Here is a 118,142-nt window from a genome sequence, read left to right as displayed (position 1 = left end):
GGCTCTAGGAGGAAAGCCTCTTTCTCAGCTGCTTGGTTGAGCATCTGCTGCAACCCACGTGCTCTTTTCCTGCTTCGCCCTGCCTCAATAAAAATCAGTCCAATCGGGTCCCTGACCTGCCGCTCATCAGGTAATTAGGTCATATGCCTCGGGGTGTGGGTGTGTCTCTCAGGGTCATGACAGCTCAGCAGTACGCAACAATGGCATGGACATGAATTTCTGACCCTGTCCCACATTCGGTCTTTTTCAAATTAAACTTACAACACTGATAAAACACCTCGTATTTACATTAATTTTACTGCGCAACAAAAGCAGGTGGTTAAGTTTAGACATGAAAACATCATGTACATTCGTACGAGCAGCGAACAGCAGACTCCTGGGTGAAAGTCCGGGATTTGTTGGACCCATCCATCACCCTTTCTACCTATCCTACAGGGACTATCCAGCTCCTATCTGACGTTGTTGCCAGCGGTGTTAAAAACTGACACACTCTTTGTAGCAGTATAACACGCTGCTGGGCAGTGTTATTAACTGACTCCCGGCGGCGCATCATACCACCATGAAAGATGCCTTCTCAGGTAATCTGCTCACTTCTCTTTATGCCTTTGTTTTTGAGCCTCTGAGCCTCTGTACCCTGTTATCCTGGACCCTGTACCAACCCACCTGTCCGACTGTCTGCCTGGTTCCTGGACTTACAGCTCTCTGCCTAAACCTTAATGAAAAAGCTTGCCTGTCTGTCCTGCAACTTAGTGACCTTTTGTATCTTCTTAGTGTGGTGGACCAATCATCCATTTTGTGATAAAAGCACCAAATTTGGTACATATAGCTTAATACATGTAAGGACATCTGGATATCGGGGCTTTGCAGAGTGGCATTCTGATGACTGTGGTGGCAAAATCCAGTATGGATGGTTGTCTGTCTCTATGTGTCAGCCCTGTGATCATCTGGCCACCCCGTTCCCTCTCAAAAAGAAAAAGAGAAAGCTGTTTAAAAAAGTAATTATTTCATAAAAATAAACTGCCTCTTGTTCTGGTTTTTGCTCCCTCCTGTCGGGAACTTCCTCTTTGATTCACAAAAAAAGAATTTTCCTTTCATTCCTGCAGCCAGTCAAAGTGGAAAAATGTTCCCTTTCAAGCTTCGGAGCAGTTATTTTCCTACAGCCACGGCGATGTTACCGTCCTGGTGTGACCATAGTTACAGTTGTGATGACAACTACAGTATGACCCCGTCCGCTGCTGCCAAGCCATGTTCGTTTGATTTAAAATGAGCTGAGTGAGAGGGGAGAGAGCGCAGGACGTGGCAGATGTCCCGGGGATTTCCTCGGCCTGAGATTGATTCCTATCTGCAGAGCTCAGAGACTCATCGGCTGATGTGTCTGATGAGAAACCAAGGTGTGAATGTGAGTGACAGAAGGTTATTGTTGCTCTCAAACAATGAAGAAACACAGAGGGAATGTTTCTTACATTACTGTAGCTTCTGCACACTTGCAGGAATAATGTTTCTCTCAGCAGCTGAAGAACAATAGTAGGTCTCTGTACAAAAACAAAGCTTTTCATTCACTTTTTCTGCAACAGGAGGAAAGAAATATGTTTTTCAAGACTACAAACTATAGATTGAACTTCCACCAAGCTTACACTAGATGGTAGCAAACATTAGCCTGCACCAGCAGGTTTTTTCCTTTACCTGAGTTTAATGGTCCAGTGTGTATGATTTAGGGGGATATATTGGCAGAAATGACAGTACAATCACCTGAAAATAAGAATTGTTGTGTTCATATCTACATAGTTGGGGTGTAACAATACGTGTATTCATGTTGAACTGTTCGATGCATTATAAACCAAATGATATGTTGAACTATCCTATTACACTTGGAAAATAAAACGTGATGGAAAAGGCCGCCACTCCCGCCCACAGCAACACAGTGAGATACACTTGGAGGCCTGTTACACTGAGTTAGCTCTTTGTGAGACAGTTAGTAACACCACTACCTGAAGAGAAGATCCTCTGATAACCTACAGGTCTGGTGTTTGGAGCCACTTCAATTTCACTGTGAATTATGAGGACGATGGTGACGGAGAGTGGTGGATAAAAACACAATGAAGCAAAACACAAGCTGCCGCACAGCTACAGACTCTCTTCTGCAATTTCTTCAGCACTTCACAAACCCCTCGAACCATGGTACGACAGCTGCTGCGTGGCTACAGTCTCTCATTCAGCCAAAGTTAGCACCAAGCACACCCACAGCAGTGAGCAGTAACTGATGGAGGGATGGGTAGCTGATTTGACCAGAAAGACTTAAAGGTACATTGGTCAAAGCTGTTTAGCTTGAGTTTATACGACTGTGGCTTTTAACAGAGATGATTACTTGTTTATTTATTAGACTGAAAGAGTTTAGAGAGCTTGTGGGACAAAGTGAACTCGCAGCAGAAAAGCACCCCTCATTATCTCTTTTTTGGTCATGTTGTTTCCCCAGTGTCCAGTCTGATGATTTGGGTGATTTGAGAGGCGGGCCTTCTGTGGTGGTCAGGACAACAAGTTTACAGTTGGTAAACAATGGAGGAGAAACTGGTGGTAGTGGTTGCTGGATACCCAGAGCTATACGGCCTGACAATAGACAGCAGGTTGTCAAACTGCCCCTGAGTCATCCTAAAATATGCCTGTAAACGTCCATGATGGAAGAGAAGCTCCTGGACCAACTGGTGGTACTCCCCATGATCCAGCCTCTTTTTTAGGGTCTCATGTACCCACACAGATCTCTGTTTATCTGCTGACAGCCTCTCACCCTCAACCAGAGCTACAGACAGTACCCTCTGCCTCAACATGTCACCAACTACACACAGATTACTGTAAACAAACAAACAAAAAAATCGGTACATTGATCACACGGGAAGCTTAGTGTAAGAAGGTGATGGGGTGGTTGCCTGGCAACAATAGCAAGCTTTTGTGTGTGATCTGGGGCCTAATGTAAATCTTGTACTTTTCCCTTTCTTCTGATCTCATGCGACTCTGGGCGATGACATTTTTGTTGTAGTATGGTTCTGTTTTTTCACATCACTGAAATGTGAAACTGACTTTTGAACCAAACCTCATCATATTGTTTTGCAGCTGCTGCAGAGGTTGGTTTGAGCTTGAGACTGCAAACAGTCACCAGGAGGGGTCAGCAGTGTTTGAGGTTTAAATGTGCCGAAAGGTACAGTAACTACTGGATGTGACCTCAGAGTCATCCTGGCAGCTACCTGGCATCATGTTTAGTGTTTGTCCCTCACACGGTTATTACATCTGGCATCAGTACTCTCTTTAGTTTTCTTTTTAAGTGTCTAATTTGTAGTAATATATTTGTATTTTAAGTCACACCTTATGTGTCAGCAACATGTCAGGGTGTGGGAGATTCAAGGAAAATATAATGCATGACGCGTTTTGTAATCATGAATGAATAAATACTGTATACAGTCAGGTTTTGAGGTTGAATCAGGAGACAGAGTATCTCCACTACACTCTGTCCATGATGTGCTGCTGAATTGCCAGGCTGCTGTTTCCTCTGTGCTGCACACCGCCTGAATGCCAATAATGTCAGAATGCTATCTGTGCAGATAAATGCGCTGTTCCCTTTTTCGTGTGAATTGCCGTTGGCCTTGTACTGTCTGTCAGGCACAGTATGTTCCTGCTCTAATGTCACTACTGCTGTACACACAGGCAGTCTGATCACACAGCACTATTTACTGTAACAACAAGCAGATGTCTGACCGTTCATCTAATATTGCTGCAGCTAAGACTGACTGAACAAATAAACCCACATTTTGCCGTGTGTGTCTCTGGAGAAGCAGTTTCATGCATACAGTGTTTCCAGAGGCTACATAAAGCATCTGTCTGTTTGGAAAAATGCGGAAAATCAGATTCCCCTCGTATCTGCTGTGTCACATGCTGTTTGGCCCCTTTCAAAACAGTGGTTTTACAGTGGAGCTTGAGGTGGACGTGCAGCCTCAAGACATTATCTTTCAACATTTGTGAAATGATAAATGGTAAAGATTCCCGTCTTGCAACACAATCTGTGTGAGTACTCTGAGTACTCACAAAAAGAATGACATCATAATTTTATGTGAGGGACTGTCCTCTATTTATCAGAGGAGGGAGGTGCTTGGGGTGGTTTTTATTTACCCTCCCTGAAGCTACAAATATTTTCCCTTGAGCCTCCCTGAGTGACTGAGAGGAAATGCACACACACACACACACACACACACACACACACACACACACACACCCTCCAACATATATTAGTTATTAGATTTTGAATACTTAACTTGATGTTTGAAAATTAACGTTAAAAGTCGAAGATGAAATCCTGGAGTTGATAAAAGCCTCTGTTTTTCATTCTTGTGCACGCTGGTTAGCTCATGCAAGCGGTTTGTTTTTGGCAAAATTTTAAATGGCATGTAGAATAAAGTCATTTCAATAAAATATTACTATCTCAAGCTCAGATTTGGGTGTTCTTTTTCTGACAGGAGCAGTCCTTTGAAATTTGAAAACCGACAACAATTCCAGTTTTTACAGTTTGTGGCTGTGATAAATGGTTACATTTTGGTTATTTATGATCAGTATTTTTTATTCAATTCTATTGAACAGAAAAAATAACATCAAATAGGGCATATCACATGGCTATATGAAAACTGAAAAACAGGATGCTACACAGTTGTACAGTTAGACAGAAGACAATGCTGAGACAAACTGACTGAAAGAAAGTTAACAATACTAAAAACAAAAAATAGGCAGAAAAACTGTGTGTCACAATTCTAAATTAATTTTAAGAATATTTTGGTGATTTTTTTAAAGATGTTTTCTTTAAAAACTGGTGGTAAAGTAATAAAATAATTCCCTGACACCTGTGTTCACCTATGAGATGGGTGGAGCAGTTTCTATTGAAGCTCAGTGTTGGAAATAATGGTGTGGAACGCTCTTGATGAAGGTCCAGGAGGACTGAATCACTAGTGTTACTAATAAATTGTGATTCTGAGACAGTTGGATTATTTCACATGCTGAAATTATTTCAAACGCCTCCCCCTCTTTGCACCACCCCTCCTCTGCCTCATGAACAACCTATGGATGAGTGACTTCAACATAGTAAACAAAACAGGGAGTTTTATCTCCGGTGGACCAAATTCAAGCCCTCAGTGCTGTTTATGCTCATCACTCCTCCCTTATACAGGAAGGATAAACATTCAGTTTAAGGTGTATTTAATATGTCTGCCCTCTAAGATCACAAAATTGATTGGGGCGTCCACTAGCTCACCTGGTAGAGCAAGCGCCCCAAGTACAAAGGCTGTGTCCTTGTCACAGCAGCAGTGGATCTGATTCTTACCCACGGCCCTTTGCTGCGTGTCATCACGAGATGACAGTAAAGTCCCAATGTCCTCAAACGAGTGCTTCCTAATGAACAGTGTCTTAGCTTGTAACTGTTGCTAAAATTGGTCAAAGTTGTGCACGAGATAAAACTGCAAACATTAATAAGCATAAATAAACAAGTTTCAACCATAAAATCTGATCGGGTTTTGTACCTCGTCCACTTTTGTGTCGGGATCGGCTGCAGACTGACTTGGCAGAGATGGCTAGTGTATTGTGGTCTTACTGCCACTAGATGGCACATAAACATGTCCACAAACGAGGACAGCAGGTCTAAGATAAGTAGAACGAAGTATAAGGTCAAGCAAACTCAAAATGTGATGTCCCCGTATGAGGACACAGGGTCTTAAAAGCATTACTGCAACTTTGTTGTTCTTGAAAATACTTCATCTCCAGTGACTTTTTATTTTGGCTGTAAATCAATTGATTTGTGTTATTAGAAGGTAATGTACAGTTTGTGTAACAGAAATAATATTTTGACAATATTTTTGTTATTTTTTGCAGAAAATGTTATTGGAAAAATGATGTAGTTCAACAGCAGGAGATGTGTGAGGGTCTGAGGAGTGAAGAGGAAGGAGCTGAATGAGGGAGAGGAGAAGCTGAGGAGTCAGGAGCAAAGTTCATCGTTTTGCACGGCATTGAACAGCATTACAATGCGTTTAAAAAATGTGACAGCATGAAATTTTTTATAGTTTCACATGCTATATCCTCCTGAGACCCTGCGCTCCTCATATGAGGACATTACATTTTGGGTTTCCTGCACCTTGTACTTCATTCTGCTTGACTCAGACCTGCTGGCCTCGTGTGTGGACACTTTGATGCTCAGGCTGCAGCTGATCCCGACACAAAAGTGGACAAGGTACAAAACCTGATCAAATTTTATGGTTGTAACTTATTTATTTGTGCTGAATAGCATCTGTAGTTTGATACGGCAACGCATTTGACCAATTTTAACAACAGCAACAAGCTAAAATGCTGTTAATTAGTAAGTACTCGTTTGAAGACATTTGGACTTTATTATCATATTATCCCAGCATTTCAGTATGGAGCAGGGATATTTATTAAAAATAAGAAAAGTCTTTTAGATATGTTGCATTACTTGCAATTATGTTTTTGCACAGCCATGTTCAGGTGTTGAAATGAACAGTTTTAGACATGAACAGTGACCTCTGACCCATACAGTTACAAGAATGCTTACGGTTCAGAGACAATGCTTTGTTTTTCATACTTATCAGGTCCTATATTCCCAAATAGCTCAGAGAAAATAAAGCTGGGGTCTCAGGAGGATATATCAGTTTTGACTGGTGCACCGCTCACATATCCTCACATCCATCCCCTAAGGTTTCATCTTTGATGGAGTGTCACTTGACATTTAGGCTATTTATGAAGGAGCTTCATGTTACAGACAGTGCAGAAACCCTGCAGCTCACACCTGTTTTCCTGCATTCTGCACAGTTTATTTTGCACAGCTGGGAGCTGCAGAGGTGTGCAACACCTGGGGGGGATAACAGCAGCCTTGCTCAAGGGCACCTTGGTGGAATGTAAAGCGTTTAATGTCGCCACTTTCTCTTATATTCACCCAGCCTGCCCTCCTCCTCCTCCTCCTCCTCCTCCTCTTCCTCCTCTCCTGTCATCTCCCAGCCCTGCTGCTGCTCCTAACCACCTCCTTAGTCTGGCTTGCGTCGCACTCCCCCGTCTGTCTGTCTGTCTGTCACACCAGGCTCGGAGGAGAAATCTGACGTGTTTTTCGCATTTCCTGCAGCAGAGAGAGAGACAGAGAGCGGTGTCGGAGGGTGGGAGGCAGCCAGCCAGAGGTATGTCCACGGGAAGTTAGAATCAACAGCAGTGGCTGAGAGCAGGCCGTGCAGGAGCCCCTGTGTACCTACCAACCAACCCACCGCCTCCTGGACCTGCCCCCTCCCTCCTCTCCTCCTCCTCCTCCTCTCCGCCTCTGCTGCGGCTCTTCACGCTACCAGCCGCTGTCTGGTCGCAGCGGTCCGGCTCCAACATCCCCGATGCGCCGCGGCGGCTGGAGCCTCCTTCACCTCCCTCTCGGTGCAATGCAACACGGGCCGGTGCTCCCAGGGTGTCCTGCTACAGCTAACGGAGGGTTTTAACAGCAACATGTCAGAGCGAGTCACATCTGGGGCCTCTGCACGTCTCTTCTTGGCTCTGTCGCGGCTCTTGGTTCATGTTTCTTCCGCGCACTTCTGAGGAAGACTCCCCTCCGCTGCTGCACTTCAGATTTTGGGATATTTGTAGCATTTTCGGGTTCTGCAGACGTCTTAGAGGAAACCCAGAGAGCTGATTGAGAGCAAAACATTTTAAGAGGCTTCACAGCTCCGTCATATTTGGGAGGATTTACAGTGTCTGGCTGCAGGACCACCGGTTGAACCGTTAGGAGTTAATTGTTTCTGGAAGTGTTTGAGGAGAAAGGTGTGGTGCTTTGACTGTAAACACGTCACGTATCAAGTGTTGGCACCGCACAGCGCCATGGTGATCTTCAATGGGCAGCTGAAGATCAAGATCCGCGAGGCTCTGGACCTCAAACCGACGGCATGGTCCCTGCGTCACGCCGTCGGCCCCAAGACCCAGACCTTCCTCCTGGACACGTACATCGCCCTGAACGTGGACGACTCCCGCGTGGGCCAGACCTCCACCAAGCAGAAGACCAACAGCCCCGCGTGGAACGATGAGTTCACCACGGAGGTGCACGACGGCCGCAGGATCGAGCTCTCCGTGTTCCACGACGCGCCCATCGGATACGACGACTTCGTGGCCAACTGCATCATCCAGTTCGAGGACATCCTGCACAACGGCAGCAAGCACTTCGAGGACTGGGTGAGACACACTGATGAGACACTGATGAGACGTGCACACACACCTGGGCTCAGAGCCACAGCTGGTTAAAGGTGCATTAATGAGGGATGCAGCAGATAGTTGCCTCCATGGCCCTTTTTTAATTAACTGATTAACTAATTAACTTCTTTTATTCAAAAGTGCAAAACCCAAATTTATTAATGATGATTTCAAACTGAGAAAACACCACCTGAGCTATTCAGAATATTAACCTCCTGAGACCCCTGCTTTTGTTTGGCACGCATTTTTAATTTAATTAATCTATCTGTTTGGAAATAATTACTAAAACTGAGCAGTGTCTTTGACCAGTAAGTACTTTTTGAAAAAAAAAAATAGATGTCCTCATATGAGGATGTTTGGTTTATTTTTGATAGTTACAAGTGTGTAATAAATTAGAAAATGGTTTAATTTTAATACCTGAACATTGTTGTGCAAAAACCAAATGACAAATGATGCAACAGTTGTTTCATGTGTTGTAACTACAGGTCAGAGGTCACTGTTCAGATCTAAAACTGTTCATTTCAGCACCTGAACATGGCTGTGCAAAAACAAAATTGCAAGTAATGCAACATATCTAAAAGACTTTTTTATTTTTATTAAATTTCCTCTGCTCTGTGAAATGCTGGGATAATATGATGAAGTCCTAGTGTCCTCAAACAAGTATCGCCAAAATTGGTTACACATTTATGCCGACAGATGCTATTCAGCACAAATAAACAAGTTACAACCATAAAATTTGATCAGGTTTTGTACCTTGTCCACTTTTGTGTCGGGATCAGCTGCAGCCTGAGCATCAAAGTGTCCACACATGAGGACAACAGGTCTGAGTCAAGCAGAATGCAGTACAAGGTGCAGGAAACCCAACATGTGATGTCCTCATATGAGGAGCGCAGGGTCTCAGGAGGATAACACTACCTTTTGACACTATAAGGCAGGGCCACAAGATTAGCTGATAATACAGGACCCATCTTAGTTATGATTGATGGTTCAGTTCAGTGGCTTTATTGTCAGTGCACAGCTGCACAACAGAGTTAAGTGTCTCCAGGGGAACATACAGAAACTTAACTTAACTATAAGAACTGAGTATCAAAACATACTGCATTTCATCATGAAATATTGCACATATGCAGGATTTTCTCTAAAGTTGTCATTGTACATATCTGACAGTGTGATTATTTACAGTTTAATTCTTTAATGGCACTTGAGGAGCTTTTAGGGACCTGTAGCACCTTCTAAAGGGCAGCAGGGTGAAAAGGTGGTGACCTGGGTGAGATGAGTCTCTACTGATGATTGTGACCAGACAATGAGTTCTGTAAATGTCCTCTAGTCATGGTAACTGAGTCCCTGTGATTTGCGGTGCACATATTTAAAGACAAATTTGCAATAGTGATGAGCAGACAGATTCTTTTTACAGTTTGTTTGTGTTGTAAATATATAGAACCTTTCACGTTTTGACGTGGTGTCAGTTTCTCCATTTCAGTTCATTATAGCACATGCACGTTCGACACAAGTCTTGTCCTCCCCACAAACTTCTCTTCGAGGCATTACCAGTCAGCATGCATACGTTTACGTCCATGTTGTTTCCACATGACAGCTAAAAGTTCACTAGCAAGGCCCACGGCATCAACAAGCTGCGTTTAACAGTTTTATACAAGATAAATGTGACTGATGTGCGAGGCTTGGCCTGCATAGCTTATTCACTTTGTTGAGGATGTAGTGGAGGAGCTACAACAGGGAAACTGCTGTAGCTCCCAGGCATGATGAATCCCCGCAGGACCCTATGTAGGGAGGGAGGGGAACAGGAGTGGGTTAGGTGGGTATTTAAGCAGGAAGTGACACATTTGAGGTGTGATCCTGCTACTGATATTCTGCAAGATGAACACACCAAAATCAAAAGAACAACCATCTGAGGAGGGCATGACCGCACCACTGGCCTTGGCTGACGGAGGTCTCGACTCAAGTTTGATTCAATTGGTTCTTGCTTGATCATTTAGTGGCGTGTCTGCACCATGTTAAGATACAGTGGGGATGTTTGACAGGCCGACCTGGTACATACGAGACACTAAAAAGAGTCGCTCAAGAAGATTAATTTTTGCCCCAGGTCTGTTTCACTTAATCCAGCCTCTGAGGACCTCGAACCACTGAATGTTTGACATTTTAGCTCGATGAACGATCACTTACTTACCAATATTGTAGATTAATTTGCTGTGGATTGACTTATCGATATGTGAGCACTGCAAAAAAAATCCTGCATACAAAAACATACGTAAATAAAAGTTGTGCATGGTATCTCATTCCTGCTGGAAGAAAAGCTAAAAATGTTAGGAATGGTCACAGCAAGCAATTTTCTTGAGCTATCACACACATTGTTTTGACTGATTAAGACATAATTACATGTCAGTCGTCGTCATATCTCATAGTAATGACTTTATTTAATCCACAGATCAAAACATTTAAGATGAGTGTCTCATCATTATGCCTAACTAAGGGGAACATGCGTCTTTAAAGAGGCATTGATTCATGTTGGACCACAGTGGAGCAAACTGAAAACACAACCCTGACTGACTGATTATCACCTCGTAAAATAGTTGAAGCGATCATGTGAGCAAACAGTTATCTATTTACACATTCAGCAGACACGCAGCAACATTGTCATCCATGTGAAGTCCATTATTCATCCTCTCCACAGATGTTTTGCTCCCCTGTAACGCAGAGAAACAATAAAGAGGGAAACCTGAGTTGTGCGCTGTGATGCTAACATGCTGCATCAGGTGTGCCTGATACAGATACATATGTTGGGTTTACTGAACTGTGAAAACCAGTGGTATTTAATATTTTACAGGATTTCTGCAAAGCAAACGTGATGCGAGATGCACAACACAAGTCGCTGCACCCGCACTGACAGTATGGATCCTGTTACCTTTGTTGTGCTCTTGTTAGATGAACCAGTGACCCACAGCAGAGCTACAAAAGAGGCGAGGGAGGGTGTGGTCTGGCCACATGCATGATACACACACACAGCAGCTTGAAGGACCTGTTCATTGTTGTCTGAAGCTGCTGAAGCAGACGGATGTTTGAGTGTATTATTGATGAGGCCATCAGGTCCATTAGAGACAGAGAGAGACGGGGAGAGGACGAGATGAAAGAGAGGCAGAGGATGAAACAGGAGGAGGACAGGATGGAGAAAAGGAAGTACAGCTCCAAGCATGTTCCTGATGGTGGAGGTCTTTAAAGACGTACACTGGGAGACCTTTGAGGCTGCAGGAGCTGTGCGATGTTTCACGTTTTGACAATTAAGTTTCGGTTCTTAGCTAAAGATATTGGAACGAAATGAAAGTGACTCTTAGTTTGTGTTTCGTTGGGTTTATTTATCTTGTTGTACATGTTAAGTCTTATATTTCTTAACGGTATTAGCACAAAATCTTGTGAATCTTTTTACTAGTTCTTGTGAAAAACAAAGGGGGCAGTGTGTCGAGTTCAGATCCCTGAGTCAGCACCTGCCTGGAGTGTTTAAAGGCTTCTAATTGATTTAGAGTCAGAAGATCATTATCTAATCCCTTGTCATTCACTGGAATGAAATATATTTCATAACCTGTCTCCTCAGAGCTTTGCACCATGTGCTTTTGGAGGAGCACGTTTTAAGGCGCACCCATGGGCACTCTAGGTTTGGACATGTCTTATGCTGTGTCATGCATTATGTCATCTCAGACAAAGAAACACTTGACATCACCTTTAGGGAACTAAACAGTTTGTGTAGTTTCCCATTGAGAAATGTCAATGTAAGCTTCTGAGAAAAGCCTGTCGTGGACTGGGTTTTCATCACCTTCATGAGCGAGCAGAGCAGAGCAGTTGCAGAGGCTGTTAAAGCCTCAAATCCATCTCACAAAGCAGTGCACATATACTGTATTATAGGTTAGTAGAGGTTTCTGAAAATACAAGTTAGAGATGCATGATAACATCAGCACCGCACGTCATCGGTATCGGCCAATATCGACATTAAAATGAACTATAAGAATCCACCACCGTGCTTGTTCTTATTTTGCACAATGAATGAATGTTACAAACACTGAAAAGTATTGTATTTCATGTCTCCATCAGCTGGTGGGCCATCACATTAAGCGTATGCATGCATAATATGATGTTAATTCCATCAGGTGTCAGTTATCAGCCAAATAAGTTGTTACATGTCGGCGTATCTGCAAAAAATCCAATATTGTACATCCCTAACTGTACGTGCACACCAAGAGCTGCAAAAGCTGCAAAGGCGACCGATTCAATTCATTTTCAGTGGGCACCAGCGACCACGGCTGCAAAAGCTGCAAAAGCTGCAAAGCATCCGCGTTTTGGCAACCAGAGCGTCAGATGAAAGTTGGGGAGTCGTGAACTTTATGCAAATTAGCTATGACGCATTTCGGGTGCAAATGACCAGCCACCAATCGAAAAGTAGATGTCCACCGCTTGTGTGGAACCCAGAGAACATCCTCGGAAACTTTAGTTCCTACCACACATTTGTTCCTACTTCAAAATGAGAGAGAAGCTAATCACTGCTGTAGCTGGACACCGAGTCCTTTATGATTCAAGACTGTTTATAGGGGCCGAAATCAAAAGGAGCAGGCGTGGGAAGTAGGGCTGTAGTCTCCTGGTCGATTATTTGGTCGCTATGCTCTCATCTGACCAAATTCTCATTGGTCGAATAATCGCCGTGTTACTTTCATAAAGAGCAAAGTGCTACATCAACAGCTTTCCATTCCAGGATTAATCCATTATTTCCTGCGGCGGGGGGAAAGGCTAAGTTACCTGTGTTTTCAAAACACCCCCATTGTTGACATAAAGTTGAACCCCTGGCGCTAAGTGTCATGGTGAGGCAGACCTCCTGTGTGTTTCTGTAAGCTGACACCATTTCCCATTTATTTCACAGATAAGAAACAATGAATTGTGAAGACAGTAAAGCCTCCACTAAAATAGCATTTTAAGTCGTGTGTGTGATTTATCCTTCAGGGATTTATACTTCGGGATTTATCCTGGCTTCATATGAGCAGAGGAAATCTCCTCTCGTCGCTAGGCTAATTTATACAATGTAAAATGCCATAGGCTGGTGCTAACAACGTTAGCATGTTGTATTTGCTTGGAAAACGTGTTTAGTATAAGACAGTGGTTTTGACAGTGAATCTTGTGAGTTGTAATGGAGCCACATTATGTGCCGTTATCTTTGTTACATGTTGCTGTTGTCCCTGGTTTTATATGAGAAGAGGAAAAGATCGCTAGCTGCTAGGCTAATTTATACAATTTAAAATGCCATAGGCTTGTGCTAATAACATTAGCATGTTGTATTGGTGGGGGAAATGTGTCCAGATAAAGACGAGCGTTTGTCTGTCAGTTCTGTGATTTATAGTGAAGCCAGTCTGTGTACTTGTGTTTGAAATTGTCCCTATTAAGCCATGTTTAATGTGTGTTTAATGTGTGTTTTGAATCAACTATATAAATAAAGTTTGATTTGAACTAAACTTTACAGAACTTAACACAGTCCTCCACCACGACTAATCGATTAGTTGAAGATTATGTGCGACTTCAGTCAACCAAGATTTTCTTTGGTTGACTACAGCCCTAGTGGAAGGCCGTGTCCTGAGTCGTTGATGCCTGGTGAGTTGATATTGAGAAAGAATTTTTTAAACTAGGGGCGAATACATAACGCGTAGCATGCTAATCTCCCTTGCTCCATGTGAATGTGACGATTTCTTTACTCATGTGGCCTAGCTTTTGGGGCTGGGCAGCCAGCAAAGGCGCTGTGCTCCAGCTAGTAACCTGCTTTGCGGCTCCTTTAAATTGACAAGTACAATCGAACGTTCGAATGTATGACGTCATGAGCGACTTGAGCTGCCAAAAATATTTCGGACAGCGGTACTGCTTGGGAGACCTCGGCTTTTGCAGCTCTCGGTGTGCACGTACAGTAATACCAAGATGCCGGATGGACAAATAAAGCAGGAAAAGTTGAAGTCAGGCCAGCTACACTGCAATGCTGGCTTTAGATGCTGAAGAGTACCATGTATGAATGATGTGGAATATTTAACGGTTTTTTGACAAGCTTAAGCTACACTGCAATGCTAGCTTGAATGTATAAGAATGAGGTGAAATATTAGGAATAGTTGAAAGAGTGGAAATGGGCCCAATTAGTATGAATATCATTGAAAAGTTGAATAATACCCGTGGAATATAGACAGTTATAGACTGTTGATTATTTTGAGCAACACAGTCTTGCTGTTGAGTTTTTCCAGATATTAATTTTTGGCGCTTTGAGCGTCACAAGCCGAGTGACGTCTGGTCCCATTATATTGGAGAGAAGGCAGACATCTCTACAGTCTATATCTCCAACACTTGGCAACTCACACCAAGACGATATAGATTGATAAATAGCACTACAAGTAAGAGGGAAAATATGTGTTTTTGATTTTGTGGTGAACTGTCCCGTGAAAGGTTTGAAAACTTGCTGCTATCTGGAAGCAGTTCTCTGTTTGCTGTGCTCCTGTGTGAGGTTTTTAAAATCCAAGAATATTTTGTAAATGACATCTAGCTCCCTATAATTGGTGTGTTCATAGTGCTTCCATCTTACAACTGATATCTAAGCTAACCAGTCTGACTGCACACTTTATACAGTCGGCACAAAGCCAGGCCGTGAGTATTCGGTAAAGTATTATACTCTGGAAACCCTGTTGGCTTTGCTCAGACATGTAACATTTCACAATAAGATGCTCTTTCTCAAGATAGTTGGCTTTGCCCTTCACAGTTCAGTTCAGTTTGCTTACCTTGCTGAAAAGAATGAATGAGACATATTAGAGTTAACAGAGGAAAAAGGAGGATACATGAGAGAGAGCAGTGTTTGGTAGCAGAGCACACAGTTCAGTATGGATCCAGTCTCTGGAGTCTGGTCTCAGTTTCTTCCTTTCATCCTCTGACCTCTCCTCAGCAAAATCTCACTGGATTGGTAGGATGTGGTCTTCAACATCTCCGACTCTGTCTGTGCCAGAGTCAACAAATAAAGCAGTTATTCTTTCCAAATATAAAGCTCATTCTACTTAGATGTACACGCAGACTTTCAGTCTTCTGCTCAGTCGGTTCAGGATGTTGGCTTTCACCAAAATTTATTTTTGAACCGACAATATGATAATGTGAAAGGAGCTGACAGAATGCTCCTTTGATAATTTGAATGGAAGACCTTTACTAGCTAAATGTTACCATTAGGTTGATGAAGAATCGCTTGGCCCCAAACCAGACTGTAAAACAGCACTCCTGAACACAAGGCCTGATTTATTTGTTATTTTTGGGCTCGAGCTAGGTTGCAGATTTGGGTCTGGTGAGTTCCCATACAAAAGAATTTCTTTTTTTTTTTTTTCTTCCTTGCAAATATGAGAGACTCAAAGGAATATTTGGTCTGTTCAGGAGAATGATGAACTTGCATAGAAAGTCACAAGAGCACGGACCAAAAACCAGAATAAGTACAGAAATGCTTCTGTATTGAAAGTAAAAATACATCATATTCAGTACAGGTGACTCAGTTATAGTTCATTTCTGGAGCTTTTCCAGGTGAGCTGCTGTGCACAGTGTTGCTCTTTCCACCTGTCTGTGACAACAAAACATGTCATCCAGAACAGAGACTTTCCCACAGGGAGCGTGCTTACAGTTAGTCAGCACATTATTATATCAAGTTTCATTTATCATGTAGCACGAGTTCTCACTCTCCTTCTTTCACATAACACACTGTGTGCTCTCTCCTGATCGCAGAAAATGCTTCTCTTCATTTAATGTGTCGATGACAGAAGGGCCATAAAGTCATGTTAGTGAGGAAACACTCAGTTGATCACATTTCAGCCATTTCACAGGCGATAAGTGTGTTGAGCTTGAAAGGAAAAAGAGCAAGATGTCGTAAAATTGGATCTGCATCTGTCAATCTTCTTTGTTACGATGACAGACAAATTAATTAAGTATGTGCAGTGGGCGGACTCTGAGGTCTGGACCCAAGCAAGAAGAGCGTGTGAACAGAAACCTTAAACCCATGTTCGAAACTAAAACTCAGAATGTCACTGTTCTCCTGCAAGTCTGTACACGACCCGTCGACAATCAGCCTCAGCAGAAAATGATACCAGCCAAGCCAGTCACATTGTTAGTCAAGCAAAGCGCACCCACAGACACACACACCAGAAATTTGAGCCCATTATTTATTAGCGGGAAGAACAATATGCTATGATATGAAAATGATTGTTAAATGTCTTGTGCAAAAACGCTCCAGAGGTTGACTTGACTTGTTTCAAGTTTTATTCAGTATGTTTACATGACATTAGAGAAAACGGATTTCTTGTGTTATTGAGACTATAACCAGACTTTTAAAACACTTGTAAACATCAAAGTCTGACTGAAATCGTACTAAATCGAATTTCTCAAAGTTGGACTAACACACCCAGATAATGTGACTCCTGCATGTATACAGTAAATCAGAACCAAACTGGCCGAGGCACACTGCACATGCTCTAATTTCTGGGCTTTGACTTGGTAGTCAAATAGCATTAAATGCGTAACAGAAGAAGCAGCTGGTAACAACGTGGAGAAATCTACATCTAGAGACGTGTATTTTTGTGGCTGACGAAATGTACAGAGCCGTAATAGTAGCAATCAACAACCAAACAGGACAAACAAAAGAGTAATCCACCACTATGGTGGCATGGTGGAGCAGTGGTTAGTACTGACACAGCAAGAGTTTTCTGGGTTTGAACCCGTCGGTTGGCTGGATCCCTTCTGTGTGAAGTTTGCATGTTCTCCCCATGTTAGCATGGGTTTTCTGCAGGTTCTCGGGCTTCTTCCCACATGAATGTGAGTGTGAATGGTTGTCTGTCTCTGTAGCCCCTTTTGCACTGCACAGAAACCCCACTAACATAGGCTCTTAAATGAAATGGAAAAGGTTACAATCGGTGTTCACACCTAGGTTGAATGACTCTGCGGTAGTCATGGTTGTTTATTGGCTCCAGCTCCGATCAGCAGTGATGGAAACACAATACCTGGGTGAACGCGCTAAATTTAGCCCCTTAATGGGTGAGATGCAATGACGTGCCACCACAAAATACAGCCTGTCTCTGCCAAAGCAGTGCTCAAGCATTGATCAAAATTACCCCCAAATTCCACCAGATGCGTGTTGGTTGCGTCTGCACTCCGGAACGGCAGCGGTGCTGATCCGTTTCCATTCTAGTCAATGTGTGTGCTTCCTCCAGCTGCGACTGTGCTGCGTTCCGGCTCCGTCTCAGCTGCGGCGCTCCAGAGCCCTCCGCAACAGATACGCAGGACTTCTATTTTTCCCGGATGCCGGAGCACAACGCAGCAATTCAGCACAGAGCAGATCGTGCGGGGCAGGAAGTCGTGCACAGAAACAAAATAAAACATCTGGTTAATTTTCACAATAAAATACACAGTGTTCACGGCGGATCATATTTCCTGCACTACACCTTGAAAACGTCATAATGGGCAGAGGCAGGCCTGAAGTCAACAGGTCAGAGGTTTCCAGACGTCATTTCACCCGGTTGACACCATGGACGAGGAGATGTTAATCATGGAGGTGCACCAAGATGTCTTCCTACTACTCCTCTGGTTTTGTGGTTCTGTTTATGGAAACTACATCTTGTTATATCGCACAATTATGTGTGAATTCGCGAGATCTCGTGGGTCCTCGTGACTCCCGCTGTCCAGCAAAGCTGCACCGCTCCGCACAGCAAACACAGCCGGTGGGTGTTGACGGATGGCGGAGCACGCAGCGGATAACCAGTGCAGCCGTTTCGCAACGGACACGCATCCAGTGGAATTCTGGCGTTAGTCTGCACCGAGTTTGAAGAGAGACTCAATAAGCAAGAGATATATAAAAGGAAGTACCCACTTTAAAGTTTTCACAGGCCTCCATGCTGCTTTCTGCTATTTACTAACCTGTTTTTGTCCATGATGTAGAACATGATACACCAAAAAACCCACACACACAGAAAGGCATACAGAGCAGAGATGCAGAGCCAAGCACACAGGTCTGGTCTACTGGCTATTGGAAAGGAGTCTATTGCCTATTTTTAGCAGGTTTTCTTGTCTTTAAAAAACCTGTGTTCATGTGCTAATTTTGGTGGAAAAGGGGGGAAATGTGTCAGCCCTGTGATAGTCTGGCGACTTGTCCAGGGTGTACCTCGCCTCTCGGCCAGTGTCAGCTGGGACATAAAAAGAATGGATGAATAAACAAAACACAGAGGCCCCCCAAGACAATGCCTGCTGATAGCTACGATCATCCAAAGAATCATGAAAAACAAAGAAAAGCAGCTTTGATCAGTCCGTCTAATGAGCTCGTGTGATTTCCAGTTGCACAGACTCCAGCAAACATCAGTCAGATGTGGAGCTTTTGGCAGAGTTTGAGAAAGACAGAAAAATGCAGTGAGTGACTGGTGCCAGTGAGATATGAAAAGTAGATCAGATTCCTAAATCTTTCAGGAATTTCTGCTCTCGTCTGAGCGGTGATGTCATATGTAGGCAGCCGCTTTGTTCGAACTTGTCATTAAAGCGCGAGGCGGGAAAACGGGAAACAAGAGTTTGATTTTACTGCAACACAGACAGTGAGTGAGGGGAGGGCGGGAGGCAGCAGAACATGACAGAGAGTGTGCTGAAGTAAGCTGTCCAGTTTTGGATGGCTGAATGAGGGAGGGGCAGGGGTTGGGCGGGGGTGGGCTGGTGGCGGCAGCACTGTTTGATCTCGCCATGATGTTTTCACAGATATGCATTAATTGAATCAAACTTTGAAGTCATATGTTTAAAGACTCAAAAATGTTTTTTGCAGCAACTCCACTGAGAGGAATGCTTCACTTCTTTGATGAAATCTGTTGTGCTTGCATACATGCATGAATGGTATGTGACTATGAACAATGGTGTCTCAGAATTTCAATTTTATTAGACTCGGTCATTGATACATATCAAATTGGCACCATCAAAGTGCATAGTTTTGCATATTTTAGCCCATAAATCTCGTCTACTTTACATCACACGTCGTTTTGTAAACAAAGCTTCTCTGTTCTCAGGAATGTGCATTTTTCACCCATTTCCGGCCGCCGCTGGTTTATATCTAATCCGATATACATTATTCCTCTACATGGTTTTGTACTGCAGCCTTTTCCTAAATCAAACTATTAAACAATCACAAAAGTGCCTTATGAGTTGCTTATTTAGGACTAGCTGTCACATTCCCTTAGTACACCTACCTGAGACTGTGAGTGGGCGTAATAGTGCCATCTGGGGGTTGCAGAGTGGGAGCCAAAGGGTTAAGGTTAGATGGACAGAAAAGTAGGGAAGAACAAAGGTAGATGGAGAAGTAAGAAGGAGCATAAGGAAGGCAGGGCCAAGGAGAGACGTCTGCGCGGACCGGGCTGTACACTGTACCTCCCCCTACTCCCTTATTTTGATGAGGTAAGAGAGAAGAAACTAACAGGAGGGAAACGTAGCTAGCTTTAATTGAGGTGAAGTTTTAACTAGTCAGATGTTGTTGCACATACTTATGATTGTAAGTGATAGTTGGAGCCATGCTGATGGGGGGTTGGGGGTTTAGGGAGGGTAAAAACTTCATTGGGGTCATCAGGTGGTGTTTCGATGATAGGCACACACCTTCAGATGTCTCAATGGCAACGCCTGGTGTCCCAGGTGCGCCCCTCTGCTTCTACTCCCTCAAACCCTGCTGTTGTTTGCAATATTTCGGGGCCCAAGTGGTGTCTCTCCATAGCCAACGGCTCACTTGTTCGGCTGCACCAGAGGAAGCTTTGATGGCCTGACGTTGGGCTGGGCCTCGAATTCCCATTTCTTTAGGCAGCCTGGTACTTGACTTGCTTACAAAGCCTCTGCAGACCGCTTCAACTGGGCAGACCTTCACTTTCCAGCCGTTCTGCTCAGCATCGGCTGCCAGCTTGGTGTATTCAAAGCTCATTGATGTAAACGAGGCGCAGTGAGGAGGACCAAAGCACGAGGTCAGGTCTGAGGTTAGTAGAGGCGATCTCGATGCTTATTCAGATCTGCCAGTAACCTCCAGTCTCGTGCCCCTCCCAGCTGACTGTGCAGACTTTGGATTGCTTCGCACCTTTGTGGACAAACCCTCTTGTAATTGTGGCTTGGAATGATGGAGGAGGTAGGGCATAGTAGGATAGCTGCTAGACACTTTAGCTAGGACACTTTAACACCTGATTGTGCCGCCAGCTTTAACAACCTTGCGTCAGATTTGTCTTGCAGCCAACCACAATATGTTTCAGGTTTGCTGGAGATGGGCAGAGGGGCAGGTAGGGTCTTTGCCGTACCACCCTAACTCTAACCCTGAGACTGAGCATAGTGATACTGTAACCTGATCTTTATTATATCATCCAAGGTCGCACACAGCTAAAATCAATCCAGCAGGTCATGACTAACTCTGCTCCAGGGAGGTGTGGGATAAAATTAGTCCGCAGCCAAGAACAGGCTTTGTTTTAGACTCTATATTAATATTAATAACACAGGTAGACTGGGAATAAATGTCAGGTGAAATGGAGCGAAGATACTGTAAATATAAAGGATGAATGTGTGTGTGTGTGTGTGTGCGTGAGAGAGAGAGAGAGAGAGAGAGAGAGAGAGAAGAGAGAGAGAACAAAACCTCAAACTGGTTTCAGGTGGCAATAATCTGACAACATAATTCCCCTTTTGATCCCATGGTAAAGTATCTCTTTTCCTCTGCGCCTCACACTCAGATTGTCATTAGGGATGCACGATATATATCACGCTGATAAATCATCGGCCTATAATGAGACATATTTATTTTTACACATTACTCCGATAATTAAAATTATAGCCGATAAATAGCGCAGATAATACGAAGCCTGGCTGCTTTCACTGACTTCACAAGGGCAGCATTTACACACCACGGCACATGTGATGTCAGTTTGATTTGGTTCAGTCAGAGCTATGGAATATTAAGTCAGCCATATTTGCTTACTTTATCTTAGCCTTTCTTACCCTCAAATTATCGGTTATCGTATCACCTATCAGCCATGAGAAGCAGGTTATTATAGGTTATCAATATTGGTTGAAAGAATCCATATTGGTGCGTCCCTAATTGTCATCTGTCACCTGGTCTGATTGGTGGGGACTGCTGGTGGACATGTTCTGCAGACAGAGCGAGGGGGAAGAGGAGATTAGATCAGATGAATGCTGTGAAGAACAGATATCATTTGTTGTTGTGATATTTTAATCACAGCTCTCCTCATTGTTAATTTCAGCTAAAGTCCAGCAGACTAAGTGGTCTGCACGCACGCACGCACTGCACTGTAAACACGTAGGCCTGTTACATAACCACACACGGGTGAAAAGAGACTCTTCACATAAGTAATTGTTTTTTTATTGAGGCAAACAATGCAGCGACACTGTGGCTGTATCTCTGACTGCTTTTCTTTCTGTCGTTCCTTCACTCACATCTTTCTAGCTGTCCTCTGTCTCTCTTCCTCCACCTGTCAGATGTCAGTGTTGGTAGCATGGGGGTGTGACCTCAGCAGTGTTTGTAGAAGCTGTACCATCTCAAGTGAGTCACTGTGCCTGTTGGATCCAGACAGCAGTTGCCAAAACATTTTTTAGGGATAGACGTTATTTAGTTTATGATTTTTTATTTTGCTTTTCCAGAATTCTATGTATGCCGGCTTTAAGGGAGGGAGAGGGGGGATATTTTATTTTAGCAGTAGCATTGGGCCAATGCAATCCTTTATCGTTGTATTTTTAAATTCTATACCAAGATATCGATATATATTGTGTAGCTAGAATACATTCTCTGGAAAGCCAGTACTGTCTTGTTTCTGGCAAAGCTACAGCCATTCAAACACCTGAAGAATCAAGATACATCATCACATTGTTGCTTTGAGTATAAAAATCCAATATAGGTATAAAGTAGTCGTGCACATTGTTTTGCAATAATGCACATATACAAAAAAGACATAGTTAGCTTGGTGTAAACAGTATAAGGCACTATGAAGGATTCAGCTCTACTGAATGGCAACAGAACATGTTAAAGACGTGCCTTTGATTAAGTAAGGGAACTACTACCAGCTTCAGTATCGGTGCAAAAAGCTGCTGTTGTGTTTTGACCTTTCTGCTGCATAAACGTCTGCACAAGAACAAACGCTTAATGAGAGAGTGGAGCGCTCTGCATTCCTCAGATGACTGGACACATACAGTACAGTCACTGCTACAGTGACGGGGGAGGCCCCTCATTAACGAGGAACTTGTAGTGTGTCACACTTGTTAAGTCGTCAGTCAGAGCCCAGCTCGTGTTTCCTCTGTCTCAGCGAGTTTTCCTCCGCTGCTCCGTCGTCAGCTCCAACAGATGATTCATGATCGTTGACACTTCTGACCGCAGAACAACCACACAGTGATCTGACTTTGTCTCAGTTGCAACACCACAGTAACAATGTAACAGCCACAGCTGGAGACGAGAGAGCTGGCAGGGAGACCGCTGACACTCAAGACTGAGGTGTAGTCACTTCAGCTGTTTGTTTGTTGTGTCATTTAGGGGTGTAACGGTAGAGTCATGGTTTGGTTACGGGTCACGTTTGGTGCAAGTACAGTGGGGAAGAGAAACAAGGATGAGGAAATGCATAAGGATGTGTTTGCTGTCTTTTATTTTTAACAGACAGTAGTGCAAGTGCCAAAGTTCTGTCAAAATCCTCTTACTGGGGACCGAGGTGACATTTCACCCACTGGCAACTCTGGTAAACTTAGTGTGGTTTACACTGTGTGGACACTGAACACTTTCCCAACAGGTCACAGGCGACTATGAAGCTGAAAATCATCTCCACAGTATGAAATCAAATATACCAAATGACATTAATTAACAAAAACAAAATGTGTGCATTGGCAGGAATGTTTCAGTTAGTTCCACTTTACCTATATTTACACACTCTATTGTCCTGGTGATCAGCACATCTGGGTGATGCTGTCATACATGTGTCAGCATTTTGGACGTCATGTCAATCACATCCTCTACAAAAGTTGAGCAACGTCGACACACCATCCTCATCTTAAAAGCGTGTACGTGGTGCTTGCGTCTTGGTTGATCTGATGACAAGTAGACAGTCGGGGTGTAATGGTTCACAAAGTTCATGGTTTAGTTTGTTACATTACAGTGGTGTCATGGTTCAGTATGTTTTCAATACAGCAAAAAAGTGGAAATACCAGAGGAATTTCCTTGATTTTTTCTTTTTTCTTTTTCTTTGCTTTAAAAAAAAAAATGTTATTTTGATTTATTTATTTCCTAAAACTAACTTCATAACGTATGATATTTTTTGGTTAGGTTAGCAGAAGGCTAAACTATTAGCATGTTAACGATTAACATGTTTTCTCCATCTCTCCATATTATCTATTAACTGCTGTCAGCTCCCCATTGCTGTATAAATCATTGAGGATTCAAAAAGATATGATTTGCTCCACCTTAATCAGCTACACCCCTAAAATACTGTTTACATGTTGATGCATTATAAATAATTAAACAATAGTATTATTTATATATTTGCACTTTGATGATAACACCTCGAGTACGTTTAAAAGTATACAGGATAATTACTTTTAACAAAGTATTTTTACTCTGTGGTATTTATACTTTTGTGTAAGTGAAAGATCTGAAACGACTTGCCGTCCTGTGCACCGACTCTGGGCAGGTTGGTGGTTTGTTGTCCTACTTAAAGGCAGCCTCTGTAAACTCTCATACAGACCAGAGAATAGAGGAAGCGCTCGGGCCTGCTCTCTTCTTGACCCTGTTTCCCTGCGGGCTGGAGTAGAGGGGTGTCCTCTCTGTGGACTGAAGGAAACGGGGGCAGGGCCGTGTGTGTATTTGTGTGTATATGAGTCTAATATTAGACGCAGTGTGTTTGAGTCACACGGTAGGCCCTACTTCCTGTTTTCACTGTCCAAGTTTACTTTCCAGAGAAAGAAGGGAGGAGGGAGAGAGAGATGGCTCCCCAGGTGCCCCCCCCCCCCGTTGTAGTTGTTGTTATCTCTAATGTTCTGTCCGTGTTCAGTGTGTCACTTACAGTACGAAACAGTGCCGTGCAGTCACACAGCTATGTGAGGAATGCAAGATGAAGAAATAAGCTGCTGGTGACGAAAGCCTCTCCTCTTCTCCCGCTGCTCCTGTCAGCACCACTTAGCTCAAACTAAACTTTTCACAGCAATACAAATACTGTATTTGTCTGTGTTATTGTTGTATCAGAGATGTGATTCTTCAAGATACCACGAGTCTGTTTGCTCCTCTCTTTCATTCCTAATGGAGATTCCTGTTGTTTTGGCTCTGTCTGTCACAACATCCTGTCTTTTTGTGCTGATTGCATCTCTGTTTTTGTGCTCCATTGTAATCTGATGAGTGGAAATTTAGCCCAGTTAAATGTTAAAGGGAAATTTCTGTTTATTTCAACCTGTCTCCTATCGTCCTAAATTTGTTTCAAGTGACTAGTGACATAAAAATAATAGTTAGCATGTTAGCCGTTAGCCTAGATACAGCCGGGGCGCAAAGTAGTGTCAGACCTGTTAAAACGTAAGTGAATGGGCAACCTTCAAGTGCAAAGTTAGTCCACTAAACAAGCTTTTTCTCCAAAAAGACCGCCTCATATCGTTAGGATAAATGTCAGAGAACATATAGAAAACGACATGTAAACGTGTTGTCTTACCTTACCGGTGTGCTGCCATGTTTGTTTACCATTTAGCTCTGCTTTCCAAAGCGCGGCTGAAATATCGCGAGAACAAGCAGCGATCTCATAGCGTCCAGTCCAGTAAGTATTTTCTGAACTTACTGGACTGTTTTAGCTGTTCTTGCTGTTCTTGGATTTGTCTTATGGATGCACGATACTGCATTTTTTTTGCCTATATCCGATACGCCAATATAACAACAAATTTTGCCGATACCGATATCGATATATCCACTTTTTTCCTCCCCTTATTTTAATGATCATCAAGTCTCTTCTGTAGTGGAATTAACAGCATATTATGCATGCACACGCTTATCAATACTTTTCAATGTTTGTAATATTCAGTCATTGTGCAAATTAAGCAAAATCATGTTGGTCAATTCTAAACGTTCATTTTAAAGCCACCTCAGCCGATACTTGTGACATGTGGATATTATCCTTTATCCATCATTTGCCTGTTCTTGCTTAGTCATTTTATCCACATTACTGATGATGATTTATCAAAAATCTTGTATCGTTGCAATATCGCTATCAAGGTATTTGGTCAAAATATTGTGATAGTTATTTTCTCCATATCGCTCAGCTCTCTTTAAAACAGCAATCGACCCTTCATAGGTCCCGCCCCTTTCGCTCTGTGCTCCGATAACAGTTGAGTGAGCTTGGAGCACGACAGAACGGCGGTCAGCTTTCGCCAAGGTTTCGTCTATTTTGAACAGAAAACCAGATTTTGGAGATGGTTGAAAGATGTGGCTGTAAGACTGTCACAATCTTCATAGACACATTAGACTGCATCGTCTAATGTCACATCTTAAGTTAGCTAATGTTAGCAAAACTTTAGCAACCTAGCTAGCTAATGAATAACTACATTACCAACGTCAGCTGGGTTTGCTTCTTCCTTATATCTGTGGTGACGTTAAAGTGTTTTGGCAAAGGACAGATACTGCAGGTTAGTTGCTGACATATTTCTAAGGTGAGATAAATTATGGTTAGCCAGATCAAGGCTACCGTTTCTTTGTTTATATAATCTTGTAATCTTCGAACGAAACTTTCTGCAGTAAAGACAGACTAATGTCAGTTCAGCACCATGGTCTGTAGGCAGTAATAAATACACAGTGTGCCCTCCTGATTTTCAGAACGAGGGAGGCGGACATATTGGCTCCGATCACACAGACAGTGTTTTGCAGGTTGCAATCTACTGTATCAATCTACTGTTTATTTATGTATTTTATTTATTTCACAGTCATTGTGTAGTTGCTGCCATGTTGAGGCAGAGGGTACTGTCGGTAGCTCTGGTTGAGGGTGAGAGGCTGTCAGCAGATAAACAGAGATCTGTGTGGGTACATGAGACCCTAAAAAAGAGGCTGGATCATGGGGAGTACCACCAGTTGGTCCAGGAGCTTCTCCTCCATCCTGGATGTTTACAGGCAGATTTTAGGATGACTCAGGGGCAGTTTGACAACCTGCTGTCTATCGTTGGGCCGTATATCTCTGGGTATCCAGCAACCACTACCACCAGTTTCTTTTTGTTGTGACCGCCACAGAAGGCCCGCCTCTCAAATCATCTGATGGGACAATGGGAAAATAAGTGGAGATGATGTGGAGCACTTTCCCGCCCTGAGTTGAGGTTTTTTCAACTTCAGGAGTTCAGAGCGCTCTGGCAAAAATGCCAGGTGCCAAGAGCACAGAAACATAAGGCGTAAAACGCATTCTGTGTGATCGGGGCCTTACATGGTGCATGAGCAATGTTGACTGATAGTCTCGTCATCCTCGGTCTCTACGTCTCCCTTTTTTTTTGGGACTGGAAGCCTCAATTCACATTGTTTTACCTTGTTCAGAGACGTTAACATGGCGAATATCTCCATCCATCACATACTGTAGTCCTTGCTGTCCACTTTTTGAAGCTATATTGCCTGATGGCCAGAAACTAAACACTAAACATGGTGGCACCCAGCAAAGCAGAACTGGCATCGACTGGCATTTTATCAAGCTTGTCCGACTTAGCAACATTAACTAAGGGGGGCAGGACTTAGGATTGGTCAGTTAGAAAGCACCCAGAGAGCACATTCCAAAATGTTGCTTTTGTTACTAATTAAAAGTTGAATAGGGAGTTGGCTTTGTGTTAAAACACACACACACTAATCAACAGTACAGTTGGTCATCTTGCAATTTCACGAAATCTCTTCAACTTTCCGCCAAATTTCACCAAAGTCTGTTGACTGTTTTTTGAAATGTCTCACAAACCAATAACACAAGAAGCTAAAGGTTTCCCTCAGATAACGTTCAGGGCTCAGCAAAGGACAGAAAGGCGAAATCAGCACATTTGAGTGCTGACATACAGCACAGAGGTATAAATACTGCCGAGCTTATGTAACAAGTCTAATGAAGTTTATAAATCACAGTTTGAAGTGTAGAGGTCAAGCGTCTGTGGAATGTCTGCAACATAAATCACCGGTGAGCTCTGCACAGCAGAATTAAACTTAGCAAGGAGACGTCTCCATTTCCTTACAAACAGGATGAGAGACAAGAAAACACCCTGTCTTCCTACACACACACACACACACACACACACACACACACACACACAAAGTGTACATTTATTCCACACACAGGCAGCAGCACACTCATCAGATGAACACCCTTTTATGATAATTGCTAATGGATTGATATAAATCACTTGCTCACTGCTGCTTTAAGCACTTGGCCTTACAAAGCTTTCAGCCACATTATCTTTTCCACTTTTTGCTGTGTTAATGTGTGTGATACAGCATTATATTACACAATATACACACACTTTCCTGAACTACTGTGTAATACAGACACATACAACATGTTTCTGTCTTCTATCCAGATAAGGAGCTCAACTTTTAGACCCGTTTTAGACACTGGAGAGCGACAGTGGAGTGTGTATTTATGACAGACATTTAACCTGCATTTTTAAAGTCCTTCAGTTTTGGAGAACACTAGACCCTTTTTACACAGAGATCACTGCTACAAAATCTCCTCTTTATGCTGCCTTCGCATTTTTACACAAAGCCAAACAACAGTGGCATTATGCTGCGCCAGTGTGTGATTTTAGACAGCATGCTGGCACCCCCAAGCCAAAGACGTGTGACGTGTAACACAAGAGCGTTGGCCTCTAGTGTGACATATAACATATGCATTGGCAGTGCTTTATAAACAGTAACAGCAGCACAATGTGGCAAAAGCAATCATTTACTGTCCCTGTTGTATGGGGACTGATCTTGTCTTCTGCTCAGACGGGAAGGAGTCCACTGTCTCACCAATTTGCAGACGTTTTCGGCCACTGTTTGTCTTCCTGGAGTTAGCTGCTAACTGCTGCAAGCTGCTTTTTAAATCTCCTGCAGCCATGCCTGTCCTTTCTGTAGTTCTGTCCCTTTTACACAGACATGTGTTTCGCTTTGTTAGGCTACTACCTCCATTGACAGCTTAAAGATGAGACAACTCTGCCCCCCATTCCACGATCGTACCCTTTATAAAAAACGGTGAGGCGGTATAATGGCATGATAATCCTTGAGCAGGCCGTGTTAAAGGGCTTACTGACTTGTTCCTCAGCTGCGAGTAGCTCCTCTGCTTGGGACTTAGGACATCAGTCACAGACCCCTTAGTTGACTAAGATTGCTTGACGTCAAGCAGTCAAGGTTTTAATGCTAGTCGTTAAGCCGTGCAGTTTATTTCAGAGGGCCCTCTTGACTTTCATGCTACTCGTTGGTACAATCAGCTGCAGACGTGATGCAGCGGCACAGAGGAGGAGAAACTTTCCACCATAAGGCTCCTAGATATTGTTGTTGTCTCTCTTTTTCTTGGAAGTGGTGAATTTACAGCTCACAGCAACTTAATAGGTCAGAGTCTGTGGTTTGTGTTGGATATCTAGTGTCAGAAAAAAAATGTTGCAAATTTACATTCTGCCGTTAGCACAGTTAGCTTGTTTACTAAATTACGTGAACGCGGCTGTCACACTGAACGTCCCGCTAAGCCCTGTACAAACTTAAAAACTTTATATTTGATACGCTACCTAGTGTTTGGACACGATTGAGTGGGTGCCACAACAGGTTAAAAGACATACTGGATATGCATTTTTGTGGTCATTGGAGCAGATTCTGTCCGTCACTGACTTGTACTAAAGATTTAAGATAACTCCTCACATTCACAAGTGTTCTCCTTCTTATAATCCCCCCGTGATATCTGCATCTCTGTGTTTATCTGTCCTGTGCTCCTGTGTTCCTGAGTGTCAGTGAGTCTGTAGCTGTAGGTCTCTTTGAGGATACATGCAGCCACATGACTCCAGCTTGACTAAGGCTCATGTGATACTGTAAAAGCTTTGGGACAGCTCTCGCTCTGTGTGTGTGTGTGTGTGTGTGTGAATGTGTGTGTGTCTCAGAGGAATGCGTCTCAGTGTGATTCGGTTAAAATGAAGCTCATTAAGCTCCAGTTGACAACATGTGACGTTAATGATTGAATCTTTGAATAAACCTCAGTCAGAGATGTAAAAGTGTTTTTAAAAAACGTCTTTGAAGGTGCCGAACCATGTCCTCGTCCTCTCCAGAGGGCACCTGATGACCTTGTTGCTATGGATACCATCCAAACAACAAAATCCAAAACACAAACAAACAGAATGTTCACACTACCTTGACTCGAGGCAGGTCGCCTCTCTCCAAGGCTCTCTTTCACCTCGACTGGTAAACATGCAGCTGCGGCAGAGTTAACTTGTTACAGGGCTAACGTTAATAAATTCAGCATGTCGTTAACCTGTGGACGGTGTGTGGGCTGACAGGAAGTACAGATACAGCTCTGCACCTGAACTTATCATGAAGATCCTTGTGGTTTGTTCACTTCCTCCATGTCTGATATGAACATTTACCATGAATGAGAGTCCCTTCTGTACATTTTATATCCGTGACAGTCCAATTTTCAGCATTTTAAAACCATTTAACAACCCGAGCAGGGCTGTTTTCATTTGCCTCTGTCTTTTCGAGAGCTAAGAGATTTTCCTCGAACATTCCTTCCACTGAAAGAGTGATGATCTTTGTCTTCGCTGTTGTCCTTCACCTGTTTAGCTGTGCAACAAGTAACTAAAGAAGCAGCGTCTCTATCACTTCCAACTCTTTTGTCCATTTTCCAAAGCAGAGACCAGTGTTCACTGATTTTACTCGCTTTCTGAGATTTTAGCAGTCTTATAAGTGCAGCTACACTGTGTGACATGGATCTAATAATCTTGGGTTTGACATCAGGTTTGATATATGCAGACTGTACGATGACATCACCAATTGAATTGCAGGATACAACATACAATGCAATAGCTGCCCATACTGAGTGCGTCAGGATGCTGCACGGGTTGTTACTTCTCCAACTGTGAAGAACAACATAGACGCTCACGTTATTAAGTAGCCTAAAGTCTTGTGGGCACTATATACTGCAGTGTGTCTGTGTGTATTTGCTAGCTGCTAGGTAGCTTACCAGTTTCCTTCCATGCTTCGTCCTTCTTTACGCGATCATGGTCAGAGCTGGAGGACACATCATACAGGCAAGACTTCATAAGGTTTTTCACCTCTGAAAAGTTGTCACAGTGATGGTCATTTAAACTTCCATAATGACAAAAGCAAAACAACGATCACCTTACAAATAAATCCACTAGGATTGTGTACTTACGTTTTAGCTGGACAACCATTTAGTACGTCTCTCCTATTATATTTTGTGGAAAACAAATAATGCTGGGCTACAGTAATTAAGGCTAGCCAGCTAGCTGCACTTTAAGCCTAGTTCACGTTACATGATTTTCACCGTGATTTTGACGTTGCAGAGGATCTTGAGAGCCACATTGGGTCGGAGGTGAATTGGCAGATAGTCGGCCACGACGAGTCCTCGTGTGAACAAGCCTACGAGCAAGTCGCCCCCTCGTCTGTGACTGGGACTGGATATCTGGCATGCTAGAAAACTGGAGAAGTCTGACACGACTGACAAAGAGCATCAGCCAATGAGAGGCGGGATGCATCCCCTGTCAGCACGCAGGAGGACGGAAGAAATGTGAGGAGGACAAGCCGCAGGGTTGCCAGGTCTGCTTATTAGCCCCGACTTTGGGCTTGTTTTTTGTAAAGTCGCTTACAAATATTGGTAGTCGGGTTGTATTTTTTTGGGCTTGTTTCTAAAATGGAGTTGCTTATTTGGGCTTGCTCTCTAAACATCATCTTTCTCTATAGATGTCTGTCTAATAAGTTATTTAAACGCATGATAGTCGCTTCTTTTGGGCTTGTTTCCATAGCCCTGGTTGCTTGTTTCTCTCCCAAGATCTGGCAACACTGACAAGCCGGCAAGCAACAACAACAATGGCGGCGTCCACAGGATCATGGGGAGTGCGTTGTGTTTGGACCCAGGCCCTGGAGGCAGATCTGATTCAACACTGGGAAGAATATCCATGCCTTTACGATGTGGCGTCTCCAAGTTTGGTGACGTCACCGCTTTATCTGGGGCTCTGTCATGAGGGCTCGGTGGAGAAATCTTGTGGTGTGCACACACAGGTCGTAACGCAGTTGGCGAGACTCCCGCTGACAGAAACACACGTCGCCAGGTGTGAACACTCAAAAGTGTCGTGTAATGTGAGCTAGGCTTTACACTGACTGGACACCTTTGTAAATGGCAACACACACAATGCTCTTTTTCCACGGTGGTTAAACCAAAGTAGCTGTTATGTCAGGGGGGACAGGGAGGCCTGACTAACATTTGAACGTAAGTATTTTCTGTGCGTGTAAATGATTGTCTCATGAGGATGGTAGTATGATATGGCAGCCATGGCCACCAGTGTACGATTGTGTGGGTGAATGGGGTGATTGGTGCCTGTGGTGTAAAGCACTTTTTAATGGTCGCTAAGACTAGAAAAGCACTGTATAAATGCAGTCCATTTACCATTTAATCAGCTTTAGTCAATTTGTAAATGCAGCAGTTAGGATGTGTGTCACGTGGTGTGTTCTGTCGGTACAGGGCTGCCTGCTGTTCATAAAGGCCAAACAGCCTCAGTATAAATCTTTAAGAAGAGCTAATGTTCGACTAATGCTTCAGGTATGTTTTGAGCTGCTGCAGGAGGAAGGACAACATGATACACTATTAGATGCGTGTGTGTGTGTCTGTGTGTGTGTGTAAGAAAACCCAGGCATAATGTACAAGAGAACTGGCATACGACCAAGAACACGCCATACTGTAGGCTGGTGTGTGTGTGTTTTATGTATACACACTTGTATGTACATACACAGGGGTGTGTGTTTATGATACTTTTAAATAGAAGAGGAAAGCCATGTTATGGTGTAAATGTTAACACTAATGCATCTTGTATTGCTTTAAGTGATCTTATACGTGAGTTTCTGTGTGTGTGGGTTGGTGCATATATGTGTGTGTGTGTGTGTGTGTGTGTGTGAGACTGGACATACTGTAGTAGAAGCAGATGGGTGTGTGGGCGGTCTCTTCCACTCTCCTCCACTCATGCTGAGAGTGAGAGCAATAAAGATGAGTATAATGAGAATATTACAGAGGAGATGAATGTATAGAGTGCAGGTGTCTCTTTTCCTGCTCAGGTGACATCGACAGTATTCTCCATTCAGCAGGTCGTGAAGTTAAAGCGTCACTTTGAAAGGTTTGATATTCGCCATTTTTCATCGTTTGCTTCCCACAAACATTGCTAATAAAGACTGCCTCATATCGTTAGGATAAATGTCAGAGAACATATAGAAAACGACATGTAAACATGTTGTCTTACCTTACCGGTGTGCTGACATGTTTTTTTATCATTTAGCTCTGCTTTCCAAAGCGTGGCTGAAATATATCTGGCGAGCTCTAGATAAAGCCCAGCTGGATACTACTCCAGGTGGAGGTGTCTCGTCCTCGGACACATCCAGACCTTGAAAATAAGGCTGCAACTGGTCCCATTCCTTGCAACAGAGGCATTCCTCTTCTGTGGGCACTGGGGCACAGCATTCACAGGTACACCACCAATCTCCAGAGCTACGCAGCCTTGCAGCAGCCATTCGTCCTCTCTCGTCCTCAACCTGTTGCGCCTCTCTCTCTCTCTCTCTCCTCCTCCGTTCTTCAATTTCACGAAGCTCTTCGTCAGTGTGTTCTGGCTCAAATAAATAAGGGCGACCATCAAACTCTGCAAAATCAAATTCCTCCTCCACAAAGTCGAAGTCTAGCAAAAAGTCAGCCATTATTCTATAAATCTTTTATAAAATAAATGAATTAACTTTTCAGGCTACTGTCCGGTTCTGCCTTCCAGCTGTTGCTGCTTGTTCTCACGAGATTTCAGACACGGTATGAGATCGCTGCTTGTTCGGCCGCGCTTTGGAAAGCAGAGCTAAATGGTAAACAAACATGGCAGCACACCGGTAAGGTAAGACAACACGTTTACATGTCGTTTTCTTTATGTTCTCTGACATTTATCCTATCGATACGAGGTGGTCTTTGTGGAGAAAAAGCTTGTTTAGTGGACTAACTTTGCACTTGAAGGTTGCCCATTCACTTAGGTTTTAACAGGTCTGACGCTACTATGCGCCCCGGCTGTATCTAGGCTAACGGCTAACATGCTAACTATTATTTTTATGTCACTAGTCACTTGAAACAAATTGAGGACGATAGGAGACAGGTTGAAATAAACCGAAATTTCCCTTTAAGTCAGACCGAACATGTCAGCTTGAACAGGTGTGTTTTCAAAAGGTTTTAAAAGATGAAAGGGAGTCAATATTGCAAAAGTCATGGGGTAGAGCGTTCCAGAGACGGAGGGTAGAACGGCTGAAGGCTCTCGAACCCATTGTAGTCCAGCTGCCCGCTGGAGGTGTGAGTTGGGTTGCAGAAGAGAACCTCAGAGTATGGGAGGGTTTGTAGATATGAAGGAGTTCAGACAGGTAGGAAGCAGAAGAGAGAAGATAATGATATCTCAGAGCTTTTTTTTTTGTAGAGTTTCTCCTCTTTTGCATCGTGTCCACAGCTGTATGTTCCAAAGAGTAGCGTGAAAGTCAAGAGTACTCATCTGCAGAAAAATACAGGCACCAAAATGTCCCCAGAAGTACACTGCACAGCACATTGACTTACAGTCTTACTCTGTGTTCACACCGGGTACGGATAAAACAATTGGTGCAATTACATGTAAAGTCAATATAAAGACACGATTAGATGTGAATTCATGCCGGGCAGTGCGATGGACTCGATGGACACGAAGCAAATTACTCAAAATATGCAAATTAAGTGCTGTGAATGACGCAAGTAGCACAATTATGTATCATACGCTTGTTCGCAAGAGCTGAAAAATCTGAACTTCAGCGACCAATTTGTGCCACGGTAGCCAGTCAACATTGAGATTCTTCGGGGACGTATGATGACGAGGATGTACTGGCAGAAGATTATTCAGCAATTCCACATGCATATGACATGAGTCAACACAAAATATTTTAGCGTTCAAACTTACAGGAGCAACGTGACGCAAAAGTTTGAGGGTTTTCTAACGACGAATCAAATCTCAGACCTTCGAGGAGCAGCTTTTGTTTTTCCTCGCGGCCTCTCTCTGCCATTTCCAGCCGGCTGCTTACAGTCCTGTAATATTATCCCCACCACTGGCAGTTGCCATGTTTGTCCACTCAGCTTGTGGTTCCACTAGTAGAGACTGGCCTCTGGTGGTGCGTGATGTGCACTATGTTGCCTCAATACAGCATCACTGTGTGAGTTTGATATAAAAATGTATGTGTCTGTGAAAATCATAGTGTCTTGATTTCTAAATATCTTTGTGTACCATAATACAGTGATACTATACAAGTCTAGAAATCAGGCACTTACACCCAACGCCAAAATGCTAGAGATTTTGTAACACAACCTTGTGTAAGCACAGCTTTCTGAACTGCATGTTTCTGTCTCTGTGAGCACAGATTTTATGCATCTGGCCTCAGATCTCTACTATCCTCACCCAGGATTCTCCCTCTTTCCACACCCTCCCTCTCCCCTATGTCCTCCTCCTCCTCCTCCTCCTCCTCCTCCTCCTCCTCCTTCTCCCTCATAGGTGTCATCAACCCCGCCATGAGTCAGTTAGAGGTTAATGCACAGGCGCATGCAATGCAGGCAATGATCTCTATCTCTATCTGTGTGAAACCACAAGGAAACACTAACTGCCACTCTTCACACAGATGCGTATTTGAACTCACGTAATATACACACACACACATACTGGCCTCAGAGGCATTTACGTAGTGTAGATGATCAGGACTATTTTTTGTGTGGTGGTGGGTTGTTTGCTGGGGTTTCTGTTTGGGAAATGTGTGAACCCATGTTTCAAAATATCCCTGCAGCAGCTCTTCCTCTTGTCTGTCTCTGTACCAGCGGTGAGTGGGTCGAGCTGATAACTGGTAGCTCTGCAGCACAGAGAGAAAAGCATCCATGTGCACAAATCCATTTCTCTTTTTGGCTTCTACAAGAGGAGGTGACTGTGAACTGGGTGAGCAGTTTCATCTGGCTGCAGGAGGCAGAGGAAGTGAAAACGGGGGTAAAACGTGTTTAAACTGACAAAGTCAATATTAATGAAAACAATAAGCCTTGTTTATCCTTATTTGTTCTTAAATTCATTGATGTTGCTGAATGTGAGATGCAGTGAATGTCATTTTCAGATATTGTCAACATTGATAACTGTGTCAACGTCTGTTGTATCCAACAAGATAAAGTTTCCAGTCTGTTCATCTCACTGCAGCCATTTTTTGTCACTGCAGATTGTATCTAGTGGACTGAAAAAGCAATTGATTATATTATTCTAGAAGGCAACCTAAAGCTTAATTTGTATTTGTCATATTATATCATGAATAAAACTGATACTAAGCACTGTGTGACAATACAGTATTGCAACACAAAAATATCGTGATACTTTGCTGTATCGATTTTCCCCCCACCCCTTCAGCTGAGGTCTTAGTAGTTCGTATGAGGCAGAGACACTGTGTGTGTGTGTGTGTGTGTGTGTGTGTGTGTGTCACCATAGCTGGCCTGTTCATGCTGCACCATCATTTATTCAACAGGGACAAATTAGGCATAGACAGACACGGCTAAACAGGAGGACAGGCATGAGTGGCTGCCGACATGAGGCGCTGTGTGAGTGTGTGTGTGTGTGTGTGTGTGTGTGTGTGTGTGTGTTCAGGGCTGCTCTGGTCTGTTTGAAGTACATCAGTGCATTAGCAGCAGGCGTGAGTCCAGCTGTACAAAGTTATTCTCCAGTACTTCAATATGTGTGTGTGTGTGTGTGTGTGTGTGTGTGTGTCTGCACCCGTTGTCAATGAAAATCTTGTGTCTCAGGGTACTTTCAGACCTAGAGTTCACTTGCTTTGGTCTGAATGTTTCAAAGTTGCATAACTGCCTAGAGTAAGGCACTACACTTTGAGCAATATTTGATGTAAGTTGTATTTTTCAGTCATGATTTGAAACCTTGCAGTTATTTCATTGGAGGGCATTTTTTGGCTAAAATGCATTTGGAAGTATGATTAAATGGATTATAATCACGGGAAATATAAAACTTTGCATAGTGATAGTGATTTGACTTTGATTTGGTAATGGCCGGCACACGCTACTTAATAAAAAAATTCTGCAGCACGCACATCCCCAAAAAATGTTCAGTTCGGTGCTGCATCAAAAATACTGGTAAAAGAAAAAGAAAACAGATATATGATCTGCACACCAAGTAAAGCTCCCGTCAAAATGCCATTTATTATATAGTTGACGTTTCGAGCCTTCAGGGTCTTCTTCTGACTAAAAGAAGTTAGTCTGAAGAAGAGCCTGAGGGCCTGAGGCCTGAGGCACATGCTACTTAGCCTGTAAAAACTGTCATCTGTTGCTGTGGACGACCTTTACCAAGCTTTAGAAAATAACTAGGGACTCAACCCAACCCCCAGAAAAATGCTGGTGTTGTACATTTCTGCAAACCACAGATGCTTTATATTATTTTTTACATTTTAATTATCATGAAGCAGATACATTGAAACTAAGTTTCAATACCACTGTGGTTATGGTGTGATTAAGTTTAGGCACAAAACCATTTGGTTAGGGTTAGGATACCACGTTTGTGGTAGAATAAAGAAGCGATGTCTCTCTACTGCTTTTTGTGCCTAAAAATCTGCTGGAAAAACAGCAACTAGTCGCTACAACACATCCATGTTTAGTGCCTCAAAAGCAGCTGGAAACAGCGATGACCGGCTAAAGAAATAAACATTTATTGTGTGTTGGTCTCAAACAGTGGTCGGCAGCTTGGCAGGCGTCTGGCCTAGCTGTTACACCATCTACCATCCCTGCCTCCTCCTGATGACAAAGTCAGGTCATATACTACGTCTCTTTAGAAATGTTGATATGTATAAAATGTGGAAATGTAACCTATTTGTAGTTTGCAGAAATGTACAATGCCAACATTTTCTATTAGTGACTGTGCTGAGCAACATATTCTCTAGAACAGTTCGTATGATATCCTCCAGAAAATGTGCACCTCACAAATGACATTACGTTCTTAACGTACAGTTAAGTAATTAACATAAAGTTACGGAAGTTAGGTTTAGGAAAAGAAACATGGTGGGGGGTGTACCTTAAAATGACTCAGAGTTTACGTGGATCTGAACACACAGGCGATAGTCCGTTTTTGTGACCCATTGACCAGCCCAGCCTTCCTCCTTACAACCACTCAGGACTGCTTCCTTGTTTACTGCCTTCAGTGCATCGGTCACATGATTGCAGCCTGTCCAAATACATGGGATATGTATGAATTTGGGTGGAAACTGGAGTATCAAAAGTGTCCCAAAACTGACATTGAAAGTCAGAATGTCAGATCTGTCATCTTTTTTGTTTCTTTTGTTTTAAGAGCTCGATTGAAATCATAATTTATTTTAGATGGAAAATTACGCAGACAAAGTTGTTGTACATTTTTGTATCTTTATTGAAAGTCAGATAACATGAGAGCTAGCTAAAGAAATCTGAAGCCCTAGAAAGAGTGGTTGTTAGTAAGGTTGCTCATGAAGCGCTACTTGAACGAGGTTCCTCACAAGTATAGCGGTTCAAACAGCTGTGTGTGTGTCTGTGAAGGGTCTGCAGTGTGTCACTCCACAGAGGCCGTGTGCTCTCTGTCACTGAGGACAGATAAAACACAATGTCCTCCCTGTTCACTCTCTCTCCCTCTCTTTGTCTCTGTGGGTCTCTCACTGTGATTTTTCTCTCTCTGCGTTGTGTTTTTTTCTCGACTGCGTCCATGCGACTGCTGCTGCATTTGAAATTTTTGTTCATGGGTCAAATTATCATTTTACAGAGTTCTTAAAGCGTCTGTGTCCACACGGAGGGGCCCAAACTGCAGAAACACACATGAAACATCGTCCTCTTCATCCTCTTTTGCTTTTAGTAAACAAGCAGTGAGGCTGGATGGATGAGGGGTTTTGACAGAGCGCTCTCCTGGCTCTCAGGAGAGTGCGTTCTGACACCTCTGTTGTTTCAGTGAGTAGCCAAACACACCATGCAGGACACGCTGCATATCAATGATTTTGGTTTTTACACATTTTTCACTGGAAAATGTCCAGATGGTTTGAAAGAAGCAGAGCTGTTTGAACTGGTTTTCAGAGGGATTTTATGTCCCTGGTGATGTCGTGCTGTATCTGTTGCAGTGCTGGATGTTTGATGCTGGTATGGATAGAAACGTTTGTAAGGAAAAAAGCTCATGTGTTTCTTAGATCGACAATCTTTCTATTAACCCGGGTGTTGTTTATGTCAGATGAGAAGTGAGTGTGTGTGTGTGTGTGTGTGTGTGTGTGTGTGTTGTGTGCCCAGAGTGAATCTGAGCCAAGAGTTCAACAAAGTCATGTGCTTTCACTTCAACCTTAACAGTCCACGGGTATGTTTGTGTACAGTGTGTGCCACCGTGTGTGTGTGTGTGTGTGTGTGTGTGTGTGTGTGTACACCACTGTGTGTGTGACAGAGCTGGCAGGTGTGGACAGGTCTCACTTGCAGAAGGACCTTTATTTTTAGGCAAGGAGCTGTCACCACACGCACACAGTAAGGCTGCACAGTTAAACCTACAGTACAGGTTACTAGACATAATCACAGTTTGGCTTCCTGTCAGTTAAACCGAACTGACACGGTTTGGTTTTGCATTTCAAGCCCCTCCTGAGTCTCTGGTTAATTACAGTAAATCAAGCACTCCCTGTTCACCTAAGTGGAGAGCAGGATTGGGGTTGCAACAGTATGAGATTTTCACGGAAAATATCGCAGGTTCAAGGTATCATGGTATTACAGACGTTTTAAAGGAATGGAAACAGAAGGGTTATTGTTGGTTGAACAAACATTTTATTACTATAATTAAAACTTGAAACCATTTTGTTAACGGAAGTATGTTTGACAAAATCTCCCCTTTGAAAATAACTTAAAGAGAAGATTTAATGTCGAGTTGCATTTTTTAAAATACCGTAGATAAGGAAATGTACACAGTTTGATAATCGTCAACTCTTACCTTGAAAGTGGTATATGAAAGTGGCTGCAACCCTAGGAACTACACGTCGCAGCGATGCGGACTTCCTGTTTATTTTTGTAAACTGAAAAGTATTTCCCTCGGTAGAAGCATAGTTTTGTTGAAAATTACTCTGGTAGCCAGAGTTATTAGCCTAGGCTAATATATGCAATGTAAAATATCGTAGACCTTTGCTAGTAATGTTAGCATGTGGGGAAAACTTGTCTAGTATACAGTGTGCCAGTAAACCCGGAACTCCGTTAGCGCTTTTAGCACTTCCGGTTCTCTCGTCTAAAAGTCAGTAAGTTTTTTGAATGGGATTTTTGGTAAAATGCCTCAAATAAGGTCTGTGGTTAACAAAAGCTTAAACGAGTTTCAGGTTTTGTTCTACGACATAAAACACGTCAGTAAATACCCTACTTGTGAATTTTGAAGCTTTTACGTGTTGTAAAAAAGGCAGTTGCTAACAACAAACGTCATCACCCCCGAACAGGCGAGAGTGCTGGCAGTCCGCCATTACAGCTCCTTATTTAGCTTAAACAGTCCGATTTCCCCATTATACAATGTTTTTAAAATAAAGCAGCCGAAATCAGTTGAAAGCTTAGTGGCAGTGACGTCAAGAGTCATGCGACCGTGGAGTAGTCATGTAGTCCGTTAAAGCCTAACGTTAGCTTTTTACTTCTGACGATCGCATTTAAGCTTCAAATGCGATATGAAAGGTTTTCATATGTGAAGATTATCTCGCTGAACAAAACCTGTAAGTATCAAAAACTTGTGTTAGCCACAGAGCTTATTTTCTGACATAATCCAAAACGCAATGCAAAAATCACATTCACTTTCTCTTCTGGGAACCAGCGCGATGCTAAACTTCCGGGTTTTGACGTCAGCCCTGGCACACTCTATAAGATAATAATTTTGTTGGTGAACCTTGTGAGTTATAATGGAGCTGAATTTTATAAGCCTACCTTTGTTTAACGTTGTTGTTGTTGTTGTTGTTCCTGGGCTAGTAGGAGTAGGGTAACCTCTGCTAGCAAGTAGGCTAGTTCATGCAGTGTAAAATGTAATCAACCTATGCTAGTAATGTTAGCATGTTTTATATGTGGGGAAAACATGCTAACAAGACATACGTTTTGTGGGTGAACCTTGTGACGTTGCCTTTGCTAAATGTTGCTGTCCCTGGCTTCATATGAGCAGAGGAAAACCCTGCTAGCCACTAGGCTAATTTCTAAAATTTAAAATATCATAGAGCTATGCTAGCATTGTTAGCATGTTGTATATGTGGGGAAAACATGTCTACTCCAAGACGAATTTTATAACCCTAACTTTGTTAAATGTTGTTATTTCCAGCTTTGTAAAAGTAGAGGACAGCTCTGCTAGCCATTTGGCTAATTTATGCTTAAGTTAAATGCCATAGTCTTATGCTAATAACATTAGCATGTTTTATCTGTAGGGGAAACGTCCAGGAAAAGACAGGTGTTCCGTCTGTGAATCTTATTATGAAGCAGAATTTCAGACTTGTGTTTAATGTTGTCACTATTAATCCATGTTTATTGTGTGTTTTAGGCGTGTTATGAATCACAGAATCTCAACAAGGTGGCACAGAAACCCCAACACAAGATAGTGTTTTGGAGGTTTAATTTTAGAGTGACACAGATACACCACTGCACAAGTTAATGCTCACAACAGTGCATGTAACCGACAGAACAGCTTTAAGAATGCAGTGGCATTTTTGTTTATGACAAATTAGTTTCATATTTCATTGCCCCCCTCATATAGACATTACACTTCAACATCTTCAAACCTCTCTATGCCTCAACATTACGTGTTTTGGACCAAAGCTTTTTGTTGACTCCCCGAGAGCGGACCTCTGAGTATCTTTTTTGCTGATAGGAACGCTGAAGTGATGCTGAAGTGACGAATTGCTGGTTAGCAGTTGCTATAGTAATGTCACTTTCACTTTGACAAGTTACACTGCACACTGTCGCATATATGCTCAGTAAAGCTTGGACTTCATTTTAGGCCCATTTGTCTGATTGCCCACTCTGAAATCGGACCTGAAACTCACTGTAAACTCCCTCAAAATGGCGTTCTATAAGAACTACGATCATTCCTAGTTCTTACAATGTGGACACAACAAAAATGGGGGTTCGTAGAATTTGGAAGAAGGTCCTCCAGTCCAAAAACGCCTTTAAACGCACATCTTTTTGGACTAATACCTATGGACACTGCGTATTCTTTATTTTTAATTTTTTGAATGTCTGCACATTCTTGCCTTTTTCTCTTCGTTTTAAACATGTAAATTGTACATATTTTTAATTAGTAGTCAATTAAAATGTTTTTATCATACATTTCTTGTCTGTGCACCAAAAATACAAAGCAAATTCCTTGTATGTGAAAACCTACTTGGCACGAAACAAGACTCTGATTCTGAGGACACAGATTCCATGTGAAGAATAGTTTACTTCATTTGATTTAAAAGTGTTTACTTTTAGTTATATTAATTGTGACAGCCAGTCTACTGTTGAAAATGTTTTTTCCACAGAGATAAATATATAATTGTGATTAATAATCATGGCCTTTCAGTATTGAACAGAATGACTGATGGTCTTAGAGCCGCGCGATCATGACCAGCACACACACAACATGCTTCAGATGCATCAGGGCGGATGGAGGGAAGCCTGCTCTATTGAGTTAAAGCCTATAATTTGATTTGACTCAGTGTGTGTGTGTGTGTGTGTGTGTGTGTGTGTTCTCTGTAAATTAGCATACAGTTTGAGGATGTTCTCAAAACAGGTAAACAAATTGAATTGACTTTGACTCCCAGTTGAATATGAAACACACTATGCACACACTTTAACACACACACACAGGAACACACTGGTGCTTGCAGTTTACCACATGATGAAGATCATGTGATGTTTGAAGCTGTCCAGGACCTCCAGAAAGAATCTGTACATATGCATCAGCAGTAGCCAACATGCAGAGTTCACACTGTTATCATTATTATTATGTGACATTATGACTGTGGATGTCCTGGTGAAGTTCAAAGGATGGTTAGAAGTATGACCATAGGATAAATATGGTCATACAGTATCATACAGTTTGGGATGCCGTGGTCCTAAAAAATTTGGGTGTGGCTGGCTGCCTCTTGTTGTTGTTGTTTTTAATAACTCTATTTGTTGTTTAAAGATGATACAGAGTGTGAATCCACTGAAATGATCCTGCAGTAGGTGTCGTAAGAGAGATGTTTTTTGTGCAGTGAGCCAGGCAAAAACTGCCCAAAACTCCTGGCTACAGGGGGGTTGCCAGAGGACCACTAGCAAAGGCTTCGCTATGTGGCTCCACACTGGCTACCTGGCTACTTACGGCAGCTACAGAGTGATTTTCCACGGTGCGTAGCCGCGCTCCCAATTCACTAAGTCTTGCCTCCAACACAGCAAACAAACTACATTCTTGCTAAAGGAGGCAGAGGAATAGCTGAACATCTGACACACTGAGCAAGAGAGATCAGGAGAAAGAGAAGCTAAGTGCTAAGCTAACATAGCTAACAAGGCTAGTAGCATATAAATAACAGCTGGTATTAGCGAGAAAGTTGCTAAAAGAGGAAGAGAGCTATGAGTTCTTATGTGGAACAAGTGTGTGTTTGAAAATGTAGCAGATATTTAGCAGTTGAAAAGAGGAATATCAGAAAATTAACTGGTTTGAGCTGGAACGAGCAGCACAAAGACATCATCAGTGACTGACACAGGAGCACTAGCGTTGCCAGGTGGGAAATGTAGGATTATCGTACCAGAGACTCAAAATTATCGTATTTGGAGGGAAATTATCGTACATCCGTCATAACCAAAATAACAATCCTACTGATGCGCTATAGGCAAATATAGTCACTCTAGTGTTAACTTTTTTTGGTTTACTTTTTTTTCCATTTTCCTTGCTTCTCTTTTTCCTCTTCTTTTTCTTCTGTCTTGAATCTCATTCTCGCTCAACTTCCTGACAGGTCCTAGCGCCTTGTGGGGTGGGTACAGCTGACCATTCAGCCAATCATGCTCATTGTTCAGAGACAAACGTCACCTGTATCTCATGCTAAGCAAAGTGCGATTGGCTGGAAACATGTCACATGGGAACAGATGCCTTCAGGGCTCACAAAAAAAACCTCTGGCATACTGATTACAACCACACATTGATGAAATGGTCAAATTATTGTACATTTTGCCTTTTTTGGGATTATTGATTGTACATCGTACAGAGGGCCAAATTATCGTACAAATACGATAATTATCGTACACCTGGCAACACTTAGGAGCACCGAAAATGACACAACATGCTCACTGCAGTACGTCAGCAGTACAACAGTTGCACAAGACATGTAAAACTGTTAACAGGACACATTGAACAGTCAGATGTTATTTTATATAGCACGTCGTCTCATTTTATCCTAAAGTTTACGTCAAGACCTTTCAAGTTCAGGGAAAGAGACACTAATGTGCATGTGTCAGGGTTTACCACAGATTCATGGACCTGCAAAAACCTCCAGGTTTCGAGAGGGGACACAGACTGTTACACAAAGACACACAGGCAAGAGGCAGGCAGCCCTCCCCCTGCCAGCCCCAACATGTCAGCTATTGGAAGACATTGGCTGTGAAGACAGACATAGGGAAGCGGTGTATGTTCTGCACCCCACCATGCAGAGTAAAAATCTTTGTTGGCCTGTGCACCCAGTGAGCTTTTTTAATCACAATACGGACGGTTTAACCAAGCCCACAGTTCCAAAGATGATCTAAAGTGTGCTGTACGTCTGCATTCTGCACAGATGTTTTTACATTGCTGGATCTACACACACCTTCCTGCCTCCTCCACTGATAAAGAGCCCATCGCTCCTGCGTGGCCTCCCTGTGACCTCTGACCTCCGTGTGCGCACAGCCGTTAGCTCTCAGATAAACAGGGAGGAGACGTAGAGCTATTGCGGCGCATCCGCCGTGTGTATGAGGATTAACACACAACAGCAACAATCACATGGACACATGGGCCGCACACTGAAGGACCTTTTCCTTCCTCCGCCGGTTCTATACTTAGTGACATCTGCACCTGTGAGTCTGAGCACGCTCAGTACGCGGCTGATGAATGGAGGGCTGTGACCTCAGAGGAAGGGAGGTGGTGTGTGTGTGTGTGTTTAGGATGTTTGGGGTCCACACAGCCAGTTGGCTGTTTTCTTTTCTTGTTGACGTCATAGTCGTCTTTATCACGGGTCTGTTTGTAAAATGTGGCGTTACTTTGAGCATCCCTCGTCTGATGAAATGAGGTTTACTGAGTAAATCATCACAGCTTTAGGAGGATGGGAACAGTTTATTATTTTCCTTTTTGTTTCACCTCAAATTCGCCAGGTGATAATGGTGTGGGAATAATCTGAAAAATGAGTCCCTGATCAAATGGCTCACCTGATCTGTTTTCTTTGCTCTTTGTTATAAACATGTTGTTTAAACACTCTGAGCAATACAATGCAACACATGTTCTGTGTAGTGTCCGTGTTGTTTCAACATTACAATCTAAAGATCGAGAACACCCCGAAGTCAGAAGAACCACCAGAGGAGCATGTGAATGCATCATTGGCCTTGCCTTGCGGAGGTCTCATGAGCACTCAAATGTTCAACAGACTGACCTGTTTCATACTGGACACTAAAAACAGTTATTTAAAGACATGATTGTTCATTTTCTTCCCTCGCTAAAGCACAAATCTGTCCCTTTCTTTAAAGTCTACATCTCATAAGAACAGCCCAAATTACAATGGTGTTCAAGTCATATTTCTACATCAAGTCCTGGCAGCAGAAAGCGGCTCATTCCTTCTCTGCCAGATTCATGCTAATATTCTGCCACCCTCATCTGTCCATCTGCCACAACAACTTCCTTCCTTCCGCTCCGTCTTGAAGAAAATGCAGATGGATGAGAATAATTATCCTGTTTAAACCTCAAAATGCTCTCAGTGTTCTGTCCCGCCTGATAACCAAGATCCATTAAGCCCCGAAAACGTGCCGTCCCTGGAACAAGCAAACACTGGCTGTGAGAAGAGAGCATGTTAACAAACAACAAGAAGAAGTAATCAGGCAGGGTGCTCCCCCCTTCTCTCCTCACCCTCACCCTCACCCCCCCTCCCCCTCTGCACTTTCATATTGGAACGAGCCAACAAACTTTCTCTGCCCTCCCCCTCATCCGTCTCTCTTTCTGCTTTCCATCTCCTACTGTATACATTACTGAACCCACGCCTGCTCGCCTTCACCGCACCAAGTCTTCACTTAGTACAGTGCGTGTGTGTGTGTGTGTGTGTGTGTGTGTGTGTGTGCGTGTGTGTGTGTGTACATGTGCAAAGGGGGGATTATGGACACTGTGGGTGGTGCAAGATGCCGGTAGAAACTCTGTGAGCCCCCTGGCCAATACCCACTTGCTCTTCTCACTCTCACACACACACACACACAAGTGCAGACACTCAATAAATTGCAGAGCAGCAGTTGTCTTCACTCCCCAGAGCTTCTCTCTGGCCTAAACACATTCTGACTCCAGTATATGCGTGTGTGTGTGTGTGTGTGTGTGTGTGTGTGTGTGTGTGTGTGCGTGCGCGCGTGTGTGTGGCGTGTGGGTGTGTGACAGGATATGTGTCAACCTCTAGGCCTCCAGCTCTCTTTCTTCTACATGTTACCACATTACTGCCGTGTTGCAAGTGACACTGTGAGATTTCGTCCGAACAGGATGTTACGAGCATCACACAGTTTCCCACAGGCTGGCAGCGCGCTGGTGGCAGTGGCGAGTGGGTGGATGACTGAGAAATTTTTCTTTACAATGTCAGCGTGTAGCATATTTTGGAAAATGTATTCAAAATGACGTAAAATAGTCATATTGACAGGGTTGTGGTCTTAACAGCCGTTTCTGTTTTTTGTTCCTTGTGATAGTGAATGGAACAACGTTGGGTTTGGGACTGTTTGTTGGACAAAAACAAGAAAATTTATGCTCTTATCTTGGACCTTAGAAGATAATGAGAGCCAGTTTTTACCAATTTTTAAAATGACGAATGGAGAAATGAATTAGCAGATTTAATGACAGTGAAATAAGCGTTAGCGTTAAGCGCCAGAAAAAAATGCTTCTTCTAAAATTCACATCACTTTAGAACTGTTGATTTTATTCATATGAAATGTACAGGTGTAACGTATTCATGGTTTGCAGATACATACAATGCCAATATTTGTTCTGGCGATCGGGTTGGTCGACTACACTTGCAACATTGGAGAGCTACAAAGACCTGTTAACATTAATTAAAGCAGGTTACTTTATTCATTTGTGATCCTAACCTTCTCTCGTTTTCTCTTTTTCTTCCTCTTACCCCTCTTTACCTTCCCTCTGTCCTCCCTGAACATCTGTGTGTCTGCAGGTTGACCTGGAGCCAGAGGGGAAGGTGTATGTTGTTATTGACCTTTCAGGATCTTCCAGTGAAGGTAAGAACTCATAAAGGTCAGGGTCAGCTGAGGGCGTCCAAGGTCAGATAACATGTATGCAACACAGAATCACTGCTCTTATCTGTTATTCTTTGCTTTAATTTTTTCCCCTCTTTTTTAATGACACAAAAGAGTGGTTACACAGTCGTCAGTCCAAATTAATAATCTGGATTATCTGTAGACGAGGACTGAAGCAGCAGGGTTTAGTTATTTATTTAGTTTTTGCCCTCGTGTCTGTCACAGCTGATGGTACCTACCGAGTTCCTCTTAGTGGTATCTCCAGAAAACCAGTGTTGCCACATTGGGAAATATAAAACCCACAACTTCCAGGATCATTTATCAAGAAGTTGTTTTTAATTCAGCAGCGTTTATAAAAACTTTAAGAAACCTGGAGAATTTCGGGGTTGTCGCGATATACTGGTATTGACAGTAATGGAATTATTTTCATTTTAAATTCAATTTCAGTTTCAGTTTGATCTATAAAGTCCAATATCACAATTGAAATTGCCTTTAATTTTGTTGCAATACAAACAAACCATCCAGTTATATTAGACAAAAATCACAGTTTCAGTATTCACCAAGTGTTCAGCTTTGGCTTTAGTTCCTTGCATCAGCAGCATCATCAGTTTGGGTTCAGAATATTTTGATGAGAGTTTTTGTAAATATTAAAAATGTCATTTTGATTTATACTTTTGAATGAGGACTGATGTTTTTTTAAGCCTCTGCATTAGCGACTGCAGCGGCCAGAAGCATTCACGGAGGCTTATAATCACAAGCTAATTCTAGTTTGCTCAGTTTAAGTCTCATGAGCCCAAATGTAATGACATATCTGTGTTAGCAGTTTTGCCTCCAGGGAGTAAATGTGTAACTACACTTAAAAAGGCATGTTGGCCCACTATCGAATGAAGAGCCCTCTCATGGCTGTGTAAGTGTGCACTCTACGTGTCTGAACAGGCTCGCAGAGAAGCCTGAACACTGTTGCTCCTCATGGTTGCAGTATGACACGCTCAATGAAATGCGTATAACTTCTCTACAGCGTAGTCAGTGAGTAACATCTTATCACAACCAACAAGAACGATGCTGTACAAATGTCTGGAGTGATGTCATCTATTGACCAGGAAACCACAAGTGTGAACCCGTACGTTTGAGGTGAAAGACAACAAATCATGTGCTTGATCAAGGATGTGTGATGTTAACAGAGATATCAACAAGAAAGTGTTGCCAGCACATGAGGCGGGATTGTAAAGCAGTTCTAATGAGTTTGTGGTTTTTCTTAAGTTATTGCGTTATATCTTGGCCAATCAGCCACAATCTGATCTACATTAGTCATGCCTGTGGTGTTGTACGTCATTTATGCATCATGTTCTCATCAAGTAATTTTAGTGGAAATTTAGGGGAATGGAAAGATGCAACAACAGCAATAATAATACAAAAAATACCTTTGAAATAAAACAATTTCTATGGAAACAGGAGGCAGAAAAAGGAGAGAGAAACTCCTGCAGCCCGCCTCTCTGTAACCCTTAGTGCTTTATTTGCATTAAATGAAAAATAATTTTGTGTCATATTTTGATACGTCCTCACTCCCAACTTGTCAAATATGGCTGTTTGGTTCGTGAATTTTCACGTCTACATATGACACACTGTTTATCCTTGGTGTGTCTGTATTGTGTCTTTTCAAAATACACCCTTCCTTGATCACAGGAAATGTACAGTTTCTGCTTGTTAGATTAATGCAGTCTTTTCTCAAAATACACTTACAACATCAGTTGGTTGAAAACTTTGGAATGAGAATGGGCTGCATATTTGCTAAATCTGTCACTATATTCCGAAAGAAGTACGAGACAGATGGTCTGAGAGAGAAAAATAAATCATGTCCCTCCCTCCCTACGACTGCATCTCATGGCATTTGCTAGAATCAGACTGTGGCGAGGCAGCAACAATCACTCAGAGCCGAGGAATCTCTAACGCAGCTGTCAGTCTGTTTACTTCGGTCAAACTGCCAAACTCAACAGCGCTGATCAAATAAATATGAATCAAGTTTCTGTTACTGCACTGTCTCGCCTCAGATGTTTTCAGAAACATATGTTAGTGTACTGTTTAGCTGTTACATGAGAAAGTTGGTTCGGCCTGTGGCTGGTGCTTGGTACTCCTGTTTAACTGTATTCAACATGGAGGCCGATTAGGGTTGCAGCGTTATACTGGTTTTAAGGTATACCATGATATAAAAGTTAACAGTTATTTTAGTTATTTTCTAAGAGGAGACTTTTTACACACACACACAAAATGGTTTCAAGTTACAGTCATATTAATAAAATGTTTGTTCAACCAAAAATAGTTCTTCTATATTTATTCCTTTGAGGATCATTTGACTGATTGTCGAACCCCGGATTCCGTCCTGGTCGTGGAACAGTGGACCAGTGGACCAGCTCTTTACCCTTGCAAGGCTGCTGGAGGGGGCGTGGGAGTTTGCCTATCCAGTCTACATGTGCTTTGTGGACCTGGAGATGGCTTACGACCACGTCCCTCGGGGGGTCTTGTCGGGGGTACTGCAGGAGTAAGGGGTTCCAAGCTCGCTGCTACGAGCCATTCGGTCTCTGTATGACCACAGTGAGAGCTGTGTCTGCATACTTGGTGTAAAGTTGAACACGTTCTCGTGGGTGTTGTCCCTTATCACCAATCCTGTTTGTGATCTTTATGGACACCGGTGTGGCTTCTGCAGTGATGCAGCGCCTGCATCACTGCAGAAGCCACACTCTTGGCATTCTCTCGATGAGCTTCAAGAGGTAGTCACCTGAAATGGTTTCCACTTCACAGGTGTGCCTTATCAGGGTTAATTAGTGGAATTTCTTGCTTTATCAATGGGGTTGGGACCATCAGTTGTGTTGTGCAGAAGTCAGGTTAATACACAGCCGACAGCCCTATTGGACAACTGTTAAAATTCATATTATGGCAAGAACCAATCAGCTAACTAAAGAAAAACGAGTGGCCATCATTACTTTAAGAAATGAAGGTCAGTCAGTCCGGAAAATTGCAAAAACTTTAAATGTGTCCCCAAGTGGAGTCGCAAAAACCATCAAGCGCTACAACCAAACTGGCACACATGAGGACCGACCCAGGAAAGGAAGACCAAGAGTCACCTCTGCTTCTGAGGATAAGTTCATCCGAGTCACCAGCCTCAGAAATCGCAAGTTAACAGCAGCTCAGATCAGAGACCAGATGAATGCCACACAGAGTTCTAGCAGCAGACCCATCTCTAGAACAACTGTTAAGAGGAGACTGCGCCAATCAGGCCTTCATGGTCAAATAGCTGCTAGGAAACCACTGCTAAGGAGAGGCAACAAGCAGAAGAGATTTGTTTGGGCCAAGAAACACAAGGAATGGACATTAGACCAGTGGAAATCTGTGCTTTGGTCTGATGAGTCCAAATTTGAGATCTTTGGTTCCAACCGCCGTGTCTTTGTGAGACGCAGAAAAGGTGAACGGATGGATTCCACATGCCTGGTTCCCACTGTGAAGCATGGAGGAGGAGGTGTGATGGTGTGGGGGTGTTTTGCTGGTGACACTGTTGGGGATTTATTCAAAATTGAAGGCACACTGAACCAGCATGGCTACCACAGCATCCTGCAGCGACATGCCGTCCCATCCGGTTTGCGTTTAGTTGGACGATCATTTATTTTTCAACAGGACAATGACCCCAAACACACCTCCAGGCTGTGTAAGGGCTATTTGACCAAGAAGGAGAGTGATGGAGTGCTGCGGCAGATGACCTGGCCTCCACAGTCGCTGGACCTGAACCCAATCGAGATGGTTTGGGGTGAGCTGGACCGCAGAGTGAAGGCAAAGGGGCCAACAAGTGCTAAACACCTCTGGGAACTCCTTCAAGACTGTTGGAAAACCATTTCAGGTGACTACCTCCTGAAGCTCATCGAGAGAATGCCAAGAGTGTGCAAAGCAGTAATCAGAGCAAAGGGTGGCTATTTTGAAGAAACTAGAATATAAAACATGTTTTCAGTTATTTCACCTTTTTTTGTTAAGTACATAACTCCACATGTGTTCATTCATAGTTTTGATGCCTTCAGTGAGAATCTACAATGTAAATAGTCATGAAAATAAAGAAAACGCATTGAATGAGAAGGTGTGTCCAAACTTTTGGCCTGTACTGTATATCTCATCTGGCCTGGGAACGCCTTGGGGTCCTCCAGGAGGAGCGGGAAAGTGTTGCTGGGGAGAGGGACGTCTGGGGTGCTTTGCTTGGCCTGCTGCCCCTGCGACCCGGCCCTGGATAAGCGGATGAAAATGGATGGATGGATGAAGGATCATTCTGACAGATATTAATATAAATTCTGTAATACCGTGACACTTTGAAACAGTAATCTTATACCGTTGCAACCCTACGGCCAATTATGAAAGTTTATTAGACGATAGCCCCTTGAGATGAATTTGGTTTTCGAAGGGGACCAACACAAAACACACACTCATTTTACAGCTAAACAGTACACTAAATGTTTATACTATTTAAACTATTAGTGGAAATAGGCAATGCAGTAACATAATTTTAATTCCAGTGCACAAGCCCCCAAACCAATGCCCATCTGATCCACTGAAGCCCGACACAGCAGTCGAAGACAATGCCTAAAAGCTAAAGTGGCTGTGCCGCCGAAGCCCAGGAAGCTAATGCTAGTGGACAACAGGTGGCTTTACAAGCTATTAGCACACTTTGGGAAAAAATAATGATAAAATGACAGACACTGCCACAACCCACTCAGAACAGCTGCAAGAGCTGCAGGGTACAATGCGAAAAAGATGAAAGTGTAGGCTGCTGCAGGCCACGTTACAGAGCTGGAAGCTGCAGTTAGCAGCTACTCCGACTCAGTTAGCACCTCGGAGGTGGACAGGCTAACGGTGAAGAAAGCAGTATAGGTTATAGGTTATGAGTAGAAATAGGAAAACAGGCATAAAACCAACACTGACTAACCAATAATAGAAAAAGATTAAATTGAAAATGTACAAATGGTTTTATACTGTAAAGTTATCTTCATATCCTGGATACAGTTTTTACATTCACATATATACGGCACAGTGTATCTGTGGTTGTTCAGTAAAAGCTTTATAAAAGCTCCTTGTGTGTTGAGTAACACTTCACTGCCGCCTCTTCCTCTTTCTCAATCTTTACATCTGCCTCTCATCCCAAATCAATTACCCCCAAATTCACTTTACAAACAGTGTGCTGCTCCAACTCTCTGACACACTGCATTAACACTTAAGCTATCTCGATGTGTTTAAATGACTTCTCTCTAACCATGTTGGTTTGTGTAACACTGTGGGCAAGTAATGTCTTGAGTCAGGCTGTCATTGAGTAATCAGAACCACCGCATCAGGAAGTAGACATTGTGAGTTTCCTGTGTGTTTGTGTGTACTGCTCCAATCTGAGACGTGGTGTCATGCTTTAAGTGCTTTTCAGCTGAAGTTTAATGATGAAACAGGGTTCAGTGTTTGACTCTGAACTCTGAGATCACCTCATTATTCATAATGTGAGACAACGTGATGAGAGAGAGGCTTGAGCTGTAATCTTCTCTCTTCATGGTCACTGCAAATCCAACATGTTGAGGAGTGTTTAAGTCGTGCACTGGTGTGATACACTGGGGACTGACCTCATTAAACATAAACACCCTAAATGTCCCTCCAGTATTTCCGGAACAACCCATATGTCTGTTACTAAGGCGACTCATATAAGTGTTTCTGTTCTGCCATCTTTAAGGTTGACATCAAGTTGAGTTCAGGTGACTATAACTACTTGGTAAATCTTGGGTAAAGATAACAGATGGACCAACTGCAATCTATAAAAACAGTCACTCTTTAAAGGTAACAATGCACCACAGCTTTTTGTTTTTTCCACTCAGTGGCAACGGACATTCAGACAACCACAAGAGTTTGCGTGTCATGAAAACACAATCATGATGCATATCCTCTCTGCACCACCTAGTCTGTCTCTGCTGCCTTTCAGAGAGTTCAAATATTTTCAGAAATTTTGGAAGCACTCTTTTTCTTTTTGTTGATATTACTACATGGCAGCGTGAAATCCAGTGATGACACACACACAAAATAGCTGTGTCACTGTGTCTCATCGATGGTGTGAGTCAGATTTGTAGAGCTTGGACAGATGTGGAAGTGTGAAGGAAGCGCGCGCGCACACACACACACACACACACACACACATACACACGTAGACGACCCAGAGAGATCACCTGTCACACACTTCCAAGGAACATGGAGAGAATGCATACAGGAGGAGGAGGATGCTCCTGGCTGCTGCTTAGACAGTGAAATCAGCTCCAGGTCCTGCACCAGAATCAGCCAGTCTCTGACAGAGTAACCTGTGACAGCGGAGTTCAGGTTGTGTCGTCACCAACATGAGTCAGTCACAACAGTCAGATACCAGGGATTTTGTGATTCTGTGATTTTAAACATTTCAGTTTGCTGAGTATTGACATATATTGCAACTTTGTCAATATCTGTTTCACCTGAGTGCGGTTTTATCTGTGCATCTGTGTGTGTGTGTGTGTGTGAGAGAGAGAGAGAGAGAGGCTCCACTGACATTTAAATCAAACATCTGGACTTATTTTGGATGTTTTAACACAGAAGGAAAGAAGGACTTGGATATGACACATGAGATTTGCAAGCAGTGTCATATGAGAATAAAATACTCTACGAACATGAGGGCTCACCTCACACTCCACCATCCAGAGATAGCAATAGCCGCTGAAGGCCAAGCTCATGCTAAAACTACTCCGCCAAAAAATCAACCAACACTGGACCCACTTAGCTTGACAAAACTACCATCCAACTCTGAGAGAATGGAGAAAATAACACAGCTCATCACCTACTTCATGAGCAAAGATCTGCGTCCATAATTAAAAATGAAGGTGAATGTGACTCCGCCCCCACATTTTTTCACCGATACAGCCGTACCCAAGCTCTACAGAGAAGTGTAGCATAAAGCTGAGGAATCTTTGAGTGCAGCAGGAAGGGTGGAGTTAACCTGTGACGATTGCTGTCTCACGTTCTCCAAACTAGAGTAGGACACCAAAGTCAGAGCTCCTACAAAATGTAGCACAAGAATTGGGTATTGTGTTGCCATTCAGTTAGCAGGTAATCTCTCAAGACAGATTCTGCAATTTACATTGTAGAATCTGTCGGCAGCCCTGTGTGAAAGACGACGGGGGAGGGCGGGGCTTTGAGTTTGAACGATGCTGCGCTTTAGCCAATAACAATGGAGGGGGCGCGGCCGAGACGTGCAGGTGTCCCCAGGAAATGTGTACCTACAGAAACAGCAAGCTCCGCATCCATAGCGACCGCTCCACCCAAAACGCCGTCTCATCAATGTGGAAAAAAAAAAAAAATTCCAGCGGATGTCTTAGTTACAACATGATTGAGCTAACTGGAGTAGTTTCATGTCGTAATCCGACAACGGGAGGCTTTTAACAGATGACGTCCTGATGTTAGCTTTGCTAACTGTCCCTGTCAGCTGCAGCCACTGATGCTTTCTAGACATCGTGATTTCCCATAACTGAATAAATACCACACATAGCAACACAAAACTGCTTTGCTAGCTCAATCATGTTGTAACTAAGATATCCGCTGGAAACAAATATTTTATTCACGGACCGTTTATTGAGTTATTACCTTATTTTTATACAGTCCATGGTTGTTACAGACACGGCTAACGGCTAACAGCTAACGGTTAGCCCAGCTAATCTATAATATAATAATAACCATGTTAATGTGCACACGGAAATAGTAATGTTTGTTCAGTCATTGTGTTTATAGACTTAACAAACATCAGATTAGTCTACACGGTGTTATAGTGACGTGAAAAATGTGATATATAGCTAAACTCTGCTGGTTTTCTACTCGAAGTACTTAATCTGGCCTTGCAGAGGATATTAAATCTGCCCACAGTTCAGTCTGTCAGGTGTATGCAGCATTTCTGACAGGTGTTATGACCAGAGTTGGGTATAACGTTAGAGATAGAGTACTTTGATTACTTTTTGCAGTAACGAGTAACCTAACGTGTTAGTTTGCTGTTTGAGTAATCAAATACTTAAGTACATTTTCAAACAATACATCAGTTACTTCCGTTACTTTTAGAACGCTGGTCCTTCAGCTCCGAAACAGCAACGGCTGTCGTTTGGTTCTAATAACGGAGATAACGTTAAACCTATCAGTCTGAAAGAAGCCACAGAGCTTGTGGCTCGCTACGTGGTCGGAGAAATGCTGCCGTTGTCTATGGTGGAGTCTAAATAGGTGGAGCAGGACTCGCTGACAGACATATTTCAGGCTCAGGACTTGCATTATGCCTGGTACACACTACACAATGGTACACACCAATTATCCCCGGTCGTCTTTCACGGCGTGTGTGATGTCATCGGGTTATTCTTGTCCTGTTTTTATTACTTTCACTATTATCTGAGTCACTGTGTGTGTTCATGTGCCAGCCGACATGTTGTTGTAGTCACCTAAAAGCGCCAGCAGATGGCAGGAGCTACATTTGAAGCGCCACACGTAAACTATCAAGCTACTGTATCTTCCACAGGAAGTTCTGACAAATGTTTCAGAATAAAAGCCTATTTAGAAAATGGAGGGATTCTCTCAGCTGAGGTTATAAAGGGCTTTTAATTTGAAACAAGTGTTGAGTTTGAAATGACGGTGCGATATGTTAACTTTACAAAGACAACGGAGCGGATAAAAAGTAAATATATAAACACACAGAGGGATTAATAAATAACGGACCGTCTATAATGTAGTTTGTTTCAAATGAAGCTGGGAGCCTCTGCAGTTGTGGTGAGTAAAAGCCCCACCGCTATTTGTTAATGTTATTACTTTATGTCCGACCGTGAGGATGTACCATTGTTTGCTAGCTTGATGCTAATGACAGTAATGTTAACTCAGCGGGTTGACAAAGTGCCTCTGCTGTTTCACGCCATCATTTCCCCCTTTTACTCTGTGTGGTAACATCCCTAGAGGAAATATTAAAAACGCTGGGGTGTTGTTGTCATAGCTACAGTTGTCTACAGCAGCAGATCGCTCTGTGTTTCTACTGGTCAAAGTGACGGCTGTGATGGGAGAATTGGATCTCAGTGAAGGGCAAGTGTTCCATAACTTCAATTTTGGAGACAAAAAAATGTAGGCTTAGCGCCCTGTGGTCCATTGCCCAATAGGAAATGTAGAATACTCAAAAGTACTTTAAAAGTGCTTGAGTAAAAGTAACGCTCTAATGTACTTTGATTACTTTTAAAGTAACCCTTACCCAACACTGGTTATGACGGTGTTGGTCAGTCTGTGAATGATAAAAGTCAGATGAGAACTTTATCGTATGAGGTTAAACTGATGTTGACAAAGTTCTCCTTTGGGAAAATAATTTGCAGCTGGAAAGAATGGTGATATATATATCGCAATGTATTTTATCGCAACACTCAGCATATTGCAATAATATTGCATCGTGACCTCAACATCGTGATAATGTTATGTCGTGGGTCCTCTGGCGATTTCCACCCATACTAGCTATGAACAAACTCAGTGATCACAGGTGGAGACAGAGCAACATTTCCTGCTGCAGTGTAGCACAGATGAAAACATCAGACTAGAGTTCTTCGCAAAGATTAAATGTGAACTCAAAGATCTTGATTCAGCAGACTGATATGCAACATCTATGTAGAGACAATAGTGTCAGCGCCATAGATGCAGCAGGATATGTCAGTGTGTGCCACAGCCTGAGAGACAACCAGCACAACAACACATAGTTCATCTCCTCACAGATCACGAGTTATTTTCTTTAAAATGTATGTGTATGATTTTGTATTAATACATTGTTGTTAGTTGTTTCTTTAATGATTTAATTGCAGTTAATTTAATTCACTGTCTGAATCTGCAGTGGTGCTTTGGTAACACATATGTAATATCATGCCAGTAAAGCTTATTGCATTGAATGACCTGAGCTGAGAGAGTGTGAGTGTGTGCACAGCAGATTACGTGTGCGAGGGACATGACAGCATGGAAGAAGAGAAAGACAGAGAGGGAGTTAACCGGAGGTTGAAAAGAGGGGGAGAGAGGGTTGATAAATTGATTAGTAAAGTGGAGTGTTCCCTAATGGACCAGTTACATCATCAACACAGAGAGACAGACAGAGAGACAGACAGGAAGAGACAGGCATGAAGAGAGAGATCAGTACAGGGTGACAAAGAGCCGCCATTTAGACACAGACTTTTCTTTTTCTCTCTGTACGTTTGTTCTTTAATCATAGATAAGGTTTCTGTCTGTGTCGATCTGTTGCCGTTTTCTGTCTGCAGTGTCATACAATATATTTATCTGCGTGTGTGTGTGTGTGTGTGTGTGTCAGAGAGAGAGACAGAGAGAACGTGGATGAAATTGCAGTCATTACTTAAATGTGTTTGCATAGCAGAGAACACGGGTGAACTGTCAGGCCTGAGAGCTGCAATCAACCTATTAGCTTTCACACACACACACACACACACACACACACACACACATAGACAAAGCCCTGTTGTCACCAGGACTGGATGATAAGCTGCTGCCTGTTGCTAAAAGCAGGTGAAATATTTTGATGTTATTCTGGTTCTGTTGTTATCAGCTTGGAGAATATTAATCATGTTTACCTGCAGCCACAACAACGTCCCGATGGTTGGTATTGTTTTCACCTTGTGAGTCTGTGTGTGTGTGTGTGTGTGTGTGTCATATTGGCAAAATGTGGTCCTAGTGACACCTTTTGACAGAAGCTGCTCTGAGTACTTTGTCTGTCCTGATTTTGTCAGCGCCACAACATCACAACAGTGCAGGATGAAGTCCTGAAACTTCACAGGTGTGTAGCTGAGATCAGAATGACAGCCGAGTACAAAGATGTTTGTGGTCAGAGCAAGGGTGTTGGAAGTAGTGGAGATGGAGGCCAAGGAGCCAGTGGTTCACATTCGCCTTTGAGTCATGGATGGCTTGTGTCACGGCTGGAGTGATCGCATCGCAAGACTGTCTCTAGTCTGAATATACAGAAGCTTTGACAGAAAAATCTTCTGGCCGTTAAGTAGAGCACTTGTGGTTATTCATGGCTAATGTCTTGAATTCCTTTTCATTAATTGTGCCAGCTTGCAAGCTGAAAATCAAATTAGTCCCAGTACCTGACCAGTTAGAACAGAAGCAGCAGTAAGCTTCGGGGCAGATGGATGCTGCTGTTGCTTTGTGAATGCCATTCATTCTTTCTTTCAACAATAGGCAACTGCAGTTTGCCTGCAGTGAGGTAAACATTTTCCCATAGATGTGGAGCTGCCATCAGTGATCGCAATTGACCCTTTGCTAAGCCCCGCCCCTTTGTGATGATCCGTCAAGCTGTCGGAGCTAGCATGGAGCCCACACTGTAACTAACTGCACCAATTTTTGGAAAAGCAACTCCAGAGAGAAGCAGACAGAGGGGTCTACAGTCTGTGTTTGAAGGATATATCCAGGATGTCAAACTGACTCAGCAGCAACAACAGGTTAAAAAGACAAAGATAGTTAGAAGCTAAAGCCGAACTATAGGCTACAGATCACAGTGTAAAAGTGAACCACCACATCACTGCTGATCGCCACACAAGACAATGAATATAAAGGGAAACTTTGCTGATATTGAACCAGCTGTGTGGCATCACAGTGTGTGCAGATGAACGGTGTTTGGCTTCGCCCTGTGCCACCACCAGCCACTGGACCTCCACTGCTGGAAGACACACAATGTTTATCTGCACACACTGCGATGACACACAGCTGGTTGAATATTCGTAGTTTCCCTGCTTCCTTTCACTGGTTCCTGTAGAGGAGGGTCGGTCTTTATATTGTGTTATAGTAGCATGTGTATGTTCAGCAGGCTACAACTTGTCCTGCACCGGGTCAGGTACCTGCGGGGACTCAATAGGTAACCTGCACAAAGCTGTGTAACGGGTAAAAACATGTATATGTATAAATTCAAGTACGGGCATGGGTAAAAATGAACTACACTTGAGCGGGCAGCAGGTGAGAACTAAACTATATTTTTGATTTTTCTGACTAAAACAAATGAAAAAAATGTGCAGTATATGGATAATATTTTCACATCTAAATCACTATTATCAAGCCGTAATTCCTTTTATGTTGAAAGTCAATGACACAAGTTGAACTTTTGACCCTGTTGTCACATTGGTCACCAATATGACACACTCCAGTGATGAGACTTTGCAGCCTGAGGATGAGGTGGCAGCCTACATCAAGTTCATGAAAAGAGCATGCTAAAATGTTTCCTAACCTGGCCGCGATTGAATGTTTTCATCTTGGCATCGAGCACAGCCAGTGAAAGAGACGTCTCCTCTGCTGGATTTGTAATCCAAGAAAGGAGAACCCAGATTACTGTAAGTGACTGTTGCCTGTGTGTGTTCAGTCGTGGATGCAGGTCAGGTCTCTGGACTTAAATTAACTACGACTTTGACTTAGACATAACAACGGGTTACCGGTAGGCTGTGTTGAGGGGCGGGACTTAGCAAAGGGTCAGTCGTTGCACAGGTGTGTGGTTTTGTGGTAGACAAGAGTGGGCTAACTTGAAAAGGATTAATGAGCCGTCAGCGCAGCCTGTGCACCCCTCAGGTTTGAGATGGGGAGAGTCCGTGATGCTGAGAATATTGTGACAAATTGACTGTAACACATGCTGTATGCTTTATTAATTAAAAAAACGAAGCAACACCAGCAGCATGTATTCACTGTAACTTACAGAGAAGCACTGACGAGTGCTGGTTTTAATAAGATATCAGAGATACCTATTGCTAATGACCTACCATCCATCTTTCTGTCCAGCTCTTTGATCCAGGACATGATTTCTCCACAGGTATCAGCCATTGAGATTGTTAGTAAGGTCTCTCCTTCCAGACGTAAGACTTTAAGGTGTTAATAAAGTTAAGATGCTCTCACTGTCGTTTGCCACGCTGTCACGTTTAAAACACTGAGGTATTCACCTCAACTTTTGGGGTTGTGATGAGGACATCACAGAGGAGCAGCATGTCTATCCAGATACCCACCCCACCCCTGAACCCTCCCCAGTGGAAGACGCTAAGTCTAACACTGTTGCTAGGCAGCAGTCGTCAGTTGCTAGGCGATGGTGATGGCGTATGGCAAAGGGGCTGGAAGAGTTAGAGTGAGGACAGGCAGAACATGACAGGGAGAAAGGAATGTACAGAGAGTCCTGGAGGTTTCACAGAGGAGTGGATAGAAATGTAAAGTATAACTGTAAAGTAACTTGTGAGCTACTTGTAAGGCTGCTGGGTGCTTAGAGGTGTGTGACACTTATTCAAAAATATGTGATCCATTTGTGTGCATGTGGTGTGTCCTCATTCAGACAACATCTCAGTGTCTTATGGCTCACACATAATGTATTCATCTGTTACTTCATTAACATTACTGTACCGTAACCCCTCCCTCTCTGTGAGTGCTTGCCTCAGGTACTCTGAATGTGTGTGTGTGTGTGTGTGTGTGTGTGTGTGTGTGTGTGTGTGTGTGTAATTAACATAGTGTTAGGCAGTAATTAAAATCTCTGCTGCTCCTCTGGGGAAACCCTCTGTGATTACACAGAGCAGGAGAGACAAAGACCGACACTGACTGTCTGTGTGAAGAAGAAAAGACCAGTGTGTTTAATTTGTCTCTGAATGTACAGCTGCTGTTCCTGTCAGCCGCACAGTGTCACCCCCATCTAGTGGCTGCTTGGTGTCAGTGCAGATGTTGAGAAGGCTTATTGACTCAGACACCAAACCTGCAGAAGTCATGTTTAAAAAGAAGCATCATTAATTTTAAGATGAAATAAATATCAGTGTTTCAGTGTAGGGCACGCAGCAGCTTGATTTATTGATTTAAAATTTGAAATGATACCTATATAAATATGTTACAATATGTAATTTATTTTTGTGTTTTGCTCGTGCAGCTCCAGCTGGCTCCACCGAAAATGAGGAGCGAGTGTTTCGGCAGCGGATGGGTCCCAGGAAGCGCCAGGGTGCCGTCCGCCGGCGGGTCCACCAGGTCAACGGACACAAGTTCATGGCCACCTACCTGAGGCAGCCCACCTACTGCTCCCACTGCAGAGACTTCATCTGGTGAGGACACGCTCCCTTATGATAGGGAATATGTGTGCATCACACACACTCAGCAACGCATGTAAAAACACACAGAGCATGTCTCACTTTCATCCTCCAACTTAACGTCAAACTGAGCAAGACCAAAGGAAAACAACACGCACATGAGGAGTGTATGTACGTCCACCTGAACACACTTATTTCCTGCAGGATAATCCTCATTTCTTTGTCATGCAGATGCTTAGCAAGGTATTTAAAATGGTCTTAATAACAGTCCATGTCCATGATGAAGAATTCAGACTGGCAGAGGATTGTGGCAATAACACAGACGGCCTAAAAAGATCTTAACTTGTCTCAGTGCATCTTGAAATCCCCCCAAAATAAATCTTAGGTCCAACTAAAAGCTGAACCAAAACTATAATAATGAGACTGTTATATTGTGTTATATATAGTGAGGAAAAATTATGTGATTTCTGACTGCAGAGCCTCTTCTGTGACTGCACTGTCAGTCCAACCAAATAAAAACTCAGGCTGCAGCATTTATGAATATATATATATATATATATATAAATGCAAAGCTGAGTAATGCAGATAAACACAGGTTCTTCAGTAACCTGTTTTTTTGCAGTGCATGTAAACATGTCCTCTCATTTCCTGCCTTGAACCTGATTTCTCCCATGAACCTGCTGTCTTGTTTACATGTAAACACAGTGGATGCTGTGAAGTGTGGAGCAATAAACAAAGCCAGCTGTGTTTGTTTCCATCCCAACAAACTGTGTTAGCATCACTCACATGGAAAGCATGTGGCCTCGGTGCTCCGCTCGCTCTCCGCTGCGCTCTGAAAGAACGTTTGATGCGTAATCCGAATAACAAGGAAACTGTGTTTGTCAGATTCCTTCAGTGTCGAGGGTTTCTGAGGTGACGGAGCAGAAACACTGTACTGTAGATTAAAACACTAAAACACTTGGAAATGAACACTGTACTGACAGATGATAAAGACAGATCAAAAGAATATGATTGGAAGGTGAAAATCAATCACTTTAAAGTACAATGACACATCTGGGCTAGAAGCTGCTGGAGGGCTGCAGACTGGTGGGGGACTTCACACACACATATTTAAGGATTACCCAAAGATCCTGGACCACTGGAAGAATATTCAACGTGAAACCAATATAGTATTAACTTCATCTGAGGCCAAGCACTGTTCAAATTGGGAGAAATAATTACTTATATGAATAAATCAGTGGAAAGAAAAGGTAAAAAAAAGTCTTTAATATGTAAAAATCACAACAGGGTTACAGCTAAGAAACGGACAGGTTTAACGAACAGTGGGCCCCGTTAATATCGGCGATGCAGGAACTCTAGTGTCATTTTTTTAAATCACTTTCTTATGTCTCCATGCTGCTGAGAGCCGTAGCCGTGGGCATTATGTTGTCAGTTTGTCCGTGCATCCATACACAGGTTTGATTCTTGTTAAAGTTGTATCTTAAGAACGCCTCCAGGGAATTTCCTCACATGTAGCACAAACATCCACTTATTTCAACAGCGAACTGGACAGATTTAGGTGGTCAAAGGTCAAGGTCAGTGTGACCTTACATCCGTCTCATTCTCATGAACGTGATATCTTAAGAACACCTTGAGGGAACTTCCTCAACTTTAGCACAAACATCACCTTGGATTCAACGGCGAACTGGACAGATTTAGGTGGTCAAAGGTCAAGGTCAGTGTGACCCTACATCTGTCTCATTCTCATGAACGTGATATCTTAAGAACACCTTGAGGGAATTACTTCAAATTTGACACAAACGTCCACGTGGACTAAAGTATAAACAGATTAGAATTTGGTAGTAGAAGGTCAAGGGTCAAGATCACTGTGACATCATAATGTTCAGTGTCATATCTCAGGAACAGAAGGGGAGACACTTGATCAGATACTGAATTGGTGACACTAATCTTGAAACTGTGCTGATTGTATAGATCTTATGTGTGTGAAGCATCGTGTTTTTATTGACATGATGCGTGGAAGCATATAAACACACAGTTTTTTCAATGGTATTATTATCACTGTATCTATTTCTTGTGCTCTTTCCATTGGATTATAAATGGTGACGTGTGGGTTGTGCGCTGATCAAGTAGGTGTATTTTAAAAAGTAATATCACCAATGAAGATTTATCTATTAAAACTAAAATATTTAAAGCATGGATATGTATGTGAATATTATTGTTAGCATCTTCTCTGTGTTTTGTGTTATGTCTTTGTGCGACAGGTTGAATAGATAAAAAGTTAAAAAAGAATGTTTATGTGGACCAGCTGATGTTTATTGCAATAGCGACTGTGAAATTTAGAGTAAAATACAGCTTTTAATGTAAAACTACGAGTAAAAATAGCTGCATGTTAGAATTAAATAACAAAACTAAAGAACATTTAGTCATTTATGTTTATTTATTTATAGTTATTTGCTTATTCATCATTTATTTATTTTGAACATGTTAAAAAACAAGAATGAGAAATAAAATAGACGGTGATCCTAAAGCAAACTGTCAGTACACAAGTTCTCAAAAACATAAATAATCATTATTAAATATTTACTGTATGTGTCTGAAAAGAAGTAGGAAGTGTACACATATAATTCTTAACCCTTTCTTTATATGTCAAAGAATTCACTCAAAATTTTACATTTATACAACTCACATTGTTATTATTATTACTGTTACTGTTATTCAAACATTTGTGCTTTTGATACAATGTAAAAAAAAATAAATAAAATGTTATTTTATTTTATTTATTTATTTTAAATACTTGGATTCTCAGGTTTTGGATTGAAGAATTAGCTTATGGTTGCCAATCTTTAATGCTTAATAAAACACATATGATATAATTTTCTCTTCCTAACTAGGACACAAAAAGGTGTTTTACAAACAGTACTGATTCTGGAAACTGTTTCATCTGATTGATGCTGATGAGTTTTAATGTTTGTTTTCTCACATCTGTTCTGTCTCTCTGACCTTCAGGGGTGTCTTAGGGAAGCAGGGCTACCAGTGTCAAGGTAGGAAGGTGTCTTTATATTCCTGTAGTCCCATGTGTCTCAGTCTTAACTTCTGGTTGTCAAAATGATCAACCGGAGTCACTTAACACAACCTCTAAATGTCCCTTTATGTGTTCTTCCTGCAGTGTGTACCTGTGTGGTCCACAAGCGCTGTCATGAGCTGATCATTACCAAGTGTGCAGGGATGAAGAAGCAGGAGGACACAGTGGAGGAGGTACAGATCTACAGCTGCACGCTGCTTTATTAGATACAACACAGCTTGTTTCCTTACGCGTTACATCGAGCAGACGTTGGCTACGATTAAAATGCTGATTTTTTTCTGAATAAATGAAACAAACCAGATCAGTAACTTTACTTTGGCTCTTTGACACCATGAGACTGACAGAAGAACAGCCTGTACACTTTGGAGCTGCAGTGTTCCCTGCTCATGTTCAGCATGTCGTTCCTTTCCCCTGTCATTTCTCATCTCTCAACTATGAGTAAAGGGAACAAATTACCTAAAAAGGAATTATGTCAGGGGCAGTAGACGGAGCGACATTCACATTCCCACATTTTTCCAGCTAGATCAGAACCTCCAGACTGCAGCAGGTTTGTCTCACTGTCCTGTGCTTCTTACAGCAGGTCGGCTCTCAGAGGTTCAGTGTCAACGTGCCGCACAAGTTCAGCATCCACAACTTTAAAGTTCTCACCTTCTGCGACCACTGTGGGTCTCTGCTCTGGGGTCTGCTGCGACAGGGACTCCAGTGTAAAGGTACGCACAAATACAGTCTGTTCATATAATGCGTTATGCGTAACATACACAGGAAGAGTTTGGAAATACGTAAAAAAAAATACCTTTAAAGTCAAAAGTCCTCTCACATGTAAAGACAGTGTGAGTTTTTAGTCACACACTGTAAGGTTCTGCAGAGACTGGGGATCTTGCAGGGTCACTGTTTGCAAAACTAGATTCCTTGTGAGACTTTTTCCCGTCCTACTCCTGGTGGAAAATATTACGCTAAACTCCCTTTAAGAAATATGACATTTAAAAGATTCCTCATGTGTCCACAAAAACACCTAACACAAGAAACACAAGATGAAAGGCGCCATGTGTCGACAGTATTCTTGTCAGTTCGGCATCAATATAATCTTCTGTTATTGTGCGTAACCACACATCCTGTCGGGTCGCAAATGTGCTGGAGCCTATCCCAGCTGACATTGGGTGAGAGGCAGGGTTCACCCTGGACAGGTCACCAGACTATCACAGGGTCGACACACAGAAACAGACAACATTCACACTTAGGAACAAGTTAGTGTTACCTGCCTCCAGTAAACCCACGCGTACACAGGAAGAACATGCAAACTGAAGGGCCCCAGATTCGAATTGCTGTGAGGTGAGAGTGCTAACCACTGCACTACAGTGCCTGCGTCAATATAACCAATAAAGATAAATTGTATTTCTCTGCATTTTGGATTTTGTTGCCTTAATTTGCTACCCACCTCCGTTGGTTAGCTGCACTTGTTTTAATGGGAAGAGATGGTGGGAGTAGGCAAACTGTTCCAAAAATTAAAATGTCTCACAAAAATTAGTGCTGGTTGGTGGATCACATAGATGCCAAATTATACTCAACTCTTGTTCACTCCACCAGTTTCTTCTCCTTTTCCACAGTACACGAGAACAGGGACTTGTTTTTGTTCTTGTTCTTGTTCTTGTTCTTGTTCTTGTTCTTGTTCTTGCACCTCCCCAGAGTCTCCTCCATGTTTACTGCCTGCACGGTTTGCTGCTTCGTGTTTGGTGCTGGAGAGAGCGCAGCTACTGGTCGTTGAACTGAACTGTTGAACTTTGTTAAAAACTTACAATGATACCAAACATGTTTGATTTTGTTGGAACATCAAGACGACTTTATGGCTATTTTTTTTTTTTTTTTTCATAAAGCACTTCTATTGTATTTTACAGGATTAAACATTTGAATCAAAGAAACATACAATCACTTATTACAGTGTGCCAGCTGAAGTGGGTACCAGCCCCTCTAGATCCAAACCAGTAGCACACGTACACAATGAAGATGTCCAGGAGTATATTAAGGGTGTGTCTCTACCCACAAAAACAAGAGGAGGCAGAAAAAAACAACATAGCCACACCTTCCCCCCTCAACAATGAATTAGGTTTGAATATCAGAAAATGTTGCATTCTTTATATATGTGAGAAAAGTCCTTGACAAATGCATTAGACCTTCCTTGTCTTATTTTCTCCAATTTAAGAAAGTATAGCATGTCTCGAATCCAATGCATGTGAGACAGAAAGAAAGAGGGTAAAGAGGTTGACACCCCGAAGAGAGCACTGAAAGGGCCCAGCAACTCAGACAGAGTATTGAACATCATTTTCTAGAAGCTGAAGCAGGGTGGACAGAGCCAAAGCGTATGCTCAAGACCTATGCAAGGGACCTGAGAAACAGATCACACTTTAGTATTTCTGATGAGACAAAGTAAAGACGAGTGTGAGCAGCAGAATTTTGCTCCAGGAGATCACGGGAGGGCACACCAACTGAGGTAGAACTCTGCAGACTTTATTCCGACATTGGAAACAACAGTGAAATCACCTGATGAGTGGTTTGGTGTAGGGCAGGCATCGGTTAGGAAAGATGTAGACAAACATGCTCCGATCTTTATCCTACCTGTACATGCTAATAACTCTCGGTCTTTCTGTGTGTGTGTGTCAGTGTGTAAAGTGAATGTACACAGGCGCTGTGAGAGTAACGTAGCTCCTAACTGTGGCGTGGACGCCAGAGGAATCGCTAAAGTCCTCTCTGACCTCGGAGTCACACCAGACAAGATCTCCAACAGCGCCCACAGACGGAAAAAGGTGAGTCAGCTCGTCCACGAGTTTCAGAAAAAGTCTGTTGCTTAGAGGCATTAGATTTTTTTAGAAAGCATTTCTGTCGACTTTTCAAACTCGACTTAAACCTTACAATAAAGAGGAATAAGAACATGTCACAAAGATGACAAAATGAATGATGTGTTTAAACAGCTTCCTCAGGGTCAGGACCCCCAGCAGCCATTATCAGGGCCGAAGACAGAAGACGATTGCTCGAGGTCCGCCCCCACCTCACCGTGTGACCAGGGTAGTAGGAGTTCTCCCCATCACACATACAAACTCTAACCTGCAAATCAAGTCAACACACCAGAACTCATCTTGTTCTTGTCTCTGTCCAGACGTGAAGGAGCTGGAGAACATCCGCAAGGCGCTGTCGTTCGACCACCGCGCAGAGGAGCACACAAAACACCCCCTCTCCTCCCCCTCATCTGTAGCCGAGGTAACAGAGGACAGTCACAAAGATGGAGGAGGCAAGGTCGGAGTCGAGGGCGAAGGGAACCGGGAGAACGGAGAGGTCAAAGGTCACAGCGCTCCTGAAATCAAGAGGATGAATTTGCACGACTTTGTGTTCATCAAAGTTCTGGGGAAAGGAAGCTTCGGGAAGGTGAGTGTCTGACGTTTTTTTGCTCCTCAGATCTGTTTAGTGTCATTCCTCTGCTCCTGCGGTCTGCCACCTGACGCCATGTGAGTCACAGGAACAAACCGGTGGAATGAGTGAAGACATGAAGAGGAAAATAGGGAAGAGACAGGACAGGAGAGATTCGTGGAAAACATTCTCTCAAATGCCATGTTTGTGTTTCTGACCGTGTTGTGACTGTCGTGTGTCACGTGACCAGGTGATGCTGGCGGAGCTGAAAGGCACCGACGAGGTCTACGCTGTCAAAGTGCTGAAGAAAGACGTGATCCTGCAGGACGACGACGTGGACTGCACTCTGACCGAGAAACGGATCCTGGCCCTGGCCAGAAAACACCCGTACCTGACACAGCTCTTCTGCTGCTTCCAGACTAAAGTAGGAACACAAAACACACACACACACTCACCTGCACACACACTTTGCACCTCTAGGGGGCAGCATTGCATCACATGTAAATCTGTAGCCTCCAGCTGAAAATATTTCAGTTACACAAACTTGTGTTCCTTTTTTTAACTTTGCCCAAATGTTTGTTGTTGCCTTGCAAACACTGACACTTTAACGTCCTCAGGCCTCTGAAAACCTTCACATGGGTGACACAGCTCACACGTGATAAGGTTGAAATCTTCCCCCAAACATTCCTCAACATTCAGAACCTGTTTCTGCCTGATGCAGCAAAATGTCTTTGGACAAACAAAGAAAGAAAAAAAACAGGATCAGTGTTATATTTTCTAATTAAGAAGATACAAACACATTTTCAAATACTAATAAAATTATAATGATAAATAAAATAAAATAATAAAAATGAAAATAAATGAACAAAATAATAATTTTTAAAAAGAAATATAATGTAGGGAAGAAAAAAAATAATTCAGGCACACGTGCGTGGAGCAGGAACAAATGCAACATCAACAGGTTTCGACCCTAAGTTCTTCATCAGGGTGCAAAAGGGTCGACAGGAGTCAAGCAAACATTTTTAAACTTGGAAGGAGCTGTCACCTGATTCTGATTGATAAGTGAGAGCAGGTTTTGAAGGTGACATATTGCCACAAGTGTCCAGACAAAAAAAACCCCATCCTGCACAAAAAATTGGATCGGGTGACACCCCCGACCAGCTCATTAAATGTTTGCTTGACTCCTGTCCACTCAAAAGCACCTGCATTTTGTCTTGAGTTTCATATGCTAAAGAAAGTCCTCGAGCACACCACTACCTCAAAATAATCCCTGAAATATAATATATGTTATGATTCACTAAAAGTATGTTTTACATGTGTTTTCTCTGTTGGTTTAAACAAGCCTGTGCAGTCATTGCCTCCAGATTAATCCGCAAAATTAAACTGCACAGTGGTAGTTTTAGTTCTAATCTGACTAAAACAAACACATTATATTTCTGTAGGTATTTTTTCCATATGTGATCATGTGAAACGTGCAGCATCCTCATGTAATGTTTAAGGTGCACATGCTATTTTGTCTACCACCCTGACCCAGGTATGTACAACTGCAGCATAGACATAACAAGCTGAAAATCAAAGTTGGTAAATGCCGTCCACAATAACTAAATATCTGCATGTTCTCCACATTATAATAATCACAAAAAAATATTTAAGATATTTTACAAACTTGAATCAAATGCGCTCCAGTAAAACAAAGAGATGAGATTGAATAAAAGTCAGCACGTTGTGTGAGTTTATGTTCAGGTGGCTGGGTCTATAAACACAATTACTGTCCAAAAACAGTGCGAGGATAAACAGGCATTGATTATGTAAATGTGTGTTTTGTTTTGTTTTAAAACCTCTACACATTTTTTTTAGGATAGTTAAAATTGATGTGTCACACCAACTGTGGGCCTTGCAGTAGACCCGCAGACTTTTCTTTGTTGCAGTGGGTCTAAAGTCAAAAAGGCTGTAAACACTGGTCTGAAAACAGTTAATTAGAATTATTTAAATTAAAATTGAATCAGAAAAGAAGTGATTTTTGAATGGATACATTCAGTCTGGAGTCTCAGTCAGTTATCACGTAAAATACATTAAAACTTCAGGTTAATTTTTAGATTAAAATGTGGCTCCTTCTGGGACAAATATGCCTCTAGCTGTTTCATATTATTCGTTAGAATAACAGAACCACAGTATATCCTACACCACTCCTACATTTATTTTATCATTAATATTTCTTTGAACTTTTCTGCTTTTTTTTCCTAGCATAAACACTGACACCAAGTGTTGAGAAATAAAATAACAAAAAAAACTAACTACATAAAATATATAATACAATACAAAGTCATTCAGAAATTTAAAAAAAAATCTATATACCTACATAAATATGCAGCACAGTATTCTCTGATCTACAAGCAGCTAATTCGATCTCACTCAGAAAGTGTGCAGCAGAGCACCGTGCACATGGCGTGTGATTCCTTCAAGATACGTCCACACCAGCTTCTCCACTTCGCCACATCTCCGTCCTACATCAACACCCACATTAACTATTAGAGAACTTTAATAAGAGAGCTGCTCTGGATTCAGATTATTTCACAACTTGTCATTTTGCTCAGTCGGTCCTCAGCTCAGCATCCCTGTTCTACACCTGCTGATTAACTGCTGCAAACTGTGCTGCAAATTTCCACAGAGCCTTTTCAGACTGGAAACAGTTTCCAGTTAAACAACTTCACCTCTGAAGTCATTAGTAAAGCGTCTGCCATCAGCTCAGAGAATTAGCTTCATTTTCCTTCACTTCAGTCTCTCTGCTCTCATCATCTCCATCTCTCAGCTAATTTGTGCGTCCATACACTAAGTGGATGATGACACACACTCAGACACAAAGCGCACCATGAGTGGGACGCTGTAACACCAGCAGCTCCTCCAGGCCGCTGCATGTTTTGTCTACCGTATGTTACATAAGTGCTCCTGTCGGGGAACATATGGAGGCCCCTCACATGTCGGCGTGTCTGTGTGTGTTGGTACACTGCACACAGTGCACAGGTGTGTGCTTTTTCCAGTTCCACTTAAAAATATATTTTCTATTAATTGTAAACAACATAAGTATGTGCATGTATACGTGACTATATACAGTACATATACAGCATGTAGAGTTTATAAACAGTGCATATTGGTATGTTAAAAACTGCATTTTAATTGTAAAAAAAAAAAATATATAATGGAATTAAGAGGACGCTTTATTGTACGGCTGATTTTTATTCATTATTTTATTATTCTAAACACACCTGCTGTCAATGCCAGTAACAGGTGTCGCCAAATAAACCTGCAGCAAAATCTTAATTATAATGACTTTTCGTGTGGTTTGGTGTGGTTGATATGGACCTCACAGTAGAATTGTAATTGTACATTAATGCACAAGAACCAGATGCACTGTGTTTACTGTTTGTAGCCAAACGCTAATTAGCAACACCTGTCTACAGGAGTTTTTTTCTATTATTAAAATACTAAAAAGAAAAGACAATGTATACAAATAATTAAAAAAAAATCCATACACAAAATACATCCCTAAATCTGTACATAGAAATTAATCCACACAGAATAAAAAATACTGCTGTAACTGCCGTGGTTTCTTCTTTTTTAGCTATGATTTAACACCTCTATTAAAAACATTCAAATTGAGCTGCATTTTTTAATTCAGTTAATAGACAGGTCCATAGTTTTGTTGCTTTAACAGAGGAGCCTGATTGTCCAATGAGATTCTGCATAATGCAAAGGGACAGTTACGGCTTGTTGAGGCCCATGTGTCGACTGGTGCGCTGCTGTCTTGTAACAAATTCATGTCAATTACACGACCATGTACCGTAAGCAGAAAATGGTCCAGTGGGATGAGATTATTTTACCTGCCTCTTCTGCAGATATTTAGAAGAAAGAAATTAGAAATCCTCCTGGAAGTCAGTAAAAATATGTGTCAAAATATGAGATTTTTTATTCAAGTCTGATTTGAAGTTTTAGAGCAAAGGGCCGTGGATGTATTCTGTGGCAGATCAGTCGGAGTCAGACATGTCAGGGAGGAGGAGGAGTCGAGTGCAGGACGCCGCGTCTTTTGTTTATTTTCTCAGACTGTTCTGGAGAGCTGGAGTCTAATGATGGCGTCTCCTGTTCAATTTATTTATTCCTGTTATTTTCCTCCGAAGCAAACACAAACATGTGCAGGGTGGACGGATGAGAGGGAGACACAGGGTAACGGACAGTGAGACACTGTTCTCAGATGACATGTTTAATGTCTTTATTCTTTTTTGTTTTATTCTTCTTTCATTTTGTCAGGCTTTTTGAGGTATAAGCACATGCACGCACACACACACACACTTACACTTGCTCGCTCTCCCTTGCACTCAGGTGATTGGAAGTGTTTTCTTGGACAAAACAAAGGGATTGTGGCTCTTATGTAACCTCTTTGATCCTTACTGGGGACATGATGCGTATTCCATATGCTGTGTGGCCCCACCCTCATCGCCCCTCACCTCCGGACCCGACTCTCCTCAGGACACACACATAATGCTCTCCACTGGATGTGATTACAATAAACAAACCCTCGTATACATTCTGTAAATACAATATAGTCTCACACACACACACACACACACACACTCTGAGCTCCACAGTGGTGTCGCACTTCACCTCTTACATAACAGCGGTTCCACTCGCCCTGTCGCTACACTGATCCACATCGACTCAGTGTGCTAATGAATTAGCTCATTTGACCATAACAGTACAGTGAGGGCTGGATTCAGGAGGCAGGAGATCGATGATGGTGTTGGGTTCAAACCGCTGCAGGAGGGTTTCTGTTTTCAGCTATGTATGGCAACTCACGAGTTTGGATGGGACGTCGACAGTGTTGGAATTCAAATCCTGGAAACTTTGGTGTCTTCTGAAATGACCTAAATAAATCCCTAAATAAACACAGACTCCCTTTTGCTAGCTGAGCGATGCTGCACAATTGAAAAAATAAATGCAGGTCACAAGTCATTTTTATTGAAGTTTTGTCAGTATGGACATGCGACTTATCATATGCTCGGTTAGTTTCCAGACGTTCAGTTATTTTTATGGAAACCATAAGCACCATAGTATAATTCAGTCCGATGTACCGGCATGGTAAACAAGACACACACAAAAAAAAGTGGTGACTTCCTACTTTAGACACGGTCATAAATTCCAAATATGTTTCCCTTTCTCGATTATTTGTATTCCTTTAGACCTTAACAGTCCATTGTCAACTGTCTGCTATCGTTGTTCATAAAAGGAGACTTCCTTTTAACTGACGTAAACAATATTTTCTCTTCTCCCTTGTTTGCTTGTTTTCATTGCCTTGCTCCCTTAAAATTGAAGTGTCTCCACATTTCTGTTTAGTTTTCACTCTTTCCTCACTCCTTTTCCCTTGCTGACATAACCTCTTTTCAGCTTTCATTGTTTCAAAGCACAGTTCAGACCAAAGATTCACGACGAGACAAAACTGTTGTAGAACGTTGCAGAGAAAAGTTGTAGCAGTGTGAACTGGCCATCTGAAGTTGGCAGGTGACAGCCGGCTGATTTGCAAGCGGCTGGTTTTTAAGCAGGTCACTTATTTCTAAAGCCAATTAGCTAGCAGTCAAGTCCGCTGGTCAAGTCAAAATGACTACAGACAGCGTGTTCACTTGCAGCAGCAGGTGCTCCGTCCCCTGCGAGCCCTCTGTTTCCGTCCTCACCGTCCGACACCAACGGTGTCGGACGGTGGGTCGCTGCTGATGCTCGGTGTATGTGCTTATGCCCTGCTCACACACACACATTCTCACTGACTGATTAATTAGTGCTGGTTATTTCTATTATTGTGACATATTTATTATGAATACGGTCTATATTTTTATATCATATTTTAAGAAGCTACAAATTATATTCAGCCACAAAATAAGCCTGAAAAGCTGTAAATCAGAACAGAAGCACAGAGAGTTGTTGACTTGAGATGATACACCGTCTCATCTAGTTGCATTGCTGTGAACAGGTAGGTTTGTAGAACGTTGCAGAACGGTGCGTTGCAAGTAGTTGCCTGTTTCAACTCATCTCGTCGTGAATCTTGAGTCTGAACTGGGCATCAGGTGGACACTGGTGTTTTGAGAGAGAACTCTCAGTAATGTCAAGAAATATTTATACTGCTTTAAATTTGATAGCAACTCAACTCAAATGTATTCATAAAGCACATTTAAAAACAACTCACATTGCGCAAGGTGCTGTATGAAAGGGATAAGTCACCAAAACACACACACAAGAGGCAACGTAACTGTCAGGTACACAGCTCATACATTCAGAGACACAACTCACACAGGCACACGTCAGAGAAAGCCACGTCAGGGGAGCCAAAGAGGTCAACTCCCGATTTGCCCTGATTCAGCTGAAGGAAGTCTGTGCCATTCAATTCTTTATGCTCTTGAGGTAATTCTTGAGAAAATCTGCCTTTGTAAGAAAATTGGACTTGTCATCAGAGGAAGTATGTACAAAGAAAAGAGAATGGGACCTAAGATGGAGCCTTAAGGGACCCCACAGGAAAGAATGACTGAAGAAGAGCAGCAATTTCCTATGCTGTCAGAGAAGCTTCTGTTTTTTAGATAGGAAGTGAGCCAGTGTAATACAGTGGCACCAATGGTGATACAAAAGGCCCGTTTCCACTGAAGAAGTTCCTGGTACTATTTGGGGGGCAGGAACTTTACAGGAACATCCTCTCGCTCGGCCCTCTCAACCGCCGTGTCTCCACTGAGAGAGCAGAGTAGGAGAAAGGTTCCTGTAAAGTTACCGGGCTCTGGATGTGACGTAATTGTTGCGCCACCATTTTGACCGGGGCGACGTGGCAAACAAACAAACAAAGAAGAACAACAACAAAGAAAAAGAAGGAGCAGAAGTAAGAAACCAGACATAAGACAGACGATTATCAACATGGAAGGAGCTGAGGTGGTTGCTGGGTTTCTGGCATGTCTCTTCGTTTACATGGCGGTGGAAGCTATGAACGAGAGTCTGCTGAGTTTTAAAAATGCCGGCTATTTTGTCGCTTTCTGTTGACATCACCCCCTCCCCCCCTTGAGTAAATCCAATCAGCACCAAGTAAACCCCAAGCCACACTGTGGAGTTTTTCGGGGCCATTCTGAGTACCTACTCCGAGGCAGAAACTTGTTTAGCGCCCTCAAATCCTGTGACACTGACAATAGGCCTACACACAAACAGTGCCAGAAGAGGTTCAGCTCTGCGCTCAAGATTTCAGGCTAACAAGCTATGACACAGTGCTTGTTAAGGTTGTCTAGTAACCTCAGATACAACCTGCAGCTGCTTTTGAAAGCTGGCACAGAAAAGGAGCAAGAGTACTGTTTTAAAGCTCTGAGCTCCATTTTACATGTTTTTCTCTCTCCACCTTCTTTTTCATTCCCTCCCTCATTCATTTTCGCTAACCGCTTCATTTCACCGTGAGGCCCCTCAATGGCTAATTTACTGTACCTGCAACACAGCACTCTGTGTTCGGACATGTTTGGCAATTACACATACACCGTCTGTGATGAACAAACATGTGCTGATACTGCCTCATACGTAAGCTTTAAAAACATTTCTGAAGACAGTTTAATCGTTGAATTTTTTTAATGGGAATTTTTAAATGTGTTATTTATTTAGCCCTTATCTTACTCCAGATTTTTTAAATGTATCATCATTTTAATGTATTATGGTATATTTATATTGTTAATGTTATTAGCTTTATAATTCTTCCATGACGAAGCCAGTCAGTGTGACAAAGTCTTTGTACGCTGTGTGACCTATGTCCTACCTAAACCCTCCCTCCCTCCCTCCGTGTTCCTCCCCTCCTCCCTCCTCCCTCCTCCCTTCTCCCTCCTGTTCTTCTTAATCGGCTGTGGGATCGCAGTCGTTCCCCTATCAGCCTAATTACCGCCAAGAAATGTAAATAACATTATACAACAGTAGCGCTGGGCCTCTCTCTGCTCAGCACACAGAGGCAGAGTGAGGAAGTGAAGGCAGGGCAGAAGTGAACGAGGAAGTGAAGAGAGAGTGAGGAAAAGCTGGTGTTAGAGTGCAGATTGATAGTGTTATAAACTGTCTTCTTGAACAGAGTGAGGGGGTGATGATGATGATAAAAGGTGAGGAAGAAGAGGCAGGGGTTTTGGAGTGAAGTAAGGAACAGAGCAGGTTACAGAGGACGAGTGAGTGTTTTTTAACGAGCTGTAATTGGTGAACATCAGAGGCAGCAGAGACGCACAGAAAGAAGCCAGGTACATTAATGAACCTTTGTTGTCTTGTGCTGAAGACAGAGAGAGACTGATGGGCCGACACAGGGAGATGGGAGGACAGATAGGGAAGCAGTGCTGCTCAGAGTCAGCGGGGTCGTACAGACGTGGCAGATGACTGAAAGCAGAGAGCCAGCCTGCTCCTGTAGGAGCTGGGAGGAAGTTCCTTCCCCTGTCAGACCCCCATGGTGAACTGATCCTGTGTTACTCTTTTTAACATCTCTGACTTAAACAAACACAGACTGTGACAAACCAAAACATGTCTGATTTGATAATGTCATTACTTTATGGCTGTTAACTATCCCTGCTGCAAAAGCTGGCACGGATTAAGTGCTGCGTTTAGCAGTAAAGGTGGCAAGACTTATTTTTCTTTCTGCCGACCATGTCATCAAGACCAAAATGAACACAGTGTGTCCGTTTTGATCATTTCTGACGTCCCTACTCTGTCCGTGGCACTCAGCTCCAAGCCCATCAGTTTTTATTGAACATGTAAATCTTTAAAAACAATTTAGAATGTATAGTTTCCTTTACTTAAAAAGACTCAGTAATTTTCTTAAACAGCTGGTCACTGTAGTTTTGTATTATACCTCAGTGCCAGAGATAGCCGCACAGGAGGCATCATGTTTTCGGGTCTTCCGTCCCATCCTTGTGAACACTGTATCTCAAGAACACCTCGAGAGAATTTCTTCAAATTTGGCACAAACGATGAACCCAACAGCTTTGGTGGTCATAGGTCAAAAGTCAAGGTCACTGTTACCATGTTTGTCTCATTCTTGTGACGTGGTAGCTTAAGAAAACCACGAGGGGATTCCTTCAAATTTGGCACAAAGGTTAGCTTGGACTCGAGGGTGAATTGATTTTGGTGGTCAAGGGTCAGAGGTCAAGGTTGCTGTTACCTTGCATCCATCTCATTCTCGTAAACGTGATATCTCAGAGCAGCTTGAGGGAATTTCTTCAAATCTGGCACAAGGATTCACTTGCACTTGACAATTAACTGACTGAATTTCAATGGTCAAAGGTCAAGGTCATTGTGACCTTGCATCTGGCTCATTCTCGTGAACAGGACATCTCAAGAACACCTTAAGGGAATTTCTTTAAATTTGACACAACCATCCACTTGGACTGAAGCATAAATGTTAGAAAAATATTAGAATTTTGTGGTCAAAGGTCAAGGTCAGTGTGACCTCACAAAACATGTTTTCGGTCGTAACTCAAGATGCTAGTTAAACATATGGGGGGGAAATAGTAAATTTATTGGGGACTATTTTCAGTGGCAGATTAATCCACATTTGTTGCTCTAGTGAGTATTTGGAGCAGCAAGGTGGTGTTTGTTGGATTGAGTCAAAATAAACTAGTGACCACTGCAGACCACTGTTCTCAGTAATGAAGGAAGACGTCACCGAGTGACTATGACCACGTTTACATGCTCACTAATGTTCCACTGTTCCACTTAAAATGACAACAATCGGAATTTGGGTTTTGTAAACAGCATATTCTTTTTGGATATTTATGCCAAATGTAGCATTATCCGATTAATACATGTGGGATTTGCTGATATTATCCAGGTTTTAGGAGCAATTCTTCAGACGTGTGCAGCAAATTCGGAAAATGTGTCTCAGTTGAGGTGTTGTAGCCTCCACACAAACCAACAGTTTACAAGGCTTTATGTTAGATATACCTGGCTGAAAGATCTGTGTGTGTGCTGTTGAAAATAATCAGTCTAACCCTGTGACATTTCTGTCGAAATCAAATGTGTTTCTCTGTTGGGGAGCAGCAGCATCATGTGGGATGCATTTATTATCTGAGTTACACAACAGCAGATGCATTACAAACAGGATTTATGAGATTTACACAAGATTTTATTCTAAATTCCATAAACCAGCTGAGGGGAGTTCAGTCAGTCTGCGCTGCTTGTCTTTCTTTCCCAACATCGTGTACAGCGGTCCTCTGTGCCTTTGAAATGAATGAGCTCTGCTTATGAGCTGGAAATAATCCACACAACGCACGTCATGTTCGATCCAGAGGAATCCAACCTTTCACGAAGGGCTGAGAGAATGAAAGCGCTTTACTTATGAACTTCCATTTTTCTTAAATCCCATCATTCACTCACTGATGACAGCTGTGATGTGATTTGCCAATGTATGATCTTCGCTGACATGTTCCTGGATCAGGTTAGAAGCAGTGATAAAGGGAACATATAGACTTACCTGACCTCTGTGTCTTTTTTCCCCTGAATATTTCAGTCCTGACAGCCTTGAGTTTACCCGAGCACACATTTTCTTTTAACCCTGGATGGACACACACTCTACTTGTTAGCTATTTGACTTGACACCAGGTGCTCAGGTAAAGGTGTGTTCTCCCTGCTCTTGATACCCAGGTAACCAAGGCCGTTTGTCCAAGTTAAGAGTGTAACCTCAGGATGGTTACACTGACAGATTACCAGACTGCACTGATTAAGACACACTGAATCACAAAAGGTCTCTAATTCCCAAACATATCCAAAGCATTTGAAGTGCATCAAAAACAGGATATAAGCTCAAAATAAGTAAGTTGTTTTCCAGACTCACTCCGTTGGCACATCCAGGCTTTTGTACCTGCACTTCCTCCCTTGTCAGGTGACTGGTACGTCTTAGTCATCTCAGTTTAACAGTTCTGACATTAAAACAAGACTTCTCTTGTTGGGGCGCAGCTGGTGAGATCAGCACTCCAGGTGAGAAATCAGGTGAATAAACTCCTGACAAGCTGCTGAGAATATTCAGTGTGTGCTTTTATGCTTCTGTGTTCAGTACTTAAGGTCTGAGCTGCAGGAGTAATGGGCAGCATGTGTCTCTTCTGATGCCAGCTCAGTGTTTATCTGCTCACCAGCACACTTATCTGTGTGTGTGTGTGTGTGTGTGTCTGTGTGTGTGTGTTCTTGTACTTTTTGTACTTCCTGAGAGCAGTTTTTGAAAGTGAGGACATATTGTCAGGTCCTTACCACTTCAGAGGGTTTCATGGTTCAGTTTTTTAAAATAAGTTTGAGGTTACAGAAAGTTGGCATCATTGTACACCCAACCGTTAACCCTGATGACTTTTGTGCCATAGCAATTAGAGTGCTTATTGACACAGCAACAAGTGGTTGCATGTCAGGAAACAAACAATTAACATATAGCCTGTGTCAAGTGTTGAACAAGTGAACAGTGCTTGGTTTTTGTGGACAAAAATTTAAAAGTAGAACAATAAGACCTTTGTTATATCAATGTTCTGTTTGTTTCTAAAGGTACAGATTAATCTTAAAGGGACTTCATGAGAAATTCAGAGCTTAAAGCCGCTACAAGGAACTTTTAACTGGATATGCAAAAGTCTCTCGTTTCTGCTGATGTCTGTGTGTGACCTACAACAGCAAATGAGACCATCGGTGTGAAGATAAGTTATTTCTATATAGTGTATATCCATACCTTTAGGAAACTGTCTCCGGGTCTGCCCCAGCTCGCTTTCAGGACGAAACGATTTACTGCACTCAGATGGCACACATCATCTTACCTAGCTGCTTACATTTATAGTGACTCTTATAAATAGTCGCTATTCCTCCTCCTCGACCCGATGTCCGCGGGGAATTAAAATAGCAGCAATCATCGGGTAAAAGTTCTGTGAAAGCACTGGACTCACCAACAGTCAGCCACGTCTCAGTCACACAGAGAAAATCCAATCTTCGGGAAGTCAGGAAATCCTTCAGGATAAACGTTTTGTTCGCTAGCGATCTAGCATTTACCAGCCCAATCCTGGCAGGAGCCGGCAGGTCCACAGCGTTAGCTGTCCGGGGAGCCACACACGGAGGCCGCAGGTTGCGCAGATTCACCCTGCGCCTGGGGCTGGAACACCTCGTCCGGGCCGACGACAGGTACCAGCCAGGCGTCGACAGGGTCCAGTGAGTGCCGAGAAATAAAGAGGCGAGGCACCGCTTCATACTCAGTCCAAGAAGCCGTGGAAGTGCTCTCCAAACAGGCCTTCAGCCTTACCAGCCGACCGCTGCGTTTACCCCGGCGGCGGTGGCGCTTACGCCGGAGAGGTGGAGCTGGGGCGCGGCAGAGGTGAGCTGGGATCCCCGATAGGAGCGGGGACAAAGTTTTCCCGTCTTGTTGTTTCATTCATCCCCAAAACAAACACATGCGCGAGCCAGGTAAGCGTCTTTACGACAATACGCGCTAGAGCTCATGGGAAATGTAGGCTTCATTCCGGCAAAACACTACCGCTTTTGTCCACAGGGTCGCCAAAATCAACTCAAAATGAAAGTTCCTTGTAGGGGCTTTAAAGGCCTCTGGGACACACTGAACGCAATGCACTACAGCTCGTTAACAGTGGACCACACAAAGTTATTAATACTCCCTTCTTCCACCTCTGCATTAGCTTAACGTCATGCATGGAGAGCCTCTAAACTTAATTTCTCACCTGAAGAGCCAAGTTCCAGAGCTACAACTCACCAGGCAGTACTTTTTGGTCACTGTCTTTATAGTGATGGGATTGTGGGTCGTTGAGCACGGGATATTTCCCGACCTCAACGAGTCTCTTTTCATCCATTCTTCACCCACGAGACACAGCAACAGCTACAGAGTTCTCTTTATACATCAGTGGTGAGGACAGGAGTCGAGCTGCCACAGGAGCAGAGATAAAGAGCTGCTACGGGAGCTGTGATGTACAAGCAGAGAGCAAGTGGGGGGAAATGCATTTATTTGTGAGAGCGCCAACGCGTGTCTAGCCGCCGCTGTTGTGGAGTTGTACATTGAAAATGATAGTGGCGTATTTTCTGACGTGCAGCGATCGCCGCCAAGGTGCTTTGGCCTTAAGAGTTACCTATAAAACAGTTCTCAACATGGAGGTGGCTGAGCAGGCAGCTAGCAGCCAACAGTGCTGACAGAGCTAATGGTGTTAACCGGGGGGGTACGAGAAGGTGGGTGCTACTTCCCGGATGACGCCATCCACTATATCTTTACATAACAAATGTTATACATATTAATACTCTGCTTGTCGCATACAGAGCCTTTAAAGATGAAGTGTGTAAGATTTAGGGGGATTTGGTGGTGTCTGTCAGTGAGGTGCCGACTGCAACAACATTTCTCCTGGCTAGAATTTCTTGAGTGTTCATTGTTCAGGAGCTGAATTATCCTCAGAGGTCTCCTCCTCTCCAGCACAAAAGGACCTGATGATTTAAACCAGTAAAAATGTTGAATAAAGCAGTCTGACGTCACTAATTGGTGTATCTCTGATGCAGTTTGGCATCTTGGAGGCATGCTGCCCGCCCAACACATGTTTTGTGTGCTCACCCTATTTTTTCTAACAACTTAATGTGTGCTCACCTTTCTCTGATCCAGGCGTTCAGGAGGTTTTTACTGTAAGTCACATTATCTGCAGAAACAGTTATTTTACCAGTAACAACACTTTATAAAGCAGTTTCATGTTACAATTAATTCAATGTATTTACATGCACAGTTAAGTCGAGGTACAGAAGAGACAATAGTTGGAGATATGCCCGCTTGCAGCTTGTTAGTATTGGACCTTTTTCTGGTTGACCTATTACGTCACAGACCAAACAATCGAGCATCATCCAGCTGTTCCGCTATTCGACTTCCGGGTTAAAGCGCGGGCGTAAACTGTGGAGCATGCGCAGAGTGCCAAGGCCAGTTTGAGTCTGATTGACGGCATAGATGCAGGAGGAATTCAACTCCCAACTGCATTATCTGGGTGTGTTAGTCCGACTTTGAGAAATTAGATTGAGTCCGCTTTTTATCAGACTAACACAATGAATCAATTTTCTCTAATGTCAAGGAAACGTACTGAGTGTAACTCCAATGCTGCTCGTTGCAGATGAGCTTCTAACTATGATGGCTGACGTGTTTGATTTGTCTGTTGTGGGCTACTGTAGAAGCATAGCAGTGCAATATGCCTTTCTCTGTAGACAAGGACCTGCTCGCTATGTAGATATAAACAGCTCATTCTTTGGTAATGAAAACACAAGTATTCTTACTTTCAGGTGATTATACAACAAAGAAAACATCATTCTTATATTATATTCCATTTCTGTTAATATATCCCCCTAAACCCTACACACTGGACCTTTAAGTAGTCACCTTCAAAAGACAGAGTGCTTTAAAGTATAACATAAAATTAAAGACCAAATAAAAGCTGATAAAAGGCTTCATCCATCACACTTTCTTCCTTCCCCTTCTCCAACTATCCCAACATTATATCTTCCATCCATCACTTCCTCCGTCCAACAAACTGCCCATCCATCCTGCTGTGCTGCTGACACGTTCTCAGTCTCTGTCCACACTGTCAAGACATGCAGACAGTACACACACGCACACACACATACAGTACACACTGCACAGGACGAAAGTACAGGAGACAATCCTCTACCTCCTTTCTGCTCCCTACACTCACACACACACACACACACACACACACACACACTCTGCACGCTACAGTTGATCGTGGCTTTATAAGGACCTGACTTTACTGGAAGTCTGTTTCTCATGAAACTAATCAAGACAAACTACTCACTTTCGTTTTTTTTACGTTTCCTTTGACCAGTGAAATCCAAGCGTTCTCCTCATTTGTTTTTACGGGAATGAGGGGAAAGGAGATATTCTGTGGGAGGACCACAGCAGGCCACAGCACGCATTTAACTCCCATCAGCCATCATGAAGAACGCAAGGGAGGGCGAATTCAACACGCGAAAACAATGAACACACATGCACGCATGCACAGTGTACAGGCACATCCAGCCAAATATGTGTCATTGCCTGAGCAATGGAGAGTCTCTCTTTTCGAAAGTGCAGTTATTATTGGATGTCCTGTATATCTGCTGTTCTTGGGATGCAGTTCGGCATTCACACACACATCTGTATTTCTGTAGAGGACCATCATTGACACAGTTGTATAAATTTGCTGCGTTAGCTGGGACCTCTTGTGCATGATTATTTTGCACACACAAGTTTTGAGTTGCTCTGGTCCACCAATTTAGACTTGCCATTAGCATGTCAACCGATTCCTCCAAACATTTACCATATATCCCCGCTGGACAGGTCACCAGACTATCACAGGGCTGACACATAGAGACACACAACCATTCACACTCACATTCACACCTATGGACAATTTAGAGTCACCAGTTAACCTGCATGTCTCTGGACTGTGGGAGGAAGCTGGGGCACCTGGAGGAAACCCACGCTGACACAGGGAGAACATGCAAACTATGCACAGAGGGGCTCCCTCCTGGGATTGAACTAGGAACCGTCTTGCTGTGAGATGACAGTGCTAACCACTGTACCACCATGGCTGCCTCATATAAACGTATGATACATAAGTCTTCATCAGCATAATGCGGCCCCGACTAGGCCGAAGCTGATCCACAATCCAGCAATTACATCTTTGGACAGCGATACAGTATTTGCCGATATTACAAAGTCTGCCGCAAAATGATTTCGATCTGATGCGATTGAGGGGCCTGCGATCACTATGAGATGATATTATCTTCCAATTTATCACATTCAGTTACAGAAGAAGCTGCCGTCCCTTTCCATTTTGCTTTTGGTCATAAAAGATAAAAAACAACACCTAAATGATAAGTACTGTAAAGTTTACTTTAAACTGACTCCACTAACCCCCATAAAACAGCACATGGGATCAGTTTACCCTCAGGGCTTTCTGTCAGAGACCTTTCTGGAAGAAATCTTTTAATTTTCTCCGAAACCATCATCTTTTTCATAGAACTTCAGGGTTATCTAGCCCCAAAGACAAACTTCTCCTGACAGCCATAAAACGTGGATTAAAGGGATAGTGCACCCAAAAATGAAAATTCAGCCATTATCTACTCACCCATATGCCAAGGGAGGCTCAGGTGAAGTTTTAGAGTCCTCACATCGCTTGTGGAGGTCCAAGGGGAGAGGAGGTAGCAACACAACTCCACCTAATGGAGGCTGACGGCGCCCCAGATTCAAACGTCGAAAAACACATAATTGAAACCACAAAATATAAAAACAGAGTTCAAATGACGTTTTTCCAAACAACTTTTTATGTCGGGGCTTCAGGACACTTGGGGCGCCGTCAGCCGTCAGCCTCCATTAGGTGGAGTTGTGTTGCTACCTCCTCTCCCCTTGGATCTCCACAAGTGTTGTGAGGACTTTGAAACTTCACCTGAGCCTCCCTCGGCATATGGGTGAGTAGATAATGGCTGCATTTTCATTTTTGGGTGCACTATCCCTTTAAGAACAACATAAGGTAACAAAAGTATCAAATTTAGCAAAGACAATAATTGTTTGTTTTGTTTTGTCACATTTTGTCTCAATTCTCGTCTGCATCTACCTCCATGTATGCACTGTGTGTCAGTACCTTGATTCTTGCACTGCCCTTTGCACCAGTAAAAGAAGAAAAGAAAAAATAGGTCTCTAATCAGCAGAATCAAGCAGAATGTGTTTTGTTAAATCGAGTCCCTGTTAGTTTAACTTGGGGTTCTGGTTCAGAGCAGGTTCTTGATGCTCACACTCTGCACCACGTTCTGGTTGACGTACAGATTCATAGAGAGAGCGAGCGGCTGCGCAGTGTAGGGACACGAGCTTAACTGCACTGTTTCTTTTTTAAGAACAAGCATTGTTGATCTGGCTCCACGACCACACACACACAAAACACTCTGTCCCCCAATTACAATCATTTCCTGCTGCCATCATCAGTGGATAAAAAAGAAAAAGCCCGCCCTCCTGTGTATGACTCTGAAGTCGACTCAAAAGAATGATTCATAGATCTGGACAGGTGTTGCAGCTGTCACTTTTACAGCATTTAAAAGTGATGTGATGCCGCAGCGGCCCGGGCTCGAATCCAGCCTGTGGCCCTTTGCTGCATGTCACTCCCTCTCTCTCTCCCCCTTTCACACTTGTCTGTCCTATCAATTAAAGGCTTAAAAATGCCCAAAAAAAAAAAAAAAAAAAAAAGTGATGTGATAACGCTTGTGTCGCGCGTTATGAAAACGATGATTGGACAATGTGGAGATCTGAATCAAACCACAGAGTGAAAACAAACTCAGGCTCCAGGTTGTGTTGAATGAAATCACTGAGTGCATGTTTACTGCTCTAATGACTAGCAGCCAAACGGTAATGGCTCGTAATGTTCCGAGAAAAATAGGGCAGCAATTCACTCCTTCTTTTTTTTTTTTTTTTTTTTTTTTTGTACACGGACACAAGTTCAAACCACACTTGTTGTTTTTTGTTCCCAGTTTGGACTGATTTTGATGAGATGTAGTCTGTGACATCTAAAACAAATATAGATATTTGTTCCCGCAGATTTTATGTTACGTAGCTGCAGGGATGAAGATTGATTATTTTTATTAATACAAGTACATTTATGCAGCCTTTATTTAATCTAACTGAGGTCTCAATTTTAAGGGAGAGGGCTATTATTAGGACATATATAAAAAAATAAAGAGCATATAAAATGAGTTCTGGTACTTAGTATTTCTATTTTAATTGAAATTCTAGTTTCTTAACTCCATTTACCTGACAGCTGTCGATTTTATGTAATAATCGTTGCGTTTTATTTTCCTTTCCTTCTTCCTTGTACTTTATTTTTTCTTTGGTTGTTGTTTCCTTCCATCTTTCTGTCCTTTGTCCTATCTTACTGTCTGCCTTTCCTCTGTTCTTTCTTACTTTCTTTGTCTACCTCATGTCCTTTCTTAGATTTCTCTCTTTCTTTATAGCCATGTTCCTTCCCTAAAGAATCTAAAGCACGTCACCTGTTTCAACAGGCAGTTGGCTTTTTTAATGAAGTCTGCTGGTCAAGTCAAATTGTGTTTGCTTGCTGCAGCAGTTGCTCCATCCCAGCCAAGTCCTTTGTTTCTGTCCTCATGGTGTGCTGGTGTAGGATGGTAGGTCATTGCTGCTGCCTGCTGTATGTGCTTTCATGCTTCAGCCACAAAATAAGCCTGGAAAGCTGCAAATCAGGAGGGAAGTACAGAGAGTTGTTGCATAGAGATGATACACCATCTCATCTAGTTGCATGGGTGTGAACCAGCAGGTTTTTAGAACGTTGCAGAAGGGAGCATTGCAAGTCGTTGGTTATTTCCACTCGTCTCATTGCAAATCTTTGGCCTGAACTGGACTTTACATGCAGAGATTTCTCCAGATTCTCTGAACCTTTTAATAATATTATGGACCGTAGACAGTGAAATTCCTAACTTGTTATTCTTTCTTGAGAAATGGTCTTAAACTGTTGGCCTATTTGCCCACGCAGTTTTCCACAAAGAGGTGAACCTTGCGCTGTCTTTGCTTGTGAGCAACCCCTTTCAGACCCAGTCAAGACATAATCACGTCACCAGCTAACCTGTTTACCTGTGGCATGTTTCAAACAGGTGTTTTTGAGCTTCATCAACTTCCCCAGTCTTTTGTTGCCCCTGTCCCAACTGTCCCAAGTCGCAGGAACTGGATTCAGAAGTAGTGTATATTTTACAAAAAAACAATAAAGTTTGCACATTAAATATCTTGTTTTTGGATTGTATTTAATTAGATATGGGTCGCGTCAGATTGCAAATCATTGCATTCTATTTTTATTTATTCATTTATTTTACACAGCCTCCCAGCTTTTTTGGAATCGGTTTTCCTTTCGATATTGCAGTCAATTCTTCTTTTGCTGCTTTTACTGGTAATAGGGTTTTTTTTACCCTTCCCCCCATTGTGGTATTGTTGCTTTTATTTTCTTTAGTAAGGAAATGAGTTCTCCTTAAACCTCTGATGGGGGAAACAAATTAAGATATGTCTGTCTTGTTTGTGTGTATGTGTGTATGCGTGTGTGCGTGTGTGCGTGTGCTTGTGTGTGTAAGTGAAGAAAGAGAAAGTATGAGTTAATGGTTTTGAAGTTACATAAGATGCAAGCTGAGACGTGTTGGACATATATTACAGGCGGGTGGCACAGAGAGGGCATGTTTTATGTTTTATCATACACACACAATGGTCAGATAACCATCAGCACGTTATTGCTACCCATGTTGGACTGGGGGGGGGGGGTCCTATGGGTGTGCACCTATAGAACGTGGAGTGAATCTATATCTGTGTGTGTGTGTGTGTGTGTGTGTGTGTGTGTGTGTGTGTGTGTGTGTTCCAGTATCTGTACATTTGTAATTACACTCAGGAAATGTTTATTCATGTTTGATTGGGTGGGACCAGCCGGGACTCTGGGTACATTTAAACAAACTATTTCGACATCCTGTTTAAAGTCGCTTTCAGGAGGAGCAGGGAGAGAGACGGAGAGAGAGGGAGGGAGCTGGCTGAGGTGGATCGGCGGGCACTTATGTAAGACCCAATCCTGAGGCCCCTTTAAACTGATGCTGGAAAAGAAACAAGGAGCCTGAGGTCAGCTTTAAAGACATGGAGTGTGAATGTAGTCCGATCAGCCACGAGGGCCTCCAGCTGAAGTAACGTTGATAAAGTCAGGTCAAACTATCAATCAATCAGAAGAAGAGTTCTCACTCCCAATTAGTCAAATACAACAGCTTGATCAGTGGCTCTTCAAACAGTCCAGGCTGTTTTCATGCACTGTTCATACATACACCTACAAAAAGTAATGCACCGTTCAACCCACATAATCACAAGACAATAATTTGTGTATAACCCAGACCTGCGATATATGCCACCTTCTCAGCTCACTTAGTAGTTTACCCCTCACCTTGCCTCACCACCACATCTACCTGCCCACACATTTCCTGCTCCTGCTGGTCCACCTCATCCAGCCAACTCCGCTCACCTGTGGCTCATTATGTCCTGTCACTATAAAGTCTCCAGCTTCACAGACTCTTATTGCCAGATTGTTCTTCGCCATTCCTTTGTAAGACTTTCCAGCGCTTACCCCTGGACTGCTTCCTCTTTGCCGACCTTCTCTGCTTCTGACTTTCCTGCTTCACCTGCTCCCCGGTAAACCACTCAGCCTTCTGTCCTCAACCAAGAGCTCTGCTTCCATCTTCCTGGTTTCTCTTCACCTGTTTCTTGTGGCTGTGTGGAGAGACCGTCACTCAGCTCTCTGTAGTGAGTTTACCTGTTCGTCTGCCTCTGGTTTCCTGCGCTGGTGATTGCTTCCCCATGTGGCTGTACATTGCACCTTTGTGTCGCCCCTGGTCTGATCCACCTTGTCAACAGTCGGCTTCTCACAGGTGTGTTGGCTTCTCTTGTGTTTTGGATTCCCCGCTCGTCTGACATCTACTTCATCCTTCACCCTACTTGTGCAGGTCCATTTATGATATACGTTCGGTTTCTTACAGGACACAAACAGCGGTCTCTTGGAGGAAAGTCCTGTGTTTGTTTGACCCATCCATTCACCTCCTCCCTGCACAGACTTTTTCACTCTTCCCACTCATTGTTGCTCTGAGCATCTGACCCGCAGATGGGTTTACATTGGAAAGCCTGGTCTGTCTCACACAGACTCTAAAGGGTGCCTTGTGCATTGGTATCAGATGCTAAAGCCGGGTGCACAACCTAACCCACTGACGGATTGACACTGACCAGAAGTCATTCATTCTAATGGAGGTGAAAATGATGGATAGTAACGGACTAGCGCGCAGCAAGGCAGCGGTTCCATTGACCGTCGGCCCGTAGAGGCATTGGATTTTTCCTACTCGGGCGTTGACAAGATGGGAGAAACAGAGCATAACGGTGCCGGAAGTAGGAAATAAATTGCAATTGCAGTTGTAAACAAACAATATTTCATTTATTTATGCAAAAGAAAAATAAGGATAAGCTTTTTTTCCACTATTAAAAGTGATTGTTGACCATATGTTGATTTCTGTGCGGTTGATAATTACTCTATATTTTCAAATTTCGTGTTCATTTCTATATATATCAGCTCTTTCAATAGTACACTACTCAACTCGTCTCAGTTTAGTTAGTAATGTTACAGTGACAGTCAACATGAGAGATCTTCGCAGGAAAATATTGCTAGCTTTTCTGCTAGATGACGTCGCTAACAGCTCTCGCTGACAGCTAGCCGCCCGCATCTGGCCAGGTCCGTCAACGACGGAACCTCGCGGTGTTGTTCTGGGGGTGGTGAATGCGTTGGGGAAATGCTCTGTTAAAACAGGAAAAATAGTTGTGCACCCGGCGTAAGGGCCACTGACCTATTTGACAATCTAGGAGTGAGAATGGGTTGGCATGAGATTTATTCAGTGGTGTGGGAAAAAGAAGAAACGGGCAAACTCTTTTCAGATGTGTGATTTATTTTATGGGCCACCAACTTTTCCATCTGCTTATTTGATCCTTATGTACACAGTCTTATTCATCTGAAATGACGTCATATACGGCTGACTCGAATGCTGTCCTGTTTTCTGTTCTGTAGCCTGTTTTTCTTTACTTTCAATTCACGTTAAATCCAACCTTCTTTTTAATAATTATTACACTTTGCTTACAAATGATACTGTCAAACAGACAAATGGAAATCAGGGTCATGTCTTGGCCTGTCCCACAGTTTGTGTTTACCATTAGTCACTTCTGTTTGGGTCATCGCCTTCGGAGGAAATGCAGGAAGAAAGTGCAGAATTACAGGAATATTGGCCTGTTAATGACATCAAAAGGAAGAGGATTGTGGTAACTGTGCCCAGAAATATGACTTTTTCTTTCGCTTACGTTCACCGGAATTACATCTGTTTGGGAAACCACCAGCCCCCCTGCAGCTGTGTGGGTCATTTCTGATAAAGGCAGATTATTTTCAGATCCAGTCAAGATCCGAGAATTTCCAGAGATGCTATGACTGAGAGCAGGTTGTTGTTTAGTGTGTTTAAAATGATGTACCTGTTCACCGACAACTGGGACGGCATGACAGTGTGTGATTAAAGGTTTAGCGATGTAAGGTGGCCGTGGATGTGAATGAATGCCTGTGAGAAAGAGGATGAACATACAATGGCTCAGAGGGACTGCTGCTGGGTTCTTATATACAGAGCTGTTTATATCACAACCCTCTACCCCCAACACACACACACACACACACACACTCTACCACTCTCTCTCTCTCTTATTTCCTATATGAAGAATGTAAGCTGGAATTCAGGAAGGGGGCCATTTTCCCCGGAGCCCATTTTCAGTACCAAGAAAATAGAGCTCAGAGGGCGCGGTATTGAGTGTGTTTTCTGAGTGTGTATGTCTGTGTGTGTCACAGGAAGTACAGACAATTAATCCCGGCCACAAAGCCATGTATATTGTTTGTTTTTACACTGAGGGTAGTCTGTGAGACATAAAATGTAAACTTAATCTTTATGTTGTAAATTGTTTCTTGAATATCCGGTAGAATTTGTGGAGTCTGCCCGCTTCATAAACACTCAACTTTCAAATTCAGTTTGCGTTCATGTCTTAATTAGAAGTGCTGATATGGAAAAAATACTTTATTTAGATATCAGTATGTTACAATATTTAAGTACAGTATAGTGTGTACTTTGGGATAGTACTTTCCATCTTTTCGAGTCACACATGCAGTGTATCGCATCTCAGCTTTTTTTTTTTTTTTTTTATAAATTAGGTTTATCTTTGGAAAATAGGACTATTGCAGACCAGTTATGATGATTATGATTTCAGCAATAATTTATTTTGAAAGGAATCAGTATTCATCAGTGTGGAAAATACCCATCATAGTTTACTTGTGCCAAATTGTCATTTTTCGTACTGCATATCCTGTTGAGGTTCGTTGGGAGGTTGGATTCTATTCTGTGTTCTGTATTTGAGTTTTACGAGTTGGAACATTGCTGAAATAAAGTAAATTAAACTAAAGTAACATTATTTATTCCTTATGTCTGTATTTAAAACATGTAGCAGCCTTTCTCAGAATTTTATCTTATAAAGTTTACTTAATGAAACCAGTTTGGAGGCTTAACGATACGTGAAATGTTTCAAAACAAAGATCTAAATGTTTTTAATGAACATTGCATTGAGTATATTCAACCCAGTCTCACTCCAAAGTCTTCCAGTGTAAGACACCGATCAAAAAAGCCATCCTTTCACATCGACGTGATACGCAGCCGGCCTCTGTTATTATTGAACGATGCCTAGCAACGTCGGGGAAACGTGGCGAGACAACAACGAAAGGTAAAGCGGCAGAAGTCCCATTAGGGCAGGTCCAACAACCACCGACTTTCACCCAGGAGGCCAGTGTTTGCTTCATGTAAGATTGTAAAGCTAAACCCTTTTGTTTTTTCCTAAACCGCACCATGTGCTCTCGTTTCCTAAATCTAACCACATGCATGTTGTTGGAGCAAAAAATGGCAGTTTGCGGTGTCGTACCGACGTGTGTTTATTTTGAAAGAGACTGAATGCAAACTGTACATTTCCTGTGGAAACAAAAGTATCTTTTGAAAACAGGCTGAAGTTGACACGGCATCCCAGGACGTCAAAGGTACCTTGGACGTCATATGTGGACATGAAAAATCCATGACCAAATGTTGATATGTGACGTCACAAAATGTTTTTGTTTTTGAATTATCGATGGACACATGGTGTGATATGTCTTGTTTTGGTTGTGACTCTCAAGCTTAACTAAATTAAATGAAGAGTGACCGACTCCCTCTTCCTCTCTCCTCAGGACCGGTTGTTCTTTGTGATGGAGTACGTTAATGGAGGCGACCTGATGTTTCAGATCCAGCGGTCGAGGAAGTTTGACGAGGCGCGGTCTCGTTTTTACGCAGCTGAGGTCACGTCCGCTCTAATGTTCCTGCACCGGCATGGAGTCATATACAGGTAAGATGGCAGCATCAATCTGTGTAACAGGTCTCCACACAGAACATATGCATTCAGGCCTCTATGGATTTTTTTTATTTTTTGCAGATTTGTTTTCATGTCATTGGGATCTGGGTTTGGTTTGCTCCATGACATTGGGTTTAACACTATTCTGCTGCCCTTTTGCACCCCTCACTTCTCTGCACATTTGAGTTAAAGCTGAACTCTTAACTCAAACGCTGTTCCTTTAATCGCTGATACACTATGAACGTTCTGCTTATTTGATTTAGTGCTTCCCACTGAGATATGCGTCTCCATTACAGCATAAAAGAGAATTCCTGGAAAAATAAAGATAATAAACATTAACTGAAACTCCCAGCATTAATGAAGAGGAAAACTGTCAACCAAAGTGCACTTTTCAGTACTTTGACTGATCTTCATCCTTAATCTTTGAAATACAGCAGGGCCTTAGTGAGCTGTTTATTTGGTCTGAATCTTCCAGCTGAGGAATGTATTTTCCACAACATAAAGCGTTCTTTACATCTTGAATAAGAAGCTCTCATTGGTCTTGTGGATGTTTGGATCGAGAAACGATCACCTTTCTCGAGACTTCATGTGGTTTTAAAATGTGTTCTTTTCATGTCTATGCTAAAGTGTTTGAATCATTTTTCACAGAAAAGTACTATAAAAGTACCCCAAAATACTCTTATTGCAGCTTCTTACGTTCAGATATTGGCAGCTTTACACACTCTCCCATGACGGTGAACTAAAACCCTTTGGCGTGAGTACGAAACAAGACATTAGATGACATCATTTTGGGGTTTGGGAGAGACAGACCGACATTTTTCAACATTTTAACACATTTTTCGATAAAATGATTAGTCGACTAATCAAAGAAATAATCGTCAAATTGGTTGACAATGAAAATAATTGTTAGTTGCTGCTCTAGTACAAAGACACCTGGGACACAGGCCTGTGAAATTTGCTCAGTAGCACATGCCTAAGCCAAAAAAGTTTGACTTTCAGAGTATAAAATTACCCTGATCTTCCGCATTGTCAAGATCATAAAGCAAGTACTTTTGAAAAGTTAGCAGACCCTGCATCAAATTCCGATAGTGAAATCATTTTGTGGGGGTTGTGACAATCAACAGAAAGTTTCCACTAATTTACAGACGCCTTTTCACATTGTAAAGCTATGATAAAAAGCCCTCAGGGTTCCCACAGTCATGGACAACCCCGAAGATTCGTAGAATGTCACAATCACTTTTTAAGTCATGACATCAGTGAAAATCATTGAATGTCGTGGAATTTTGTTGTGTGTAATGAAATTGTTTCAGTAGTTTTCCATGGATAACCTTCCAAGTAATGTCACATAACGGCAAATTTATTTTTGCGGCGTAATGCAGATCAGCGTAATATGTGTGGATGTGTGATGTTTGTTTTCCATCATGTAAGTTTCTTCATTTCCTCCCTGTGTTCTGTTTCATGTTTGCCAGCTGGCTGAAATCATGTTCGAACACAGTTTGAATCTGGCCTTGAAAAGTCATCAAAGCGTTTTGAAATTTTGTCCATGAAAATGTGTGGGAACTGTGAGCCTTGTTGGGCCTCATGGCATCACATGGCGGACGCGGGACTTGTAAGTTAAAGGTCTGGGCAGTATGTCAAAGTGACTTCAAAGTCTGGGGGGACCTGGTCGAAATTCACGCACTACGCAACTAAGTACGCAGTGTCAAAGTGTACATGGATGTGTACTCACAGAAGAATCCAAATTGAGACACAGCACAAATAATTCAGCTAAAAACCCTGAAAAACGATGTAACTTCAGTGGCTTGTTTTTTTTGGTAATTATCTTGAATTTGGTAGAGTTTTTAGGAACCAGACTGCCAGAGGAGCTAATTTGAACACAAAGCGGTGTTTGTTTTGTGGGGTGAACATGGAGCACTCTTGTGCTCAGTCATACTGAAACACAGCTAAATATTCGTTTCAGATGCAATATTTTTGTCAATTATGAAAGTTGTTGACCCTGGAAGCGCTCTGTGTCAGTCTGCAGGTCGAGGTTACCTCACTGTCCTCCTACTGTAGGTTGTGTTATCTGTCTGCGTGAACTCCTCAGTCATAATATCATTGTCAGCCGATAGCAAACACACAGCTGGTCCCACAAAAGCAACACGCTGCTCGAATCATAACACCATTGTGATGGACGGAGGCCCAGCGCAGGTTCAGGCTGTTTGCTCCCAAAAATAACTGCGGTGGAAGAAATGTGAGGTCTTCTTTTCTTTGTTTTCTCTTCACGAATCAGAGGTTTGATTTGATGTTTAGATTCTCTCGTCATGCAAACCGCGTGTGTGTGTGTGTGTGTGTGCGCGCGCGTGTGTCATGCCGCACCATCTGTGCTATGTAAGATAATGAGTCTGTTTGTGTGATTATGTTTGTGTGATTATGTTTCCTGTTCACCTGTTTTATCCTCTCACCATCAAGATCTTTAACACGCACACATTCATGCTTCAATACTTACATGTCCCTCATTGACATAATGCATTTCCTAAGCTCTACCCTTAACCTAAGGGTAATTATAACACTTGCACCCCTGAAATCAAGTCTTAACCTTCAAACGCCCCATGTACTGTACAAAGGCTATGTCCACGCCGTAGCAGCCGTGGGTTAAATTCCAAGTCCAGGCCTTTGCTGCATGTCATCCCCTCTCCCTCTCCCTCTCCCCATTTCATTCCATACTTTCCTAGCTACTAAAGGCAAAAAAATAATCTTTAAAATTAAAAACAAAAAGATAACTTACCCTCAACTAACTCACCCTCAAACCTCGTGACCAACGACAGCATCAAAAACAAGTGTTAAGAAACATGATTGAATAAGCACACAGGCTATTTTTGGTCAGATCTTTTTCATTCTGGGCTGCTTTGTTACTGATTTGAGCCTCATTTCCACTGCATCAAAGGGTACAGCGTGGCTCTGCTCAATTCAACTCGCTTATTTTTGCTTTTCCATCAGTAAAAGTTGTGGATAATACCTGGAACGTTCTTGTGTAACACATCAGTTGAGGTTCAAAGCAAGCTGATCTGATACTAGAAGGTGGAGTTAAAACAATTCAGTTCAATCCAAGTCAATTTTCAGTTTTTAAATAGCCAAGCTGCCGTCAGTAGTGACCTCAATGTTTTTATCCACTTGACCCATTTTTTTTTAAGATGTCAGCCTGCAAAACAACAGTGTATACGACACCATACAATTAACAAAGTTTTTTTTTTAGATATTTTTGGGGAATTTTTAGCCTTTATTTGATAGGACAGACAAGTGTGAAAGGGGGAGAGAGAGGGAGTGACATGCAGCAAAGGGCCACAGGCTGGACTTGAACCCAGGCCGCTGCGGCAACAGCCTTGTACATGGGGCGCCTGCTCTACCACTAAGCCACCGACGCCCCACAATTAACGAAGTTTAGATATTCTTCAGGATGGCCATTAATGAAAGGATTCAGCAAGTGCAGAGGATGATGTCACAGCAGTTCCACATGGTGTCACCATGGTGATCAGCTAACAATCCTGCCTCCACTGAGGGGGTACTACACACAGTGGAAAATGAAGTAGAGAAAAGCACCTGGTACCAAAGTGAGTTTAGTCAAGTCGAGCTAAACCATTCAGTGGAAAAAATGTAACATCCTAACATGCCTGAGATAAAAGAACAACTACTGTAAAGTCATTATCAGAAACTAAAGACATAATGAACACCATTGAACTATTCGATGGATAGTTTAGGAAAGTTGATATTTCCACGACAGCAGCCGTATATTTACGTTATGTAAATCAGTGTCAAAGACCAATGACAAATCAGTGTTGGGTGTGCTCATCCAATCAAGTTAATCTAGCTGTTGGAGTCGTAATAGAGAACTTTTTTTTGTCCATTTAAAGTTACAGCTGGCTCAAACCACTTCCTCTCTGAGCCTTGCTGAAAAACCAGCAAACCAAACCCATGTGTTAAAGAGCAAGATGAAGAATTTTACCACTGGACCCAAACTGAAAAAAACTCACTTTTCACAAATAAGCAGGTGTAGGTTATAATGTGAGGACCTCTCAGGAGCAAGATTGTTAAATTAACCGCCTCTGGGTCCATTTTCCATTGACTTACAATGAATAATAAATTAATTTTGTTGGATGGCATATTTATTAAAACTACAAATTTATTCAATCAAAAGAAAACATGGCTGTGTTTAAATTATATATTAAGCATTATAATACCTTCTCTTAAAGAATAGATCCTGTCTTTTCAAACATCAGACACTCTCACCCAGGTGACCCAACTGGGGATGATCAGTCCCCAACTTGCATCCCAGCAGCAGTTGACCATGGGGCCTCCCTCCTCAGCCAGCCCCACTATCCCCAGCTTTGTAAAGACTCTGCAGAGTGACCAACCTGCAAAGTTCGACCATGATCACTTGTTTGGTGGAATCAGAAAATATGACAAAGGTGATGATTGTCTTTGGGCCGTGGTGATTGCAGGTGGTAATGGTTGAGGCTATCGCCTCTGCAACTGCTTTCAGCACTTGATCATGCCACCAGTGGTAGCGGACTTCTGCAAGGGCCTTTGGGCAGCTGCTTAAGATGTGTTCAAGGGATCCTCTTTCAGAGCACAGAGCACAAGATAGTGTATCACTCTGGCCTAAAATACTGCTTTGACATGAGATGGGGTTGTTTTTGTCCCACTTTATCCCCCTGTGCCGTGCACTTAGTTGTGTGTGTGCAGGTGTACAGTATGTGTGTACTGCCTTTTCAAAGTCATGAATATACAAAATGTTGGCATGAACACAGATGCAGCATCCGCAGAAAGATCAACCCGGCTGGCAAGTGATTAAACATGAATATTATTGTTACATGTTCAGAAATGAAAGGTCAGCTGAACGTGACAGAATATGGTACAGTCCTCTTTCACACGTCATATTTGTCTTTTAATCACTCAGTTTCATGTGAGCGGGGCTCCCATCAGGTGCTCTGGTCTCCTCATACAGTGAAGACAAAAGAGAAAGGCAGAGAGAGGGACGGGGATTCATTTGTTAAATAAATACAAGTTAAAAAAACTGGACCTGTATTATTACACATGAGCTGATGCTGGCTTTAAACGTAATGTGAATGTATTCGCTGGTTTCTTTGACAACCTGTTTTTGCTAAAGTCTTGTTTTGTTCTATCTGATCGGGATATTGCTAGGTATGTTTTTTTTTCTGCAGGCAGCATGAAATATGACTAAAATTAGCTGACTCAAAGCAAACAGTAACACCTCGCCCAGTGCCCATCAAGGACTGTCAAACTGAGAGGTGTTTATCCCATTTAGCTCAGCTTGTGGAAAGAAACCAAGCTTGTTTTTCTTTTGTACATTTGACAGTTTAAATAGCCGCAATGGTGAATATTTCACAATGGTGAAATCTGGCTAAATGAGCAAAGATCAACTTACTTTTCGGACAACGCCAATTTAAAAAAAAAAAATAGAAAAACAAACGCTGTTACAGTTGAACCAAAGAACAACATTCGCCCTTTTCTGTATATAAAAAAGGCCCTAGTTAACACAGAGAGAAACACAAAAACAGAAATGTCCCATATTGAATAATGTTAGTGAAACATCTAAAACTAGAATTACCACTTCTTAGTTGTAAGCCTCTGCAGACTAGTCAAGTCATCATTTTCTTCATTTTATCCTGTTAGACATTTGTGTGAAATTTTGTCATAGTTACCCTGTGAATTCTTGAGTTATGGCCAAAAATATGTTTTGTGAGGTCACACTGACTTTGACCTTTGACCTCCTACCACCAAATTCTAATCAGTACATGAGTCCAAGAGGACGTTTGTTCCAAATTGGACAAAATTCCCCGACCGTGTTTTTGAGATATGCTGTTGATGAGAATGAGACAGATGCAAGGTCACACTGACCTTGATCTTTGACAACCAAAATCTAATCAGTTTATCATTGTGCCAAATTTGAAGAAATTCCTTCAAGGTGTTCTGAAGATATTTTGTTCACAAGAATGAGACAGACAAGGTCACAGTGATCTTGACCTTTGACTTACAACCCCCAAAGTCTAAACAGTTCATTATTGGGTCCAAGTGGACGTTTGTGCCAAATTAGACAAAATTCCCTGACAGTGTTTTTGAGATATTCTGCTCATGAGAATGAGACGGATGCAAGGTCACACTGACCTTGATCTTTGACCACCAAAATCTAATCAGTTCATCGTTTGTGCCAAATTTGAAGAAATTCCTCCAAGGTGTTCTGGACAAATTTTGTTCACGAGAATGAGACAGGCGAGGTCACAGTGACCTTGACCTTTGACTTACAACCACCAAAGTCTAATCAGTTCATCATTGAGTCCAAGTGGACGTTTGTTCCAAATTTGAGAAAAAAAAAAAAAAAGCTCAAGGCATTCTTGAGGTATCACGTTCACAAGAATGGGACGTATGGATGGACAGACCACCCAAAAACAGTCGGCGGAGGCATAAAATATTTTGCAGTGGGAAAATGAATTTCTTTTAGGGTTTTCAGTGTGCTACATCTTGTTCAGTCACAAGGCCAAAACTGGTGGTAAAAGTTCAGGGATAAAAAGTGTTTGTTGATTTGTTGGCTCATCATGTGTCATGGCGGCTTAAGCCTATCCCAGCTGACATTAGGCGAGAGGCAGGGTTCACCCTGGACAGGTCACCAGACTATCACAGGGCTGACACATAGAGACAAACCATTCACACCTTTGGGTGTTGTCTTTGGACTGTTGGGGGAAAGCCGGAGAACCTGGAGAAAACCCACGCTGACATAGCGAAGACATGCAAACTCCACACAGAAACAAACAAAATGTAAATAATAAGAGAGTAAAGAACACTAACAATACGCTATAAACTGGAACACAAACAAGAGGATAAAATCACTAAACGCTTATGTAACTTACTTCCATCCTGTGTCGTTAGTTATTTTTGCTGCGTGATCTCAGAGCGCCCCGTCCTGCTGGTGCCTGCTGGACCAGCGCTCATTGTTTCACACAGTTTCTGTTACAATGATGTTAATAATGATGGGGGGTCATAATCATAAAATGTCAATGGTGTGAATTGGGTTGGCACAATTTAATTCAAATCAGTCATCAGGGTTAAAGCCAAACGCTCACAGCTTTATTGTTTTGTTTTGTTTTTTATTGGTTTTGGCTGCATAACCAGGGTTTAATGCGACACTCCACCCAGAGTCTGTCTCTGGGTCAAACGCTCCGACTGTAGAGTTGAAATATAGAAAGCGTCCTGTTACCAGAAACACCTCCAGCAGACCCCGGCTTCTGTTTTCAAGTAGAGATGACAGAGGCTCGGGCCTGCTCGGATTCATGCCTCTTAATAAATTCCATTAAGAAAAATATATGAAAACATCCATAGAAATGTCTCCAAAGAATTCTGCACGCTCCACCTGCGTGGACACAACACGAAGCAGTCATATGACCCTCACATTTTTATCCATGTTGAAACAGAGTTTGGGCAGAGGACAGGGCTGAGTATCACTTAAAAAATGACGATACCAGTACCCTTAAAGTGCTACTGATAGCAACAGGCCAGGCGCCAGGATGAAGTGACTGCAGGAGCTGTTTGCAGTTTTCATAATCTTCATTGTGAAATAGACTCTAATAAACATCTTTGTTAATTGGCCTTTATTTAGCAGCATTCTGCTTTGTATGCACACAGCAACTGTGTATGAAAAACAGCAGCTCTCTTTTTGTTTGGTTTCTTAAATTCCTGTTCACCTCCAGAAGGAATTCATTCCCACACTGAGGTTTAAAGAACCTGCTGACTCCAGTTCACAAACATTAAGATTAATGGTTCAGTCTTTCAACATTGTTTTCACAGTCATGCTGTTTTGATAGTGAATATTACTCTGTCAGATGTTGGCAGGCACAACACACGCACACACACACACACACACACACACTGCATATTAATTTGTGATGCCTGACTGTGCTACCTGATCCTCTGTCTCTCTCTGTGTCGTCCCTCCCTGACTCACTATGTTGACCAGAGGAAGATGAACAACAAGTGTTTTGGGAACATTATGTCCCGACTCTCGCTCCCGCCCCATCTTCTCCTCCTCCCTCCTGCATCACTCCCCTGATGATCATCTTTTCTCTTTGGCAGCCCCTCGTCGACGCGCCCATCACTTCATTTCCCCCCATTTCATTTTTAGAAAGCAGAACATGTTCTTCTGTTTTACTTATATTTAACATCGCTGAAGTCCCACAGGACCAAACAGAAGGTGATGTTTGGGTGTGATAGTGTTGACAAAGCAGGTTCAGACTGGTAGGCAGATGCATGTCGTGATCAACACACATAAACACGTAGGTGAGGCTCCGCTGGAACATCATGGCACTGTCTTGATGTTGTCTGAACATGAGCAGCTGCTGCCTAAACAAAATATTAAAAGTAGAAACATTGTGATTTATATCAGGAAATATCTGATCGATGAAAAAGGAACAAGAAAATCTTACAAAGCATTTGATAGCAGCCAGTTTTCTGCAGACATGGTGTTGAGGTTTGATACCCAGCCCTAGTTTTACAGTACGGAGTGACAGGACTCTTGAGGGTGGACAAAGGTCATATCCAAACATCTCAGCTGTTTTTGTCCTTCAGACAGATCCATAGTTCTTTTTGTATTCCTCATACTGATGTGTTTGTCTGGACTTTTGCTGGAACTGCTTCTGAGGACAGTGACGGACATAAACGTTTTTTCCTGGCTTGAGTTTTTGCATCAGACTGCTTGACAGATATTGTACAAATACTGTCACAGCTCCCTCACAGCAGCTCTGCATAGGACACTTTGTTGTCATTTTAGATGTACAACTAAATTATGTTTAATTGATCTCATGCTGACAGCTGCAAGCCAAATTTAAAACATTAAGACAAGATAAAACAGTGACAAGTAACTAAGTATAAATAATAATATGAAGTGTATCTTAGATAGTAATAAGTAATTGCAACAGCAGGTTTAAAGTGCTATGTAGGTGGAACTGTTGCACAAAATAAAGGGTGTGTGCTCTGATCAGTGTTCAGCAGCTACAGGTTGGTGTGTGTGTGTGTGTGTGTGTGTGTGTGTGTGTGTTGTGGAGAGGGTGACGGAGGCTCAGTCAGTGTTTCTATGGTTTTGTATCTCTGTCCTGATGGCAAGAGGACAATCAAGGTGCTTCTCAAAGTCACTGAAGGATCCTTAACTGACTGACTTTAAAGGAGGCCGTGTCATCAAATCCTGTCAAAGGACTGTTCCAGTGTCAAGGATCCTTCAGATTCAACCTTGGACAGAGTCCTTCCTTCTAAGCGGACATGAAGTACCCACAATTGTTTTTTTTTATCATACAAGCATGAAAACATATTGACAGACACCTTATAATTCATACTATCCAACATGTCCACTGCCAAACAACATGATTTTTATTTTAAGTAAAGTTATTTTGAAGACAGAGATAAGAGAGCTAAGTACCTACCCCCCTCCACGCCCCACTAATCACATGATAATGACATGATAATTGCTCTAATTCTTTCAGCCTCAGTTGGTGTATTTCTCAGTGAAGCGTGGTGAGTAAACACATAAGAATGTCCTGCAGGCCAAAGCATCGCTCATTTGTTTTGAGGTGAACATATTTCGGAGGATTAGCTGACACGGCGGTGTCATGTAAGCCTACAGGTTACGCAGTGGCGCAGCTCTTCAGATCAGATACGCTATTCATATTATTGTAGCTGAGTGTGTGGTGACTAGGGTTGGGATCCGGATCCGGTTCTTTTTTGGAACTGGGTCCAAAGTTCCGGAACCGGTTCCATCACATTTGGCGTAACGGTTCCTAGATTGTAAAAAAACAAAAAAAAACAAAAAAAAAACCATCACGTGCATTTCCATTAGAGTGCCGCATATTTCTGTTTGAACCCAACCGAGCCCGACATTAACTAATCACTAAAGCACTGAGTTTGTGTCACACAGTTGTCATGGTTACAGGCTATTTAACAGGCTGGGCGTGCCTGCTCAGCGGAGAGGGAGACCTCCGTGTTTGAGACGGGAGCGGGCGATGGGAGGTCCGAGGCTTCCAGCGAGAGGAGAGGGAGAAATATAACAAAATAAGATAAAACAGGAAAAACCTGTCTCCCTCTTTTATTGAATTTTCAGCGTTTAATCAAGGCGGAGGCGGGCGGCGGGAGGTCTGCTTCCAGAGAGGGGAGAGGTAGAAACAGCCAATGTGTGTGTGTGTTCTGTTCAGGTGTTGTCACGTAAATAACAGTGCCCAAGCATGAAAGTATTTTTTATTACATTGCTGTGGTTAATTTGAGGTAATAGTGTTACTGTAGAAATCAGAGAATCACTTTTTGTTGTTTGCATTGCATTTGTGTTTATTATATACTTGTTTGAGTATAGCAAGTATAATGAATATAATGTAGGAATCAGTAAGAGTAATCGTTAAGGAATCGGACCGTTAAAATCCTAATGAGTCCCAACCCTAGTGGTGACGGACACAGGCTAGGAACACTTTGGAATCTGTGTCTGTGAGTATCGGGGGCGGGGCTTTGCGTTATATTTCACTGTATAAATGTTTTTTTTGGTGTGTTGTTGTTGTTCTTGCTTATTTAACTGTAAAGCACTTTGGTTGGCCGTTGGCTGTTTTAAAGGTGCTATATAAATAAAGCTGACATTGACATTGACATTTACTTGGCCTCACCTGTGCGTTTTCAGTGAAAAGAAGAAGTAGCTCAGTCCATTGGGACTTCGGTTGGGAATTGGACAGTTCAAGTCCCCGACCAAATATGGAGCGTAGACTGCAAATGGAGACGTGGCAGTTTGCCTCTTGGACACTGCTGAGTTGCCCTCGAGCAAGGCACTGAACCCCCACCTCTTGGGGCGCCTGTCCATAGGCAGCCCCCTCGCTCTGACATCTCTCCATTTAATGCATGTGTAGGTCCTGGTTGTGCATGTGTGTGTATTTCCTGTGTGTATACGACAACAGAGTGATAAAATTGAATTTCCCCTCAGGATTAATAAAGTTTATCTTTTCCTTTTCTTCTTCTTCTTCTTTCCCACCGCCAACTCTTTACCCCAAAATGATTGGACATATGTTTTTAGATTGTCCAAATCAACCCTTCATACATTCCTTGGACTTGACAGAGTTTCCTCAAGTGACCTAAAGATTCATCACAATTGTTATGGTCATGTTTTTTTACACATTCAGGCACAGTTCTGAAACAAAAAAGATTTATTTACCTGTTTATAGGGTTAATAATGTCCACCTGGGGGCACTCCTCAGCCTGTTAGGAATCTTTCCTTGTCTCTGTAGGACCTGACTTGAAAGGGTTCTTCCGATCAAGGAAGGCCGTACGCATGCTTTGTCTTTAACCACCTCGAAAACACAAGGTTGGACGCTGGGTGCTGCCCTTGTGCCTGCTCTGTGCCAACATTCAGGGGTGCAGGGGCAGGTTGCGTCTCAGGTGACTAAGCGTAACATATCCAGCTCCAAATCTTAGCCTGCTTACCGAAAATCCTGAGTGCAGAGCTGATTTTCTTCCAGGCGCTGTTTCGTAAGTACTCGGCCAAAATACCATCCGTGGGACAGATTTAACGCTCTTGGTAGCCCCGCACTAAAATGATCAACATGATATTTACAGAAGAAGGGACAGGTATCTGCCAGCTGTGATTGGCTTTTCCTCGTCACATGGCGTAGCTGTCACGCCTGAGAAGTGGGTGCTCGGGAACGCGTGCATACTGCTCTGGTGTCACCATGGCGTTTGAGTGCGCCTGCCATGTGTCAACATTAAAACAATGAATTTGAGGGCGCTAAATGCAGCATGTGGACGGCCCTTTATGCTCCTTGCTTTCTTTTGAAGACAGCTAGCTTACCAGGAGCAGAGTTCCCACTATATTATATATATGTTATAAAGATTATTGTTTGTTTTTCAATCAGTTTGGTCTTATTTTGGGTGTTTGTCTGCAGCCTGTGTGATACTCTGACTGCATCTGTAGCTGTCCTTTTGAAGCAATGTCATTGCATCTCCACTTGTAACATTTAAGTTACTGAGTACAGTCCCATCTGTGGAATTAAAGTTTTATAGCATCAGCACTCATCATATTTCATTATGTTTTTGTAATGAATAAAGATGTAGACCCAAAGCCAGATGAGCTGGAGGCATGCGGCTGGATGATGTAGTTTCTTCATTAGACACCTGTTGGACACACCTGGGGAAATCCACACATCACTGCCATGAACAAGTTGGTTCATACTTCATAAATTCTAATTTTATTCTCCAGTTTGTTCATACTTTGGTGTGTGTATTTGCCCAGATGTGTGTTTGGTTCATGTTGTTGCGCAGCAGAGGGGATGGGAGGATGAAGAGAGGGATGGGGGCAGTAAGAGGGTTGAAAAAGAGAGAGGTTAGCTGTCAGTGCACAGGGGTTGCCGCTGAGGACGTAATGGAAAAATCACTCAAGATTAACATGAAACACAGGAAATGCTCTCAATTGAGCCTGATTGCCTTTTTGAGCCTGTGTGTGCATGCATACGAGCGTGTGTGTGCATGCTTGCGAGTGTGAGAACTCCTTGTGAAAGTGCTGACAGAGCAGCTCCTGTTTATTGACAGGATTTCTTAAGAGGTATTAAAGCTTTTCTGAAAAAGAAACAACAACATGCTGTACGATGGTGATTTCCCCAACTGTTGGAACACAGTGTGACACTGATCCGGGGTCAGACGGGTTTTTACTGTAACATGTGAGACCTCTTTTTCCAGTCCAGGGTTTTACTTGTATTGAATCGTGCGTTGAGTGAGACGCTGGTTTCTCGTCTAACCACAGGGATGTTGACCTATATGACTCTTGAATAGCTTTAAAACCACGAGTGCTTGAATCAGTAGGAGCTCACTGATGCCGGAAGTTGTATATATTTAAATTTTGAGGGACACTGATGTAGCGAGCCAGAGTTGTTCAGGCAGAGGCAGCAAACACTCGAACCAACACATTCTCACTCTGACCTCGTCACATATCGACGTTTGGACATGGACTTTCAACGTTATGATAAGACGTGCAAGGTACCCTTAATGCGTTGGCTGTTGATGTTCTAGGACACCTTTCAACTTCTGCCTGTTACATGCATCATCTCTTTTCAAAATAAACTGCTGTTTTTTCAGGAAATGTACAGTTTGCGTTCTCTACCTTACGGCCGGGCTCCACCGGCTGCAAACGCAAGCGTCATGTCAGCGTAGCGTCACGGCGTATTCATTTGAGCTCCACTGACGGCATACGGAAGTGACACGTAGAGAAGCCAGCGGGGTTGTTTACGGTTTGCTGAACCGAGAGGCTGCATGTAGGCTGTATGAAATGGGTAAGTTAAAGCATTTTCCACCCCCAACAACAAGCAGGTAGGAACCACCCACTACGTTCCTACCCAGCAACAAGCAGGTAGCAAACTCCACACACCTCGCATCAGTACTTTTCCACCCCTCGGATCGGCTTCATTGCCTGCGTAGGCCTATTGACTGTTTTATTTTTTTATTTTTTATGCAGGGTTCCATAGAATACAATAAACAGTTTCAGCTGTATTAAAATACATAGTTTAAACGGTAGGATCACGGATAAACATGGGTAAATGCATGAAAAAAAATCATCACATATCACCTCTGATAATGGTTTATTCATTTAAAAACACATTGTGCTCTTTTAGCACACTATTTCATGTAGTTTTTATCTGCTGGAGGGTCACGTAGGGGAGCGTAGCGCGACAAAAATAGAAGAGCCGCGTAAAATAGAGAGTTGTCGCGTGACAGACGGCGGTTGTCGCGCCGCTACCGTTGCCGGTGGAGCCGCTGTAATTGATTAACAGGGGGGCGAGCTGCTACGGGACTCGCGCTGCAGACGTGTCACGCTGCTGACGTGCCCGGTGGAGCCCGGCCATTAGTCTCTTTCTAAATAACACAAATTGACGTCTTTTTCTTCAACAACAAAAGCACATGGTTGGGTTCAGGACAAAGAACAGGGTTTGACTTTACATTCATATGGGAGGCGAACACCGGACTCCCGAGTAAAAGTCATTGGTTGTTGGACCCATCCACCACCCCTGCCACCTGCCCGACTTGGACTTTCGCCCCTTTAACTTGCGTTGTTGTCTGGTCGCGTTTTCTCCTGATGCCGCCGGGGCAACTGTGTATCATGCCGATGTGAAAGGATGTCTTTTTTAGTCTGTGTCTGACACCAGAAGTCATTGACCAAGCTCTGGTGTTTGACAACTTGGGTTGTGGGAACAGTCAGCAGGTTCCTGCCTAATGGCCGGTGAGCACGTCGCGATTTTGGGCTGTCCCAGGCGAAAGATGGCCATCGTGAGAGAAACGTGACGATACCTTTGGTCGTGGCTCTAAAACAGTGGTCTTACGTCGCACTGTGAGACAGGTTCAAGGACGGCCGTTGTCAACGTCTTGCAACCAAAGATAACCTGAGATAAATTTCTGACACAGTCAGAAATTTAGGATGACTATCTCACAGTGTGACAGCTGCTACGACCTACGTCTACTAATCAACCAATAGAAATGCAGGACGAAATGACACAATGGTCACCACGACACCGGCGCTAAACCCAAACAAATGATCGCTTGCTATGGAGGTAAAATGAACAGAAAGAAGTGTGTTGAACTCCCAGAAAGAGGAAAGTTTGGTGCCTTGAAAGCCTTGTTTATTTGATGTTTCCTCCAGTTGCTATCATGACTGCGAGAAAAAAGACGCTGCATGGAAGGAAATTGCAGAGGAACTGCAGCTTCCAGGTGAGCAAGCTACCTTTGGTGGCGCAGATGGATGACGTACACTGATGTGGTGCACGCTGATGACGTTGCATATTGACGTACGTTGTAACCTGCGATTCAGTAGTAAACAGCCATCGTACAATCTGCACACATCAAACTTGATGTCGTACCAAAGTTTATTAGATCCACGTCTCACAGTGTGTCATGCAATAGTCCTATAAGATTGCTAAAATCGCACAGTGTATAGAGGGCATAAGGATCTCAGGTTGCACTTGTTGGTACGGAGACAGTGGTTCAGATATATATTCTGGTGCAAGGCCATGAAAAGCTTCAAAAGTAATAAGTAAAATCTAAAATCAATCCTAAAACAAATGGACAGCCAGTGTAAAGTCATTAAAATTGGTGTTCTCTTTAACTGATTTTGTCAGAGGTCTCACAACTTGGAGACTATTAATTGTCTTCTGATACATACCTGTTAAAAGACGACTGCAGTAGTCCAAACATGAGGAAATAAAAGCATGAATGATAGTTTGAGTGTCATTAAAACTCAGAATAGACCGTATTCTAGCAATGTTCCTGATATGATAGTTGCCTGACTGCATGACCCTGTTAAGTGTGTTTCTCAAAGATGAGATTTGTGTCAAAGGGCACATCCAGGCTCCTGACATTTGTTGTGACATTGACTGATAAAGGACTGAGAGAATTCTGGGTACTTGGATGCAGACTGTCAGAACCAGTGAGAAGGATTTCAGTTTTATCAGAAATTAGTTAAGGAAAATTTGCTGACATCCATTTTCTTTATATCTGTTAGCATGTTCTTGACATTTCAAGTTAAGTGTTTGTACTCAGCCTTCGATCCTAAATCTTTTTGACATAAGTAGGGGATTCATTATGGCTTTACTGACATTATTTCTCAGACTAAATTGTAAGCTTGTCCAAAACAGCGCCAGAACAAAATTAGCAAGCTGTGCAATATATTGATAAAAAGGAAATGTTTTTTTATCTTAAATTTGGGTTGTTTTTCACGTACAAAGAAAATTGTGCCTGAAAATGAAAAACTAATATAATTGCAGGTCTTATTGGTCATTCATCTTGATAAACAAGACAAAACAAATGTTGGCATATCGCACAGAAGCCTTTTCTTTATTCCAATTCAAGCAGTAATCATATAAGTAAAATGACTAGAACACATAAAATAGTAATAGATTTACACAGAAAATCAAAACATGAAGAAAACTCATTTAATTATTCTGCGATAAATAAATTAAGGATATAACAAAAAAATGAAAGATTATCTTAACTTTGTCCATTCCCTGCAATGCAACATAAATGATTATCTCCTCATCCTGCAAAACCACAACAAGACATCTTCACATAAATAAATATCATTCCATTAGTGCAGCTGAACACCTGCAGCCACTTAGTATTGAATTTTCCTGCAGCAAGGTGATGTGTAATACAAACATTAGCGTCAGCAGCCATTTGAATTCAATCACAAATGCATTAGATTCATATGCTATTTTTCTGCCCTGCTGCAGGCGTGCAATTCAGATTTAATGTGCCGGGAGTCGCCCGGAGGTGAGATATGCAAACAGGCAGCCAGTCCCCGGTTACATTTTTCGTCTGAGGACATACAGAACAAGTGCTGCTCTTTCCTGCCTCACCATGAGGCCATCAATGTGCCTCTTAGCAAGATACAGGCCCCAGCAACAGTACAAAACTACGGTTGTTTTTGGGGAGTGAAGAGTGATGAAAGTTTTGAATTTCATGCTGGGGTCACGTAAATAAAATCAAGCAAATGTCAGTCAACATAACCAAGGTTAAAAAAATGAAATGGATGTCTTGGAAGGAGAATATGCAGTAAAATGGAATCAACTGCTAACATTTATCAACTTATGTTTTCAGTGTGTTTGCATATATGTATGTACACTCACTGGCCACTTTATTAGGTACACCTTGCTAGTACTGGGTTGGATCCCATTTTTTTTATTCTTGGTGTCATAGATCCAACAAGGTGCTAGAAACACTCCTCAGAGATTTTGGTCCATATTGACATGATGACATCACACAGTTGCTGCAGATTTGTCGGCTGCACATCCATGATGAGAATCTCCCGTTCCAGCACATCCCAAAGGTGCTCTATTGGACTGAGATCTGGTGACTGTGGAGGCCATTGGAGTACAGTGAACTCATTGTCATGTTTGAGATGATGTGAGCTTTGTGACATGGTGCGTTATCCTGCTGGAAGTAGCCATCAGAAGATGGGTACACTGTGGTCATAAAGGGATGGACACGCTCAGCAACAATACTCAGGTAGGCTGTGGTGTTTAAACCATGCTCAGTTGGTACTAAGAAAATCTCCCCCACACCATTACACCACCAGCAGCAGCCTGAAGCGTTGATACAAGGCAGGATGGATCCATGCTTCCATCTGAATGTGGTTTTTCCAATCTTCTATTGTCCAGTTTTGGTGAGAAAACCCGTGTGAATTGTAGCCTCAGTTTCCTGTTGTTAGCTGACAGGAGTGGCACCTGGTGTGGTCTTCTGCTGCTGTAGCCCATCTGCTTCAAGGTTGGACAAGGTGTTGTTGCTTCAGAGATGCTCTTCTGCACACCTTGGTTGGAACCAGTGCTTATTTGACTTCCTGTTGCCTTTCTATCATCTTGAACCAGTCTGGCCATTCTCCTCTGACCTCTGGCATCAACAAGGCATTTTGGCTCACTGGATATTTTCTCTGTTTGGGACCATCATCTGTAAACCCTAGAGATGGTTGTGCTGAAAATCCCAGGGACAAAACACACAATAAACAAAGTTAAAGATAAATTCGACTGACAGCATTTTTTTTAGATAACTCAATGATATGGTTGTTGTGAACTCTTCAAGCCGTGATAAACTTGTAGTGAAAATCCAATACTGGGCAAGCCCTAGTTCAGAATGACCTGAACATGAACCATTAAGTAAAAACTTGGTTTGAAGCCAACTGTCAAGCTCCAGTGCATCTGACGTGTCATGTTATTTTCTCCTCAAGACTTGAGGCACATTGGCATACCGTTCATGGTTTGACTTTGCATGATATCCAGATACCTGCTGTACCGACAGCAAACTGCTCACGTGAAAGTCAAGAAACATTCAGATTTTAAATATGTAATTCAATTTAGTTCTTATTCATCATTACTTGTCAGAAAAAAGGAAATTCACTTAGTTGTGGGTGCAAAAAATAGAAAATACACTTACCCAGAGAGGATGTTGCATAACTAGCAGCTCTTTTGAATTTACTGTCCATTATTCTCACCACTTCCTATAGTGCGATCAATATCCTGTAAGAGCAATGCATGATGGGACATCAAAGAACAAACCTTTCAACAGCAAATCACAGCAGCTCTTAAACAGGATTGTTAAGCTGCCTTTTTATTTTGGGGGCTTGCTAAAACAGGACAGTTGCATAAGCTCTTGACTTCAGAAACAAACACACACATACACACACTTGATCTCCTCCCTGGCTTGTCAGGGCGGCTGTATTTTTGAAAACACCTCAGGCTGAAAGGCTGCATTGGCTACATCGAGGAGATGTTGACATTTTTGTAGCGATCAACCATCAAGCCCAGAGCGGCTGCATTCATGACCAACCCTGTCATCTCTCAACACTGCTTCTCTTATCTCTCACACTACTCCCCCTCCTCTCTCACCCATTCAGCCCTCAACTTTCTCTCTTTCCCAGGTCTGTTCCCCTCACCATCCTATTTGCTCCCATTTCCCACAGATTTAAGTTAAAGATCTGAGACTTTCTCAGTACATTTATGTCTCTCAAATTATGGTCGCAAATTGGTTAGTGAGCAGTTCTCATTTTCCAAGATAATCCTCCTCCTGACAGGTGTGGCATATAAGGATGCTGATTAAACAGCATCATGTGTGTCTTGGGATGGTCACAATTAAAGGGCACTCTAAAACATGATGTTGAATCACACAACACAATACCACAGATGGCCCAAATTTGAAGGGTGCATGCATGTCACTGGCATGCTGACTGCAGGAATGTCTTAATGTTCATTTCACTACTATAAGCCGCCTCAAATTTGGTTTCCCATTTGGCAGTACATCCAACCGGCCCCACAACCATTGACCACGTTAGCCACACCAGCCCAGGACCTCCACATCCAGCTTCTTCACCTGCAAGATCGTCTGAGACAATAATTGGTTTGTACAACCGAAGACTTTCTGCACAAACCTTCAAAAACCTTTTCAGGGAAGCTCATCTGCATGTTTGTCAATCTCACCAGGGTCTTGACCTGACAGCAGTTTGTCATCAGCAGTTCGATGAACAGCACTTGTCAAGGCCAGTTGGATGTACTGCCAAATTATTGGAAACGACTCTAGAGACGTCTCATGGTAGCGAAATGAAGCTATGTGTTAGTTCACTCAAGACACGGAAGTCATACGCCCCAGCTGTACCCAGCTAACAGCCGCCTGATTGGATCAGTGCTTCTAATCAGTCAAACACCAATCACAGCCCATTCTCACAACAAGATGGTCCATTTAAATATGGCCTCCTACTCACTGATTCTTGTGTTCCAAATCAATGTCACAATGTCTAAGTATGAACTACATAATTCAAAGTTGTTGTGTGTGTGTTTATTTGTATGATGTCTACAGATGTCGAATAACTTTCTTCTAATGTCATTTCTTTTGGTGTGCAAATTGTGCCAAATTGCATTTGCTAATCTGTCTTCTCATCTGTGCAAACCTCCTGTCCTGCAGAGACTTGAAGCTGGACAACATACTGTTGGATGCAGAGGGTCACTGTAAGCTGGCAGACTTCGGGATGTGCAAGGAGGGAATCCTCAGTGGAGTCACCACCACCACTTTTTGTGGGACACCAGATTATATCGCTCCCGAGGTGACCTTACACAAAAAAAACCCCACATTAACACAAGATATACGTATTTTGCTGGACAATGTTTGACTGTTTGGTGACGATACCCAACTTTTCAATGCTAAGGTAGAGATAAGAAAAGAATTATTTTAGGCTTTTGGTGTTTGATGTTGCAGAAAATTAATTAAATTAAATTCAGCCCCCAACATTTCACAAGCTTGCTTGAATTAAATTATACTTCCATAAATATGCCCAGGATTTATGTGTGATTTTGTAAGTCTCGTTTCTATGTGTTATTAGATCCTTCAAGAGCTGGATTACGGCCCATCAGTGGACTGGTGGGCTCTGGGGGTGCTGATGTATGAGATGATGGCAGGCCAGCCACCATTTGAAGCTGATAATGAAGATGATCTGTTCGAGTCCATCCTCCATGACGACGTCCTCTACCCTGTCTGGCTCAGCAAGGAGGCTGTGTCCATTCTTAAAGCGGTCAGTTAGCTGTCTATAACAAAAAAACACTTTCTAGTCCATCTAAACACGGTGGTTACAGTTTAATGTGGTACAGTTAAAACAAAACCTGTACTTCCACAATTGAAAAATCCATAATTTGGTCATCATGATAACATCATTGGTAGGGATGGGTACTGAAACCTGATATTAACAGGCTGTGGGGCTAAATTATCAATGACCGTATTACTGATAAGCTCCAACATTATCCAGGGTTCCCATGGTCGTGGAAAACGTGGAAAAGTCAGAGAATTTCACACTTGCATTTTCCAGGCCTGGAAAAGTCATGAAACTAGTCAAAATAATTAAAATTTTTGAAAAGTCAAGGAATTTTGTTGTGTGTAATAAAATTAATTGTTACAGCAATCTTCCACGTCCTTTTCTAAAACTCTAAAAGCATATGCCTACATTCTGATGTTGCTGATGACCCATTGTTTTTCAGACTTCTAGAAATGAGTTAGTTAGTTAGTTAGTTTTCACACAACAATTAATTATTATATCATCAGTGATTGAAGAAAAATATACCATGCAGTTCTGTTCATGTTATACGTTGTGAATGGTTCCAGAAATTTTATTATGGGTCCTTGAAAAGTCATACCCTGGAAATCCAGAGTTCTCACGAGAGCACAATTCGAATTTGCTCAGCGAGTCACTCTGGCAATCAGTAATGATGCTCATTACCTATGCCGTTGGAGCCGAGCTGCACCAATCACATCGGTGTATCTGATATAGGCGGGCCAGAGGCGAGCTAAACAGATGACGACAGCGCTGCGACGATGAAGTCCAGAATCAGTCAGTAAACATTGCAAGATGGCTACGGATGAACGCTACGCTGAACGAGTTAGACTTGGCTTTTTCTCTAAAAGAGGAACAGAAGACGGCGCTCGAATCTTTTCTTTGCAAGAAGGACATTTTTGCTGTTTTGCTGACCGGATACGGCAAGAGTCTAATCTACCAGTTAGCTCCGCTGGTAGCTAAGCTCTGGATACGTCACCCCGTGTATTGTTCTGATTGGTCGTAGTGGTATCCAATTGCGTGCAGTGATATTTTCAAATGCATGCTTGGTGCCGCCCCTCGAGTTGGGCCATTTGCATTACTCATAGCCAGACCCTAAATCTGTCTAGATTTGGGTCTGGATTTCCAGGCTAGAAAAGTCATGGAAAAGTTTGAAATTTTAGCCATGAAAATGTGTGGGAACCCTGGTTGTTTGTTCTTTTTTGATACTTTTTAATAATGTGGTGTAATTTATTATCATGCAGCAGCCTAACACCTGCTTTCTGTGTTAGGGTTGAGCTCATTTACACACACAAACACACACACACACACACACACACACACAACATGAACAGCAGAGCAGAGGTCAAGGTGGACAGGTAGTGAGAATAACTAAAAAATGACTCAAGCTGACAACAGCTGCGTTTGTTACTGTATGTAGGTGCGATAAAACCTTTGTTGGGTAAAAAGCCAACACTTAATTACAGTAATACACGTGTTCAACAAGCATTAACATGTAAACAGATATGTAGAAAGCAACATTTCAGTCAGCTCTGTCCGCAGTCTCTCATCCATCGCCTCTACTTTTATGTTTTACTCAAGCACAGCGCATTAGCTCAGCTAGGTAGGCAAACTCTTTTAAACTTAGATGCTGCCAATCCTCCCTCTAACAGCCGTACACATAGATTATGATTCACATCTGTATCAGAGGGAAGAGGAGGGCGAGACAAGGACTGGAGGAATGACTGACACTGACTAATGAAAATGAAACTTACTCAGTATTGATGTCGGGAATATTCTGTATAAAGGCCTTGTGACTAATGTTACTGTTGCTGCCCCAGAAACATTAAGTTCTGTTTAAAATATCCACTTTTTTTTTAAAGAATTAATTTAAAAGAGAATTAATCCGGGACAGGATTCTAATCCTGTCCCGGATTAAATATTTTTTTATTTGATAATGAAAAAGAATCATTAAGAGTATCAGTAAAGTACCAAACCAATAAGCAGTATCAATAAAAGTAGGAGTCCATCCCTACTCATTGGTCACATTTTTTGTCTGTTAATAAGGAACAAACCTGTAAACTTGAAGAAGAAGTCTTCAACACCAAATGTTTGAAAAACTAATTGCAACTCAGAGAAGACCCAGACTCTTGGACCCATTTGCTGAAGTATCTTTAGAGCTTATTTCTCTTTCACTTGCATCTAATGTTCCTCAGGCTTTTTAGATGTCCCCCAGTATCAGCTCCATAACACCCATCCCTCCTGAGCTTTATCCTTGTGCTTTCAAAAAACTGAGCTTTTATGAGCACTGAAACCTTGCACATTGTGAAGCATTTATGATATCTGGTCTTAATGGACTAATGGGCTGTTACAGATCCACAAATAGCTCTAACCTGTCGTTCATTTATGTATCCTCACTTTTTATTTTTGCTTTTGTCTTTTTTTCCTCTGCCTTTTTTTTGTCTTCATCCGTTCTGTCCCATCCGCCTTTCTCTAAGATTTGTGTCTCTTTCTCAGAGTCACATGTGAGTGAGGATGCAGCTTTTTTTCTTGGTGTCATATGTCGATCCATGTTTCCTCCCCAGGAAAAACACTGGGTGATTTCCTCCATGTTTTAATCCATGTCTTTTTTTCTGTGTGTTATTGGTTGTGTGTGTGTGTGTGTGTGTGTGTGTGTGTGTGTGTGTGTGTGGGAGTGTGTGTGTGTGTAATGCCACTTGTCCATTCGTTTATTTGTTCTTCCAGTTTTTCCATCACAAGCCTTGCGTTTACCTTGGCTGTCGACTGCAAAGCCTTGTGGGAAAGTGTGTGTGTTTATGTTGGACAATGTCTTGGACTCTGACCAGTCACTTGACCAGCACTCTGGCCTCTGATTGGACATGTCGTCCAGCTGAAGGACCTGGGGTCACATGATAAATTCTCTCAGCTCAGTTTAATGGCTGAGCAGCCTTTTCACCACTCAGGCAGTTTTCAAGTATTTGAGTAAATCCTGATGGAAATGTCAAAGGCGGCATTTTAAAGGGGCTCCATTGTTTTCAAATTAAGCAAGAAAATTCTGAACTATTTTATAAAATGATGTTTGGGTATCTTTCTGGGTCAGAGAATTCACTTCTTTTTACATCATCTTAAGTCTTTGTGATAAACATTGTGACTCTGCTTGTCCGTTAGTTAATGGAAATCTACAAGTAGCAACCTCTCATTTTTACCGTGAGCTGACTGAAGCTTTCACAAGATCAAAGTGACACATGCTGGAGTTTCAAACGTAAATATTGGCTGCTGTAACTGCAAGCCGGTGTCTGTGGAGCTCTGCATGGGTCTAAAAGTGAGACTGGGTCTGTACCTGTGTGCTTAAGGGCTCATTCATGCTCAACGTTAGAGACAGAGATGTACAGAGCCTTCTGTCCGTACTCTGCATTCATTTCATCCCTATTTGTGCACGTTTTCTGAAAGCTTACAGATATGGATAAACCTGAGCTGTACCACTGGATATCGTGGAGGCAGTGTAGCAGAGTAAATGCTTGATATGATCATAGGAGACACCAAAGACATTTAAATAATGGCGGTACGGAACAAATCAGTAATATAGTGAAAAGAATTCTCCATCCACATGTATGTTATGATCGCACAGACCACTGCCAGTCTGTGACACCAGGAGATCAGCACACGTGGGGCCCTGACCCCGACCCCGCCCCTGCCTGCTGCCTGGCACACAGTGCGCCCACCCCTGATACTTGTCCCTGCAGATGGTGGGCCCATAGGGCGGTGGCTCCATGTTATACCGGAATTCCACTGGGTGCGTGTCCGTTGCGGAACGGCTGCGCTGGTTATCCGCTGCGTGCTCCACCGTCCGTCAACTGGAGCGGTGCAGCTCCGTCGGACAGCGGGAGTCACAAGGACCCACAAGATCTCGTGAATTCGCGTATAATCGCGCGATATAACAAGATGTAGTTTCTATAAACAGAAAGACAAAACCAGAGGAGTAGCAGGAAGACATCTCAGTGCACCTCCATGATTAACATCTCCTCGTCCATGGTGTCAACCGGGTGAAATGACGCTTGAAAACCTCTGACCTGTTGACTTCAGGCCTGCCTCCGCCCATTATGTAGTTTTCAAGGTGTAGTGCAGGAAATATGATCCGCTGTGAACACTGTGTATTTTATTTTGAAAATTAACTAGATGTTTTATTTTGTGTCTGTGCTCGACTTCCTGCCCCGCACAATCTGCTCTGTGCTGAATTGCTGCGTTGTGCTCCGGCGTCCGGCAAAAATAGAAGTCCTATGTATCTGTTGCGGAGGGTTCCGGAGTGCCGGAGCTGAGACGGAGCCGGAACGCAGCACAGCCGCAGCCAGTGGAAGCACACACATTGACTAGAATTGAAACGGATCGGCTCCGCTGCCGTTCCGGAGTGCAGACGCAACCAACACGCATCTGGTGGAATTTGGGGGTCAAGCATTCGGGCTGACCCGACCAGGGCTGCATGGCCCAAGGCCTGGCCACCAGACACTCCCTTGCGAGCTCTCCCCCCCAGTGTCCCCATATTGGGAGAGGTATTCCAAGTCTGAATATGCCAAGCCCAGAACAAGCTGGAGGGATTACATAACTCATGTGGCCTGGGAATGCCTTGGGGTCCCCCAGGAGGAGCTGGAAAACATCGCTGGGGAGAGGGACGTCTGGGGTGCTTTGCTTGGCCTGCTGCCGCTGCATAAATGACCCTAAGACTAAAATTTCAGACCTAAACTGAGATTGTTGCTGTATTTCATCCATTAGCATTGCTTAGGTACTTTTAGGAAATTAGTTGCATGATTGATAATCTCGGGATGGCACGGTGGTGTGGTGGTTAGCACTGTCGCCTCACAGCAAGAGGGTTCCCGGTTCAATCCCAGGTGTGGGAGCCCTTCTTCTCCCGAGTTTGCATGTTCTCCGCATGTCAGCATGGGTTCTCTCCGGGCACTCCAGCTTCCTCCCACAGTCCAAAGACATGGAGATTAATCGGTGACTCTAAATTGTCCGTAGGTGTGAATGTGAGTGTGAATGGTTGTTTGTTTCTATGTGTCAGCCCTGCGATAGTCTGGCGACCTGTCCAGGGTGTACCCTGCCTCTCGCCCAATGTCAGCTGGGATAGGCTCCAGCCCCACCCTCAAGAGGATGAAGTGGTTAGAAGATGGATGGATTGATAATCTCTATAAACAGATATCTGCTTATGTATCCAGAATCCATAAGCAGAGGGACCAGGTTTTGGCATTGGAATCATTCTGCTTTCCAATCCAGTTGTAGATGTCGTCTCTTAACTCCTACTCAATTTCTGCATCTCAAGTCGCTAATCAGAGTGTAAACAATGATTGGCACATGGAAGGGGAAGTCTTCCATGTGCAGTTGGCTACACTGGAACCCACGAAATATTGGCCATTGCCCCTAGAGGCTAAATTATCGTCATACCGATAGCCCATGGGTTCAGCAATTGCAGGGTTGGAGACGGTTGGCGCAAAACACCAAAACCCAAACCAGACCTCAGCCTGAAGCTTTGTCAGGATCTGTGGAGTTAGGGTCAGGATGGAAAACAATAGGGGACTTTACTCATGAGAGATCTTTCATTCGTGAAAAACAAATCAGCTCCCATTTCCTTTTCTTTCCCTCTTTCTCTTAATCTCTGTCTTTTTTTCTGTCCCTTCTCAGTTCATGACCAAGAGTCCTAACAAGCGTCTGGGCTGTGTGGTGGCTCAGGGTTTGGAGGAGGCCATTAAGCATCATGTGTTCTTCAGAGAAATCGACTGGACGCTGCTGGAGCAGAGGAAGATCAGACCACCATTCAAACCACGCATCGTGAGTTCACACACAGAAACACACACCAGATAACTGCAACTGTGAAAAATGGATTCTGTAAAAACTGATTCTGCAGGGGATGTAATCTTCTACTAGGAACTGAGTCCAATTAGCCAAATGATCTTCAAGGATTTACTCTGAAACATTTCCTCTTGTTCTTTGTCTTCCAGAAAACCAAAAGGGATGTGAATAACTTTGACCAGGACTTTACACGTGAAGAACCCAACCTGACGCCGGTGGAAGACAGCATCATCAAGCAGATCAACCAAGATGAGTTTAAAGGATTCTCCTACTTTGGAGACGAGACTGTGGCCTAAGCACACACACTGACACACACAGTATAACTACATACATAGCCTACACACCACCATCACCACACCTAAAAGATCTTCAAGCAAAGACATAATATTTAAGGAAACACCGCCTCTGGAATGAGACCTTCTGAACTTTTACAGATTCTGACCACTCCAGGAATTATACTAGACCACCTGTATTGCTCTCTTTATGGTTTCTGTGCTCTTGTTGTTTGTCCATTTGTGCATATCCCATCAAAATATGCTGAAGCAGCATGTGCGTGCAGGTCAGATACTGCAAGAAACGCTCCCTCACGTGG

The 118,142-nt window shown here is 42.7% G+C and overlaps 1 protein-coding gene across 2 annotated transcripts; it reads left to right on the top strand.

Annotated features, from left to right (window-relative positions):
* Window positions 1-7,179: 7,179 nt before the first annotated feature.
* On the top strand, window positions 7,180-117,928 carry LOC117272631 (protein kinase C epsilon type-like). 2 transcript variants are annotated; one of them, XM_033651609.2, is made up of 15 exons: window positions 7,180-8,235; window positions 46,904-46,967; window positions 60,946-61,114; window positions 64,106-64,140; window positions 64,266-64,354; window positions 64,759-64,891; window positions 66,837-66,979; window positions 67,145-67,238; window positions 67,330-67,595; window positions 67,828-68,001; window positions 91,439-91,593; window positions 111,094-111,232; window positions 111,509-111,697; window positions 117,383-117,529; window positions 117,700-117,928. In XM_033651609.2, the coding sequence occupies exons 1-15, from the start codon at window positions 7,888-7,890 to the stop codon at window positions 117,844-117,846; spliced, it is 2,292 nt and encodes a 763-aa protein (XP_033507500.2). In that variant the 5' UTR covers window positions 7,180-7,887; the 3' UTR covers window positions 117,847-117,928. The 2 variants fall into 2 exon arrangements, with proteins under 2 accessions (XP_033507500.2, XP_033507509.2); XM_033651618.2 differs by having other exon boundaries at window positions 7,186-8,235; window positions 64,762-64,891.
* The last annotated feature ends 214 nt before the right edge of the window (window positions 117,929-118,142 follow it).

Source organism: Epinephelus lanceolatus, chromosome 17, assembly GCF_041903045.1.
Source record: "Epinephelus lanceolatus isolate andai-2023 chromosome 17, ASM4190304v1, whole genome shotgun sequence".
In the NCBI taxonomy this organism is placed as follows: Eukaryota; Metazoa; Chordata; class Actinopteri; order Perciformes; family Serranidae; genus Epinephelus; species Epinephelus lanceolatus.
This window is presented reverse-complemented; position numbering and strand designations above follow the sequence as displayed.

Excerpts from the sequence above, each read along its gene's own strand:
- LOC117272631 (XM_033651609.2), top strand. The coding sequence starts at position 7,888 with ATGGTGATCTTCAATGGGCAGCTGAAGATCAAGATCCGCGAGGCTCTG. Across the intron at positions 91,594-111,093 it reads CGGCATGGAGTCATATACAG|AGACTTGAAGCTGGACAACA; the intron begins GTAAGATGGCAG and ends CCTGTCCTGCAG. Across the intron at positions 117,530-117,699 it reads CACCATTCAAACCACGCATC|AAAACCAAAAGGGATGTGAA; the intron begins GTGAGTTCACAC and ends TTTGTCTTCCAG.